Here is a 144,179-nt window from a genome sequence, read left to right as displayed (position 1 = left end):
ACAGTAGTAGCAACGGCCCCTCCCCCACCACCTCCTTCGATACCTTATTCAGGATATGAAGCGGGAGGGCGGGCTGGAGCCCCCCCACGTTATCCTGAGGCAACAGGGGTATTAAAACAACCATTTGTAAGAGAACCTGTTGAAACTAGATCCCGAACACGTAAAACACTCACAGATGTTCAACTAAGTAGAGATTCATTAGATGGGAGTGAGGAAATCTGTCCATTAATTGAAGTACCAAACCCACAGGCAGGACAGGAAGGCCAGGACTCAACTCTCTTAGTATATAGACCATGGACACCGGAGGATATCTGGAAAGCTACAGAGGGAATTCCCCATCCAAACATTAATTATGTAAAGCTTATACAAGATTTACAAGGTATGAGATTGAGTTACCACTTCAATGGGGAAGACGTAGAGAAGGTAATTAGACAAATTATAGGTCCGGACTGGCACATGATTTGTGGCGTCTGGAATGCTGGTGACGCACAACTTAGATCACTCCTACATAGTGACGCAGAACTAGATACTAGGTTGAAGGGTCTTACAGACCGAATTACTGACAAATGGAAACCTACAGCAGACTGGACTTGTATTAACCAGTGCATACAACAAGATAATGAAACAGTAGATGCATACTATGGTAGATTATTAGAATGTGTCAATAACCATAGTGGTATGATTATCCCTGAAAACCAGAAAGATGATAGTTCATATGAACAACAATTGAAAAATGCATTCTTAAAAGGTTGCATTGCCCCTATCAGTAGCTTCATTATGAAGCATATGATAGATCATCGAACGAGTAGGCTACAAGCCTTACTAGAGTATGCTAGGCATGCTGAGAGACATTTCAACAGCAAAAAGAAAAAGAAGACGCAGGTCTTCACAGCTGAAGATGGAGCAGAACTCTTTGTAGTACAGTCAGGTAAAAAGGGTAAGAGAAATACTCAGGGCAATAAACGCTCTGACAGAGACCCAGAGGACTATGAGGATAGAAAGAAAAGAGGTGAGTGCTTTAACTGCGGGAAGAGAGGACATTTAGCAAGGGATTGCAGGAATAAACCACCTGCAGAAAGAAAGGATAAAAATGTTGAGGATTGACTATATGACAGTCGTACTGTCCAACAGTCATCAGGAGAGACTAATGGGCAGGGAGATAATGTAAATATAATAGAAGAAATAGATGGAATGCAAACAGATGTTGAAACTGGGGAAAGTGAAGTTCTAGATTTAGCCTTGTTGAGCTTGGAGCTCTATTTGGCAGACGCAAAACCGGAAGTTACACTTCTGGTGGAGGGGAGAGAAGTAAAATCGTTGTGTGATTCAGGAGCATCACGAACTGTGATACACCCTCCAAAGTTACCGGAACACTCAGAATCACCTGACTACATATTAGTGAAAGCAGCAAACGGACAGCTATACAGGGAACCACTTTCCCATGATATAGCAATAACTGACCCTGTCTCAGGTACGACCCAGAGAAGTAAAATAGTACTTCCTGCAAAATGTCCAATGAATTTATTGGGAAGAGATCATATGCAGCTTGTTGGCATAGCAGTAGTTCCTACCATGAAGGGTATGGAGGCACAGAGACAAATGGATGCTTTTCTAGTGCGATCGGAGGGTGAAGCCTATTATTGGTACAGCCAGGACCTGGTTACGACTGGTCCAGGGGCAGTGACCAAAGAACTGATGAACGTAGACATCAGTAAGGTGCCCTCACTCGACTTTGATCAGCAACAATTGTTACATTGTACTCTATACTATTGTAGGACAGCAGGGCCTGATAAGGAATATGAACAACAATTGTTCAGAAATCCTGCAAATAGATTAGTATCACGGACTATGTATTGGGATACTGAGGGTAATAGTGTGGTGAGTTGTTCATTACCTCAGGAATTCATGGAATTGTACAAGTCCAACAAGCTACCGCATGTCAGTTTAACGATAGGTAGAAATGTTAGGTGGGTAGATCTGGGTGACAAAGTGACAAGATGGGAAAAACAAACCGACTCAGAACTGTCGGAGCAAGGAGTACAGAAGCAGAAATTAAATTGGCTAACGCAGGCACGGCCAGCTGTACACTCACAGCAGAGTGAGGACAGCTGATTGGCGTTCTTGTTAGAAGAAGAAGAAAAAGCATTGGGTGATATACCAAGCACTCTTTGGTCAACAGGGAAATCAGATGTAGGGCTTATTCGACCAGCAGGGCCAGTAACTATTACACCAAAATCGGCATTTAGACCACAAAAGAATGCAGAGCAGGGAATCAAACCTATAATAATGGCATTACTTAAGGAAGGGATACTGGTAGAATCTTTGGATTCACCATGTAATACACCTCTGTTACCTGTTAAGAAAGCAAACGGGGAATGGCGGATGGTACAGGATCTACAAGCCGTAAATGATGCGATAATACCTAGGGCACCTACGGATTGCCAGACCCACATACTTTATTAAATGATTTGAAGCCACAACAGAAGTATTTTACCGTGGTAGATATAAGCAATGCTTTCTTTTCAATACCTATACACCCTGATAGTCAATATTGGTTTGCGTTTACATTTCAGGGTAAAAGGTATACATATACTCGACTACCACAGGGATATTGCGAAAGTCCAACAATAGTCGCACAGGAGATGGCTAGCAACCTGGCGGGATTCACTCCACCAGGGGGCAGTCAAGTGATACGTTATGTAGATGACAACTTGCTTGCAGCCCCTACCCAGCAGCAATGTAGGGAAGACACAATAGCATTGTTGAAGTTTTTAGCAGAACAAGGGCATAAAGTAAACAAGCACAAATTTCAACTTTGGAAAAAGAAGGTTAAGTACCTGGGATATGTGATATCCAAGGAGGGTAGAACATTAGATGAAGATAGAAAAACAGCAATTTTGCAAGCACCTAAACCAACTACCAAAAAGGAAATTATGTCCTTTCTGGGAACGACTAATCTTTGTCGAAGTTGGATACCAAATTATGCTTTGGAGACAGCTCCATTGGCAGACTTACTATTTAAAACACCGATGGCAGCACAAGACACAAGACAGCTTTCTGCAGACTAAAATAATTGATAATCTCATCAGTAGTGTTAGGACTTCCGAATTACCATAACAGTCTTTTCAGACCGTGGATCATAGGCAGGGATATATGACGTCAGTGTTGAAGCAACAGCATGGAAGTAAGCAACGCCCCATAGCTTACTATTCATCGCAGTTAGACCCGGTGGCACGGTCATTGCCACATTGTGTACAGGCAGTTGTCGCAGCTGCTATGGCAGTACAGGCTTCGGCCTCGGTGGTGTTGTCCCACCCTCTCACTTTGAGAGTGCCCCATGCAGTTGCGATAAATTTACTGCAACAGAAAATAGCATTCTTATCCCCTGCTAGACATCTTTCTTGTATTACCATACTACTGAGTCAACCTCATATGACAATTGCACGATGCACAACATCAAATCCATCAACGTTACTTCCGACTCCTGTGGATGGCACACCACACAGTTGCCTGCAGGAAATGGAACAAATAACCTTACCTAGACAAGATCTCACTGATGTGCCTTTATCTGATGCAGAGGTGACATTTTATGTGGACGGATCATGTAGAAAGGGTCCTACAGGAAAGAATCTAGTGGGTTATGCAGTAGTAACAGATGTTGAGATTGTAGAAGCCCAACCCCTGCAGCATAACCTGTCTGCTCAAGCAGCAGAATTGATAGCTTTAACACGTGCCTGCACTTCAGCGAAAGACAGATGTGTAAACATATATACTGATAGTCAGTATGCTTTCTCTACAGTGCATGTTTTTGCGCAACAGTGGAAGAATAGGGGAATGATAACATCCACTGGCAAACCAATTAATCATGCGCAATGAATTTTGAATTTGTTAGATTCCATTCAGTTACCTACTAAAGTAGCTATTTGCAAATGTGCAGCCCATACTAAACAACAGGATAAGATTTCAAAAGGTAATGCACGGCCTGATGCAGCTGCAAAGCAAGCTGCCTCAGACTCAGAGACTTCGTTTTCAAATGAGGAATTACAACCTTCTGAGATTGTAGATCTAGAAACGTTGAAGACAATGCAGACATTAACTACAAAAGCAGAAAAACAGAAGTGGGTTAGACGAGGAGCAATTCTTGAAGATGGACTGTACATCTCCAAAGAGAAGAAGCCAATATTACCATCTAATTTATTTAGATATGCGGCTTGGTTGAGCCATGGGCAGAGCCATGTCTCAACAGGGGGGATGGTACAGTTAGTTAACAGAAAACTCCAAACATATGGATTCGCAAACTACACCCAAACATTTTGTGCAGCATGTAATATTTGTAATGAACATCATGCACAGGGAGCATTCAAATCGAAGCGAGGGAGTTTCCCTACACCACCATATCCGTTCCATACTATTTGTATGGATTTTATATAACTGAATAAATGTGAAGGAAATAAATACTGTTTAGTGATCATAGATATGTTCTCGAAATGGGTAGAAGCCTGTCCAACCAGGAATCTGGATGCAGCAACAGTGGCAAAGGCCTTAGTAAAGGAAATCATTCCTAGATTTGGCATACCGGAGAGAATTTATAGTGATAATGGAACACAATTTGTCAACCAGACAATCCAGCAACTTATGAGAGTTTATGGGATTTCTTTGAGACATCATTGTGCCAACCACCCACAGTCAGCAGGACTGGTGGAGAGGTACAATGGGGTCTTGAAAAATAAGTTAAGGAAATTGATGAGTGAGACCCAGAAGAATTGGATTTGCTGTCTACCTTTAGCACTGCTGAGCATGAGAACAGTTCAAAATGTAAAGGGTTTGACCCCCTTTGAAGTAGTATTTGGAAGGGCATATCATGTGCCACAGTGGAAAGCTCCCATGCCTGCAGAGCTGGAGGCCGATAGCTCATTAGCTACTTATATGAAAAGATTGTTAACAAATAAGATTGTTTTGAAGTTGAACTCTTTTTCAGACAAAGAAGAAACAAAACCGGAAGCCGTGCTGACCCCGGGGTCCTGGATTTGGCTGAAGGTTATCAAATGGAAAAGTTGGACAAGTCCAAAGTGGGAAGGTCCGTGCCAGGTACTGTTGGCAACGCCTACCACAGTTAAAGATGCTGAGAGATCATCCTGGGTTCATCTGACGCACTGTAAACCGCTTAAGGAATTTAAGTTAGACAGACATTTTGTAGCTGATATACCACAGAGACAGGATGGCCAGGGGCAGAGTGTATAAAAATGCAAAACAACCCCAAAGACATTGGTTCACTGGCCTACTGATCATACACCTATTAACCATGCTTGTGGTGACATTTTTATTGCAGTGGTATTTCTTGCATATAACTACACAAGTAAAAATGATGAAACGTGATGAACTGGCCATAGAATGGCATCCAAACTTTAACACGTACCTAGCCATGAAACGTGTATATGTAGAGACTATGAACGTTTCAAACTGCTGGGTTTGTACTGCCATACCTACAGCATATGGAGGGCTTCTGATTTCTGCTGTCCCCTTGGGGATAAATGAGACTTGGGAGAATGTATTATTTGACACAGGTACTGTGAGATCACAGGACAAAGTGGCATTGTATTTACCTGTTACACAAAGAGGAATCGTTTGTTTTGATAAGAATGATACACTCCAAGTTTGTTGGAGTAATTGTAACATAACTGTGTCTTATAAATGTTATATAAAAGCCAAAGACCAGAGTACTAGTTGTAGCACGAATTATGATTCGTATTTGAGCTTAATGAAAACAACGTTAAAAGATGTGCAGACAAATCCTGAATTGTATAAACAGTTGTCTGTTATAGACAGGAAAATGTTTCATTCAGAGTTAACCCGCATCAGTACTAAAGTATAAAAGTGCTAATTTGTTTGTGGGAAAAAAAGCATATGAATGGTTACCTGAGAATTGGTCCGGCAGTTGTTTTTTGGGTTATCTGGTTCCAGCCATAAGACATACTGCAGAATTGCCTCTGGGTAAGATATGCAATGTGAGAGATGTAGCTCAAAAAACTGGGAACACAGTCGAGAAACCTACTAATCCAGTGGGTAAGATCGAAGCGAGTTGGAAAGACCAGTCGTCTGTGAAGGATAAAGAATAATTGACTCATATGGACTTGAGTGACAGTGTCATATCCTGGCCTGGAATATTCCCAGCCTATGGAGCAGTCAAATCGATCTGGGAACTGAGAATAGTGTCAAAACCTCTCGAAGTAATGAGCAATGCGACTTTTTCCGCTCTCGAACTTGTGACTGATGAACTGAATGCAATGAGAACTGTTGTACTACAAAATCGAATGGCTCTTGCCTTCACCCTAGCGGCGAGAGGTGGTACGTGCCCGCTTATCAAAGAAGAATGCTGTGCGTATATTCCAGAGAATAGACATGACATCAATGACCACCTACAGGTAATACAGCAGGTATCAGCCATGGCGGAACCAGGCCCAAACCCACTGACGAACTTTTTCCAGAATCTATTTGGGGGGTGGGGTTCAATCCTAATGAATATTTGGATTGCTATTTGTGTAGTTTTGCTCATAATTGGAGCATGTGTCTGTTGCGGGATACCCTGTGTGAAAAGGTTGGTTAGAGATGTTGTTGATATATCAGTAACTGAGACTATGTACCAGGACATGGAATTGAATCTGTTGATACCAAGTGAAAGTCTGTCTGAAATATGAAATAAATGACTTGCTTAGCTGAAAGTCCTTAGAAGGGAAAGGCTAAGGAATGAAATGATATTGTTTATGTTTCTGAACACAATGCAAAGCATTAAAAGGAGGGAGAATGTTAGAAAAGTATGTACTTAAACATATATATGTAATGTTAGTTTGTGTACTTAAACATGTATATGTAATGATAGCTTAGAAACAGTATAATATGTAATGCATTTAATTCCATTTTACTAGAATGGCAGTAGAAATGATCCTGCATGTAATTGCTTGAAATTTAGCTGTAGTGTGATTAAAACTCTGACCCTGACAGTAACCAGTGCAGCAGGTGTATGTCATTCAGCATCAGTTACCTGCTGGGTTAGAGAATAATAAATGTATGTACAGGTATATCTTTCATCCATCCACTGAGGAGGATGGCCATGTGAGCTCTATGTAACACAGAGTACAGCTGGACACCAGAGAGACAAAGGAACATAGTAGGAAATGAATTGACGATGGTATCTGAACAGGCTTTGAATGTTGACAGAGCAGAATTTACAGAAGGACATTCTAATTGACTATGCGCCTCGCAAGGCTGTGCTATTGTTATGGGAAAACATTTAATAAGCATTACCTCAGCACCGTTGTAGGAATACAATATTGTGGACTATAGTGATGTAAATGCCCTGTGACTGACCACATCATTAAGGTGGGCAAATGATGATTGTAAACACAATACTCATACAGCCGCTGCTTGTATAGAGTCAGACAAAAATCTATACCTGTACTGCATTGTTCTCTTCCTCCTGGTGCACACTATTAAAACGTTGTGAAACTGAGCTTCCTGTGTGAATGACTGTCATTATGAAAAGAGTAATGAGTGTGACAGTGCGAGTTAAACAACGTAACTGACAGATGTGTATGTTCCAGCATGGGAATAGGTCAAGCCAACCACCACAATCATCATGTGTACCACATACAAACAGCCAGTAACACGCAGTGGTAATGCAGGAAGGCATACACGACTGTGGGAATAGCACAGGACATATGGCACATGCCAAGTGCAGATGCATGACACAAAAGCCCTGGATGGGGCTCCCTGCAAAGATGAACATGTGCTAACCACACCTCCCACAGACGTACTGGCAATGAAAACACATGCCAAACACACATTAACACTACCGTCCAATCCATGACTGCAATGGAGGCTGGTCAAACACCACAATGAAGCATGCACAAACACGGACGTGTGTAACCGTTGCCTTAACACCCCCCCATAGGCCAAAGAAGAATAGAATGGACATATGCATGTAATGTTGTGAAGGATGTGTGGTAGTCCTCAGTATCATAGTGGTAGGGACACAGATACACTATAATCAACAGTGACGTATGTGCACTGTAGACAGCATACCTGCAGGTAATACAGAGGACAATCACGTGCCACAGAAATATACACATGAGAAAGAGGATAGGGGATAGACAAGTGTAAATGGGACAAAGTATGAATATAGGTTCATAGGTCCATAGGTACAGGGTAGGCTATCTACCCAAGTTCAGCCATAACCCTACACCATAGGTAGTATTCCTTTGCCAACCGTCAGGTCCGGAGATAAAATGCTTACAATATTGACGTACCTCTGTCAAGCAGTGATAATGATGTAATCCCTGGCCTACATCTGCAATCCCCCATCCAACGGACAAGATACCCCTTGAACAAGGCTAGCAACCATCTCTGCCTCATATGTACTGTGATGTAGATCCACAGCATAGTGAGTGTCTGTGTGACGTATGTGTCACACAAACACATCCATCAATGACAGCGTCAAGGTTCATGTCACCCACCCTTGTGGTTCCGAGGGATGTAGATACAGTAGGTGAAGCATAGACATCACATATGGGTCGATATGGCCTCGCATGTCAGGCGCAGGTCAACACTGAAGAAGAGGTATGTGACCGAATGGAGCAGGGGCCCTAACAGTGGGGCAGCATTACACAACTCCATTACACCCTGTATCTGTATGACAATTAACCTATGAGGCCTTCCCAGCTGCTGTAGGTGTTGGGTCAGATACCCTCTGAATGGGGCAATGTGCGCAATCATAGGTGTAACACGTAATGAGTACAAGGAGACAATGACCTACCCAGATGTAGATGTGAATCCCTGCACAAACAGGTGGTCATTGTAGAAGTCCCACTGAACCACGATAGCAACGTGTGTGTGGAACGAATGGTGATTGACAACCTCTGTCCCCTGTTCCCGGTAATTACCCCTGTGCACAGTGGACTGCCACCCATTTGCTGGGCAGGGGTGACCTCGTACCCCTCGACAGGTATGATTTTGCAAGACCTTGCAGTTAGCTGTAGGCCATGTCCCTGACAGCAGACATGCATATCTGGGAGGCCCCTCTGAAGGATATCTGTGTCAGATGTGTGTCCCACTATGGCACCCAATGTGCAGTCATCTGCAAACATTGTCAGCCATAACCCCCCTGTGTATGCCTGTACTTTGGAAATGTATATGCCGAAAAAGAGCTGAGCCAGGACTGAGCCCTGTGGGACACCACCTGTGACTGGCTGTGAGTATGACATAGCGCCAGCAACTATGACTGTGTGGGGTCTGTCACCTAGCCAGTTCACAACCCATCTGGCGATGTATGTACTTACATTCAAGCTGATGGGTCTAGCAATGATACTGGAGTGTGGTATTGTGTTGAAGGCCATTTCCAGGTTGAGGTAGGCTGTATGGACTGCTTTACCCTCATCAATGGCCTCAGTGACTGATCCTAAAAGGTCACCAAGTGTAAAAGGCATGCTCTGCCTGTGACCAAGCCAAACTGAGTTTGATCCAAAGTATGCAAGTCCCCTATGTCTGCATCTGTAGGTTCTATTATGATCCTTCTCCATGGCATTGCAGATAAGGCTTGTCAAGTCAATAGGATGGTAATCACCAGGGTCAGTGGAGGCACCATCCTTGTGAAGTGGGACTACAGTTGGCCTGTGCCACTACTTGGGTATGTATCTTGAGGTGAGGCTAAGATTACACAGCCGTCCAAATGTGGGTTTAAGTCCCCATTGAGTCTGTGGAGTACACAGCTGGGACAACATCTGGTCCCATGGATGCTGTGTTTACTGTCTTGGAGAGAGCATTTCCCACCTGTGCATTACAGATGTTCCGGGATCTATAATTCCCTGGTATAGATATCACTCCATGTGGGGGGGGGGTGGATCAGTCAGCACCGAACCTGTCAGCCAGTATGTTGGCAATGTGTGTAGGTTCAGTAATCTTCACATCATTCTGAACCCAGTCCGAGCATATCTGGGAGTGTCTTCCCAGGTGTCCAACATACCTAAAGAAGGCATTATGACTGTCTGCCGAATCCTTGTTGATGTCTCCGTTGAAATCGCCATGGATGATTTCATGAAAACTTGTAGGTCTTCACATATAATGAACAAGGGTGTCTAACCTTACAAGTAGTCTGCTCCATCTCGTAGTAGCTACCACCTGTCGTTGTAGAGCTTGTTCATGGCTGGGGTCCAGCAGACTGGATGCCTGGCTCTGGTACAAAGAGTCCCCGTTGTGTCTGGGATTGCCTGATCCATGCAGTCCTGTAGGTGCTGCTGGAAGGCATATGTATGTGATTCAGTGGTATGAGTAATGTTAACCACTGGCTCAGGGGCATTAAAGGAGACCACAATAGTGTTCAGATGTGTGAAGTCGGCCTTTGAGAAAGGCATATGTATGGTAACCGGCACCACCCACAGCATTCCATGCCAATAGCAGAAGCTATTTTAGGTTGTCCAAACACACGTGTCCGTACACATGGAACATCATAGCAATAAACCACGGGCGGATGTGGGTAATGCTAGATATACCCACGGCAGACGTGGTGCGTTCCCGGGTCAGACGCTCGAGGGACCACACACATAGCTGGCCGTAGGTATAGGCCAACTAGGCAGCCGCCTAGGGCGCCGCTCCACTAGGGGCACCTTTCCAGCCTTTAGTTGGTGTAGGTAGACCAGGACGGGGGTAGCGGGGATGTGGCGGTGGCACCATGGAGTCCTTCTGCCTAGGGCACCGCTAGACCTAAGGCCACTCTTGCTGTGGCAAATACAGCAGTACCCACACCCAGACGCGGGACATTGCTAGTATGCCATATCATCTCTGGAAAGAAACCATATATTCCCAGAGATAATGGCACAGCATAATGCCTGTCCGCCGCCCAAACGCAGACATACGGCAGCCGCGGCGGTGCGGACGTACTGCGCGAGATGTCCATTAACGATGTCGACACCGTCTCGCTCTGTGAAACAAAGTCAACATAGCGACAACAGCGACACAGAGCCCGATGTCCCCATTGCTAAGCTCTTCAACCTGTTCTGCCATGTTAAATGTGTGTAGCAGAGCGGGACTGGCCCAAACTAAGCAACCGAGATGTCCGTGGCTCAGTGAAAGCCATCACGCAATTCTGAACCGATGCAAAATAGCGAGACAGGTTAGAAATACCGAGGGTTAGTAATGGAAATAGGTCCGTTCGAACAGACCGTGTGCAATTACTGTAACAGGATCTACAACATGTAAGCCGGCCAATCAGCGCACACGGTCAGGAATAATGGGGGGGGGGAGACATGGTATCACAGACACGGACAAACCATGCCCATGTGACTCATCTAACATTCGAACATGGTCAGGGCAGTCCCGTACACTGGGCGGACAAGACCAAACCCAAAGCACCACAGACACACCCTGACAATCGACGGCCTGTATGCGTAGGGGATATAAGCCCCTGTGATCTCAACACCCCTGCGGTCATGACATATGCATCCTGGGCCATGTGCAGGAGGGAATAAGGAATGTTCAACATGTAGTACCGCACCTTTCCCAGCAGGAGAATGGATGCCTGTGACGTACGTGAGTGTGGGGGGGGATATGTAAATATAGCTAAGTACCATGGGTATGCATATTAATGAGACCGAACAGCCAACGTGTAGTGGTCACAGTAACCGGCAAACGTGATTGCAGTCCCGTTTGAATTACGACCATAACACATATAAATGTGAATGTGTACGTAATGCGTCCATGCTGCAAAGACTGTTACATGTATAAAGGTGAAAGTGCGTTCCGCACACGTCCGTCGACCGGATCACAGAGATGTTACCAGAATAGTCACATCTAACACAGACCACGTAAACACACAGACCCAGTTAACATATGTAAACTGAACATGGATATACATGTGCGCCTGCGCGTAACCCACAATTAGGAGATGCAAGTGCGCATGTGCGTCTGTGATCCACACGAAGCAGGGAAAGTTGAGGATGTGTCCTCCACGTCAATCATACATGTCCCAGAAATGTCAGCCCCTGAAAGTATGGAATCGGGCAATGCCAGGTAAAGTACCATTAGAAATAATCAGAAGCACATGCTATGTGATGAGACAAACATAGAATGTCGATAGAATAACGTGTGTGTTAGTAGTATGGATCGATGACGGTAATGCACCAGCAACCCGACACACTTGTCAGAAGGTGCCCCCGTACGTAATGCGTTCAGTTGGCTCACACTTGTTGACCGGCCTAGGCTACCGGGATATATGTCCAGTGTCAGCAGAGGCCAGTGGAGAAATGATTCACACACAATAATAGCACAACATACAAATGTACCCATATATGTAACCACAAAAGAACAACAATAGAAAGTGTCCTGAAAGGACTGATTACACACAGATCCCAAACGACAGAGAAATATATGGCCAGTGGAAGCACGTCACAATTATGGGATCAGGTCTGTAAACGAGCAAGAAGGTCACACATGTCACGCCAGCGATTTGCAAGATAGGCACAGGTCAATGTAACACACTGCAGGATTAAGGGCCAAACATCCGTACACCATGCCAGAACCTGTACAGTGGAAAGGTATGGCATGGTAATCGATGTGTGTACACAGGTAATCCACAGACAGTAACAAAGAAAGGTAGGAAACGAGGGGTTCACATGTACATATCTACACACAGCAGTCCGACGGGCCGTAGATATGATGCATGGACATAGATTTGCCACTGGAATACAAGAGGTAAACAACTACAGTGTATTCCATTTCAAATTGATATAGTTTGTATACAGTCATATTCATATTTAATATTGTGACCCTTATTTACATGCATATGTATACAAAATATGCTGTAAATGTACTCATGTATTCCATGCTTTGGAATCGTAATGCAACAATTATACACATTGATATACAATAGCATGGTCAACACACTACATCCTAAGGTTTACTCACAACAATTATCAACTATGTTTCAATATACTGATTGAATTGACCAATATCGTAGTTATGTTAACATATTGTTGTTGTATTATTGTTTCCATTAAGTAATGTATGCAACACTGATATGTATATGTCACTTTATCATCATGACTCAGAGCACTGTCCACCTAACTATGAGCAGGTGTATTGATTAATTGACTTTAAACTGACTCTGAAGGAAGTGTATAAGGGACGACTTTCCCATGTATTTCGTACTCCGACGATGCCCCATGTCAGTGGGTGAAAGAGCTCAGTATCCTTTGACTGTGGAGTGTATGGTTGTTGTCACTGTCCGTTCCGGCCTGATTTATGTTCAACAATGTCTTTTATGAAGATGACCAGGACTCGGGTTTGCTGTATTTCCGCTTATTGGCACGTGGATATAGATAGGCCAAGTAATACATAATACGGGTAGTCAAACAGACATCTGTGATTGGGGAACATACAGCAGCAGCCAAAACCAGTGGCCAGATGGTGACAGCCCAACAAGTTCTACAGTTTACATATGCACATCGGTGTCCACTGTGGGACTCCAAAAATTGATCCATCCGCAACATCAACCAGCTGCGATCGACACAGACGAAGTGACAGCCGTGACCACGGCACTGCTAGACACATGCACCACCAGCGTGTTTAAGGTTGATGACAACTGTCCATGAAATGCAGGACATATGAACAGAATTCCCCAGATTGTCGTGTCCATAGAAGTGCGTCCACATCCCAGTCCCGCACACATGAAGGATGTGTAATGGGTACCGTGGAGGGCTGCAGCCATGGGATCCTGGGTATGCAGAAATGGGGCCCGGTGTTGTTTGGCAGATGATCCGTTGTCCCGCCCCGTGGGAGGGATGTGGGTATAGCACGTGCCTTCCCCCCCAATAATGATGCAAAGCATCCACCGGATATTGCTAAAAGCATGTGTGAAATGTGTACAGCCCTAGATCAGTGTCCAGCAGGCAATTCCCATGGATGGACAAGCCTACGTCCATGATGGCATCCATACCTGCAAGGACGGTGGAATTATACAGCTGCAGTAAGGCATAACACAGGAAATACAGATGGAAACAACAGTAGACACACCCCATAGAAATCCATCCTGCCGTGCGAATCCCGGCGTACACAGCAACCAAGCTGCTAGCAAGTATATGGGGATCACCCGCTTCCACTCCGCGGAACATACGGGTGACCTGTGGAACACATATTAATGGCACACCAACAACGTCAACTAGGAAGGTCATAGCATGGTTAAACTATGGCATTCCCACCCATAAATAACATCCTTTCATGAATAAATAGGTTCTACATGTACCGGCTGTGTTATAATGACAATACAGTGGTGGATAGTTCACAATGGGACCTCTGAGGATTACTTAAAGCAGTTGCCAACCTGCAGTACTAGAGTAACACCATATGGGTTAATTGTGGAAGGACACGGGTTCCGTAGCACTACATAATATGGGTAGGCAAACAGACATCAGCGACTGGGGAACATACAGCGGCAGTCCAAACCACTGGCCGAATGGACACAGTCCAACATGTTCTACACTTTACATATGCACATCGGTGTCCATTGTAGGACCCAAAAATTTATCCTTAGGTGTTGGCAACAGGCTGCGATCGTGTGACCCAGAAGAGGTGACAGCCGTGACTATGGCACAGGTAGATATATGCACCACAAGCGTGTTCAAGGGTGATGACAAGTGTCCATGAAATGCAGGACATATGAATAGGACTCCCCAGGTTGCCGTGTCCATAGACGTGTGTTCACATCCCATTCCCGCACACATGAAGGATGTGCAATGGGTACTGTCGAGGGTTGCAGACATGGGATCGTGGGTATGCAAAACTGGGTCTCGGTGTGGATTGGCAGATGATTCGTTGTCCCGCCCCGTGTGAGGGATGTGGGCATGGCATATGCGTTACTCTGCACTAATAATGCAAATCACCCACCGGAGAATGCAGAATTTAGCTGTGAAATGTGTCCAGCCCTATACCAATGTCCATTAGGCAGTTCCCATGGATGGACAAACGTACGGCCAAGATGGCACCCACAGCTACAAACCTGGTGGAATCCCACAGCTGTAGTAAGGCATAACACAGGGAATACAGATGGGACTACAGTAGACACACCCCATACAAAATGAAAGTTAATACCATAAACGGAACGTGTGGGCTTGTAAAGTTTCCAGTTACCAAATCTCCGTACTGAACACTGAGAAGGTAGAAGCAGCAAGACAAAAGTCCATAGTAGTACAAACTGCAAAGCAAATTTCACTTCATAAATCCAACGCAATACCAACGATTGTAACAGGAACGTTCTTTATTCACATAACACAAACTCAGTAAGCGCTTTCACCATACACGGCTTCTTCAGACTGTAACAAGCATTCCAAAACACAGTCTTTATATACCTTAACACACAGGTCTAAACAATCATTCAATCAGCCTGTAATATCGTTATTTAAAGGGACCATAAGCGTATAAACCCTTTCTAACATTCTTGTATAATTAAAAGGTAGTTCTAGGTCAATGACGAACCACTACATAATAATACTATATAAATAATACTTTAAAATATATGCATTACATATAAAAATATATAAGTATATATATATCTCAATGACGAACCACTACATAATAATACTATATAAATAATACTTTAAAATATATGCATTACATGTAAAAATATATATAGCATGTATATGCATGTAAATAAAAAATATGTTGAGCAATTTATCTAAGAAACTTTTTGTATTTAAACAAAATACAACCCACAAAAGTAGATATATAAATTAATGTAAGAATCTACTTAATCTTCTACTCTTCAATATGGGATGAATGCTAACTTTATCATTGAGACCGGGTGAAACTCCGCACTACATCTCAGGATCCACCTCAATTCCATTTCCAACGTATAGTTCTCAATATCTCCCCCTCTGGTATTGCTATGGATGTATTGCATGACAAGAAAAGTAAACGTATGTTCCTCACTAGTGGACATTTGATGTTTCGCTAAAGCGTTGTTAGGGTCTTTTACCCTCATTTTATAACAATGCTCCCTAATTCTCTCTCTTAATTGCCTGTTGGTTTTACCAATGTAAAACGCAGTACAGGCGGAGCAAAGTGCAAGGTAAACAACATTCATAGACTTGCAATTTGTCCCTGTCATAAAGGTAAAGATCTGTCCAGTAATGGGTTGCTGAAAGATGGTGCTATCATTAACAAGTCCACATTGGTTACAATTGCCACAGGCACTAGTATTTAAACCAGCGTTAAAATGCCTGATACCACTTTTATGGCAAAGAATCTCCTTAAGGTTCTTCTTATTTTTATACATGTACTTTGGTCTCGTACCTACCACTCTCCGTATATCCTCATCAACACATAAAACTGCCCAGTATTTCTCAATGATATTTCTAACATTATAGACATCTTGGGTGTAAGAAATAGGTAAACTAACACTAACATCCCTATTCCTTGAAGTATCCCCATTCCTTACAAATTCATTATTCCACTCATGACTTGAGAAGTATGGACGGGCTGTAGTAGTTCTTAGTTCTCTGATTTCTCTAATAACTTCATCTACTTCAAGCCTGTTATATGATCTATCTGTTAGCCTAACTCTCAAATTCGAGATCTCTTCATTATAGCCCTCATCCATAGGGTTAAGACGAGAGGCTCTCATAGCTTGGCCTCTCATTACATTGTTGAAAACATGTAGGGGGTGCATGCTTGTTCTATGCAGTAAGGTATTCTTATGGCAACTCTTCCTATGGACTGCTGTGTTCAACAGTCCATTCTGTAACCTTATTAAATCTACATCCAGAAAAGATAGTCGATCCCTGGAGTAAGTCATAGTAAATTTCAGAAATGGAGTCGTATTATTCATAAAACCTGCGAACTCAAATAGCTGTGATTCAGTCCCCTCCCATATTAAAAAGAGGTCATCCACGAACCTCTTGTAGAATCTCACATTCTGTCTATATAATGGATTAGGTAGCAGTATCTCCTTCTCCCAAAAAGCCATGACTAGGTTGGCGTAGCTATTGGCACAGGATGTGCCCATAGCTACGCCATCCTTTTGTAAATATAATTCATCGGCAAATAAGAAGATGTTATTTTCTAGTATGACTTCAAGGAACAATGCTAATAGTTCAATCATATTAGCTTCCAAATCGGAATATTTCCTCAGATATCCCTGCACATATTCAACCCCACAATCATTGGGAATGACCGTGAATAGACTGGTCACATCAAATGTGACCAGATAATAATCACTGGTCTCATCCAATTTGTTGACGCAATCATACAAACTAATAAGAAATTCTTTACTGTCTCTCAAGATAACATCATTCGAATCTATCACTGGTCTCAAATGTCTTTCAACATATAGTGAAAATGGTTGTGTCAACCAACCTTCACCCGAGACAATGGGCCTCATGGGAGGTTTCAACAAGCTCTTGTGAACTTTGGGGATGCCCTTCAACACAGGTATTAAGGGGTTAGTAACCCTTAAAAATTTGGATAAATTCCTGTCTATGATCTTGCTCTTAAATAAATCATCTATAGTATCATAGACACGAAACACTTTCAACCTTACTTGCTCCATGTCCAACTTAGTATAAAAAGAGGTATCGCTTAACATCAGACATACACTCTCTCTGTACATCACTGTGTCCATGATTACAGTCGGACCTCCCTTGTCTGCAGGGGCAATGATGATAGAATCGTCATTTCTTAAACTATCTAGTGCTTGCCTTTGAGTAAAAGTCAAATTACATTTACGTTTCCTATTACTACCATATCTTTCGCTGTTACTATAGTATTCATAAAGGTCGTGTTCCACTAATCTACCATATGTTTCTAGTACAGGATGCAATATTGGAACATACGTACTAGTTGGTTTGAAAACCTTCACATTAGAATTCATATCCCCAGAGTTCCCAAACTGTAACTTTAACTGAATGTTCCTAATGAACATCTTAACATCTATCACTGTATCAGTGACCTCACTCCTCTTAGTAGGAATGAACGTCAAACCTTTGTTCAACACAATTTCTTCATCTGGGCTTAGTACTCTATTAGACAAATTAATTATAATTGATTCCCCTTTTTGCTCCACATTTTCTTTATGGTTGGGCCTATTGGTTCTGTGTCCATGACTTTCCGTTTTTGGCGGCCTCTGCTCATGGAGCGTGTCCTCCCTTTGAATCGGGGTGACTGTATCGGGAAAGGGGTATCTCTATTGTTCACATCAATGTTCCTTTGCTCTATGACTCTCTTCCTTACCACAGGATGATTACCATTATTTGTTTGAACAGTACATGCATTCTGTTTATTACTAGTGGTTAACAATCCATCCACACTATTATCACTGCTAGTTTTCTTATTAATAGTGACAACAGATGGATACAAGTTCACACATTCAAGATTTCCTGAGACAGGAGTACCATCAACATTATCCGTGACAGCACTATCAACCATCCCAGTGCTTCCCGGATCTCTCTGTATAGTATAGCCAGAATCATTACTATGATGTGCATGATCAGTCATGTTAGAATCTATATTCAACTTGTTGGTTTCACTGGCCTGAGATTTATTGTCAGTCTTACTATACATAGTCCTAGGCCAAACAAAGATTTGGCCATTGGTAAAGTCATAAGTGTCTCTCTCAATCTTTTGTTTCTTTTGATCTAAAAGTCTTTTTTCATACAGTAAGACATTGTCCATCAGTCTATCAACACCTAGTGTCGCCCTAGGTGAAGTAAATTTCCGAGTGATAGATTCATACATTTTCGTCACATTTTCACGTAATGCTTCCTCTTCAGGCAAATGATACTCTATTAATAACTTCATATAACTGAAGCTCAATTCCATATTGAGCCTCTGCCATTTGAGTAAAAGATCTGGAAAACTGTTACCTGAGCTGGGCATTTTCAACACTCTCAGTCCCCTAGGGATAATGCGTTTCTTCAGGCACGCCTCGAAGTGGTGCCGTTGTAGCTGCAGCCTCTTTAACTTAAAGAAACTCATTTCCAACAATTCTAACTGTTCAGCTAGATCCATTAGTTCCTCAGCGTTATCCATTTCGGACCCACGCGTAGCATCCGGTTCGAATAATAGCAAAAAATTATCGCTTCCAGCAACACACTCTTCAAATCTGTCCGACTTCCGTTTTCCGGTTTTATTAGCGTCAGGTACATACGCCAACTCTATCTCATCTCCACCAATAGTGCAAGCCATATCCTTAGCGTATAACCAAGACACAGTATATATAATGAAAATAAATAAGTATACGCTAAGGCAACACGTTCCAGTAAAAATGAATAAAATGAAAGTTAATACCATAAACGGAACGTGTGGGCTTGTAAAGTTTCCAGTTACCAAATCTCCGTACTGAACACTGAGAAGGTAGAAGCAGCAAGACAAAAGTCCATAGTAGTACAAACTGCAAAGCAAATTTCACTTCATAAATCCAACGCAATACCAACGATTGTAACAGGAACGTTCTTTATTCACATAACACAAACTCAGTAAGCGCTTTCACCATACACGGCTTCTTCAGACTGTAACAAGCATTCCAAAACACAGTCTTTATATACCTTAACACACAGGTCTAAACAATCATTCAATCAGCCTGTAATATCGTTATTTATCGATATGGTAGATTAGTGGAACACGACCTTTATGAATACTATAGTAACAGCGAAAGATATGGTAGTAATAGGAAACGTAAATGTAATTTGACTTTTACTCAAAGGCAAGCACTAGATAGTTTAAGAAATGACGATTCTATCATCATTGCCCCTGCAGACAAGGGAGGTCCGACTGTAATCATGGACACAGTGATGTACAGAGAGAGTGTATGTCTGATGTTAAGCGATACCTCTTTTTATACTAAGTTGGACATGGAGCAAGTAAGGTTGAAAGTGTTTCGTGTCTATGATACTATAGATGATTTATTTAAGAGCAAGATCATAGACAGGAATTTATCCAAATTTTTAAGGGTTACTAACCCTTAATACCTGTGTTGAAGGGCATCCCCAAAGTTCACAAGAGCTTGTTGAAACCTCCCATGAGGCCCATTGTCTCGGGTGAAGGTTGGTTGACACAACCATTTTCACTATATGTTGAAAGACATTTGAGACCAGTGATAGATTCGAATGATGTTATCTTGAGAGACAGTAAAGAATTTCTTATTAGTTTGTATGATTGCGTCAACAAATTGGATGAGACCAGTGATTATTATCTGGTCACATTTGATGTGACCAGTCTATTCACGGTCATTCCCAATGATTGTGGGGTTGAATATGTGCAGGGATATCTGAGGAAATATTCTGATTTGGAAGCTAATATGATTGAACTATTAGCATTGTTCCTTGAAGTCATACTAGAAAATAACATCTTCTTATTTGCCGATGAATTATATTTACAAAAGGATGGCGTAGCTATGGGCACATCCTGTGCCAATAGCTACGCCAACCTAGTCATGGCTTTTTGGGAGAAGGAGATACTGCTACCTAATCCATTATATTGACAGAATGTGAGATTCTACAAGAGGTTCGTGGATGACCTCTTTTTAATATGGGAGGGGACTGAATCACAGCTATTTGAGTTCGCAGGTTTTATGAATAATAACTCCATTTCTGAAATTTACTATGACTTACTCCAGGGATCGACTATCTTTTCTGGATGTAGATTTAATAAGGTTACAGAATGGACTGTTGAACACAGCAGTCCATAGGAAGAGTTGCCATAAGAATACCTTACTGCATAGAACAAGCATGCACCCCCTACATGTTTTCAACAATGTAATGAGAGGCCAAGCTATGAGAGCCTCTCGTCTTAACCCTATGGATGAGGGCTATAATGAAGAGATCTCGAATTTGAGAGTTAGGCTAACAGATAGATCATATAACGGGCTTGAAGTAGATGAAGTTATTAGAGAAATCAGAGAACTAAGAACTACTACAGCCCGTCCATACTTCTCAAGTCATGAGTGGAATAATGAATTTGTAAGGAATGGGGATACTTCAAGGAATAGGGATGTTAGTGTTAGTTTACCTATTTTTTACACCCAAGATGTCTATAATGTTAGAAATATCATTGAGAAACACTGGGCAGTTTTATGTGTTGATGAGGATATACGGAGAGTGGTAGGTACGAGACCAAAGTACATGTATAAAAATAAGAAGAACCTTAAGGAGATTCTTTGCCATAAAAGTGGTATCAGGCATTTTAACGCTGGTTTAAATACTAGTGCCTGTGGCAATTGTAACCAATGTGGACTTGTTAATGATAGCACCATCTTTCAGCAACCCATTACTGGACAGATCTTTACCTTTATGACAGGGACAAATTGCAAGTCTATGAATGTTGTTTACCTTGCACTTTGCTCCGCCTGTACTGCGTTTTACATTGGTAAAACCAACAGGCAATTAAGAGAGAGAATTAGGGAGCATTGTTATAAAATGAGGGTAAAAGACCCTAACAACGCTTTAGCGAAACATCAAATGTCCACTAGTGAGGAACATACGTTTACTTTTCTTGTCATGCAATACATCCATAGCAATACCAGAGGGGGAGATATTGAGAACTATACGTTGGAAATGGAATTGAGGTGGATCCTGAGATGTAGAGCGGAGTTTCACCCCGGTCTCAATGATAAAGTTAGCATTCATCCCATATTGAAGAGTAGAAGATTAAGTAGATTCTTACATTAATTTATATATCTACTTTTGTGGGTTGTATTTTGTTTAAATACAAAAAGTTTCTTAGATAAATTGCTCAACATATTTTTTATTTACATGCATATACATGCTATATATATTTTTACATGTAATGCATATATTTTAAAGTATTATTTATATAGTATTATTATGTAGTGGTTCGTCATTGAGATATATATATACTTATATATTTTTATATGTAATGCATATATTTTAAAGTATTATTTATATAGTATTATTATGTAGTGGTTCGTCATTGACCTAGAACTACCTTTTAATTATACAAGAATGTTAGAAAGGGTTTATACGCTTATGGTCCCTTTAAATAACGATATTACAGGCTGATTGAATGATTGTTTAGACCTGTGTGTTAAGGTATATAAAGACTGTGTTTTGGAATGCTTGTTACAGTCTGAAGAAGCCGTGTATGGTGAAAGCGCTTACTGAGTTTGTGTTATGTGAATAAAGAACGTTCCTGTTACAATCGTTGGTATTGCGTTGGATTTATGAAGTGAAATTTGCTTTGCAGTTTGTACTACTATGGACTTTTGTCTTGCTGCTTCTACCTTCTCAGTGTTCAGTACGGAGATTTGGTAACTGGAAACTTTACAAGCCCACACGTTCCGTTTATGGTATTAACTTTCATTTTATTCATTTTTACTGGAACGTGTTGCCTTAGCGTATACTTATTTATTTTCATTATATACACCCCATACAAAGCCAGACCGCCGTGCGAATACCGGCGTACACAGCACCCAATCCGGCAGCAAGAGAATGGGGATCACACGCTTCCATTCCGCGGAACAAATGGGCGACCTGCGGAACACATACTAATGGCACACCAACCACGTCAACTAGGAAGGTTATGGGATGTTGAATCTATGGCATAGCCACATAGAAAGACCATCCTTCAAGGAATTAATAGGATCCACGTTTCGTCCGTGTTAGTTCCACACTACAGAGGCGGGAATGTCCCAATGGGGAATCTGCGGATCAGTTAAAGCAATTGTTAGCCTGCAACATTGGAATTACACCAATTGTGTTCAGTGGCGGAAAAACCGGTTTACGTAGCACTACATAATATGGGTACTCAAACAGACATTCGTGATTGCTGAACATACAGCAGCAATCAAACCCACTGGCCAGATGGACACAGTCCAATACATTCTACACTTTACATATGCATATTGGTGTCCATTGTAGGACCCAAAAATTTATCCGTACGAAATGTCAACCTGCTGCGATCGGGAGACCCAGATGAAGTGACAATCGTGACCACGGCACAGCTACATATATGCACCACCAATGTGTTCAAGGTTGATGACAAGTGTCCATGAAATGCAGGACATATGAATAGGACTCCCCAGGTTGCTGCGTCCATAGACGTGCATTCACATCCCATTCCCACACACATGAAGGATGTGCAATGGGTACTGTCGAGGGTTGCAGACATGGGATCGTGGGTATGCAAAAATGGGTCTCGGTGTGGATTGGCAGATGATTCGTTGTCCCGCCCTGTGTGAGGGACGTGGGCATGGCATATGCGTTACTCCGCACTAATAATGCCAATCATCCACCGGAAAATGCAGAATGCAGCTGTGAAATGTGTACAGCCCTATACTAGTGTCCAGTAGGCAGTTCCCATGGATGGACAAACGTACGGCCAAGATGGCACCCATAGCTGCAAACCTGGGGGAATCCCACAGCTGTTGCAAGGCATAACCCAGGAAATACAGATAGGGACTACAGTAGACACTCCCCATACAAAGCCAGACCACTGGGCAGATACCGGCGTACACAGCACTCAATCTGCCAGCACATAAATGGGGATCACACGCTTCCATACAGCGGAACAGATGGGTGACCTGTGGAACCATACCAATGGCACAATATCAACGTCAGCTGGGAAAGACATACGATGGTCAAACTATGGCGTTCCCACCAATGAAAGACATCCTTCAGTGAATTAATAGGATTGATGTCAATTGACCATGGAAAACACCTAATCAACAATAAAGACTCGCTGGCACCCTATGGCCACAAACCATGTCACACATAGGTAGATGGAACAGTCAACGTAAACATTTCGTCCACGACAGGTCACATATGGTATCCAAAGGTTCTTCATAGACATGTATGCGCTATCACCCGTAGGCCCCGTGAGACTTACACATAACATGGAAGCATCCAGGCTTTAAATATCCACCCTTACACTTCCATTTGTCACTTTCTATGCGAACAATGAACATGTAGCCACAGCATAGAAAGCACAGACACACTGCTAACGACACACACACATGTCACCATCTCAGAAAGCATCCTATAAACACACGTATTACATGATATTGTACTATGCCGAATCCTCAACAATCAAAGACCTAACAATGTATATGGAAGATATGCATAGCATATCACTGTAATACAACGGTACAGAACTGACAGAGTGGACAAATGTATGTTAACCCTACATCTGTATCTACACTACATTCCCGTTACGGGTGTTTGCTCCACCTGCTTCTCAAAAGATGCCTCAGCAGTTATCCATCGGTCAGCCCTGGTGTGTGGCCAACCCTCCCCCTACTAATCTATCTACATCCGCATTCTTCAGCATAGCTGAGGAGGTCCCTCCTGTGGTGTTATAATCTAGACATCGTAAAACACCGAATGTAGACGTATGCCTTGTGATGTGCCCATAGCCGGCCGTAGGCATACGCCAATCCTGCGGCTGCCCAGGGCGCCGCTCTAGTAGGGCCACCTGTCTAGTAGGCATGTCACGTAGGTATACCAAGATGGGTGCACCATGTGTTGTGGTGGCGTGCGCCATGTAGCCCCACAGCCTAGGGCAGCGGCCGATCTAAGGCCGCTGCCGTTGGAGGGGTAGTACAGTCTGCAGGTATGTGCAGACGTGCACATGTAACAGCGGTCCACAAGGATACCCATAGTGGCGACAGCTGCACACATGGCTATAGTGGGACACACACACGGCCATGCATACAGCACAGTTAGACATACACACACCATAAATAGGCAAGTACACACAAGGTGTATGTCGTGTATGGGTACAGTGTCAGGACAGCAAGGATAGCTGTCTGCCACGTAATCCAGCAGATGTCTATGAGGTGTTCTGGAATACGGACGGTGCATGGACAATGTGTGGATATGCAACGTACCACAGTTATATGTGTCAGCCGTGCAAATATGCGATACATGGGGAAGACAGCTGTCCATGGTAGAGCAGCAGTACGGCCACAACATAGGTACATAGATATACAAAGAAAGAGATACAGACAGACACATCCGGCAGGCCCGTGAGTGTAATGTACACAGCAGCACCCCACCACACCATAGTAGGGTGCACGTGGAGAACACGCTACGGAGGTCGCCGACCAGAACAAGCACACAAGCAGTACACGAGCTGCGTCCCGCCATCCACAAACACAAGGATGGCGCCAGGATATGGGTGTTCCGCGTAAACCTCAAAGCCATACCGTATGAACCCATGCAGCTGGGAGCTTGGACACACACACACATGTGGCACGCATGGTGATTGACCACACCCCCACATACCCAACCGCACAAACGTACAACACAGGTATGGTATGCGCTACGTGGACCACCGAGCACACCACCAGCAGAGGCACATGTACAGGTGGGTGGCAACAACCGTACAGGAATGGCCGCTGGTAGGCAAGGTATGTGTTGCGAAGCGTCTAAAAGCATGTTCATCCACAGAGGCAGCTGGAAACACACACACACACGGAAGGGCCGGGAGCCGAACCTACGCCTATCTACATGAACTCACTACAGTATGAAGCATTTACAGAACGCGCTACCGAGTTTACTGAGCACAGCGCTGTCAGAGGCATACTTCTAGGCTGGTGACATCACCCGCAAGACAATAGCTGGCAATAGCCAAGGTATGTGTTGCGAAGCGTCTAAAAGCATGTTCATCCACAGAGGCAGCTGGAAACACACACACACACACACACACACACACACACACACACATGGAAGGGCCGGGAGCCGAACCTACGCCTATCTACATGAACTCACTACAGTATGAAGCATTTACAGAACGCGCTACCAAGTTTACTGAGCACAGCGCTGTCAGAGGCATACTTCTAGGCTGGTGACATCACCCGCAAGACAATAGCTGGCAATAGCCAAGGTATGTGTTGCGAAGCGTCTAAAAGCATGTTCATCCGCAGAGGCAGCTGGAAACACACACACACACACACACACACACAAGGGCCGGGAGCCGAACCTACGCCTATCTACATGAACTCACTACAGTATGAAGCATTTACAGAACGCGCTACCGAGTTCACTGAGCACAGTGCTGTCAGAGGCATACTTCTAGGCTGGTGACATCACCCGCAAGACAATAGCTGGCAATAGCCAAGGTATGTGTTGCGAAGCGTCTAAAAGCATGTTCATCCGCAGAGGCAGCAGGAAACACACACACACACACACACACACACACACACACACGGAAGGGCCGGGAGCCGAACCTACGCCTATCTACATGAACTCACTACAGTATGAAGCATTTACAGAACGCTACCGAGTTTACTGAGCACAGCGCTGTCAGAGGCATACTTCTAGGCTGGTGACATCACCCGCAAGACAATAGCTGGCAATAGCCAAGGTATGTGTTGCGAAGCGTCTAAAAGCATGTTCATCCGCAGAGGCAGCTGGAAACACACACACACACACACACACACACACACACGGAAGGGCCGGGAGCCAAACCTACGCCTATCTACATGAACTCACTACAGTATGAAGCATTTACAGAACGCGCTACCGAGTTTACTGAGCACAGCTGTCAGAGGCATACTTCTAGGCTGGTGACATCACCCCAAGACAATAGCTGGCAATAGCCAAGGTATGTGTTGCGAAGCGTCTAAAAGCATGTTCATCCGCAGAGGCAGCTGGAAACACACACACACACACACACACGGAAGGGCCGGGAGCCAAACCTATGCCTATCTACATGAACTCACTACAGTATGAAGCATTTACAGAACGCGCTACCGAGTTTACTGAGCACAGTGCTGTCAGAGGCATACTTCTAGGCTGGTGACATCACCCGCAAGACAATAGCTGGCAATAGCCAAGGTATGTGTTGCGAAGCGTCTAAAAGCATGTTCATCCGCAGAGGAAGCTGGAAACACACACACACACACACACACACACGGAAGGGCCGGGAGCCGAACCTACGCCTATCTACATGAACTCACTACAGTATGAAGCATTTACAGAATGCGCTACCGAGTTTACTGAGCACAGCGCTGTCAGAGGCATTCTTCTAGGCTGGTGACATCACCCGCAAGACAATAGCTGGCAATAGCCAAGGTATGTGTTGCGTAGCGTCTAAAAGCATGTTCATCTGCAGAGGCAGCTGGAAACACACACACACACACACACACACACACACACACACGGAAGGGCCGGGAGCCGAACCTACGCCTATCTACATGAACTCACTACAGTATGAAGCATTTACAGAACGCGCTACCGAGTTTACTGAGCACAGCGCTGTCAGAGGCATACTTCTAGGCTGGTGACATCACCCGCAAGACAATAGCTGGCAATAGCCAAGGTATGTGTTGCGGCGTCTCAAAGCATGTTCATCCGCAGAGGCAGCTGGTAACACACACACACACACACACACACACACACACACACACACGGAAGGGCCAGGAGCCAAACCTACGCCTATCTACATGAACTCACTACAGTATGAAGCATTTACAGAACGCGCTACCGAGTTTACTGAGCACAGAGCTGTCAGAGGCATACTTCTAGGCTGGTGACATCACCCGCAAGACAATAGCTGGCAATAGCCAAGGTATGTGTTGCGAAGCGTCTAAAAGCATGTTCATCCACAGAGGCAGCTGGAAACACACACACACACACACACACACACACACACACACACACACACACACACACACACACACACACGGAAGGGCCGGGAGCCGAACCCATGCCTATCTACGTGAACTCACTACAGTATGAAGCATTTACAGAACGCGCTACCGGGTTTACTGAGCACAGCGCTGTCAGGAGGCATACCCCTAGGTGGGTGGTATCATCTGCAGAGGCAATGCGCCCGATCGGGAATTAAGTCAGAGTGCATAGTCACGCAGCCTGTTACCATCCCAAGGTCGCCGTACAGTAACACGTTAGTGCTGCAGTCGGGAATACCAAGTAACTACTGATCAGTACATCACGACAGGAATACGGGATGCACCGCATGACAGTTCACCCTATGAGAGGGCATCCGGCGTGCAGGATGTAGGCAGCCAATGTGGCATGACAGCCACACATGTGTCACCTGGATGGTCACCATATCTATGCAGGATGCCATTGGCCATGGCTACACGCATAGTAGCAGACATCGGTGACGACTGTCGTGTGTACCCCCGGCGGGTGTACTGGCCATGCCTCCCACACCTAGCGGTTGCAAAGGGGAGACAGACATGCTCACGGGGTATCAACGCAGTCGTGCGCGGTGTGCACTGTACTGTGTGTCTATCTACACAGCTGCTTACTGGGCATGCTCAGACACTTAGACGCGGCACAGAGCAGACATGCATACACATGGTGCGACGGCATGGGTGGCGGAATGTGGACCATCGTGTGTGTCCAGCCACACAACAGCAACCTGGCCATGCCACAGACGTGGCCGTTGCGAAGGGGATACAGGCATGCACCCGGGGTATAACTGCAGTCGGGCGCGGTGTGCACTGTGCTGTGTGTCTATCTACACAGCTGCCTACTGGGCATGCTCAGACACTTAGACTCGGCACAGAGCAGACATGCATACACATGGTGCGACGGCATGGGTGGCAGAATATGGACCGTCGTGTGTGTCCAGCCACACAACAGCAACCTGGCCATGCCACAGACGTGGCCGTTGCGAAGGGGATACAGGCATGCACCCGGGGTATTACTGCAGTCGGGCGCGGTGTGCACTGTGCTGTGTGTCTATCTACACAGCTGCCTACTGGGCATGCTCAGACACTTAGACTCGGCACAGAGCAGACATGCATACACATGGTGCGACGGCATGGGTGGCAGAATGTGGACCGTCGTGTGTGTCCAGCCACACAACAGCAACCCAGCCATGCCACAGACATGGCCGTTACAGCGGGGAATATCCAGGTGCAATTAACCATGGGTAGGACTGGCCTACAGTTTGTTGCATGCTACAGACCACCCTCCCAAACACAGGATACCTGCACAGACGTCCTGAGGACACTGGTGAGTGTGCATGCTCTCACAACAGCACCGTATTGGGTGACATCAACCACCCATACATAGACTGGGAACATTACCCATGGCACAACACCACCGGTCCCAGGTGTTCTCACACCTGGCCACTGTTAAACAGCCATGCACCATACACACTAGGGGGAGATGTCTAACAGTTCTGCCCATCACACATGGTGAGGATATGCCCCACACAGGATGTACAGCCCTCAATGGTGATGCCAGACCATATAGTGGATCCACTGGTCATCCAAATCCTGCACCCAACACCGGCATGGGGGACCTAAGTGATGACCTCTCCACAACAAACCACACACATCATACGACCGGTGTGGTACCCTACAAGTCCTCCATGCCAGTGTTGAACACAGGCCACACTGCCAACCGCCTTATGAATGCCTTCTCTGAGCACCCCCATGCATGTCTGCACCAGGCGAACATGATAACATCAGGACTTTGTCCACCACAGGTAGGCACATGGTGTGGTGGACCCCAGCCACTGACAAGCTGTACATCAACAGTTGGAGCTAATACATGACAGAGCAATGTCAGTACCAGGGAAACCATCTCCCATTCATACCGGCGTCACCATACGGCCACACATACAATCATCCACAGCCGCTTGTGGGAGTGGTACTGCAGAGGGCACATGAGACAACCATAGGGCCTTCCCTAACTGTGGTAAGGACATGGTTGGGGGCACACAGACATGGCCGGAAATGGTCCAGAATGGTACAACGGTCACTGCACCCACAGACATTGTCAACAAACCAGCGGACATGTTCCATGCATACATCCACCCCACCCCCCCCAAGAGGGGACATATCCATCCCACCAGAGTGTAGCCTCCGAAACATCTCATATGGCCTGGAGTGATCTCATATCTCTATGGCAGTTGACACAGCACCAATGGGCACCGATGGTGTCCCTGGCTGTGTGCTACCCATCCTCATTGAGGCCCTCGACCCACACATGAGGCCACTGTGTCATGTTAGCCTTACTATGGGCTATGTCCCCGATGGATGGCATATGGCATCTGTGGTCCCACTATGCCAGGGTAGTGCTCTTCTGGACTGTAGACAGCCACACCCTATCAGCTTGACAAGCCTTGTCTGCAAAGCTGTGGGGAGGTCCATACAGGTGCCCATGGATACAGACAGCGGTGTACAGCCAATACCGGAACATACCCACAACAACATAGTCAAGGGCGGATCCTGCCTCCCGAACCTGCTCGTCCTGTCTGGAGTGGTCACCAAGGCCATTGATGGGGATACGGGTTTGCACACAGTACCATGACCTGGTGGGAGCGTTCAGAGCACACTCCACATGGGACTCATGGAAAGGCTTGCCAGCGTACATGTGGGGACATATGTCACCCGATGGTTCTCAGAAATGTTGGAGGTCACACCACACAGGGTTGGTGTTCCTGGTGCCGTGTCAGACTCATATCTGGTCTCCAGTGGAGGCCCACAGGGCTCAGTCCTGGGCCCCTGCCATACGGCATTCGACCTTCCAATGTGCATGCAATCATAGGGGGATTGTGGCAGACAAGGTATGCAGATGACTACACACCGCCCACCATACCCAACACCCCATGTGACACGGACATCCACCTAGGGCGTCATAGACATGGATAACTGGTGCCAGAGCCATGGCCTGCTGCTACATGCCAGAGAAGGTGCAGACCTACCCAGTGTGAAGGACATGTTCTGCCCAATGTAACATGTAGGTGGTAAGCCATTCAAAATGGTGGACATGTTCATGGAAATGGGTACCACACCTGTCGGTAACCTCTGTCAACACACACAATGGCAATGTGGGTGTGAAGACATTCCACTGTGGCCACCTGGTCTGGAAGGAATCGCATCCACATCAGGGGTGTTCATTGTACCCCTGTACACATCACACACCAGAGCAATGACTGCGTATGATGGCACATCTGGCCTGTACCTAAGCTGACACCTGCAGCACTCAGAAGGACCACAAACGTTCCACAACGCGGTGCTAGGACATGTGTCACAAGCTGCACGACCAAGGGGACTCCGGCTGTATACCTTCCCAGCACATCTGCTCTGTGGTGATCTGTGCCTGGCATACACGGCCATGTCTGACCTGGGTGACATGGGCATATTCCACCTCCTAGGCTCCAGGCAAACACGGGCACAGAAGCGACTGTCAGACACCTCACCACAAAGATGAGTGGGATGTGCTGGGGAACAGGGTCAACGGCCAGAGACCCCCTACAACATGGAGAGGAGTGCCAGCCCATGTGAAGGAAAGGCCCTGACTGCCTTCGTCCAGGAGTAATCATGACGTGTGGATGTGTAAACATAGTTATGCGCCAGGCATCATCTGTGTGTCAGTGCTGGACGAGGGACTGGGGACTGATGGATGTGGCATCCCCATCCTAAGGGGTGTTAGCAGCCACACACAGTCATGCTAGGTCTACACATGTCATAGGGCACATAGCCTGGTATGTACATGTGCGCCTATGTACCTATGTAGGGGTCCATGCCGGTTACGGGTACCTGTGATATGCTGATGTTGCCAGACATGCCTGTGGGTACCCCACGACTACACATGGGGAACTAATAACAGTGCTCCCAGTAGGCACATGCAAGTACACCATCATTGTCATACGGGTTAACTGAACCAACATGGTGCTACACATGTAACCACCACGCATACTGTGTACACAGATCAATGAATGCTGCACCTGCCCTACATGGTATGTCTGCTGCATGATGTCAGTGCACAACCCACATCACATACACACATGTCACCAGCCATACACACACACCACAACATACACATCACGTACTATGCGGACACAGGTATCACATACACCTCTCACTATCTTGTCCACTTTGTGCATCAGAATATGTTTGCATAACCATGCACCGATGGTGTAGCTCACAGTTCTGCGGCAGAGACTTCATCATATGCACAGGGTGATATGTGTGCCACAGGCATGGGCTGTACCAATGGATGACATCATGTGTGTGTGTAAGGGCCTGTGCATTGACTGGGCATGACTGTGTAGATTGCATGCGGATGTGGTGGAGCCCTACAGTTGTGTTTGCTGTGTGTGGGTTTGTGTGTACACAGTTCAGTCATCTGTGATGCCTACACGGGGTATGCTTGGCAGCCCCAGACTGTACAGTGCAGGTGTTACGGCTCACTGTGTCCGCCTGCGGTGACGTGACCCGTGCCTGCCTGGGGTCGCACGGGCACTACCGGGTGGAGATACGGACTGTCCACTCTCTGATGTCACATGTCCGCTGGAAACGTGCCCATGCTGGGGCCGTCCAGGGCCACGTCCACGTGGCCTGCTGTGTCCTGGTGTGGTTGGTGTAGTAGAAGCTGCACTGCTGCTGCTACCAGCACTGTGTGGGTGGGCATGGGAGGTGGCACGCACACGCTGACCTGCACCTGGTGGTGTTACTGGCCTACACCCACGTGCCCTATGCCTCACCCCTACCAGGTGTTCCAGCACGGACAGCTCACGCTCACGGATGGCCATGCCTCGGTCGAGGATCCCAGCCATCTCACCCAATCTCCTATCCAGAACATCGGCAAGATGCTGTTGGGCATTCGCCAATGACTGGATGTTGTCATTCAAGGAATGGATTGCAGACCTCTGCAGCCTCTGCCCTTCCTGGTTCTGCCATTCGGCACGTGCCTGCGCCGCCATTACAGTCTGGAACATGCGTCTGGTTATACCAGCTGCTGCACCCTGTACGGCAGGTGTATGTCTAGCGGTGCTCCCCCTACGAGCAGCACCTGCCACATGCCTGTGTGGCACTGCACCAGTCATTACACTGGCAACATCGTGTGTACCCACACCTTCTGCAGCCACCACACATTCCTGCTCGGTGCCAACAGACGCTGACTGACCGTCATCTATGGGCAATGGTGTTGGGGTATGTGTCGGCATCTGAACCGTGTGCGGGGATGAAGGGGACGTAAGTGTGATGTTCTCCAATGGCACAGTGTCTGCCTGTGATGACCCTGCCTGTGCCTCATGCACATGGTCATCACCACTAGTATCTGTGGGGACACTAGCATCAGATGGACCGCAGGAGGGGAACTCACCTACAGCACCTGTCAATACAAAGACATACCGTCCGTTACAATACAGACATGCACACACACACACACACACACACACACACACACACACACACACACACACACACACACACACACACACACAGACACATCATGCATGTGATATTGCAGGTGGCATGCAGCATTCCCACACCACAGACCAGTGAATGCAGACCAGACATTCATAGTGGCAGTATGCACACTGCCCTGGTGGGAACACTACAACAGGCAGGTGTCTTTTAGTAGGCATGCAGTACACACATTCATGGTAGTTTGCATGCATCACCGTGATACACCGTGTGGCCACGGGCGAGTTGACAGTACACATGGATGCCGACACTATGTCATGTACACCGCAAACATGTGCGGTATCATGTGGACATGTGACGATGGTGTCCCACCACATGCACCACATCACAACGGCTGTCACAGTGCAGTGTTATGTGTACAGTCTACAGATACAATGTATGGGTAACAGGGATGTCTGTGCAGGTGCGGTTGGTGTGAGCTGTGTACATAGCTGTACAGTGTGGAGTGCGGGCACTGTGCCACTGCACAGTAGCAGGACACAGGTATGTTTCTGTGCGATGCATGACCTGGACGCATTACATTGCCATGTCTGAAAGTCAGTTCAGCTGCTCAGCAGCACATATATGGTGGACATTGGTGGCACCTGTAGTAGCTGTGGACAGGCATTCCATGTCACTGGTGTACCACATCGGATGTCCAGGGGGTCCACTACAGTGATGAGCCCACTATGTGTGTACAGGGTGCAACGGTGACTACCCACTGTGGATGTACTGTGTGGCAACATGCCTGTAGGTATCACCCATGGCCTTGTCTGTCTGGGTCATTGACAACTGTGTGTGGTGGACATCGTGCACACGGCCCTGTGGTGGCCCATGTGACATACAACCGTACTAGTCTAAGGTGTCACATTCCCTACGGATATGCAGACAGTGTGGATGTCTGCTATGTCGTGCATAGGTCATGTCATGGTGTGAAAATGTTGCAGACAGACATCCACATGCATGGGACATGGCATGTGCCATGTCACAACGTGTGCACCCGATGCAGGGGCATAGGTCACATTGGTAACACCTGTGCTCTGGCCAGATCACAGCTCACTATGTGGTACTGTGTGCATACTGCAGAGGCATACCAATGCATACTACACATGCAGCCATTGTGGAACACCTACACCATTGTATGCATAGCTGACTGCACGTAACACACCAATAGGTTGTGTGGTGTCATGCCACTCTACGCTAACGGTTGTATCTACTGTACATGGGTGGTGTGTGTGTCGGGTGGTGCAACGTGTATACTGTGACTGGGGCACACACAGGTGTGCATGTCATGCCTGGACACATGGGGAATATCAATACACCGTATCATGCCTTTGACTAGCAACAGACTTACCTGCGACAGACCCTTGTCTTTGCGACACGCCAGACGTACCTGTAAAGGGATGACACAAAGGTATACACATTATCCATTACTATCGCCACGGTCAGCACTGTGCATGTCACTTCATGCATCTGTGAGTTAGCATGTGCTATGCACATGTCTGCTAACACAACATAGCATACTGTAGTATGCATCTTGTGTGGCCATATACCTGGCATGTGTTGCTATATTATGTGTTGTACTATGACACCCACTCCCACGTTGCTTATCATACAAACATGCAACACTGACTTACCAGGCAGCTCCGAGCTCATAGTTTGGGAGACACCCACCTCCACGATGGACGCAAGAGTTTCTGCGTGTTGTTCCGTGGGTGTCCCCAGACTGGCCAGGAGCTCCTCCGTGGCTGTGAGTGGGGGCTGGGTTGGTGGCCCACCACCTGTCCCACGTTGTTGTCTGGCGATTGCAGCGGCACGCTGTCTTGCATGCCGGATCAGGTCTGTGCAGTGCCTGTGGATCTGTTGGTAATTGCGGTTGTATCCGCCCAGGCTGTTCACCCTCCTGCGCATCTCCTGCCACATCTCCTCTCGTTGCTGTGCCTGGTGTGGCGCATGACTAAATAGGATGTCGTGGTTTGAATGGAGGTACGGTATAATCACCTCATCCTCCTGACGGCTGAATGCGGGAAGCTGGGAACGTGGCATTATCTGTAAGACATAATGATGGTGGCAGGTCACATTTACACTGCTGTGCTGGCATACTGTTGGAAATACATTGCTATGACATGTACAACATCTGCACAGTAATCTGTGAAAGGCATCGTGTCAGTGACACAGCCGATGTGTTGGCTTCACACCATTGAGCAGTGGGTGTCACATCATATCTGTGTGCCACCCCATCACACTGTACACGCACCATGTAGATGTTAGCCTGCTGTGGACATGTGTACCTGGCTGCACCTGTGTCCATATCACTTGGCATGGGTCCCCATGTGACGTCGGTGCTACTGTTCACCTGGACGCTGTGTATATGTCAGTAAACATCACGTCCGTAGCCATTGTGAACATCAGCAGTGGCACTGTACACATACACATGGACACCTGCACATACATGTGTTGTGCCATGTACATCCACACAGCACTGTACGGGTGTTGGACAACTTGCCACAGCTCACCTGTGTTGCACATGTGATAGACATAGGACAATGTGTAACCATGACACATTAGCAGGAAAGGTCATGCATAGCATGTACACACGCACATTGTCCAGAGCAACACACAGCACCTGTAACACCACAGGGTGCATCACCGCCACATTACTGCTGTGTATGGTTGATAGTGAGAGTGCCTTTTGTCCATTGCACCATGTAGGACTGTGATAGCTTATGCAGCCTTGCTGGGCAGGGCTGCATGGTATGGCAGGGTATGCCACATACATGGCACTGGGTTGTGATCCACCTGGGGGTTGACGATATTGGCAGGGTGGCTGTCCATTCCATATGTCATTGCTATGTGTATATGGACATTCAACATGTCTATCACCATGGTGTGGACACTGGCCTCAAGCGAGGTAGGTTGCACGCTGCTTGCTGAGGGTGTGTCTGGTGCATGCAGGTATCACACATCCATGCATACACTGTAACCCTGGCAGGTGCTATGTGCTGGGATATTGATCAACACAGTGCTGTATGTGGACACACACCGCTATCCCGTGCACATGGATGGTTGCCTGCACTGATGTGGGTACCACATATGTGTACATCCAGTGCCTGCTGCCACCCCCATGTCTGCTGCTGCACTGCACACCGCCATCCCTCCCTCTGTGACTGTGGTGTTGGGCACAGCATAGGTATCCATGTATGGGGACAGGGATGTTCACATAGCAGGGTCACTGATGGTATCGTCGATCTGACCATACACGTATGACGCACCCCTCACACATACAACCCATTCATATTGTTGTTCACAACGGTGACACAGCTATACTGCTATGCCGGAGACATTCACAGCCATACATACACAGATGCATGCACGTCCATCTGTGGCATGGCCTGGACTATTGGTGTGGTTCGGCACATAACGTGTTTGACTGTGGCTGGCGCAGACCTACTGTGCATATGTCTACACAGTAAGCCTGTTCTACAGTAGGCATCTGTGATGTGCTGTGCACATATCATATCTGCACATTTGGTTGGTGTCCATCGGTCCACGGGCCAGTGGTGGGACACACAGGGATGTTGCTGAACATATATGCATGCAACCCTGTACAGCTGTAACGCTAGCCTCTCAGATGCTCATGTGTCGTGGACGTGAACACCGTACCCGCACATGTGGTTGTGGGCTGCCACCCGTACCCATCTCCTCCTGTGGGTTGCTATCATCCCACACCCTCCTTGTATTGTATGTTCAGGCTATGCACCTATGTGGGGCTTGTGGGCATGCAATACGATACTATATGCCTTTGCACCCATCACAGACAATGTCACACAGGTACACCGGCAGCCGTACATGTCACAGCTTGTTGTCGGCACATCACATGTGGTACACACATAACACATCTCCTGTGGGACATGGTCAATTGTACGGGCATGTCCAGCGGTCACATGCCACTGCTACCCCTACATGACGGCTATGCAGGACATGTGGCTGTACAGCTACTGTGACATGTACATGAGCAATGCCCCCCTACCTACATCACGTGGTACTACCTGTGGGGTATGTGTGTCTGCATCCATGCTATGGCCATAGATGACAATTGTACATCAATATGTGCAACATACCTCATTGGGGGTTGTCATGTGCACATGTTCCACGTGTCAACGCATTGTTTGTGTCTGTTGGGCGGTCATTGTTGTGCATGGTTTACATGGCTGCCATAGCGTACTGTGTGTGATTCCAGGTACTTCATTGGGCTACCAGCATTGTACATTTCCACAGCACATTCCGGCCATCATGTAGCCATCCTAGATGACAGTGGGAGGTGTTCCGCCATGTGCACATATGTCACACAGTACAAGGGTGACTGACACACATTCTCAGGACTGGGTTCTGACTGCTGTGGATGTGTGTGATGGTGTTGACGACCATGACTGCGCCAGATGGTATCATCTGGATGTGTAACATTCACAACACACACCTACCTTCACATAGCAACACATCGTCCACGACAATGGACATTCCTGCATGAACACTGTGTGCGGTATGTCTGTATGACCACTGCATGTACCACTGGTAGCCACCAGCATGGCTGCCTACAACAGCAGTGTGTATCCTGTGCGGACATGGGTTACGCCTGTCACAACACACCTGTGTCAGATGGCCCTGTGGTGGGTGACAGTGCAGTTCCACACATCATGTAACAGTATACATCGTGCACCAGTATGTTGCGGACATGTCAACGGCTGTGCTACTCAACATATGCACGCATGACACATCACCTGGTACACCGTGTCTGCCTTGCCACCTGCTATTGTGACCACCCTGTGATGACATTGTACAGGCCACATGGACTGGGACATGTGATGGCTCAATGGTGAATTAACCCTCCGGGTGTGTGTCTAGCCAGGTGTCCAGTAGCCAGTGGTCTGCACGCAGGGATACTGTACATTGGCCTACTCTGTCACTGGGACTGTTGACTATGGTCATACTGTACTTATGCAGGCATGTGGTGTTTGTCCAGTCTGACAGTCGTGGTCAACCACACTACCGTGGCACACATGACCTGCGGACATCTGCCTAGGGTGTGCAGCCCACATGTACATCTTCACATGCTATGCTGCCTGTGCAGCAGTGTCACATGTCTGTCTCTGGCAGGGCTGTCACAGGCAGGCACGGCATGCAGTGATGTGTGACAATGCTTACACCCTCCACTGTGCTGTACACAAGCACTGCACACACAGTACGGCACGCATGTCATTTATCTGCAGTGCCTGGGACCTGCCTCCATGCCCTACACAGCACACCTGCCAGTCCAGATTGTACACAGATCATACCTCCCAGGCACATACCTGGACTGCAACACACACGGGTGGGTGGTTCCCACACCACACAGTGATTTACACACATACTGTATATTCCCGAGACACATTGCATCATAGGTAATCCATGTTCAGATACCCATGTTCGTGACCGCTACACACATTGTGACATGCGACGGTGAATACACTGTACACCACAGGTTACATGCTGGCCGTGTTGTCATACTGTACATTGCACCTGGGACAGTTGCTACTGCCATGTACTGACAGCAACACGCACTTCCCTAGTATGGACTCCCATGTACCCACACATGCTTGGCCATGCACTACGCATAGCTGGGTGACACATTACACGACACATACCATACCTACACTACCCTCGGCATGCACCATACCTCCATGTGTCTGTGTGCTATACCTACAGACATCCCCCCTCTGTTAGCTGAACATCCATGCTTCGCAGCCCTGCTAGCCACGCCCTAGACACACGACCATCGCAGCATGCATGGTACATGCGCTCTACAGCCGGTACTACCGACGTCCGCTGATGGAGGTAGTTAATGGCATGGCACCCCGTACGATGGACAGCATACGTGACTATGCCGACACATATCACAGTGCACTTCCGCTACATTTACGCACTGGTAGGGACCATGCTATTCCACACAGAGACATGGTGGTACTGGCCTTTTCACAGATGCCACAGTGGTATTCCTGTTCCATGCACATGTGCTGTATGGGCACATGTGCAGGCTGTTGCACAGTAGTTATGTTCACATGTGTGTGGTGCGTCACTTGACAGTCATGGTGGGTCCTCATGGTGCATCACATACTCCACAGCTAGCTACCTACACATGACTGCCATACATTGCAGTGTGGGCCCTCACGCAGTGTGGTGGTATGTCTCTGCTGTTTGGCTACATCCACATTCAATGCAGCATACAACACTCATGCAGGCATTGCCAGCACAGATGTTGCTGGCATCGTGCCTGCCAATGGGGTAGCTACCAACAATACACACTCTCACTCACTACAGGGTTCCAATCCATGGCTGGACATTGTATTAACCCTGTGGACACATACATGGTACCGCCATGCACACGTTATGTCCTAGGACACGGTCCCAATGTCACCTCCGATCTCCGTAGTTGTTGTATCCCGCCAACCTGGCTGTTATATGTCTCTGCAGCAGCACACTGAATTGACTGCTAGCCCGTTCATGGACGTTGTGTACCCTGACCACCAAACTACCACATCTATCACACTACACATGGGTGGTACTGCATTGCACGTATGGGGCTGCATTTGTACACCCATGACTGGGCCATTCAGTATGGCACTGGGCCACATCCTCACATACATGCTTCACACACTCATTGACGACCTCCATGCCTTTACTGGCACCCTTGTTGGGCTTCTGTGCGCCACAGCACACCACATCCACATGCTGGCCACCTGTCATACCATTTCATGGGTGGTTGGTGTGGTACGGAGGGTAACAATTGCCCTTCAGCACCATTCCACATTCTGGTATTGCCAATGTACGCATCCAGCATCACATCGTACCCTATGTCTCAGGATGTTACGCCATGTGACTCCTGTACAGGTCACACAGTGGTGCAGGCATATCATGCTACCTACAACATGTCAGGTACATGTGACATTGCACAGTCCTCAGTCATGTGGCCCTTCATGCTCACTATTTGCTTACATACACTACATGCTGTCACAGAGTACTGTCCATGCCTACATATACCACATCTACATACCTGGCAGCATTCTAGCTCAACCTACTCATACTGCTAACAACCATACAGGTGTCGGTGTGGCAGATATATCATGTAGATGTCATTGCGTCAGTTACATCACACATAGTACATACACATCACCTTTGCATAGTGACAGTCATGCACTGTGTATCACATGGATACTGTCCCTATACATGCATATCACATTGTACATGGTTGCTGTACACACACATGCCCCACATGGTGCTGTGGTTGCCATATTCCACTGTGGCGTGGGTACACATGTGCAGAGCCACACATTTCTGGACTGTATGTCTTGCTGGTACATTGGGTGCCCTTGTACCTGTGCCATACACACATGTACACGCGGGCAGTGTTACAATAACACATGTGTGGTGTACCTTACACAACGGATACAACTTTACATGTCACAGTATAGTCATGCCGTGATGTCTACCCGGCTCAGACAGTTTACATATGCAAATGACAGTCGTGAAACACATCTGTACTCACCTGCATACCACTTACACAGGGGTGTCATCTACTATGCCATGGGCCATGTTCTCCGCATTACTGATGCATGTAGTACTCCTACATGGCGTTTGCAGTGGGCAGGGTGAATGGAGCACTCCTGCATGTGTGCACACATGCCACATTGCTCAGCCTGGGTGTCTGTGTGACCTCCGCAGACTGGACACACACCGTGCTGTGGGACATAGGTCCTGTGCACATCCCACAGGGACACACTGTGGCACTGGTCATGTGATAGCTCCCTTGCTGGTAGGGTGACACAGACCCATGGTACCACCACAGCGGAAGTACTGTATAGACATACAGTTGACATCCACCTCTGCTGTTCAGTGGACACTACCATGGGGGGGGGTGACACTACTGTGTACATTGCACATGTGTTTACACACGGCCCTGCCGGACGTCATTGTTGCACACATTGCACCTGCTACAGAACGTTTGGACATGGTTACTTGCTGTTCCCTCCATTTCGGGTACCTATTCTGCTACTACTCTGTCCCATATGTGCAGGCCATGCATATCCTGTTTATGTACATAACATTAGGCCATCCCTCCATCATGCATGCTATGCCTGTGATACTGTCTATGATTTCTGAAAATATCCATCATGACAGCTTTGCATTACACATACTTGACATAGTCACCCCTACTGCGAGGCATACGTGCACGTCGTGCGCACATTCCGTATGACATCGACGGTATATGCCCATACACATGTGTGCTGTGACACTATACATACATGTCCTATCCCCTGCTGTGGCACTTCATTGTTGGATATCCACTGCCAGCATCAGCGTGGGTGGTGGCATTGTTCTGTGTTTGAAATCCCTATGGCGGACCTTGAGTTATCCCGGCTGTGTACATGTTGTCCCACTGCTGTGCACACATTGTCCACAGTCGGTATGCTCCGCAGCTTAGCACTACATAACCACCTTTCACCACTCTCTGCCTGATGGACAGGTATCTTTACTTACACACACCGTTCACATACAGTGCAGATTCGTCATACGTATCATGCCTTAGACACCAGTACATCTCGTGGGTTCGACATACCTTTCCGGTCTTTTGTTCCGTATTCCTCGCTACTTGCTTGATACACGTTAGTGTTGTCTTCACTATTTGTTCGGTATGAACATACGGTTTGAATATCCAGGGAGTCTTCCTTATATCCGTCGTCACCTGAGGCATGTGGGTTCATCACGCCAATAGCTGTTCCTCGGTGTGTACTTATGTGCATATCACCGGTGCACCTCCTCCATTCGTACGTTACGCGTTGGAACTAGGCCATGGTTCATTCCTCGTGTGGGCGTTGGTTATTTGCACTACCTTCGTGGGGATGGTATGTATTGTATCATGTTTGTGTGACTGCATCCGCTATGTGTGGTGTCAGGTACATTTCGCTGTGGTGTTAGCCGTGGATTGTGTGTGTTGGGTATGGTATTTTGTTCGACATGTGGGTGTCCGTGTCCTGGCGGCGTCTGTCGATGGCGTTGTGCATTCGGATGTGTAACATAGCTGTTATATTCCTGTACACAACGGATGCAGGGATGCATCCGCTGCTGCTAGTGTTTCCCACGCGGGTTGTTGCGGGTATGCCGCTGTCATTGACTGCCTGTATGTTTTTGCTACGGTTTTGGCTGGTATCCCTTTGATATGTGCGATGGGGTATATCTGCGGATGTGGGTGACGGGTACGGGGTGTGGGCCTTGCATTTATACATACACGGTATGCTTGTGTGTGTGCTCCATCCCTGCTTGGGGAGCTGCAGGTTACCTGTCTGTTGTTCTGGGAGTGTTTGTTTTGTTGATGTCGTGTGGTGTCGGTATCGCCTGCATGTGTGCTTCCTGCATGTATTCCTCCTTCACATCGGTTATATATCTGCGGATGTTCGTACGTGCCTACTATCCATTGGCATTTTGTCATAGATAGTTACGGTGATTGTGGTCCTGTACTTGGGACGGCCTGTATGCTACCGGTTGCCTCCTATTCGGGTGGCGCTTGCTTACTTAACAGTCATGGAACACACAGCGGTATTTACGGGACGGTACGTGGCCACGATCGGTGCCGGGATAGCACATGCATTTCGCGTACATGCCTGATGCTGTGTAACGTTGCCGACGTATCGTGTTGAGTCTACCATATGGCCGCCATACATACGGTCATGGTTTGTACATGCGTCCTTTGCATCTCCTGTTGGCTATGGTCCTGTGGTACATTCTGGGACATTTCCGCTTTGCATCGTTTTACGTTGCCACACGCCTAGCCACTGAAGAGCTCTCAGTACTACTTTGTGGGTACTGCTGTACATACGCCTGTGGTTCCTGTACTGTATGCCTACGCATGTTATTCCACTCCACCTGTGACATGTCACCTACATACACATTTTACAGTGGCACACACATTACACACACACAGCGGAACACATGACAACCTCACCTCACACATACACATATTGCCGCTTTCGCACCGACGGTTGCACACAGTACCTACGTTGCCCGCATCGCCGGCGGCGGTGTGTACCTCCGCACTCATATCCTATGAATATGACACGCACATGTCCTGTTACTGTACCGTGGCCTGGCGATCATCCCGACCTGCGGATATGCATTGATGTAGGTTGACATTTCCATGGCTGGCATTCCCTGCTCTGCCCACCCTCCCAGATGATCGGGTTGTCGTTCACTATGTTTACTATGTGGGGATTTCGCGTCTTACTTCTCTGTAAACTTGCATCCCTGGGATTCCATATTTACCTGTTGTACTTTATATCTGTGTATGTGTACATATATTTCTACATGTGTAATGATATCTATCTCCGTATCTGTGTATGCACATGAGTACATATGTAGTCGACTTGCGCCGAACGTGGCAGCATACGGCTACGCCGTCTGCTGTAGGACCGGTGTGCGGTTGAGGTGTTGGCGTTCCATGCTCCGCTGGCTATTGGGTGTGCAGTGTTTGGGTGGTGCCTATGTTGGAGTCACACATAGGTCCGCCCATACGGTACACATTACTGGCAGACATGTTTGTGTGGCGTCCATTTCACTGTGTGTGCAGGTAGGGAGGTGTCAGTCCATGGGGCCTACGCTGTCAGAGTATGTGCTATACGTTCCCTCTTTGCCAGGGCATAGGCATATTGGGTACGCCTCCGTCTACCTACTGGGGCTGGCACAGTGTGTTCTTGGCACTGAACGCTCTGTGCCTGTGCTTGCCTTGGCAGTTGTGGCGGGCTTGGTGGCCCTACACCATTATGTCCCTGCAGCAGCTGTTTCCGCAGAATCATATTGTGTAGCATACAACATACTATGAATATGTGGGCACATGTGCCTGGAGAGTACTGCAAGGCTCCACCGGATGTATCCAAGCACCGGAACCGTGATTTCAACATCCCAAACACACGCTCTATGATTATTCTGGTTTGTGCGTGTGCCTCATTATGGCGTTCTTGCATGTGTGTGTGTGCATTTCTGATGGGTGTCATCATCCACGGCTCCAGTGCATAGCCAGCATCCCCCACAAGGTGACCTTGTGTGATGTCCCCCCTGGCGAATACCTGATACAGCTGTGAGGCATGCCAGATATGGGAGTCGTGGTAGCTTCCAGGGCTGCCAGCACACACATCCATGATAATGCCCTGCGCATTGCACATGACCTGGCAATTGATGGAGGGGTATCCCTTGCGGTTTATGTAGCGTCTACCCTGCTCCCTGGGTGGTGACTTGATTTCTATGTGCGTACAGTCTATTGCACCCAGTACCTCCGGGTATTGTGCCACACGGTGGAAGTGGCACATATTGCTAGCCAACTCCTCCTGAGATCTGGGGAAGTTTATATACTCATGGGCATGTCGTAACATGGCATCCAGGAACTGGTGTAGTACCCTGGATGCTGATGCCTGTGAGATGCCCATTATATCCCCGGTTGGCCTTTGAAAGGTACCTGTAGCCAGTATTCGCAAGCTCACACATACCTTTGTGTCCACTGGGATGGGCTCCCCTCTGTTGTCTCTTGTTCTCAGGCGTGGCCGGCACAGCTCCACTATTTGCTGTAACGTGTCCCTGTCCACCCTGTAGCGCTCTACAATCTCCAGGTCTTGCAGCCCCTGGTAGGTCACCCTTGGTCTGAACACTCTCCTTCTCCTCTGAGGCCTACGGTAGTTGTCGGCACCCTCCTCCGCAACTCCGTCTGTCTCTGACACATACCGATGCATCACGGCCACGGCGGCACCCAACATATACATATTAAAAGTTCCCCGTGTGTTTACACCCTACGGTGCGGTGTTTGGGAAATCGCGCTGTGTGTTGTGTGCATTCACACTTTATACTGTTGTGCTGTACACCCGGTGATGTCATTGGGTGTGTCTGTGCGGCTGTATCTGTGGATTATCTTACGTGTTTTACCGTTGCAACTGCAACGCTGTTGCCTTTGGTGTTACATTACACTTGCCTGCATTGGCTTAGCTTTGCATCTTACCTTACTGTTTCTGCACGTTGCACCTACTATTGCCTGCAGTGCATCCTGCAGGCACATGGCATATCATGCATTTTGTCTGCCGCCGCCGTAATGCTACCTCTGTACTTGGCTGTGCTATTTCGGTTCTTTGCTCTTTGCATTTCTGCTACATCCCCTACTGTCTTTGCATTCCTATGCCTCCCCTTTCCCGTTTTGCGGGAGTCTGCATGCAGAGTTGTCAGCTGCCGCTGTTTGCCCTTCCTGGATTGATTGGTGTTGATTGCTCATTACGGCTCCAATTACACTGCTTCCGCATTTCCTCATATTCTCCGCATTACCTTCCTATATCCGTGGTTGTTGACGGGGAGGCCGTCACATGACTGGGTTGGGGAACGTAGTCATCCTCGTGCACATGCATCTGTGCGCGCATTATGTACTCTCAGCGCATCTATTTCCTCACACGCCAGTCCTGCTGCTGTGATGTGCATTGTACAGCCCATGTTTGCTGGCCTCCAATGTGCTTCCTCTTACAGTGGCACACCCCTCTGCGATTGACATGTATTCCGTGTAGGCCACTCCTCGGTGTAATACTGCTGCGCCGTTTGCTCCATCCTTACACCGGCGGCGGTTTTGCGATTCACTATTATCTGCCTCATTTGCATGGCATTGACTGCTAATACATGGTTACGGCGCCGAACACTGCCGCCACTCCTTGGCAACCCTTGCGCTGGGGTTGAGGCTTTCCATACATACTATGGTGTGTGGTGGCTGTGCAGCTGATGTGTATTATACTGCTCTTTTAGGACATTGTCATATTATTTCATTGTTTTGCACCTTCTGTGCACATGTCCGGGGGTTCTGCTGTGGTTTCTGCGTACATACCATTTATGTCATTATTTACATTTTGTGCATGTTTTCTTTGGACATTCTCGGTGCCTTTTGCCATTGGCATATTGCACCTGTATGATACCTGACGTTGACAGCCTTCCGTTACTCCTTGGTCTTGTTTGGGTAAATGTAAACCGTTTTTTTTTGGTTTACATTGCCGTGCCCTTACGCTACGCCTGCGCCACTTCGTGGATCGCTATTTGCCTTCATTTGCATGGTGCAATACCGCACACAGTGTGTTTAGCATACCTACGCCGGGGGCGGCACAGGTCCGGCGCATGCCGGTAGTGCACGTGGGATTGGTTCATACCTGAATCGCTCGGTGGCCATATTTGGCTTTATAACGCCAACGCTATGCGGGCGCCTGGCGCAAGGTTCATGAATCCCGGGGAATGTATTTGCATTTTATCTTTGAGCATCATGGCTTCAGTTATTGTACTCAGTGATGTCAGCTATTTGGCTGTTTACCTTTAGTGTTATTCTTAGTTTCCCTAATGGTATGATGTGCAGTAATGTATCATATTCTGTTAAGTGAAATCAGACAAAAACAGAGTTAATGTGTCCACTGCCATTTTAAACCCTTTTCCTGTCACTTCTGGACTGAGCCAAATATTTTTTTCTGCTTGTTCTATGCATATCTGATTACAGTGCTTTCTGAAACTAACTCCGTTTTTGCTAGTTCTTTTTTCATTTTTAGTGTTATCCATTTTATACACATAATATATTTTGCCTATCATTCTGCATATTGTGTATCTTCATTTAAATTGCTTCAGTTACTTTTTTTTTACAAATTGCTTTTCCTCAGAATGTGATCTTATGCCATCTCCCACAAACATTTTATTTAACAAAATACTTTATCAGCCTTAGATGATTAAACCTAAAACATGACAGCTTTTTGTGAGCATTAAAAGGCAGCCAATTTAAACCATACTCAGACTTTTCCTGTTTTAAACCATGCAGCTGTTGGCCTTATTGATATCTTGCTGTGGAAGCAGTCTCATCAGTATACAGATTGTTGTACTATTTAATGATAATGCAGTCCATTGGTGATTTAGGACACACACCACCATTTTAAACTGTACTATATGATATTTTCAAGTCAACATTTTGTGCAGCAGAATCTTGATGCAATGCTTATTTCAAAAAATAAATAGTTTTGAAAATGTTTTCTTATCCCTAAATAGATCTTTTTTACCCCTTTTTATTTGACATTTTACTCAACCACCTACTTTGCCTGTATGGTCCATCAGTAGGTTTCTGCTTATGTATGTTATTCTTTCCAGCTTCACTTTGCTTTTACATGAATGTAGTCCTTTATATTAATGTGATCTGGCCTTGTTAGTATTTGGTGGGGCATTTGCCTTTAACATGCATAGACACACAACAGTGATAACTACACAGGACACTGTTTCAGTGGGGCTTTAACTAGTAGATATGCATAGAAATTGATATGCCCTGTTGGTGTGCCCATATACATCAACTGTGAACATGCACTGCTATGGAAATGTTGCATGCACTGCTATGCATTTGCAGTACTATTTATGTATATGGGCACATACCACCTGTGAACATGCATTGCTGTGCAAATGCGGCATTTGGAAGGTATGTCCTAGGGTAGATAGAGAAGAAAATAATAAAAGGATCTGCGGGGGTCCTAATTACTTTGAGTCTGACTCATGTAATGTAGTATGAAATGAAAAAAACATGCCAAGCTACAACTCAATGCCTGAGTGCATATCCATTGACTGGACTTGGCTGCCCTGCCACTGCCACTGTTCAAGACCATCCGTAAGAATGCATCTGGACCACTATTTTCTAGCGGCCATATGAAGGAAGGAGATTAGGCTGATATAAAGCATGCAATGTAAAATTATCAAGTCTGTGACGGGAAAGAAGGGGGCAGGGCTATGATGGCCAACTTATCCAGTGTTGACAGAAACGTGGTGATTGTATACAGTGTGTGGGGAGTGAAGCTGAAGATAAAGAATGGGAAGCTCTGTCATCTAGAATGAGAAAAGCTGAACTTGAAGAATGGAAGGAATTTTGCAGTGGGAGTATTGGTGCTGAAGACTGGGGCATGTACATTGTCTGGAACAGGAATTATTAAAGCCTGAGTTATGTGTGCATATGTATGTATGTATGCATTTATTTTTATTTCTGAATAAGAGTAGAGCACTGATACACAAGTCCTTTTCTCAGATACAGCTCAGGGGCCCTGTTTGGTTAACTGACTTGCTGCGAGTTATACAACAGGCAAATGGGAGGTGAAGGTTGTCAACCCCTGGGCTATAGGATGCATCTCATTACTAACTCATAGACTTTAGTCTGCACCGAGTGCAAGACTTAAGACATTTTTTAACAGAGTAGGTGGTTGTACCCTAAAACATCTAATGACATTCGTAGAGGAAAAACGGTGGAATGTATGCCAAAAGAAGGATTCAAGGGTGCTTGGAATAAAGGGAAGAAGTATAATGATCAAGTTGGAACAAATACAACTGGGCCTAGCTGCACACTTGGGTGACCTGTTTAAATAAACTACAGCCCTTTTTTTCCATTAGAGATTCATGAAATCATAAGAAGGAAATGCATACCCTGGCTCTCTGTGCATCATTTCATGTTCTCTGTTATAATAATCAGAGGTTTATTCATCCACTGCCATCTCATAACGTAAACCTTTTGATTCTTATTCTGTCTGCATCGCTCACACACACTCATAATCTCTTTCATTTTGCATTGAGATGTAAAACTCTTCTTGTACCAAGGGTCAATTTTAACTCTGTAAATAAAAAAAAAAAAACTTCCTATTTCTCAAGCACTGAGATTCATTCTGTCTTTCATAACCTTTGCACATAACCATGACAACTTTTCACGGACATTGCATGCTCACAGCGATAAATAGTCAGTCCCTGACCATATAGTGCTAAAAGTGGATAGTAATTAGGTATCAATACCGATATATGAAAAAAGCAATTTTCGTGTTCATTTTAAGTATAACAAAAATTCAGTTGGTTTAACTCTGCCAACTTTTTATGTCAACTCGTTGATAACCTCCACATTGTTGACCAGCTACTTCATGCCACTCCTGACTCCTACATACCCTCCAGAGACATTGAAGTGTTGTCGGTCTCAAATTGCAAACATGATTCATCCCATATATCTTTGCTAACATATTAGTTAAAAACAGCAATGTATTTTGAAAGGATTTGCAGTTCTGAAGTCTGTCAGTGGGTTGTAAAATCTCACTGGAATAATTATGTCATTATTCATACTTGAGCATAATTATGCACCATAATTCATTAGTTAATGCCAGGGGGACAAAGTGGTTGAAAATCTGTGAAAAATTCCAGAAAACACTCTAGTAACATATGCCAATGGTCAAATGAGTCTAATAGAATATAATACAGACATACTTCAGAGCTTTTCGTGAGACAGAAAGCTGTCAGTTTCAGTCTTTTTTTCCACTTGTTATGAAACATTGCTTTCTGAACATGGACATAGTATTATATTTTACTCTGCTTTCATCATTTTAGGCATTCTCAAAAATTTTTCTTGTAAATTTGCTGGGAAACTAATGACAACTTTTTGATCTAAGCGCATGACATGGACTTTATATAAGAAACGCTACTCTGAAACAGTGGAACTTTTCATTATTTTGAAATAAGGGTATCGCTCTGTCATTATATCTTAAGCACCAACTTGCTTTTATTTTTAAAAATAAGATTTCATATTGTAGCATTAGGTAGTTTTAATTGTAACAAATCAGTCGATTGAACCAGTTTTCTCAGAATGTTAAACAGGTTTATTTATATGAGACAACAATCAAAAATGTTCAGTTCTTAATAACTGCTTTAACAGATAAAGTACATAATTGAGGAAATTCTTCTCAGAAAATTTTAAATCAATCCAGCACTTAGTTTCTTAGCAGGTTTTAACACGCAGGTGTTTATAAAAATTTTACTTAACAAGTCCTGTCCCTTTCAAGCTACAGTGGCATCTTCCAAACACTATACTGCAGTGATAGCTTCTAGCCTAGTTAATACTTTCATACTTAATTTTTCTGGAAACCCCTTGACATAATCTTTTCTAAATACAAAACTAAGGGAAACAGGAATCTGCCTCCCTGATTTTCTGTAATTGTGTTTCTCAAGATGCAATTGTTCCTTGTTGAAACTGGCCTTCCAGCTCCAAAAAGGCATATTATTCTCCATGTTCTATAGCCTCGAAAGAAATCACTAAGACAGATGATTCCCTCAGATTAGAGTCATTAGTGTCAGCCACAGCACATGGACTGTACACTTGAGACAGCTTAGGGGTTGCATCCCTGATGATGAGTAATGATCAGAGAGACAGTCTAGAATTATTTCATTTCTGTCAATAAAGCCACTGATGAGGTGAATGGCCTATAATAGGTGTATATTGTTTTCTTTGCGAATAGCATCTTAGGTTGAGTGGGCCCACCTGATTGCCAAAACTACTTTTAAGTTGCCAAATATGTTTTTTATTGCTGTTGAGTGTTTGGCTAATGTAATAGATGAGATATTCCTCCTTCCCCACTAACTTCCATTGAAACCTTACTTTTTGCTAGGTCAGCCAGTGGGCAAGGAATTGTAGAAAAGCCTGTGATGAACTTGTCAAAATAGCTCACGACGTCTAAAAGGGAGTTCAGATGCTTTTTTTGTGATTGATGTGAGCCACTTCTGAACTGCCTCCACTTTTTTGGACTGTGGCTTCATTATATCCCATGTTGTTATATAGTCCAATTAGGGGGCATCTGCCATACCCAACTTGTCCATCCAAGCTTGATGTATGTAGTGAAAATGGCTTGAACTTTAGAGAGATGATTTTCCTCATATTCAGAGAATATAACAATATCATCTGGGTAAGCTGCAGAATATCCAGCATAGTGTCTTAGAATCTTAAACATCAGCTTCTAGAATGTTGCATTTGCTCCATGATGACCAAAGGAGGTCTCTATAGTAGAACAGTGCATACGATGTAGAGAATGCTCTACGTTCCTTAGTTTCTGGGACTAGTTAACCTTGCCAATAGCCTTTGGTTAGGTCTGAAATGGACATAAATCTAGCCTTGCTCAGTTTGTTAATGAACTTATCCATTTGTGGCATGGGATATGAATTAAACTTAGATATTGTATTTAATTGTATAAAGTAATTGAAAATGTGTATAAATCCTTCTGGCTTGGGGGCCAGTACAATGGAATTTTTAACATACCCTTGGCATTCTTCTTTGACCTCAAATTTAAGGGTTTTATCTACTTCATTCCTGATGGTTAAGCATTTGAAGTCTGGTACCCAGTATGCATTTACCAGGTATGGTCTCTACATCATGTTGTATTAAACTAGTTCTACCAGTCATCTCTTTTTCCTTATTCCCAAGTACAAATACTTTGACTTCCTAAATTTGAAACAGATAAAAGTCCCTCCTATTACTATGGTAATAGGGTTAGCAGAAGAAATGTTTAGTGCCTCCAGAAGTTAAGTTTCCAAAATATATTTAGGTTCCTAGGCTCTGTGCCATCTTTTAGGTTCACAATTTGAAGGTTGTTCCTGTGACCACAGTCCACTAAAGAAATTATTAATTCTTGTAAAGCACATGTAACACTTTCTTGTGCTGATAATCCTGTGGCACATTTCTTGACATGGGCGGCCTGGAAATTGATAGCCAGTTCCAAAAACATCATCTTTGCCATGCAGGCATGAAGGGTGACTTTGAGTGGTCATTTTCCTGCTTTATAGCCAAAGTATCAGCTAAAACTTGAGCCACTAAATCATCCAGGTTATCTAGTTTAGTGCAAATGTCATGACTGATTTTATGAGCCGCAACCTGTAAAAAGACCTCTCCGGCTTGGTCAAACTAAAATATTGATTACAGCTGTCAAAGTCCAATGAGGAATTTTATAAAATACAACTTCTAGCAAGGCAATAAAGAGCTTGCAGGTACCAGAACTCAGCCAAAATGGGTCCAAAATGTAAGAAAATGGAAATATGTGTAATGGAGCTAAGATAACGCATTGTTTATGCCATGATTGCTAGTTCAGCCACCCCCCCCCCCAGAAATGGCTATAATTAAACCATTCAGTTTTCACCATTCTATTCTAGGTGTTAAAATAAAGGGATAAATATATTGCATTTAATGGAAGAACACAGCTGAGGTGTTATATAAAAATAAAAAATAACTTCAGGCAAACCCTTGAGCTCCTCTACTCTGATTTGCTAGGTGAATAAGGAAACCCAGGGTCAAAACAAAACACTAAATGGCTGCCTTACTGCATTGCTTTCTCTTATGAACATTAAGGAAAAAGATTAGAAGGGAAAGTAAGGGCATACACCTCCAGGGTAGTAGCCACCATATTGATAATATTTCCATCTAAGTTATATATGAAGCTGCTACTTGGACTACCTGCCACTCCTTTTCAAGTGCTACAAATTAAATATATAATCCAGAAATAAGGCAGATTTTGCCACTGTGGTCCTAAAGGGCATGCTCCGACCACCTGTAATGGTTTGAGGCCAGACAGTTTTAATATTCTTTTCATGAATAAGGTATTGTATTACAGAAGCCATCCTTATTATGAATATCATACAACTGTGTGCATATATTCACTATAACAGGAAATGTTCAAATAACAAGCTCACTCTGTGATAGAGACTCCTTCCCATCTTTCCCCTTACATTTGTCCTTAATACTTGGTATGGAGGATGGAAGGAAACTTTGAAGGGATGTCTTTCACTTTTAATGAGGAAAAGAAAAATAAGATGTCACAGTCTGTGTCCCTCTTTGTTTCTCTCTGTTGTGCTTTGGTGAGGCACTGCTAGTCCTCACTTGCCATTTAGCTCATGTAGGAGTCCTGGGCCCTCCCAAAACAGAAAAAAATAATGTTACCCACAGAACCAACTCCCAGGCAGTGGCTTTATTAGTTCCCTTTCTGCATGTCTATAAATGAGCCATAGGGACCATGTCAGTGATTTGGGTGTACTAGGGCACATTTAGCTCCATGCCAATGACCTAGAGGTATGAGACCACACTCATTGTTAACTTTCTTAGCCCTCAAAAACTGAAGATTGGAAAAGGCTGCGATGACTTTTATTTAAATGCCATTCTGATATCAAGGGCATGGGAAGGAGTTAGGCTTCACTTGTGGACATCTCAAGCTACACTTTGTGAACATCTGAATGCTTTGGAAGCCACATTAGAAAGGCAGACATCCACCTTTACCTGTTTTGCATGATAAAAGATGACCTCTGTACTAGTGATCTTATTATTCAACACCTACACTTATAGCCCTGAATGGGGTGATTCTGAGCTAAGGATAACTGAAGATAAAAACTGGTATGATAGTTGTGTATATGTGGACCAAACAGGATGAAATCTATGTGTAACTTTTTTTTACTCTAGCAGAGTAACATGGAAATTTGCTTTGTCTTATGTTACTTTCCTAGATTAATACCATGCAAACAGGAAGTTTGTCAGTCACTGCCATGTAGTAAGACTATGAACTGCTATTTACCTGCTTCTTTTTGATTCCCCAGCATACAGGAGTGACCTTAGGTCAACTGGTTCCCTAAGCAAAAGGGCTCCATGGCTTCCCAACCACACCACCTGGTGCCCCCATCCTGGTCTACCTACCCCAAATATATACTGGAAAAGCACACCTGCTAGAGTGGTACCCTAGGTGGCCACCTAGTTGGCCTATGCTTAAGGTCGGCTATGCCAGCTTATATTTGATTTTTGTGTGACACTGAGCAAGTCACCTACTTAGATGGTGCTCCTGAGTCATCCTTCTAAGAGATGCTTGTGTTTGGTTGGATTACCCAATTAGCATATTAATAAAATAAATAAATTCTGGGCTTAATTCTAACAGATCCTAATAATAGCAGACAGTACATAGGGTACCACAAGCATCATTTAAAAAGCTAGGTCTCCAGTTTGATTCAGTTTTGAATTGATGTGTGTAAGGGGTCTAAACATTTGAAAATCTTCACTCTTTATATTATTTAATTATGTATGTATGCATGTATTTATTGATTTGTTTACCTGGAAAATCTAATTGGGTACAAGATGTCTTTTCAGGGGAGGACAGAGAAGAAAAGCTCTACTTGTCAAGAAAGCCTAGAAAACTTTTAAAATTACATTACAACAAAGAAAGTATAAAAAAGTTGTTTTCAGTTACAGGAAGAGTGATAAAATTCAGCATCATAATTTGTGTACAGTGAAGTTTATTCAAATACAGTGCTCCAAAAAAGAAAATATTTTGTTAGCAAAGTACTACACAACAAATCATCAGACTGTAAAGTAAAGAGACAACATGGTATACAAAGCTATGGGATGGAGGCATATTGAGAGGTGAAGGGAGAGAGCGTGTGAGCAGGAGAGCAGATGTATGGAGAAATAATGCTTTCATGGAGAGTATAGTTTCTTGTAAATTGCATAGAAAGTAGGACAGGAAAGGAGTTAGAGACAGCAGGCACACCTCTAAACTGTTCAGATTTTCATGGAGTGTTCAGATTCTTCCCTCCTATTTTTGCTCTGTTCCTCATAAAATTAGTGCTATTCTGGACAGAATTCACTAAATGACAGTCATTTGAGTTTCAGACTTTATATCTGTCAGAAAATGCATGGTAACACAAGACCTTTTATTCTCACAATGTTTTAAGTTTATAAGAGCAGTATTTAAAATTTGCCCCGATTTTTGGGGCTTTGTATCCCCATTATTTTTGGCTTTGTCTAGATTTTTTTGTGCTAAGAGGTTGAGATGTATGACAGCAGGTGAAGTATGGTGAAAAACTAAAGGAGGTGTGGAAGACAAAGGCAACAGAAATGGAGATAAAAAAGTAATTTACAAAACACAAAATAAATGTTATGACAGTGTACATTTTGTATCACAAAATAATATCACAAGCCCACTTCATCTAATTACTTTGTGATAGATGAGTAGTAGTTGGCACAGAACTAGGGTAACCTGATATAAGGGAGGTATATTGGGAGATGCAATATTCCTTTAGATTCAGAATGAGAAGTGATACTTTAAAATGTGAGAGTTTGTACTGTACTGTATATAATCACACATATGTTAAAATAAAAGAATAGATAGTTACTCTAGTGTGTTAAGCTATCTATTGTCCCATAGTTGGCACTCTTCACTTTTGCTTTTCTATACATTTTCAGGTGTTGCACATGCTACAAAAAAGATTTAGCTATGTTGCTGAATATTACCCAGCCAGAAAATTCAACTTCAAGTTTATTACAGTGTGCTTTTTTTTCCACAAAGAATTTCACAAAACATGAAAGCACACGAGTAACCAAGTAAAATAAAAAAGTACTGCAAAACTGAAACAAATCTACACAGGAAATTGTCTCAAGTGCAATAGTTGTACAGCAGCATAAAGCTGGTGACAATATTATCTCTCACTGCAGCAGAAACTGAAAAAACAAAAGCTGGTGACAAGATAATTTAACAAATATCATAGGATGCAATAAACATAAGTTATATCCTATTTAAGTAGTCATTAGGATTCCCAACATTCAGGCAGTCACTCATTATCAAAATGTCCCATATTTCATAATTAGTGATAAAACAGCCAAATGCTGATAGGAAATAGCAACAAACAATTATCAACAATGCATATAAAATGACCATAAATGAGCTGTAAGCAGTCACCTGAGAAAAGTAAGTCTATATCAGTCAATAAAACAATCCCCCAGATTTAATAAACTCTGTGTAGGAATAGCATTATTCCTACATGGAGTGAATGGTGTATGTGTCTGCCTCTCCCTCTTGGCAGCGTGTCTTGGATATTAATGAAGGCACGCTACTGAGGGGGGAGCCATTTACACGGATACTGAATGAATGCTCGGGGGTGTGTTACGGTGCATGCAGATTTGTAACACACCCACTGCACTCTAAAAGTGCCGTATGGCTCTAAAACAATAAAGAAAGTGTCCTTGGATACTTATTTAATAATTTAAAGTGTAATGTCATGTAGAGGGTGTGTTTCAGTATCCGTAACACACCCCCTGCATTGTCAAAGTGCTGTACTGCACTAAAACAATAAAGAAAGTGTCCTCGGACATTTATTTAACAATTTCAAGTGTAATGCCACATAGTGGGTGTGTTACAGTGACTGTAACACACCTCCTGCATTGTCAAAGTGCCTTATGGCACTAAAACAATAAAGTGTCCTCTGACACTTATTTAATAATCTCAAGTATAATATTAAGCAGGGGGTGTGTTACAGTGACTGTAACATACCCCCTGTACTGTCAGAGTGCCATATGGAATGGTAATTAAATGTTATTTTCCTTATTATATGTATTTGTTAATTTTTTTAATGTCTTTTTCTTTAAAGTTTATGTGTAGCTGAGCGGGTTTGCATGGCACAGCACCTTGCTCAGCAGTGCTTAAATGTATGGAAAAGTTATATAGAAATGTATGGCTGAAATCTTCACAGCCAAGTTAGCTGAGTGATGAGAGTCATGGCTCTGTGTGCAATAGGTGCACATTTCAAATACCCAAACAAACCACTCAGCTTTTACATGGGAAAGCATTTTTATATTAATTTTTATTTTATATATGCATGTAGTTATTGATATTTGTTAACCAGGGTAGTGTAGCTGCTGCAGAATCCCAGTGTCAGTGGAGATATGAGGTGTAAACCACCATTTAAGCACAAGTGTCGATACAGTACAGTCACACCCCAAGGTAACGTAATGAAAGCACATAGGGGTAGGTCATGTACAGTAGAATACATACACTTTATAATAATGTATCAATAATGAGTAATTAATATCCATTTTTTTAAATGAAAAATCTTGTCTGCCCTTAGCTAATTTTTGCTAAGCACTGCTAAGCCAAGCCAACAGGACCTGTCTGAGCAATACTTAGCAACGCTTAGCACTGCTTAGCAATGCTATCCAGTTTGAGAATTGCTAAGCAGTCCACTTCTAAGCAGTCCTCAGCTGAGCTAAGTGGATTTGTGCATGGCTAAGCACTGCTAAACATTTGCCACTTTAAGCACTGCTCAACTAAGCTTAGCAGGTTTGTGATCTGCTGAGCTGTGCTTAGCATTTTTAAAAAAGGTCCAATGGTGGCAAAGGGTGGGAAAATGGCCTTATTTAAACTGCACAGGTGAGAATGCAGAACCAGTTAGTGTGATCTGTGCAGGAAATATGGCAGGTGCTGGAGAGGGAGCACACTTTTGGGCACAGTGCTGGGGCATGTTGGAGTCCATGGTCATGGCTGAGCTCCTTATTAAAAACCATGATCACAGACTGTTTTAGGGTCAGTACCAGGGCTCAGAATACAAGTATGAGACCTGGGACAGTCTGGCACATGAGCTCACCAATGTCACCAGAATCCCCCACACTGGTGAGCAGGTCTGTCATCATTATGATGACCTGAAGCGAAGGATGGGGGTGCTCTTGGCCCAGTGGATCCAAGATGCTCAGCCCCAGATTGCCCCAGACATTTGTAAGTATATCAACTGGTGATTTATCAAAGTGTGGTATGAAAAACTGATAAACACGTATGACAGCTGCAGAGGAGAGGGCTCGTAACACTGACGCCCACACTGGGCATTTGGAGAGGCTGAGCCTACAGTGTGGTGAGTACAGATCTTGCAATATATAGTACAATAAATAAGAAAGTGTAATTGTCTACTGCCATTAGGTATAGTGTTCTGAGTGTACTGAATAAATGTGTTGTTAAACCTACATTGATATAAGTGACTAATGAAAGCAGCAAACAAGCTACTATTGATGAAGGATAGGTGATACTGTAGTAATAATGTGTAGGAATGACATAAGTACATACAATATGAATTCTAAGGATCGATCTGGTAATAAAGTACACTGAGATTGTTACTGTGAAGGTAATAAATGGCATTCACTCTTCATCTACATGATATGCAGTACAACTGAATTTCAAATTTTGAATGTAATAAGCAATTGTGTCATGTCACCCTCAAAAAAGTTACTTCCACAAACTGTTGTGTTTATTCTGGTCTGTTGTTGAAGACATACAATTGTACATGTGCTTCACAGCAAATATGGCTATGAGACCATGCATTGAGTGATGTTTGGCTGATAGCCAACTGTTATGCTAAACTGTAGATGTGGAGCTGTAAAACAAGATGCAATGAAATTTGATTTATGTTCTGCACTAAGATCTGAACCTTGAATAGTAATATGTAATGTATTATAGTGTGCTTCCTGTTGCTTTGTCTTCTGTTAACCTTTGCATTTCAGCTAAATGTAGTCCTGAATGTAGATACTCTGATGCAGGCAAGTATGAGACTGTAATAGGTGGATACTGCAAATATATGATGTGCAAATGTATATGGGTCGGGTATGCAACCAGCACCCTGCTATGGTCTGTACAGATCACACATATTCACATCCACTAGGGATTCAATGTGTACACCTGCATTCAAAGTATTAATACACCGTTCACTAGCTATCTATCATGCATGAATCTCATGCATGTACGTTCAACTGTCATTACAGGCTTCTGTGACACTCTACTTATATTACAAGATCAGACTTTGTAACCAAGTGAATTTTAGGCAGAAATCAGTCAAGCAACCAACAACAGTGGCCCAGTAGCTCAGTGTGATATGAAACAGATATTTTGTTCATTTTTGTAAACACAGATCACAGTTTCCAGGGACTGGTACTAAGAAGTGTTTATAGTTATTCAAAAGTAATCCTGACTATTTGTAGAAACAGTCAGGTAGTGTTAACAGATATTTTCTCCACACGGCTTACAGGTAAAGAAATGTTTGTATTAGCTGTATGAAGGGTATAATAATAAACTGTGTACAAATGTACTAGTGTCCAACCCCATTCCTACAAATGATAGCAGGATAGGTATATATACACCATGCACTCTTCTCGATACATGTCTGTCAAGTGTCATGCTGTCATGGCTAGTGATCACTGTTGCCAAAAACCTTAGAGACAGATATAAATCCAGTTGAAGTATGTCAGTAGCACACTCGCGCAACATCACTGCAAGGTGCACCTTGTTAGTCATTTCTGTAACCCTGAGATGAATGAGTCCCTTCTAGTTATGTACCTAGATTTCTCACAGCTTGCCCCATACCATTGCATGTTGACAGCTTAACAGGTATGTATGTGCTACTGAAGCTATAGGCCACAGGTAGATTTAAAGTAAGGGTAAACCTGTAGAGTATTAAGCAGTACTGTTGAGAAAACTATAGCCTCTACAGTTGCTAATGAACTGTTTTTCTCTTCCCCACCCCTTATCCGCATCACTAATTATTATTCATATACTACAGGTATGTTGTTCACAAAACCTAATGTTGGGACTTGTGTTGTTTTATTGTTCATATATTTTAATGGTTGCATACTAACATACCTTGCTCAAATTCCACTGTTGGTGGCCTGTTGCTGCAACTGTTACTGGCATGCTGTTACAATAATGACTGTTATTCCAGTTATGCATGTGTTCCATTTGATATGCATTTTATTTCAATTCTGTTGTTCTGGGTTAATTGGAGCACACATACATGCTGTTATAACAAATTTTGAAATGTATTGTTCAAGACTAACCAATACACTTTGACAAACCTCAACACCATAGCATGTTTGAGCAGGCCGATCCCATCTGTTCCACCTGTCCCACCTCACCTGGCTGTGGCACCAGGGCCCATCACATCTGGGAGCCAACCTCAAGCTGCCTCCTCTGCTGGTCCTGCACTACTCTCAGATGAAACTGCTTCAGGGGACAGGGCTCTTCCTCACTCTGGGCATGGGAGTGGAGAGGACCCTGTCACCCGACACCAGTTCCAGGGTCATCCAGCAGGATTTGGATGACCACCTGCACCAGATAGAGGGCAGACTGGCACACCTCAAATGGCAGGCTGGCCCTGGTGTCCAGCCCCCAACACACCCACCTTCAGGACCTTGAAAGGGCAGTGGTGACTGCCCATGGGTGGGGACCTCAGTCCCACTATTTCCATCTGGGAACATGTGGTCTTCTGATTCCCAACCACCCTCCCCGTCCAAGCTGTTTACACCCCTCATGTGTCATACACCTCCCTCTGCTGTCTTGTCTGTCTGCAAAAGCAACCTCTCCTACCCAACTTACCTCCCCAAATGTACCTATAACCCTTCCCCAACATCCAGTTCTCACCTTTAAAAAAAATGGGTATATGTCCCCCCAAAACATTCGTCCCATACATGGATCTCCATTTCATCCCCACAGACACTGACATTAATCAATTTCCTCATTAATTAATCAACAAGTTTATGTTGCCCACACCCCTCTGTGTGGGGTGTGAGGCTCTAAATTCTAAATTGTCCAAATTATGCACAGCTGTTGCTGCACAAGACATGGAGAGCTACGGTCCTTTGTTACACCCATCCTGCACATCCCTAGCTGCCTTTCATAATGTTTTCCCCCTGCTTGCCCCCATTTCACTACTTTCCTATCTCCCCCTTTTTTATCTTTTTTTGGAAATAGCATGGGTTTAAGCAGGAATAAGCAGAGCTAAGTGAAGCTAAGCAGAGGTACGCACTGCTTAGCATCACTTAGCTTCATGCAAAACTGCACAAATCTGCTTAAAACTGCTTTAATCACTCTATCTAATTCAGGCACTGTTCTGCCCAGCAACAAAATAACCAGCGCTGGCAAGTCTCAACCCCAGGACCCTATGCATTACAGTCAGAGCAATGCACCATTAAGCCAAATCAGCTCTGGGGAATTAGGACTGCTTTTAGAAATATATCATGCAGTACAGTCATGTAAAATTATGGAAAAAAGGCACCACTGCCAAGTGTTGCACCCAGGACCTTGTCAACTACAACACAGTGCATTACATCAGTAGGGCAACAGAGCTCTGGAGATTAAGCAGTGTTTTTACAAACATATCCTAATTACCAGTAACACTGTACTCCTATATATACTTGGACAAATCACAATGACCTTGGGCTAGGGTGAACACCTGTCCCACTTTGCAGTCCCTCTTTGGCCAGTTGTGTCCTACAAAGAAATCAAAACAATGGCAAATGTCCTGAGATGTTAGGACAAACATATTTCCTATACTTTGTGTAATAGTTGCATAAAGCAGTTATTCTGTATCTGAAACATCTAAATGTTATACGAAATAAAATAAGCAACTAAAATGCTACAAGAATAAGCTTTTATTTAGGCAAGAAAATGAAGTTATGTCCTTTGTACTGACTGTGGGTATGTTTTGCCCCACAAAATCTGATGTTTTCATCAAACGTGTCCCACTTTGGCCATTTGAAGAGGTGGCACCCCTAACTTGGGCCTCTGATGCAAACAACAAACCAGTACACAGACAAATAAATGATGCTGGATGTATGGGAGGCCAACAATATCAGCTAGGGCTGACAAATGCACAGACTGTTGCTGAATGAACACAGTTGTGCCCCCTACTTATGGCAGGGTTGCCGTAAAACCTATTCTGTGTCCTGACATACTAGCAATGCAGTGCAGATTGGGGTTACAAACCATGACAGACAGCTCAGTGTCACACGTCATACCCATCTGAACACACATGTCCATGCCAATCATGTGTGACACACTGTATGCATACACATATATCTTACATATACACCTGACATACTATGATACCTTATTAGTAATATAGCATATAATATATATTATCATAATATAATATGATAATATATTATCATGATATATATAATATATTATCATCAGCATTTATTTGTCTATGTACTTCCCTTATTCCCCAAATCAAAACCAGAAATAGAGCCTGGGCCAACTGGAGATCAACTAAAGCCCCACTTGACCACTTAAAATATCGTCAACTCAGGAATGAAACAAAAAAAAATACATTCTACTAGATAAAAAAAAACATCTACCAAAATCTCTTACAAAAACACCAAAACAACCCTCAAAAGTTCTGGGCAGGCTTAAATCAACTTCTTCACCCAGGTCATTCTGCCACCCCAATCCCAGCCAACCACACCCATTGTCCCCCAGAGACCATAGCTGACACTTATAACAACTTTTTCACTGAAACAATCCAATCCCTAGCAAATCAACTAACTTACAAAAACTTAAAACACACCTCTAATTTATCCACTAACAACCCCCAGTTTAGCTTCCAACCCATATCCAGATGTTTTATCAAAACGCTTATAAAAAACTAAAACCCACCACCCTCTCTGCTGACCTCCTCCAGGCAGAGTACCTACGAATAGCTGCAGATGCCATTGCATTTCCCATATCTATCCTGATCAACAGAACCTTATCCAAAAGCACTATCCTCTCCCCCTGGAAAATATCCCACTCCATAAAAGTGGAAGTTATACAGACTTATCCAACTATAGACCCATTGCCATTCTTTCCCCACTAGCCGAGATATTGGAGAAATGTGTACACAAGCAACTAATGCAATCCCTTACACATAATAACCTGCTATCCAACTCCCAGCATGGTTTCAGGCCTCACCATAGCACCACCTCAGCCTTCCTTTCCTTTACTAATGCCATAAACCAAAATAGGAATGACAAATGGCTATCCTCCGCACTCTTTCTTGACGTATCAACAGCCTTTGATATGGTCAGCCATGAACTTCTCATTCTTTCTCTAAAGTCAGTTTCCCTTAATAAGCATGCAGTGCAGTGGTTCCAGTCCTACCTGACTGGTAGGCAACAGGCAGTATTATGGCAGGGCAAGCTGTCCAGCCAGCTACCTCTCACACTTGGTGTCCCGCAAAGCTCCATACTAGGTCCACTACTCTTCTCTATTTTCATCAACAACCTTCACACTGCTATCCCTAAAGCTACCTTCATTCAATACACAGATGATTCCACTCTGATCTGCTCAGCCACCTCTCCATCAGAACTGCAAATCTTAACCCAGGATACATTTAATAATATTGAAAACTGGCTCACCAACCAACGCCTACTCCTGAAACCCAATAAAACCAAACTTCTACTTTTCACCCCAACTAGTAGATCCACCACACTCTCATTCTTTGTCATGTCCAACAATGGTACCATTATCTCCCCAGATTCCCACATCAAGCTTCTAGGGCTTATCATAGATAATAATCTTAAATTTGACCTGCAGTTCAACAAAACAGTACAGACCATCAATAAGAAATTCGGATCACTGTATAGAAATAAGACATTTTTAACTCCACTGGCTAGAACTGCAATCACCCGATCACACCTACTCTCTACTCTTATGTATGCCTCACCTGCACTCTCAAACCGCAACAATTCAGAACAAACTAAGCTCTCCCATAGCTACAGCCATATTGCCAGATTTGCCACTGGCTCCACCTATAGAACCCATCATTGCCAGAACCTGAAACAACTAGAGTGGCTAGAACTGCCCAGCTTAATTCAATTCAATCAACTCCTAATAGCGCACAAAATTCTATACAACCCTGAGGATACCCCTCACTTACAAATATTATTAAGCCATATAGCAACTTGAGATCCCTACGATCAGCTAACAAACTACTGGTCCAAACCCACAGCGCTAACAACTCTGCTGGTGAATCCCTGTTTGCCAACTTTGCTGGCAAAACCTGGAATTCACTGCCAAACCATATAACCCTTCAATCCTCCATAAGTCTCTTTAAAAAATAACTCAAACAGCATCTCAAAGCAAACTGGCTTTGCCCATGCACTTACCCTGATTAAATCATAAACTGAAAGCATAAGCTGTAAATATCGTAGCATGTAATTTACTTAACCAAGCTTTGTTTCCAAACCAAGCTATGTTTCCATTTCTTGATGTCTTTTTGCTTAAGATTGTGTCAGACCATGAGAATTTGTGAGTCCCTGTGTGGGAACATTACTAAACCTCTGTACAAAATACGCTGTCCTACATTTTCTAGTGTTATCTAATGTCTTATGTAACCTATGTAATATTGTCTACCTGGAGCTTTTCTCCCCGGGCCTCTGCTGAAAATGGACATATATCCAGTGGGATTATCCCGGTAAACAAATATAAAATAAAATAAATAAATAAATAAATTATGAATATTATATATATATATATATATACATATATATATATATATATATATATATATATATATATATATATATATATATATATATATATATATACATACATACATATATATATATATATATATATATATATATATATATATATATTATTAATATATTATATTTCATCTATCTGTTACATTCCTATCATGTGTCACATCTGGACACCCACAGTCCTGGCCCACAGCCCAGTCTGTGGCACAACAACTGCATGCATGTCAATACAACATAGGAATAACTGAGCCATGCAATGTCCAGCAAAATTGGTTGCTCCCACCACACACACTACCACCCACAGTAGCACATTAAAGGCCTACAGGGTGAGACGAGACACATTTCACAGTTATGAATATGTGTTATAAATATTGCCTAACATTCTCTGGATGGCACGATTATGTAAGATATGTACAAGAGACACATGCTTTACTTGGACTGTTATGGGTACACTCAGCCAGGCCATGCTGTGACAGTAACAACTTGCTGTCCCCCTGTGTCTTCACAATCCAGAGTCTGACTCCTTGCCAGAATGCAGCAGATGCGGTCTGCTACACATACAGCAGTATCTCCAGCTACCTGTTACAGACCTATCATACATCCAAAACACCTAAAACAGAGTATCCACATGACACCCATACATCAAGGGTTGGGGGGTGCTCATGTGAAAGGGACATGTGTCATAGTCTCCCCCTACAAATGTACACAGCTGATAGAACAGCATCAACTACAGCAGCATGCACATTCAGATAAAAAGGATGTATGACACTCACATCTACCTGTCTCCTTACTGACCCCAACAAACATTGTTCAACAATACACTGCTACAGAATCTGAAAGTCTGTTAACAATGGCCAGACATAGCATGCAAAACTGTTGACATAACACATCAATACAAACAGTGGACAGTATTTCTACCTACCCTGTGTAAAACTGTAGCTCCAACACCTCGATAATGTCCTCCTCACAGACCAGGAAAAGGGGCAAGGCCTACATGAAGGCCTTAATTATAGTACTGTGTAGCCATGACATTGGGTAATGGAAAGGCAACATAGCTGTTCTGGATGCAGTTAGAAAGTGATAGTCACAGATTGGTGCACAGGCAATCACCTGTTCATGAGCATTACCTACAAAAGTCAAGTTGTTGCTTATGGTAAACAGGTCTGAACCTGTTTACCAAAGGCAAACAGGTCTGAGCCTTTATTCATGAAGACAGACTGCGGTTCTGTAGGATACTACAACTGGATTTCTTCACTCAAAGGAGTACAGCACTATACCAGGTATGTCATTGAATGAAGCATATAATGGAATGCGGATAGGGGGGTGCAGTCATGGGAAATAGGGATTTAAACTATAGGTCTCAACAACATTGCCTGGACTGACATTTGCTGTTAGTCTGCTGCCCAGCATGTATGGCCATCCCTTATGGCTCTGTCTGCAGTGACATAGATCACAGCTCTGCCTCCTGAATCACCCCAGCAATGGTCAGTTCACATATGACTCCTAAGTTTGTTGCCTGTTGTACAATACTGACAGTAAGAACTAGTGGATACAGGTGGCATATGACATCATGTACTGTCAATGAGCCCCTTTCAATCTGTGAATGTCATACAGGCTTAGTTCAAAGACTGTACATGTGTCCCTCACCATTAATGAGGTACTCTGGCTAGGTCACTGTGTACTCCACATCTGCACCTCATTGCCTGATACATATGACTAGCATACCTGGTGACCCCTTAAAGCAGGACAGCAGGTTATAGGTACTAGTAGTGGGGGGACACTGTCTCTGGCTCAGCGGCAGTGCATACATACTGAGCATACAATGTAAGGGAATGCATACAGTACCAGATATTCATACACCATTACTGTGTTGCTAGGGGTCTGCCATGTCACAGACACATTCCCCAAACTCTTGGGACAACCATCATGTATTGTCCAACTGGTGTCTGGAAATACACATTTATGTGTCAGGGCGTCCACATCTATGAGGCACATGTACACATTCCGCAAACATCTGGGTACTGCAGATGTCAGACAGCTATGAGTTGGACACACTATACCACATATGCACTGCTCTCAGTTATTGTGTGGCACAGATGTTGCTGAAATATCCACATGCACTTGTAGTACCATTCACCTATTTTTTCAGATGTAGGCTGGATGACATGGTGCTAACATGCTGCCCATAGGGGACAACCAGAAGTCAATGACAGTGATGGGTGTGGACACATAACAACACAGTCTGTCACACCACTCAGGTGATATCTGCTAGTACTGGTGCTATAACACATTACTAGGTCATGGGGCCTGAGCAGCCATATGGCTAGGCCAGATGTTAACCCATGTGTATGCAAGGCAGCACCCGATGCCCCTGTCCACCAGGGACACAGGCTGTATCCCAAGGGTGTATGTGCAGTTAACCATCCAGTTATCCAGGCTATGCCTACAAAGGTGTACATAGCTACACTGCCTGATGAGAACAATGTGCCCATTCCACCGCAGGCTGATTGTGTGGGACACACATCTGAGCTGCCAACAAGGCCATTTCATGTCACACACCAGGTTGAGGGTGTGTGTGTGTGTGTGTGTGTGTGTGTGTGTGTGTGTGTGTGTGTGTGTGTGTGTGTGTGTGTGTGTGTGTGTGTGTGCGTGTGTGTGTGTATTAACAGAGTGGAAAATTACTTGCACTTGTACAGCAGTCCGAGCAATGTGGAGTCCATGAGTGCCTTGCATGCCACACTGAGGTTACCCATGAGGATTATGCATGAATCCAGGTAAAGGGTTGGCCTTATGGCCTATCTCTGTGAGGTGCATGTGTGATGGCCTGATATTCCCTGTTGGAGAACCTCTGTGATGTCTCCAGCTGCTGCATGTGCTGTGTGATGTGACCGGCAAACAGTGAATTAAAGACAGTAATGGTCCTCATTCTGTGGAATGCAGGGATGTTTATACCCCATGCCTCGTGATAACATACCCTTATGAATGACATGGGCCACTTAGAAGGTTCATCTTACAGTGGAAGCAACATTGTGTTGACATGTCATGTTGCGAAAGACTTGTGTCCACAGCACACTCATGACTGATTGCATGCCTAGGATGTTGTTTGTACTGTCATAATATGTGGTGATGTCACTCTCCCCATAGGGGTTCACACTGCATCCCCTGGTATGTGGCCTGAGGCCATGTGCCTGGCAATGGTCATGTATCTGTGCGAGACCCTCCTAGGCAGATGTCCACAACAGTTGGGAATACGGTGACTGCACACAGCAGACATGGTCAGATATAGGCTAATTGCTGTTACATGCACCTCAGATGTGTACATCACACATAACAGAGGCCCAAACACAGAACAACAGGTTGCATACCTATGTATGGGCGAACCACATGAGGTGCATTTCCCTATGTGGAATAGGTAGTTCATGTCAGCGCACTGGTGTGCTACCCCTATGGTAACATATGGTGTGATGCATATTTGGCAGTGTTATATGTATGATGGCTAAGAGGGCTATACTGTCACATAGTTTGTCCAGCTCAAGGTAGGCATTTTGCAGTGTCACCCCCCCCCATCCACAGTATTTGGTGACTGTGTCATCGAGGTCACATTTGTGTAGCAGACATGAACCCTTCCTTGACAAAGCCTAAGTGTGCATAATGGAGTGTGTCCAGGTCACACATGTCCTTGTTAATGGGGGGGGTCACTTGAAACTGTGCTATGGCCTTGCAGAATAGCCCACTTAGGCTGATGTGTCTATCATGTGACTGAGTGGTGGACAGTCCACCTTAGTCTAAAGGGGTGACAGTGGTCATCCATGAAACGGATGGGACAAAGGCGGTAGTCAGAACCATGACAGTACCTGTTGGTGAGAGACAGCAGTGTGTATACAATATGGCGGAGTCTGTCGCCTGAATCAAACATAACTATGACCATCCACATACACAACCAGGTCAGGGGCACACCAGTATGTCTCGACTGGAATCCCCTATGTGTAACATGTTTGACATGGGCTGACGCCTGTGTGGCTGTGGGCACAAGTGTGTGGCCATGTATGTTATGTGCTGTTTACGGCTGTGCTGTTCATGTGTGTCTTTGCCTCAGAGATCCCCTTTGTTTGTGGATGTGTATGTTGAGGACCACTGCAGATGTTTGTGTGTGTTATGTAGGTGTGTGAAGTGCACTGATTGTGTTGACAACCTGTATGGGGACAGATATGCAGCACTGACAGGCAGAGAGCATGGACTGCAGGTTCCTATAGCCATTCCAACTTTCAGACAGTGTGTTCCTTGGTGGTGTTTGTAGATGGCTGTCCATCCAAGTACATGAGGCAAGTGCTACACAGTGTCAGGACATCAATATCAACCAGACTGGCTGGGGAAATTGTAGGACATTGTCTAGCCTTATATTCCAGAAACAGATGGAGGAAGACAGGCCAGGGAGACCTAAGGTGTGGGCCTACAGACCAGGGGATTACTAATACAGTAGAAGGCTGACACCACAGCAGGCAATGTAGATAGCCTATGACCAAGCAGTAATAGGTGCAACAGCTACATGCAGTGCAACACCTCATAGCACATGCAGTAAGTAGCATGACACATCAGGATCGGGGAGCAACACATGCTGTAATGGCAGTATGTTGCCAATACCCACAGGCATACTGTGCTGGCATATGGTGGGGGGATGATGTGGGAGGTTAGTGGTGGATAGTGCTGGCAATAGTGGATGTACAAGGTCTGTACATAATGGTGAGCAGTGTATGCAGTCCTGTGATGTGTTCTCCTGTTCATGTCTTTCAGGTGGGATGTGCAGAAGATGAACCTCCTTCTTCTCAGAAGCTGAGACTGCTGCAATCATCGATGCCCTGAGACTCCATCACCAGGTACTTTTGGGAAGGAGCCACCAAAACCTGCAACAATGTGCTGCCCTGTGGGCAGAACTGGTAGCAACAGTCAATAATGTGGGCCACCAGGACAGGAGCTATGAACAGGTCCAACACCGTGCCACTGATCTCATACACCATGCACAGCAAAGGCCTGCAGCTGAGGCCAGGGACAGTGCTGGCACAGGTGGAGGGCCTGCTACACAACCACCACTCTCAGACACAGAGGAGTTCCTGGCAAACCTGGCATCACCCACCAGCTCACAGGAAAGCATTGGTACATATGTCGTGGAGGTGGGTGGCACAGAGTCCACAGCCGAGGACCATCCAGGTAAGCCTCCAGTAGTCATCATGTTAATACTGTAGCATTCATAGTGGCAGCTTCTGTATACCTGTATGCATATGTTAGGTCAATCTGCATCTGTGGTTGGGGTCTTATAATGCAAACATGTGCACACATATTGTGAATGTCAGCAATTTGGGTAGTATCAGAGCTTGTACTGTACATGTTGATAAATGCACATATTACCTTGTACTATTGCCGTATGTGTGTGTGTGTGTGTGTGTGTGTGTGTGTGTGTGTGTGTGTGTGTGTGTGTGTGTGTGTGTGCTGACAACATCTTTCCCCCACAACATCCAACAGCTTGAATGCATATAAAGAATCAGCAAGAATATGGACACAGCTGTTGCTCCACAAATATAGAGATCAAGTGGCACACACAAACTGCCACCACCCTGGAGAAGGCTTTCTCATGTTGCTTCAAAATCATGATCCTTGTGTAGTTGAAAGTTACTTTTGATCCCTTTTTCAATAAAGAAATTGTTGTACTAGAAGACAACAGTGACAGATGTGCACTGTGATGTAGGAATGATATCTATTGGGGAACCACAAGGGCAAGTAGGAATGCTATCCACTGGGGAATCACAGGGGTTAATAAAGTGACCAGTACTTTTTATTGCCCAAGTGGTACTATGGAAGGTTTGGAATGAAATGTATACATTTTGCTGACACAAAATTTGCAACAGGAATGATGCATAATAAGGTGTAGACATGTCTCAAAAGGAACCTGTCAAGATTAGAGCAATGTCTTTTGGCTTTTTCCAGTTAGGGGTCACCACAGTAGATCACGAGTCTGCAGATTGATTGGCAGTGGTGTTTGCATGGTATCGAGTTGATAGCCTGGCGTCCAACCTTAAAAGAAGGCACATGCACATGCACTTACCTGCATATCTTTAAAGATTCACTTGACCACAGGAAGGACACACAGACTCCACACAGAAGGCACTCCAGCTGAGAATCGAACCAAAGAACCTCTTCTGTGAGGTGACAATGCTAACTGCTGCACCACTACGGCCTCACTTGTCATGATTATAGATATAGTCTAAAACATTACAACTTATCTTCAATGCAAAATAAATGCTAAATAGTGCACTTGGGAAGAAATAATACTGAAAAGTAGTGCTCAGTTAAAGGACAAAGAATTGCAACAGCAAAAGTGGAGTAACTTGGGGGCTGTCATTTTGAATGACATAAAGGTAATTGAGTAAAGTGGTAAAGCAGTAAGGAGTGACAGACTTATCAAAAGCAAAAAAAAAAAAAAAAAGATGGAAGCATTTGATAAGCAACCATGTTGATTACTAGTTTCAGTTTAGAAGACCTCATTTTCACATGCAGATGGCTAAGATGGGACCCTTGACTGACAGGGATGACAAAATAGTAAATGATCTTCAACATCATCCTACTTAAACATGAATTAAAAACTTAATTCGCACAATCTTCAAAATGAGACAGAATGGGGATTATAAAACTTTTAATTGCCTCAAGTGAAATCAAAGAACAGGTACTTGTTTTAAAAAGAGTGAGTGTTTATTTATTAACTCTCGAATGTCATGGTAACAGGCTATTTTAGGTCTATGAGACACTGCAGTAAAAAGAAAACCAAGACATTATTATTTGTAGCCACTTCCTTACATACTTCTCAGTTGACTTCTCTGCAGGCCATTTCTGTCTCCAGATTCTCCTCATCTATGATAGGATTGCTCAAAGCCTATAAGCTATCTGGGAAATTTAAAAAATAACTTTTCTAACTTCAAGGAAGGATGCACTATATGCTGTATACTATATTTAAACTTTTCACCATGTGGTATTACTATTCATTTTTAGGAAGTGGTGATTTAAGAGGTATCAGCCAGTCAAATATTACTTTGGATACATCTTGTGATCATTATGTTTGATATACAAGCATTTGGATAATGCATTTTATACTCGATGATGTTCAATTGCTATTGAAAACTTCTTTTTCACATATTTTGTTGTACTCCTGCTTAGACGAATTTTGAATACTTGTTACTGCAACTACTGTTGGTGTGTTCAACTATTATTTTATAAAACGTAATAAACATATGTATGACAAAAAATACAAAGTGGGCTATTTACAAAAGAACCAAAGAAGTGTTTTCATGTATTAAAAGGGTGGTATTCAGAAACTTTAATGAAGTGATTGTTTATTAAATAACTTAAACAGAATTCAAGAATGTATGTTACTGATATGAGTCATTTTTATGAGACAAGAGAAAGTTAAGCTGATGGTTAATTACATCCCACAGATTAGGAAAGGAAGCATGTGGAGTAGCTGGGATATGCAGTCCTTATCTGCTATCAAAGTCTATTGTATATCTGTTTCAAAATGCAAAAAATGTACATAAAATACAGGAAATATTCTAAATATATTACAATAGACGTTTTGTGTAAATAATTTTGTCTATTATATGTGTCACTGAAATGGTTCAAAAGTTGTATTTATTGATTAATTAATTATTTTGCTTCAAGAACTGTATTTTTAATGAAGAACTGTACAGATCAGGTTCATCAGTCCAGAACCTGTTTTTGATTTGAGAAGACAATTAATTCTAAAGAGATAGAACTTGGGAAGGAAAACATTATTGCCTGATTTAACATTCATTCATTCTAAGTATTGCTAAATTATTAAGCATTTGATAGAAACATAGTTTTCTAGTAAATGTCTTAGCCAATACAGACAGATCACAAAAGTAAAGTCTGCACTTCTTTTAGGTTCTTATCCAGTTACAACACCCTCAGTGGATGGCAGTTATCAATTGCTAGGCAGATATCTGTGTCCCTTCTAGTAGCTCTTGGAGGTGTAACCTCTATGTTTTTATAATGACATGCTTCACAATTTTCTCCTTCATTTCACTTGTTAAATTGTAGATAACTATTTAATTTGTGCTGCATTTCAATGATGCAAGATGACTTTGGTCAGCTTTGAACACACTTCAGTATGCCATAAATAGACTCTTGCAGAATATGCCACAGCAACACTAATTTTTGCATAGTAAAATATGGCTGCATTAAAAAATAAGATACGGGAAATTAAAGGGTACAATTATCCTTGGCACTTCACTACCATTTTTCCTACACACTGAATCCCAGTCCCAAAAAGTTTTAACTTTAAGTTGTGCATAACATTTCCCACTTAGTAACTAATGAAGCCAGGCATTCCATCACTTCCTAGTGTGGAATATGTTCTCCCTGCTATGGCCTTCAACCATGCACTAAATCTAGACCTTATTCAAAAGACTGAGAATAAAGTCCTGAAATTCACTGTCCTAAGCCACTATAACGAACACAACCACACTACCATTTTTAAAACCAACTGGCTTCTAGTTCTATCCAAAACCTCCCTACACCTTAACACATTTACATTTAAGCTCCATAATGAGCAGTATTGCCTGTCTGTTCATAACCTACTATATTTATATAGCAATACCTTAACTTTATATAATTCTTACAGGGTTGTCTTCTATAAAACACCCATCACTCTCTCTGCAGTAGAAAGTTCTTGAATATACTAGCCGCCACCTCCTGGAATGTACTCCCGAGTAACATGAAGCAGGGTTCCACCTCCCAGGGATTAAAAAAAAAACCTACAGCTCTCCTTTTATTTATTTTTATTAGAAAACAAAAATGCTTTAATCTTTTGGAGTTGCAATTGACCTCCAGTGTTGTGATATTAAATTCAGTGGCTCTTTAGTGACACACTCCTTTTGTAAATCTGACTTTGGCAGCTCCTCTCATTCTCATTTTGTTTGCTCATACTAGTGAGCACTAGAAGTTCAGATTAGGAAGGTCTTCCAGTTAGACTGTTAAAACTTCAGTTACTATCTCTTCCATATCTTCCAGCTATTAAATACATGCTGCAATACTGAGTATTAATGCGTTTTGTTCCATACTACTACTGAAATCACAAACATCTGAGCAAGCCTACCAATTACTGGTACAAACTATATCTCAGGAATCAGATTGGGATTCCTGCTTCTGTTTTGCTTCAGTTGAGAGAAGGAGCAATGGGACGTTATTTTCTAACCTTCCTAGAGACTACAAGTATTTAGAAAGTCTGTGAACTGTGTCTTAGCAGCCAACAAAGGATTAGTGATTTTGCTTTTCTCATTGTGAGAGAAGGAACACAAACGCATTTTATTTACCTATTTATTTATTTTAGTTTATTAGGGTAGTACACTGATCACAACGGACCATTTGCAGGCATCTCATTGATTCCTGACTGTCTCTGACTGGATAATATGCATGGGACCTCCCTGGTTGGATGATGTTTTTCCATTGTAGAACTAAGCTCTCTTACACTTAACTGTTGTATGTGCTATCCAGGGCATGTACCAGGAGAAAGCTGCAACAAGCCTACAGACTCATAAAACATTTGGGATAAGACTGCTTATCACCAATGAGGCCATCACCTGCTTCTTAAAAATCTATCTTGGGATTAGTGCTACTATTTTACTTCTGGTAAGAGAAGGAAAAAAAGGACAATGATTGCTCTGAGGTTATACCAGCACTCAGAGTAATTAGGTAGAAGCCTACAGGCAGCTCATCACTATTTATGATTCTTTGCTGATCTAGTTAGTGGCTATATTAGTGAGTTTTTGCTGCAACTAGTTGGCTGGCTTCTTTTGGTGGCAGAAGGATCCCAGACTAGTTGTGGGTATTACTTGTTAATGAAGCTAAATTCAAGTGTCTAGTTGGTATGCTTTTTTGAGTTTTTTTGTTGCATATTTTGTTATAAAGAAGAGAATTTACAATGATGCAGCTCGTCATGTGGAACTACAGCACACTGCACTGTACAGATGTTGGCATTTAGAGCTTTAACTTTCTCTAAACAACTTCCTCTCCCAATTCCTAGTGTCCTTTTAATTGTCAATAGCTGGACAAAGAAACTCTGGTTTGTGCTGGGTGGCACACTGCTCTTTATGTATAAACTCAGTTTAGAGTTATTTTGGACAGATAGGTTTGCACTATGTGGCACATTGCTTTTCATGTCTAGACTTAGATTGCTTGTTTTAAATAGATAGCACATCTGGTGAACTCCAAACCTCATAGGATGAACTCCTAAAATAGCTCATACTAATAAGCAGCTATGACCATGGCTCTGCAATTTCCAACCACCACTGTAGTCAAACTAGATAAAAATGGGGATCGTGAGGCAATGCAGCGATTGTCTCATGTTTTACTGACCACCATCTCCTACTTAAAACAGAGGACAGTGTGTGTGAGAGATGTAGTTATACAATATTTTTGGAGACAAAGCTCTCACATGAAGTCACAACATATAATAAGCTGTTATCAGCACCATACAACAAAAAACCAAAAAAACACCCACAGCTCAGACCAAGCACACAGACTTTCATATGTTAAGGACCTTAAAAGTAACCTAACTAAACCACAAAGGTCTTCTAAAAGTAACCTAAGAAACAGATATCTACAATAATATCATAGACACACAACACAGGTATTAGCCACCATGAAACATACATATAAGAGTTACACTGACTAATTTCAAAAGTCCATATGTCAAACTGCCATACAATTCAGTTTCCTAGTTATAGCTGAATTAATAATGAGACGCCGTGAAGTACCACTCACCCAGATGTGCAAGAAGAAGGTCACTGTTAGTTACCTAGTAGGTGCCCATATTAACAACATTATGTAAGCACTCAGGTCCTTACACCTAAAGTACACATATAACATAGTCATAGCACATGTAGGTGTAAATGACTTGAGATGTACTTTCATGGATTATAAGAAAGGAACCATGACAGAGCTCTCAGAATATGTGTCTGAGGCTAGTACAGACCCAGCCTGCAGCAACATTGCATCATTACCTAGAATTATGGCACAATATGAACACAAGATAATTATTTTCAACAACTGGCTTAGCTTCTGGTGTCATTCAAAGGCGGTACAATATACATCAGCATAGGAGGAGAGATTTTAGCTTTTTATTGGTTAATTTGTTTAAATCAGTTTGCTCATTTGCTAGTTATATTAAAAAAAAATACACTTTATGCATCGCCATTTAGCTAGGGTTAAACTATTCCTGGCACCATAAAGTCTACTCTTCAAAATTTCACTTAGAACTAGCCAGTTTTTTAGTTTTAGCACTCAAATCTGTTTCTTTGAGCTCAGCACTTGTTCAGAACTCATTGTAAGCACTAAATAAGCTACAAATTACTACAGCACTCAACATTCCTCACTTGTCTAGAGGGAAAACAGTTTTTAGTACTTAATAAATAAACACCTATCCAGGCATGTCTAAGGATCAGCTCCAAGTGTTTTCTCCTGTCTACCTGATGAATCTGGGTATCTTGGAGTAATGCAGCAATTGCCTTATGTACACAGACAACCCTCTCCTCCTACCACCCAACACTATAACCTGTAAGAGATGCATTTTTATAGCCAAACTGGAAGCAAAGCTCACTTCACCCAAGACTGGACTAGACAGTCAAGAGGAGAAGGTAAAAACTTGCACCACATCACACTCATCACATAGTCCCTCAAAACCTACACCACCAAAACACACATACCAACACAAAACACACACCTACATTTGTGGAGGCTCTCAATAAAAATCTGCTCAAGCAACAGAGACCTGCAAAGCAGAAATGCATGCAACCTCCACCCCCCAACACAACCCAAATGACACATAGCCCACAAACTCAGCGTGCCACTCAACCACAGCCCATAAGGCATAACAACGTACCCAACACTCTAGTCATAGGTGACTCTATAGTCAGGCACACTGATGTTCCACTCACCAGACTAAACAACGAGAAAGTTGCTCTCAGCTGCCTGTCAGGTGCCAGGATCCGCCACATAATGCACGCACTCAGGTCACTTCACAACAAGTACAAATATGACTCTGTCACTCAACAACAAGTACAAATATGACTCTGTCATTGTCCATGTTGGTGTAAATGACATGAGACGTACCTCCCTGGACTACATGAAAATAGACATGGAGGAGCTCTCCGATCTTGTAGCCCAGGCAGGTATGACCCTAACCCTAAGTAGCATCCTGCCATCACCCAGAATGATACCACAGTACAAGGACAAAATTATTGACTTCAACAATTGGCTAAGCTTCTGGTGTCATTCTAAGGGGATCCAGTATCTGTCTGCTTGGGATGACATGATCGGCAGACCATGATGCTTTGCCAGAGATGGCCTGCACCTGTCACCCTTTGGATTCCGGATACTGGCTAAGGCTCTAGCCACCCCTATAGTGCCTTTTTTAGGCAAGGTTCAAATGACAAATTCACCACCATAACAGGTACAAGCAAGCAAAATCTGAGGGTAATGCTACTCAATGCTAGAAGTCTAAACCTCAAAATGCATTCACTAGAGGCACTCCTTAAAATGGAGAACATCAACATCTGTGCAGTGACAGAGACCTGGTTCAAGGATCTAGAGAGCACTCCTGCATTACCAGGCTATAATTCATACTACACCTTTCGGCCACCTAACCTGGACTGAAACACTAAAGGTGGAGGCGTGTCCATATTCATTAAGGATATCCATACCTCCAGGCTAGTTGCTCAGCATAATGCATCTGGGATAATCCAAGTGCAACTAACTCTGGGCAAGACCGGAATCCAAATTGTAACTTGCTACAGATCCATCACCATGCCCCAGGATTCTCACTCCTCATTTCTTGATACACTGGAAAATATTAGGGGTACAACCCAACACCCTAATAATGGGTGATTTCAACTACTCCATCATTAACTGGGAAAACTACTCATGTAGCAACTCTTTTGCTCAAGGTTTTCTGGAATTCATAAATTTCAACACCTTGGATCAACTTATCCACACCCCCACCAGGGGCAGCAATATCCTAGACCTGGTCATTACCAACATGGGCAACTGGTGTTCCACACCAGAGGTCAATTCCTCATTAGTCAGATCTGACCACAAGCTAATCAGTCTGGACATCCACATACTGCCCCCACCCCTCATTAGGGAAACCACCGTAAAAAAAATTCTCCAAAGCCAACTTCATGCTTCTTAAGACAGAAGTGGCAAACTTCATGACACCCATGCAAATGGACAATAGAGGTACGACTGCTGGATCCTACACAAATGCACTTTATAAGCACTTACATCAGTGCATGTATTGTGCTATCCCTAACAGAACCAAGATGCTATCCTCCAAAAAAAGGAAGCCAATCTGGTGGTCCTCTGCCATAAACAAACTCTACAACAGAAGAAAGAAACTGTTGCAAAAAAGAGTAAAATCCCATGACTGGAAGAACTCACTGGTCACCCTCAGTAAGAAGCCGAGATCCCTCATAAAATCCTCCAAAGCTAGTTATGAAAACAAAATTGCCACTGATTCTAAAGGCAACCGCAAAGCATTCTATAGCTATGTCAAGAATCTCAATGGCAACACTCAGATCTGCTCTGAGTTACAGCACAATGGCACTAAATATACAGAACCAACTGATATTGCCAACATCCTGGCAAATAGGTTCAGTGCTAACTTTACCCCACCCTCACCCCCCAAAGTGCCCATCTCTATACCAGAAAAATGCAAAGTTCCTGTAATCACAGCTGCACAGGTTAAAACCACACTTTCCAAAGCCAAGAACACAGCATCCATAGGACCTGACAACATCACAGGTTGCATTCTACATGAACTAAAGAATAAACTGGCACGCCACCTAAGCACCATGTTCAATCATAGCTTCACCTCAGGCTTGTGTCCACTGAATAGCACACAACGATGGTTATCCCATTCCACAAAGGGGGAGCCAGCATGGACCCAGGGAACTACCGTCCCATTAGCCTAATGAGCCTGGTCTGCAAGGCCATGGAACACATCATCATGGAACTTATAAACAAAGACATTAGTAATCTCCAAACTCTGGACCACATCCAGTTCAGGTCTGTAAAAGGCAGATCATGTCTCCTAAACCTTATTGACTTCTTTGAAGCTTTCACCAAAGCTGTAGATGAGGGTAAGGTGATTCACACAGCCTATCTAGATCTCGCCAAGGCTTTTGACACCATCTCCTACTCTGGAATTATAGATAAACTCATTACACTAGGTATAAATCTCTATGTCACAAGATGGGTTGCCAAATGGCTCACTGACAGAACCCACACTGTGAAAGTAGCAGACTCCAAATCTGACTTCAGACCAGTGACAAGTGGACTACCACAGGGTTCAGTCCTAGGTCCTCTCCTGTTTGTTATCTACTTTTCTGAAGTACAGGCTAGCACAGAAGGTCTTTGGGTAATGAAGTTCACAGATGATTGCAAACTAGGAGCCATAATTGAAACTCCTAATGATGTGGACGTCCTACAAAAGGGCTTCACTGAGACATATGCCTGGTGTCAAAGGCATGACCTCAAGCTCAATGCCAAAAAGTGCATTGTCATCCTCTTTGGTAAAAATTCTGTACCCATGAACTACCACATAGGTGGTAGTCTACTTAACATCAAAGGTGTGATAAGAGCTCTATGGACACAGGTGGACAGTAGTCTCTCCTTTGATAATCACATCACCACAGTAGTCAGGAAATCCTTCTATGTGGCAAACCTCATCACAAAGGGTTTCTCATTCAGGAAAAAAGAGGTCATTGTTTCCCTCTACTCGTCACACATTAGACCCATTATAGAGTACAACGCCCCTTTTGGTATGTACCTCACAAGACATCTACAACAACTGGAAAGGCTGCAGAAATACCTCACAAAGAGGATTACCAGCCTCAAACAGATGCCTTACACAGACCGTCTCAAAAAACTCTAGCTTTACTCCATTGCATATTGCCTACTCAGAGGTGATCTCTGTCTAACATACAAAGCTATTTCAAACCCAGAGCTGTTGGACATGCTCCACTTAAAGAAATCTCAATCCCTCCGAGCTACACATTCTAGGGCCCTAAACCTTGTCACCACAATAAACAGAACATGCTGGAGGGATTGATTCCTATCCAAGAGACTTCCCATACTCTGGAACAAACTACCTATCTATATCAAACAGAGCTCCTCATTAGCACTCTTCAAGAAAAATCTTGATGATTGGATGGGAAATAGGAAATTCACCCTGGGGATCACCTCTGTGGCTCTGCTTGACAGGGACACAGGAAAATAATTTTCTTGGATGGTGAAAGCCAGGGTACCTTTTTGGCTAGGCTTCTATATGCCCAAGGGCTGATAGCCTATTACCTACCTATGAACCTATGTTAGACACTTCTAATTGCTTTTCTGTAGTTGACCTGCACCTCTCCCCTCAAAGCTTTTATATATTGGTTAAATCCTTGTCCATCCCATAGTGACTTTTCTAGGCAATGTCAGGCTTCTAAAGCTTCCAGTTTAACAAAATAGAATCTGAATAACAGTAAGGTACCGCTGCCAAATTCTTAGGAACCCTAACAAAAAACTCCACTCCATACAAACATCTTTATCCTGGGAAACATTGATGTATACATCATTGCAGAGACCATGTTCAAGATTAATATTAACAGGACCTGCTGGAGAGACAGGGTCATCTGTCAGAGGCTCCCCTACTCTGGAATAAGCCTCTGATCCTAGTAAAAGAGAGCACTTTACTGATCATTTTCAAGCATAATCTGGATAACTGGAAAGGAAATTGTAAATTCACCCCTGGGGTTTCACCTGCATCCTTTCTGTACAGGGGCAGCAGGTGTTGAGTCAGGTCTACTAACAGCACCATTAAAAGAGGGGAAAAAATTGGCTAGGATTGTAAGGGCCTCAAGACCATTAGCCTAATAACCTCCTATGATCCTGTGATCTTATGACTAATGAAAGCACTCCATTAGTGCATGGTTTCAGTGTTTGTCACTTGTCCAGGCCCATCAAATTAGACAAATCTATTAAAGGCAAGTGTGTCTTCCATATTCTTAAAAATGTCATCTCTAGTCTCAGACAAAATACCAACTTTGAACTCCACTACATAAAACTAACTATAAACAACCCCCTTAATTATATCACAGCTAACTATAGGATCCTGTCTGTGCCTCTTTTGGCCCACACTTCCTACCTAACTAGTATGGAGTGCCTGTATATTAAACCAAACAACATTCTCCTAGGAGACTTTTACTACCCTTCCTTAAATGGAGAGACTTATACATCTTCAAATATATAAGACCAAAGAGTTCTGAACATCAACAATACAAAATCCTTGGACCAGTCAGTCTGTACTTCAGCAAGGTGTAATAAAGTCCTGGATTTCGTCTTTATCAATATGGGATAACTTTGCTACTCATCAATTATAACTTCCCTTCCAGTCTGATAAGACTACAAATTGGTCACATTCACCATAAGACTGAAGACTTTATATTTATAGATTAAGCAAACGGATCTACTAAAACTGAATGATGACCTGGGAAAATTTGAAAGCCTCTTCCATCATGATGACCCTATTGTTCACATGGAATCTTTTACTGCCAAACACTATGCATATATAAACAGCTGCATCGACACATCTGACCATCTCCAAAATAATTACAAAATAGGCCTTTGTGGAGGAAAACGTATATAAACAATCTCTATAATAAAAGAAAATAAGTCATTGCATGCAAAAATAAATTTAAATCCCAAGATGCCAAAAACACACTTGTTAAAAAAAACAAGGAACTCTGGACCCTGATCAAATCAACCAAATTAACATAAGCTAGGTATGAGATTAAAATAAACAATCAGGTGAAGGATAACCACTACACCTTCTTTAACTGTGTTAGAAACCTAGGAAACAATGCCCATCACTGTGCAGAGCTAATAGTAAATAATATCACATACTCAGCCCTAGAGAACATTGCTAAATCAGAAGCAGACACATTTAGTTAAGATTTCATCCATCCTATCCCCTCCAGTATTCCCAAATCACTTACCTGCATTTAGACCTTCTCCAAATCTCCCAAGAACAATTCCTCAAGGTGCTGTCTACTGTCAAGAACCCTATTTCTACAGAGCCGGACAATATACCAAGCTAACTAATGGTCAGCTTGAAACATGACTTGTGAAAACCCTGCAGAGGCTCTTCAATTTCATCCTCATATCAGGTATCAGGTCTGATAAATGGAGAATAGTACAAAGATGGGGCTGCAATGTATCTAGGTAATTATAGACCTATAAGTCTGACAAGTCTCTTCTGTAAGTCTATCGAAAAGATCATGATTGAATTAAAGAGTAAGAATATAGGTAACCTACAGACTGTAGGCCTAAGACACTTTGGATTAATCAATGGCAGATTATGTCCACTTAACCTGGATGACTTCTTTGAAAAAGTTACTGTAGCAATGGAAATTAGTAAATTAGTACACACCACATATCTAGACCTTGCGAATGTGTTTGACACCATCCCACGCTCAGGTGTTGTAGATAAACTCTTCAAACTAAGTATAAATCCCTATGTATCCCATTGGATAGCAAATCAGCTCAAAAAAAGAACACAGGAAATAAAAGTGGGTGGCTCTACTTCCTCCAAAAGATGTATCTCTAGTAGTGTGCCCCAGGGTTCAATCCTTAGGCCACTCCTCTTTGGAATTTACTTCTTGGAAGCCAAAGCTAATGTTAGGATTTCTGACTAACCAAGTTTGCAGATGACTACAAACTTGGTGATAGCATAAACCCCCTAGAGGATAATACCAAGATCATCCAAGAAGACCTGCAGCTATCACATTGACAACACAACCATGAAAACCGATCCCATAGTCATGGATCTGGAAACCTGTGTTAGCAAGGAACTGTCCTTTGTTAACCATGCAACCACTATTGTAAGGAAGCCCCTTTTCATTGTACAACTTATTTTAAAAGGTATATCATCCAGGTCATTCCACGTACTCATCACTCATCCAGGTCATTCCATGTACTCATCACTCATCCATGTCATTCCACATACTCATCACTCATCCAGGTCATTCCACGTACTCATCACTCATCCAGGTCATTCCACATACTCATCACTCATTATACCAGTCACTGAGTATAATGTCCCTTTATAACAATTCATTTAATAAATGTAGAATAATTTGTATAAAACTATGCTGAGTACAGATGACTTAGGTACAGGCATTTTATGCTTTACTCTAAACATTCCCTGTGTAGAACATCTGGAGCTTTGTGCAGTCATACATACCTTAAAAGTGTGCCAGCAGGGTATATAATAAACAGAGCACTTAGAAGCTGCAGCGCTAAGGTTCTAAAAAAACACATACCTATAATATATAATAATGTGGAAACATTTAGAATACACACAAATGCTCAGTTGCACAGATATTGAGAGCATGATGGTTACTGAATTCAGAAAGAGCAGTATTTTTATTTATTGGCTGGGTACTGGCCTCTTATAAGAGGAGACCTGCATCAGTATTCATACTACTAGGTGAAATATGGCCAGACCATCAGGAAACTTCCCTGAATCTTTCAACAGGTACTAGGTGATCTTTTATATCCACCTGAACTATCACCATCCCAAGTAGATGGGACCTTGGTTTAATACACCAGCTGAAGGAAGACACACTCGGGAATGCAACATCCCCCTTATGCTGGGCTGTATAATCTGTAAGGTGCAGGAATAGAACCCACAACCTTTTGGTCTAATGGTGAGTGTACTACCTGCTGTGCCACTGATACTGTAGCATGTCATATGCATAATCTGCTGCTAATGCAAGGAACAAAACTGTTGCTGGACTGCAACACAGTTGCACTCAGTTGTAAAAGAGTTGCTCCTTTGAGTAACAAAAATTAAGAAAATTATCACAATGTTATCAGTCACATCACACATAAGAAACTCAAGCACATAGAATAAGCCAATAGGCTTTCTGTGCTGCCACTGCTTGTATCCTATGTTTTTCAATGTGTTATCACAGTCTAGGGTGTGTTAAAATCTTTATTTGTTTTGCGTGCTCAGAGTTATCTATAATGAAAATGGTAGGAAGGCTGAAAAAGAACTACTGAACTAGAAATGCAGAAATATGGAAAACAACACTGAAATCATAGCTCACAAATGAGCTAAAATGAACCTTTTATGCAAAATAATATGTGCAGAGCTATACAAGAAACTAATGTTCATGTCACAACTCATTTGTATTCCCAGAAAAGTCCAAAGTTTCATTAACAAAGTTGAAGGTGTCATTTGCTCCCTTGATGGAAGCTTGTGTTTGCTGCATATATGCTTGCCTGTTCATTATTTTATATGATAATGATAATACAGAATTAAAAAAAATGTAACATTGGTATGGAAAGTCTGCTTCTGATACAAAATGTTGAACTTTGCCCCTGTACTGTAATATCATCCTTACAAATCAATACTCATTCGTATCAGTTATCAAACTGAAAAATTCAGTGACTGCTGTGTCCTAGCCTATGCTAACACAGTTGATTGTTTAAGCACTGTAGAAAATTAGGTGAGGGGAGGTCAGTATGGTAAAACTGAAGTCAGCCTATTGTTATTATCAATCAATAACCTATTTATTTCCCAGCATTCTCATTAACCTCTGCTAGCCAATCACCATTTCAATTTGAGCAGGTTGCGCTGCCTGGTTTGCTGACTGGACAAGTCTGATTGAAAATGAAACTGTGACCTGACCTGAAGGCAGAATCCAATTAAAAGCATTTACACTTGTAGATTAATATTTTTCAATGCGCTTTACAATCCTTGCAGTGTAATTGCACCCAATAGCTGCCATCTCATTTAGAAAATGCTACGCTTGTCAGTAACATAATGAAGGATTAATTTGAGTTAATTATATTTTTAAACAATAGAATTTCTTTTACTGAAGATGAATGCATTTCAGTCCAAGCTATAGACAGTTGATTAACATCTTTTCTCATTCTGTTAAATTTACTCCCTCCACCACCAGCAGCAGCTTCCGGCATCTGCACAATAATTGCAGTGGAGGGTGGGTAATTTAGCACCAGAATAATATTTCACAATATCCTGACATTCTGAAAGAAATGCAAAGGGGGTCAATGTGTTTGAGAGTTGCACCCATTTGTTTTTGCCTTGAGAAAAGGCTTTTCACTCTGGATTTATGCATTTCATACAGACTCCTGCCTGCAGGAAAGACTGGCTTTTCTTTCATTTAACATTCTTAATTTTAAATGCTTAAAGCAATCTTATTGAAGCAAAACAAATGTGATGAAGAAAAATTTAGATTTATTTCTGCTTCATTTTTGTACCTAAATGCCTGGTATACGAAATGTGCTTGCATGCTCCTGAGATTCTGTTTTGTGAGTTTAGAAAAGTTGTGTTTATTATGGATCACATGCTAACTTGAGGGGTCCTAAAAGTTCATTGAGCACTTGCAGATCTGTCTGACTTGTCTATGACAGTCACACGAGGTACCTAGGGCTGTCAAAATCACCTCTCCGACAGCTTTACATGCATGACAGTATTTATTCTCCAGTTTGGATACTGACTGACAAAATGTCATTCTTTGCTGAAGTCCTACCAAAGAATTTGATGCTGCAGGTAAGTCATGAAACACCTCAAATTATCACCACCACTACTACAAGGAAGGGAGAGCATGCCATAATACATAATGACATATGTATGGCTAAAAAATAAGGAAAAATCTGTGCTCCTTAAGACTGGTCTTACCCACACTCTTAACAGGCTTTTACTCACATGACTAAAAGATTATAAAGATACATGCATATTATTTTTTCCTGTAGATAAAAGGAGTTTTTTTCCACATAGCCTCTAACTTTTTTGTAACCACATTTTCTACTAATCATACCTTTCAACCTCTTAGCACAAGAAATATTGACAAAGCCTAATAAAATGATGGTACAAAGACACAAAAATAGGGACAGATTTCAATATTTCTCTTATAAACTTAGAATTTGTATTAACATGTATTTTCTGTAGGATGTGCAGTCTGAAACTCTAGTATATGTTATTATTTAGTGACTTCATTCCTCTGTAATTTGCCAGAAAAACACACATTTTATGAGGGATCTACCAAAATTTGTAACAGTTCTATCAACATTTCATTAGTTCTAATCAAACATACTTGTATCAATTTTCTTTCTGTTATGTAAGGCAAACAGGTATGATTTAAGTTTCATCATGAACCCCAAATATTTATTCCTATTTTTTTTTTGCTTATGGAAACATAGTTCAGATTCTTCTTATGCTATTATTATAGTGTTTATTTTTTGCCAACTATTACTAGCCTGCTTACTTTATGATGTAAAGATCATTCTATGACATACATTAGCTGCATGGATTCTAGGTGCACGGTTCATTTTAAACAAATTTCTCGGTGCACATAACAGTAGCAGTAGCATGTGGTATGCATATGGGTGGAACATCACTTCAAACAAATAACAACTACATAGAACCAAAATGGATGTTTGCATAACAACTTCAGTGAAAATATTTTTGCAACTTCTCTTACTGAATTCAAATGAGGAGGCTGACAGACTTTGATACCTTCTAAGTTGTTTTAATTCTTTTCCTTCACTGTCATTAGATTAAGGGTGAAGAAATGGCCAGACCAAATGTATACATTATGCTAAAGTGATCTGAAAGCTTTGCAGTTCAAGTGATTGCTGGATGTGTTATATTACTAAGCAGAAATATGAGACTCCTGAAAGACATGCGGTTCACAAGTCTTTAAAATGCAGCATGGGACCTCCTATGTGTCATTTTGATTCACGTAGGTAAAGTTGCTACTATCACTGTTATTATTATCCTTATCAGCTTGGTTAGAACTGATGTTTGACATATATCCAGAGATATAATGATACACTCAGCCTGCTGGAAGCAGTGTGTCATTTTTATGTGGTGACTGAATTTGGTAAGCTGAATTTATTGTAGAAATGCCTCACATAATTAGAATTATCTGGTTATAGTACTGATTATTCCCAATGAAGGTATAAAATAAAATTGAATACTGTGTGTATGAGCACCTATGTATCCATCAGGGTCAGAATTATCATGAGTATGCTGGTATACATGACCACTGAGCTGATCAAGCCAAGGAAATTGATGGCAAAACTTTAAGCAAAATCAAATTGTTATACATATTGCTCTGCAAAGCTTTAATTTTTAGACAATTCATGAAATATAGTTTATGACAATTTGGTAGTATAAATAGATATGGAGTGGATCAGTGTTGAAATAAAACATATTAGATGATAATTTATACTTTTCAAAATGGCTAAGGGTAATCAGACACAATTCACTGCTTTTATGTGTGACTCAGAGTTTTAGTTAATGTAAATGAGTTGTTTAGTATCACACAGCATATTAAGCAGTCTGTGGGAATCAATCTAGCAACTGTGAAATAGCAAATAAAATATCTGTAAAGATACTGGGCAGGATTCATGAAGCCTCCGTGTAAGAGTTACAAGGCTTACACGGAGGCTGCAGTTAAACGGTGTGACGTCAGCATGTCATGCATATGCATGAGGGCATGCTGAATCACACCTAAGGCTAACACGGTCTGTGGAAGACAGTAGGGGGTGTGTCCGTAGGGCAAGCCCTGCAAATGGACATGCCCCCAGAAGAGTAAAAGTCCCTAAAGTAAATGCCCATGACAGAGTCCGTGTAAATGTGAATAAACACAACACAACACATGCCCCCACAGACTATGAACATAAAATGTATAAATGAACATGTTTTTTTTTTTTTATAAGTTGTAAAGATGTTTGCCTATGAGTGCACTCGTTTGCACGGGTGTGCCCATCACTCAGCCACAGTTAGCAGTCAGTGGAAAAGCATATAAGAACTAAATATGCAAAGTAAGCCAAAAAGCAATAGCATAGCGGTAGAGACGCCGGCTGAAAAGGAGGCAGTCATGGTTCGAGCCCCCACAACATCAATTTTTATTTTTAGTGAAATAAGCACGAAACAAGTCCCTGACATATATGTAAATATATAAAATTATATTTTATGTAAAATGTAATGAAATGGGCCATGTATTTTGAAGAAATGTGAGATAATAAAAAAAAAAAAATGTCAGATGTGCCTATAGCTGAGCTACAGTCTAACAAGTTGAGTACATCTGCCTGTAGGTGAGCAGTGTTTTTACAGGTTTAAAATGAGTGCCCGTAGGTGAGCAGTGGTTTAACAGGTGTAAAATGAGTGCCCGGGGTTGAGCAGCATTTTAACACGCTGAAATTGTGTGCCCATAGCTGAGCTCAGTGTAATATGCTTGCTGACAGCCAAACGGCGTGTAAGCCAGCGTGACCCGTTTACGCGTAGCTGCGCACTGCGCCAGCAAGCTAACCGACTGGCAACGTTGAGCAAGCTGCATCAAAACTGCCTTTACACAGACACACCTCCTAGCCTGTGTAGACAGACATAAAATATAAAAAGCAATGGCCAGTTTTGAACCCAGGAAACCATGCACCATAGCCAAAGTACTGAACCACTAAGCCATGACAGTTGCACTTAGAAATGCAGTAATAGCATATATATATAGGAATGAATAGAAAGAGGAGCATGACAAAGCAGGTTTTGTGAAGCTGATACAATTCCAAAATGGCCAATCACAGATAAGTGCGGGAAAAATGGCATATATAAGCCCCATAGGCGGGAATACACAGCATAACCGATTGTAGAACCAACTTGCAGCCAGGATGTCAGGTGTAGGTGAGGGTAGTTGCTTCCGAGCACAGAGGTGGGGCATTGAGGAGTCCAAATATATGGTTTGGCTCCTCGTCCATAATCATGAGGCCCAACTCATGTAGGGCCAGGTCCTGTGGGGAGCATAAAGGGCTGAGGCGTGGGACCGGTTGGCTCATGATCTCACCAGTGCCACAGGAATACCAAGGACTGGTGAGCAGGTCCATCACCACCATGCTGACCTGAAGAGACGGAAGCAGGACCAACTGATCCGTTGGATCCAGGAAGCCCGGCAAATGCCCAACGCCCCACTACTGAGTAAGTTACATCTAATTATTTATGTAAGAAATTAACCTAGCTGATATTATGGAGATGTGTATTCCAATTTTACTTTATTTATATTACAGCTGCAGGTGTCTGTTCTGCGAACCGTCAAGCCTATGGTGATAAGCTGGCACGGTTGCACCACCAGGCAGGTCAGTAATTCTCTCCCTGTAACTGTAAATAAATATATAAGTATGACAGTTATCAAAAGAGTGCAGTGTAGTCACTAATTAATAAAATGTGCAAGTAACAGTGTAAGAGGGTTTGCAAGTATTGCTTGATTACAAAATTGTGATGCAGCCTGTAATCCAAACATAAAAATGAAACAAGTCTGAAATAAAGATGTCCCACCTGTAATATAATAGTACATAACCTGCAGCAGGCTGAAAAGTACAGCTGCAGAAGCTGGGTAAAACACATGTGTGAAATATATCCCTGTTGAAATACAGAAACATGACAGAAGTGAGACTGTTGGAAAGGATTGTTATAACTACAGGTAAAACATGTCAATAAAGCCTAGAATTAAGTACCATCCTGAATTGTAAAAATAAAACAAGTGAGAGAGTGTGAGAAAGAGGTATGAATCCACCAATAAAGTAGTAATAACTCCTGAATAAAGTATACTGAAGTCAGTACAGAATGACATGAATGTGACAGGCAGAACCAAACAGTAACATGTGTTGAAAATGGTACCACAGCTGGAATGTGTGTCCCAAAATCTGGATATGTTGCTCTCAGTCTGCAATATGCAGATAGTATGGTTGTCTGAAATACCAAACATCCACAGTTGTCTATAGCTATATAAAGCAAATGTAGCAGGATGATGTAGCTGAACAGAGCCAGATATGAATGTGTATGAATAAAAATTAAAATGTATATTGATGTAGCAGTAACATTCCTATCACCAACCTGAAGTAGTTATCACATAGGAAACTGTAGGCAGAACTGTAGTGTGTATATATCTGCAGCTATTAGAAATGTACAGCATATGTATTGGTATTTGAAGTTGTTAATTAAATTTTCTTCACCCTACCCTATAACCACATATAATCCATTCCACGTGAAATTGGTATGTGCAATCACAATTAACACCCCTGGACATTTGTCCTGTTGGTTCTTACATATTTGCATGTACGTTGATGCATCTTCCCTGTTCATACATCCAAACCTGATGGCCTGTTGCCATCAATCAACCCTGCATGTTGTTGGATTGTGTATTGCTGTTCAAATTATGCATGTGTCATGCTTGCTGTTCAATGGTTTGAATATATGGGTGTTTGGTTAATGGGAATATTAATGCATGCTGTTACAACTAATTGTGAATGGTATTGTACGTTACTAACCCAAACTGTCATAACATAATGCAAAACATAGGACGACAGGGAAGGCGGGTTCCAGCGGACCCACCTCTCCCTCCTCAGCTGGCGAGTGCACCTGGCAGTAGTGCCCAGGCCGGACCCTCCTCCGGTGGCCCTGTGCCACCTGCGGGTGGAAGCACTGCAGGGGATGGGACTCGTCCCCCCTCTGCAAGTGTGGCAGGAGGAGAACATCCACTCACCCTCCGTAATGTCCGGACTGTGGTGCGTAGGGAGATCTGGGACGCTGTTCTTGGGCCCCTATGCCAGCTTGAGGCATGGGTGGCACAACTAACGGGTGTTCCTCCTGTCCGGCCTACACAGCCCCCAGCACAGCCCCGTCCTGGGCAGTGAAGGCAAAGTGGCAACTGCCCATGGGTGGAGATCTCAGTTCCACTGTTGCCATCTGTGGGCTCATGGGCTCGAGATATCTAAACATCCGTCAATTGTGTAACCCCCCCACATGTGTCATACACCGCCCCTGTATGCGTCTTGTTTGTCTTGTCTGTTAACCTACCCAACCTACCTCCCCAGCTATACCGACTTCCTGTACCTGACATACCACTCTCACCTGAAGAAAAAAAAAAAAAGGGCACTCTGTACCCACAAAAAAATTATGCCCCGTACATAGCTGCCCATTTTGCAGACATGTCTGCTGGACATGTAAACTGTCAATTACAATTGGCTGTACAACAAGTATTATTGTTGTCCTTACACCTCTCTCAGGGGTGGAAGGTTTCAAATGTCACACCAAATTACAAACATATGCACAGCTGTTGCTGATGAAGAAATGGGCAGCTATGGGCCTTACCTACATGCCTCATGCAAAACCCAAGCTTGTTTCCCTACTGTCCTACCCTCATTGTGACCCCTTTTTCACCACTTTCCTGTCTCCCCATTTTCATTTCTTTCAAAGAAATTAGCGCGGGTGTGCGCAAGAGTAAGCACTTTTAAGCAGTTGTAAGCGGGTATGCGTAGAGCTGAACGCCAGTGCGCATGCGTGAGCTCCACGCAAACCAGCACTAACCCACTTACAACTGCTTAAAAGTGCCTTAGTCACTCTGAATGACAAGGCCTGTAGTCTGCTCAAAAGTAAAATAAAATCCCACTGTCAGTCCCGAACCCAAGACCTTGGAAACCGTAGTCTGCATGACTTACCACTAAGCCATGACTGCTATGTAAGAACATTGTGCTACAATAAATATATCATGCAATAGTAGGAATGAATGTAAAGGGAATATAGGATGTGTAGTACACAAAGCATGTCATGTATATTTACTGTCAAATGTAGTGGATTTCTATAATAGTAGTATGTGAACAGAAACATCCATGCTAGTTGGTAGCTAGTAGGTAATAATGTCACTGTAGCACCTTGCAAGCCACACACATACTCACAGCAGGAAAATCACTGCCCATACCCCACAACCTCTTACAGCAACACATCCAGACTAAGTAATAAAAAATGTGAAGCAAAGGCCCCAAAACAGGGACACATTTCAAATATTGCTCTGTCAAACTTAGTTGAGAGAGTAACAGGTTTTGCATTATATTGGATGTTTGGAAGGGTACGAAGTCTGAAACTGAAATGTTTGTCACTATAGTCTGACTTGAGGCCTGAGTGATTTGCCAGAAAAAGCTGTTTATGAGATATGGACCAAAATATGAGGCCAAAATGTGGACATCCTGAAAATATCTGTACACTTGAGAGGTCTGACACTGCCATATTTGAATAGTTAAGAGCCTAGACATAGCAACAGTGACTGAGTTACAGGGATGCCCCACAGACTCCCTGTGAAATGTACAAACAGTAGGCAGAAAGGTGTTACAACACATGCAATGGTAACTATGAAGTACTGAAAGTATGCACCACTTGCATGGCAGAAATAATGTAGTAATACATATGCTCATGCTAACCCACAGTCACAACTGCAGAATACCAAACAATTTAATGGGTGTACCCCACTGATATGTACCATTCCATGAGGCAGATAAAAGATGCACATGAGAGTCTCTGGGGCCTGCTCAGCAGCATACTCAAATACCCTAATAGATGTCAAGCCCCACACCATGGCCAGACCACACTGCATGCAGTAACACCCTAGCAGATATAGCAAGCATTCCATGGTGTGAATGTACATGAAAAATAGGAAAGCCACAGCAACACACTACAGTCAAGACACCTAGCAGTCATACAAGTAGTGAATGTAAAGGGCAAATATTGAAGCCATAGCAACAAAGTGCAAGAGCCACTGCTATATACCAGTTACACCACGTCCCACAGGAAAGCACACACACCCACATCAACAGTAGTAGTAGTCTTAGGTGTCAGTGTACATACACACTTAGTACAGGAAGCTGGAGAAATGAATGGAGAAATGTTAATCTACAAGACAGCCGGAAATATGAGAGAGATACTAACCTTTACACTCACAGAACAGTGTCCACAGCATACCAGCATGGTCCCTGCCCCTAAACTCTGAAAGGGCTATGCCTATCTCACATACCTTTTTATAGCACTGTCCTGAGATCACAGTGAGAACTGCAATCAGTGCACAACTGGCTGCATGCAATTAGCAAATGCTGGCTAACAATTGGTGCAGAGGCCATCACATGGACATATGCAGATACCTACAAAAGCATGCTGTACTCCCAGTCCACGCATGCAATACTTTCATTGCACCCTTTGGAGGTAAGGAGAGAGAGACAGAGAGAGAGAGAGAGAGAGAGAGAGAGAGAGAGAGAGAGAAAATACACAAACAAAAACATTTAACAAAACCTACTAGAAAGCTGACATCTGTCAACTGGAGCAGCAGCAGGACACCGATCCAAAAGGCAACGCAAGCAGCTGTGACAAACACAGGTGATGTAAAGTAATACTTTAAAAGTCTACATACTGTGAACCCTCCATATGTGCCATTGGTCTGTATCTATATGTATATGAAGATGTGCATAGGGCAGGGGACATACAGCAACTATCAGTGAAGGCTGTACATACATATGTATGTGAGGGCATCTATGTGCACATATCAATGTAGGTTGAATGTAGGTTGTAGTGCAATGTACAAAGTAGGTTTCACAGTTATGTATGTTTAGCAGTATGTTAGTGTGTGTATATACAGTTTTGTAAACAAACATGTTGATATACCTATCTATCATATGGATACGTATGTATGTCAATATATGTATGTATATATATATATATATATATATATATATATATATATATATATACACATATATATATATAAAATATGCATATGTATACATAGATAGAGAAAGATGTAGGAATACATAGATGTAGATAGAATATGGACAAACATATATATGTAATACACACATACAGATATAGATATATGTAGATACATATACATAGACAGACAGATCTGACTATCTACAGATATGACTGTATATGACTATCTCACACTCCCCCTGTCCCACCCCCTCTGTCACTCTCACCCCCTCACTGTCACACTCCCCCCCCTCCATATCTATAGCAATATATGTACATCGATATATATATGTGTATATGTATATAGACACATATATATATATATATATATATATATATATATATAGACATATATAGACATATATATATATATATATATATATATATATATATATAGACATATATATATATATATATATATATATATATATATATATATATATAGACATATATATATATATATATATATATATATAGAGAGAGAGAGAGATTCTGAGTGAGGCACATGTGTACAGATGTATTGCAACAGGTGCCTGGTGACAAAGGCATGGAGTGAACACCAGTGTCAAAACTGGAGTACCATACCCCATTTCAAATCACCTACACCAGTAACCACCAGATATGTGATTGCCTGCCCACCACTGCATGTGTCAGGGGTGAACAGGGTCATAAATGTGTACAATAGTCCCCCCAATGATAGTCACAGTGGCACACTATTCCTGGAATACCTGTACATGGTATGTGTCAGCAGACATGGTGTGTCAGCTATGGACATGTAGGTCAGTGTACCCCTCCACACCACACAATGGCTGCCACGGTATGTACCTCACATGACAGCTACAGATATGGAGAAGGACACAGTGACATGTACGACACTGTGACAATGCACTCAAACACATTACTAATGCACAGTGACTGACAACACCACAGAGTGCACACATACTACCCACATAGAGGTTACCACTCCTGGATTTACATACTTAAGTCACACCCATGACAGATGTCAAACAACCATAGTAACACCTCACACCATCCACAACCTAAATGACCGCTGTGTGTCGTCCTTGACACCACAGTAGAGAGCACATGGCGGAGGTACAGATTCCTACCCACAGATAAGACATACCCTGCAATAAACCACACAGCGTTAAGAAGCAAGACTCCCCATGAGTACATGTCACACATACCCCTGCTGAATGTTAGTCAGATAGGTAATATGCCATATGAGTCACCCTGTGTAACTGTTTGACAGGAGCAGGTACCATCACATCACATGTGCCACAATGGTCAGGGTAGCAGAACAGTATGCTGCTGTAGTCCCAGGGGCAATAGCATATTGTATTGTATTGTATTGTGTTGTATTGTATTGGTATGTAGAGGTGCCTCCTTTGTGGAGTGGAACCACTGCTGCTGTACGCCAGTGTACAGGTACATATCCTGTAGTCAGGCTAGTGTTACATAGTACTTCTATATGCGGGTTTAGCTCCTCTTGGAGTTCATGTACCATGCAACCGGGGATACCATCAGGTCCCATTGATGCTGTGTTTTTTGCTTTTCTGAGGGCGGCTCTCACCTGGACTTCTGTGATGACAGGGAGGTTACATTCAGCTGGGATAAGTATGTCTTTGTTTGGGGGAGAGGGAGGGGGGGAAATTGCACTGAACCTGTCTGCCACAATGTTGCCAATATCTGTGGGTTCAGTGAATTATTTGTTGTTGTGTACTAACTATGAGCATATTGGAGGGTTTCTGACCAGGTTTCTAACATAACAGAAGAAGGCCTTGTGGTTATCTATAGTGTCCTGGGTGATTTCCCTCTCAAAGTTGCCCATGGATGTTTGTATGAGAGAACATAGGTCTTTACTAGTGCTGATCAGACATGCCTTACCTTTATGGAATTATGCTCTGTCTTGCAGTGGCTTCCATGTTTTGTTATACAATCTGTTTATGGCTGGGGTCCACCAGACAGGATGCTTTCCCTTTGTGGAGAGTGTCTTGGTCTTATATGGGATTGTATGATCCATGCATTCTCGGAGATGTCCGTAGAAATCATTTGTGAAGGAGTCAGCATTGTGGGTTGTGGCTTCCACTGGCCCAGTGGGTTTAAAGAATACCATCTCAGTCTTAAGAAGTGTAAAGTTTGTGTTTGAAATGTTATTCACTGTAGTCGTTTGTGCTGGTGGTGGAGGTAGGATATGTATATCCAGGGTGATTAGTTTGTGGTCAGATCACAATAGTTGATGATGTACCCCATACAGTACCTCGATACAAACCCCCAGAGTGAGGAGGTGCTTTGGACCTGAATCAGTGTGCTGACTGCTGGGGTTTGGTAGTATGTCGTATGGAGTGTGCCAGGTACTGTTGCACAGTTGTTGGCTGAGCACTGATACCTGGGCATTTACATGTGTATCCACCAATAGACAGACAGATGCTATATATGGGAGATATGTTGAATCACAACTGTCGAGTAGCATGTGTAGTATGTGTGCCAAATTCTGCTGACATATTTTGCTGATATCATTTTATTTCCTTTTTCAGGACCATGGTTCACCAGCGCAATCCGGCATACTCTACAGCCAAGGATGAGGAAATACACCAGAGCCTGGTGCGGGATTTTGCAATACTCTTTTCCCGCACCAGCCAGAATCAGCAGGAGAGGGCTGCACTGTGGCAAGACCTGGTCCGTCGGGTAAATGACATAGGCACGCATAATAGGACATATGAGCATGTACGACATCACTGCAGTGATTTAATCAGAAATGTCCATCAGCGTGCATTGGATATCCACAGGCAACAGGTTGCCACAGGTGGTGGGGTGGCTACACATTTCCCACTCACCAGACTGGAGGGACTACTCCTAAGTGTTGTGGCTCCAGCCCACCAACAACAACAACAGCAGCAGACCTGCATTATGATGGAGGCTGGAGCTACACAGCACCATGACTATGAGCATGCAGGTAATATGCCATCTGTATAGTTGAATGTTGTGTACACTGGTAGTTAATGCATGTGTGAGGTGTGTCCTTGGTTAGTAGCTGTCATCATAGTATTTAATGTGCAAGTGTGATATCAAAATATCAGCAGCTGACCTGTGAAAGGCAACTGTTGCACTACTGACCTGTATCATACTCAGTAACAATTGCAGAGTTGTGCCCACTGACATTTATTTCCTCACTTCTGCAGGTCCCTCCGGTGTAACAGCAATGCAGCCTATCCATGCTGGTGAGTGTGTATTAACAATACCTTTAATAGTCTTGATAGTAATAGTAATATTAGGCTCAATCAGTAGTGCTCTCTGTATGCATGCAGGTGTGTCTGTGTCTGTGTGTTGATATCTCGCATACTGAGTAGTGTGCAAGTGTGCAAGTGTGCAACTGTGTGCAAGTGTGCAACTGTGTGCATGTGTGCACCTGTGCACATGTGCATGTGTGCATGTGTGTACCTGTGCACATGTACATGTGTGCATGTGTGCATGTGTGCACCTGTGCATGTGTGCATGTGTGCACATCTGCCCGTGTGCATGTGTGCACATGTGCACCTGTGCATGTGTGCATGTGTGCATCACTGGTAACATTGTGTAGACATTGTAAACTGTGTTTCCTGTTTCCCTCCCACAGGTTCTGGTGCTGCTCTGGTGTCATGCAGCAGGGAACCTGAATCAGGTGCCACGGGTACTGATAATGATGACATCTGTGTAATGGCACAGGAAGGTGTGCCAGGGTCCGTCATTGGTCAGCCAATTGACAGTACACAGCTGTCAACCCCATCAATGAGCACAGTCATCCTGCCAATACATCCTTTGTCACCAATGTCCCTAGGTGATGGACAGGATACAGTGGGCATTGACCAGGGTAATGTGGTATCTGTGGCACATGCTTCTCCACACAGCAGCCATGGGCATGGCCCTGAGATGGTACCACACAGACAGATGTCCAGGGGTTCTCGTGAGAGCATCCCTGGGCATACTGCCCCTGTCAGATGTGCCCACAGAGGTCTTACAACCTCAGCTATGTTTTGGGCTGTCATGCAGGCACAGTCACATATGGAACGGTACACCAGACAGGGTCTGAGGGAGCTGACAGCATGTCGCACAGCCATGAGTGACAGTATGCGTGACATTGCGGCTGCCATCCGTAATTTCACCAATGTCATAGACAGACGTTGTGGGGACATATTAGATCAGTTCCACAACTACATGCCCATGAGCCAGGGCAATGGTGGACGGTTGAGGCGTCGACGTGGGTGTATGCCAGCAACAGCAACAGCTGGCAGTCGTCGCGGATGACAACAGGGCCGCGGCCGCCCCCATAGTGCCAGCAGCAGCCCCAGCAATGCTGGGTCTGTGCTGTCATCAGACCGCCCCAGGAGACCATGTGCACATGGCACTGGACAGGCCCAACAGGGATCTGTGTCCAGTCAATGAACACCTGCTTCTGATGACAGTACCCAGTCTGGATTAGTACCGGATATGGTCCGTAGCACCCCTGCAAGGCACAGGTACCGTGTCCGTGGCCAGAGACACTGATCTGTATGACTTGGCAGGTACAGTCTGTGGCTGTCCACAAACACCGGTATATGGCAGCCATGCGGTGGAACTGTGTGCATCCATACACACATGCGAATTGGCAACACCTAGGGCTACCGCATACATGCACACACTGCATCAACATTGCCCCACCTTGTACTGCTGTCCCTCACCAACACACATACACATACATGTCAATTGGTGGTATCAGTGGCAGACTCAGGCATACCAAGTTCACACCCTGTGCATATGATGAAACTGTGCCACCTCCTGCAATCTGTAACATCAGTGCAGGTAAAGGTTAACATGTTGCTGATGCACAGGGTGACTACATAGATGTGTAGTAATAGTATCATGTTGTTAATAGTACAGTGTGCTGATATAATTGTGGGTATATCCCAGCATGCCTGATGCAGTAAGGGTATGAGTGTGTTGAACTGTTTTTTACACCCATGGTAAATACCATAGTGTATCATCTGCACATGTTTGCATACTGGTGGTAAGGATGTCAACAGAAGGCCACATACATAGGTAGCACAGGGGATAAGGTAATGAAAGTATTGATACGCAATGATGGACATGTAAACTGAAAGTGGCATGTTGCCCACACTGGACTCTGCAATGCGGATGTTTGAGGATGTTGATATGTGTGCAGTACTACACGACTGGTACAGGACACACAGGAGCACCCTAGCACTGCAAGCTCACATCTCATACCATGCTAGACAGCCCCAACACACAAAACTAACTTTCACAGGAGGGAGAGTCCCCATAAATGTCAGGGATACTGTGGTGGCAGGACAGGTAGCATACATCCTACTAAGTATGGAAACACTGAGTGAAGGCTCAGTGTCTGTTATTTGACTTGTGTATTAGTGCAGGTATGAGCACCTGGGTTTCCATCCGGTTATTGTACATCCTGACGGTACATGGTCTGTACACTTGTGTGCACTGAGACTGGACTCTGGCCATCCGACCTGTGTATTTCCATGTACATGTGTATAGTGCCTGCATATTTGCACTGTTACCTACTGGAAGTGGTACAGCTTGTTTGTTGTACAATGGACTACATGCAGCCCTGCTTACTGTAGCTTTGTTTGCATGCATGTTTGCTTGCAGTTACCCTGGAACACTGATTCCACCTGCAATACAGATTTACGGAGCTTCTGTGGATTCCTAGTGACATCTGCATAGCTTACTATATGTATGTCCATGTCTCACTTGACAGAACATCACTGTTTGTCCTGTTCGCATGTACGTTGCCTGTGACACATTGCATATGACTTACCTGGCATTTGACCACGTGAGCAGTCATATATGCCAGCGCTAACTAATCACAGGTACTACACCCTCACATACTCACCTTCTGTATCTTGTTCCCCATTGGCCATATGTGCTGTTAATCACCATTGCAATCACAATACTATGGTAGCATGTGCAAAGGTCACTTGTCAGTCACCTCTATGGTACAGTTGTGGAATAGGTGAGTCATGTGACAATGTCACAGCTGCCACATGTACACAGTCAATCCTCTCCCCTACCCATGGATGTACAACACATGTGTGAGATGCAACCACATAGCCAAACTGGGGACTAAGCACTCTGAACCCAGTACTGGCATAACCTGTCAGGTGGCATGAAATACTACAGTGACTACAATACCAGTCTGATGTAGACCTACACTGACAGCAATCCAAACACATGAACACACTGGGGCATTCTTGGAGCCTCAGAATAGCATCCTGCCTGAGCAGCAGACACCTCTGCAGCTGGCACACAGGCATACGTTAAGCTGGAACACAGCACATGCAACACATAGCGCACAAATCCTGTGTGCCAAACAGTCACAGCCTGTACGGCTAGACAACACACCTGCTACAGTTGTGTTAGGTACCTTTATTGTCTGGTACAGTGAGGTCCTGCTCACCAGGCTGGACAAGGTGAAGGTCACAGTGATATGCCCGTGGGGCACTATGGTCCACCACATAACACAAGCATACAGGTCAGTCAGAGGCATGGACACATATGACTCAGTCATTGTCCGTGCCACTATGGCTGACCTGTGATGTACCTCCCTGGACTACATGATAGGGAACATAGAAGGGCTCACTGAGCATGTGGCACAGGCTGGTATGACCCTGACCTTGGTTGGCATCATACCCTCACCAAGAATGCTGAAGTATTACTGAATGCTGATGAATTACTGTAGCTACAACACCCTAGCTGAAAGGTTCCTAGCATGTAGTCACTGCATTGCTATGGAACAACTTGTTACCACTCCCACAACAGGTGAAAACATGCAGCACCTGTTCATCAACAACATGTAGACTATATGCCCCAGACCAGATGTGTATCCCTTGCTGCTAGGATGATACCATATACAACTCACACTGTATATACACATACCACATGCAGCACCCGCACAGAAAACCACAATCATAATGTTATCCAGTGCAAATACCATGTATTCACATGTGGCAGGCGTCAGACATGGGAACTATTGAAGGTCACAGGTATATATGTGTATTTGGCACACACATACATCAAATGTGTGCATTGCCATTACTGGTTTAATCGATATCATGCATTATTGTGAACAACAACCCACACACATGGGCATTCTGTGTGACAAAAATACACGTGGCATTTGTGGAATTCAAAGCCATAACTAACTGTGCTATGACAGTAGTGAGAGATGCAGTAGCAGAGCGTGCTATTTGCATTACTGGGAGATTTGCCCTCTTCTGCTGTACTTGTAGGGTGCTGACATCATCTCTGTTTTGAGATTGGAATATGCAGCAGCTGGTGTGTTGTACTGATTGCCAAAAGGGTCAGTTTTTTCACACATGTAATTGCATACACCCTACTTCCAACTTCAAACCCCTACCTAAATATGTTATGACACTCGAGACGGACGCATTAGCAGAGTGCGCTATTCGCATTACTGGGAGGTTTCCCTTCTCCTGCTGTACTTATAGGGTGCTGACATCATCAGTGTTTAGACAGGGAAATGTGCATCCTGTATTGTGTTCTCCTAGTTGCCAAAAGGGACATTTCTCTCACAGAATTGCACACACACCAACCCTGCTCACCCACACACACTCAGCATTTGCAGGATTCAAACCCCTACCTAACTATATTATGACACTTGAGAGAGACGCATTAGCAGAGCGCACTATCTGAATTACTGGGCATGTATTTTGCACCTGCAGTATTTATAGGGTGCTGATATCATTATTTATACAGAGGTATGTACATCTATTACTACCTGTCAGGTGGGGGATAGCATATATATGCATTTGCAGCCACCTACTTCAGGGTCAGATATGCACATCAGCACTGGCAGGTTATGTTTTATACCATGCTTCATGACCACAGGACCTGTAACACACAACCAGTTCAGACCACCCCTCCCACATCCAGGACACACACTTTGCTTCCCTGGGAACAGTACCAAGATATGAAGGTGTTCACATACACCATTCCAGTTGTTAACGTCAGGTACAGGTATATTGTGTGTGGGAACTACTCAGGCCTCTACAACATTACCCTGCAGCCACTACAATTTGTGAGTCCATGTGCTATGGCAGGACCACTCACCACAGCCACAAGGGGGAATACATATTGCACCTGACCATCTGAAACATGGGTACTCACTGTTCCACACCAGAGGTAGACCACCATTGTTGATATCTGACCATACCCACCTTTCCCTGGACATCCATATCCCATTCCCACCCCCAGGCAAGGTTGTCACTACAAACAAAGTGTATTTATCAAAAGCAGACTTTGCATGAAGACTGGGGTGGAAGACTTCAAAGGATCCATGCTGGGGGAGTGTACAGGCCACTCTGCATAATCCTTGACAATTGCATTCTATGAGCATGTGGAAGGTTTGCATTGATCATGGTATCCCAAATATACCCATGACTCCTCCACAACAGGACACCTGTCAGGTGTACACCAGCCATATATGAGCTGTCCAACAGACGGAGTGAGCTAATACAATCCAGAGCAGTAGCCCACAGAGGGAGGACATCTCTGAACAGTACTGGCACGACCCTTCAATCCCTCATAATCATCACAACAAAGTGTTGATAGTGAAATTGTCCAGACACTGCAGATAAGGCTCCCCTCAGTCTGTTATTGATGCCCACTTACTGTTAGAGATCCTCACCAACCCTCTTCCAGCACACACCAGCCACATGGATGTGGCATAGCAAATTCAACCCCTGGGATCTCCACTGTGTCCCTGCTTGATGGAGGCACAGTACACTAGCCTCAAACAATGCCTTATGTGACCTACTTTACAGTGGCACAATAGCCTACTGTACTGGGGAGGCAGACACCAAGCACACTCTGGCTAAGCTTTCATTCCCTAGGGCAAACAGCCTAGTATTGACCTCTACACCCATATGTTTAATTGTCAGATGCACAATATTTGTTGCTGATAGACTGTTTGCAGGTCTTTATTGCCATAGCATTCCCTGTTTCTATGAACAACTTGTGTATCTGTGGAAGATGTTTGAATATGAGAGGGATCCAGTATATCACTTATGTCTCTGTAGTCATTTAATTGTGTGCACTCGGCAGATTGCTGTAATGTGGTTGGTTCCTGGAATAACACGTACAAATACCAGATATGTGTGGCCAACTGCTAAACTGAGATATGGCCTAAGTGTGTGAGCATGCCCAGTTCAGGCTTTCCATGGCATGTTGTCTGACATATGTCTCATTTATCAAGTGTGCGAGCATGCCCAGTGTGAGCTTTCCATATGTTGAACTCTGCAGTCCACCACATTTGTGGATGAGTGTGAACTTCAACAATATCTCACGTTTATGGTTGTGTGTTGGATGTCATGTGTAGTTATTGTCCAACTGCTTTGTGTGTGAACACAACAGGGATTATACTGTGCCTGCAGGGTTTGCATGGGATACTTTGCATACTGTTGTCAACATCCTTTCATACTGACCTAACACTGTAGTACCGTATAGTGTACTGGTTCAGTACTTTCACTGTGATGGACAGTATCCTGGGCTTTAGTCCTATCACTGCTTTAAATTTTCATAGTGAGCACAACAGACTGGTTAGGGGCCAGTTGTGCTCATATGACCATGTTGCATTATGTTCAGATATGGACTACTTAAACCTGGCTTGTCCAACATTGGTAGTGTATTCCACAACATAGGTGGACATTGGCAAACACTAGTGATGTGCCCTAGGCCATTTCTAATGCTAGTCAGACAGTGTGTTTGTCCTTCAACACACATTGTAACTGGAGTTTGCCATGACATATGTCATGGTTAGTATACTGTGCCTCCGTCTATCCGTGACATAACAGTGATACCCAGGGTAAACCTACCATCTCCCATCCACTCATCAAGATTCCTCTTGAGGAGAGTTGATGAGTGACTCTCTGGCTAACCTGTACTGGGAGTTTACTCAAGAGTGGGGGTGGCTTCTGTGTTATGGATCATTCAGTACAGCATGTCCTATGTATGTCAGTGCTGGGGTTCAGGTCTCTCATGTGCATAGCTCACTGCCATTCAGATTGTACAAGGTGCAGCATATTCATTGATTTCAACTTGGACATGGCTTTATACATCAGGCACCGCTTGCCTGTGGGCGGGCAGTATGGCAGTGTGTGGAGCTGCAGTTTGTTTCATCAGGCAACACATGGCATCTGTTCAAGCTCTTTGATACTCCTGGTGAGGTACTTTTGGGGTCTTTCCAGTTGATAGAGGTGTCTGCTGAGGTACATCCCACAGAGGCCATTGTAGTCAATTGTGACGCTGATGAAGGATGACTGCAGAGCCACAATGACCTCCCCTGCTCTAGATCTGACTACCTTCATGATTAGGTGGGTATATGGTATGTTTCTGTAACCACTAGAGTCACATGCTTGTCCAATGCAAGATATCTATCAACTTGTGTCCCCAGGTCTCTTATTACATCTTAAGTACTTAATGGGTTAACACCTATGTGGTAATTGGTGGGCACTTACTGTATATCCACAGGGGTTGGCTATACACCTTTCTGCAATTAGCTTGCTGACATGGCTATGGCACCAGTTGTCTGTTTCTATGTGGCCCTTTTGTGGGATGCTTGTGTCAGCGCGAGGGTCAGATATGGTGACCAGTTTGTAGTCCTCTGCAAACTTGTTCAGACACAGTCCTTCCATGTTGGCCTGTACCTGTGGGACATATATACCAAACAAGGGAGGTCCCAGGACTGAGCCTTGTGGGATGCCAGTTGTATCTGGTTTGTAGTCTGACATGGCTGCAGCATTTTTGACCATGTCAGTTCTGTCCTTGGTCTGGTTTGCAACCCCTCTACTGACATAGGGGTTTATATTTAAGCTGGTGAGCTTATCTATAATGAACACATGGGGTATTGTATGGAAGCCTTTTGCAAGGTCCAGCTAGGCTGTGTGGGCCATACTCCCCTCATCAATGACCTTAATGACTGTTTGAAATGAGTCAAACATGTTTAAGGGGCAGGATCTGCACTTAAGAAAGCCACACTCGGTAGGGTCCAGCGTCAGTAGGTCCCCAATTTCTTTATGTCTGAGGTACATGCTGATCCTTTCCATAGCTTTGCAGACCAACCTTGTCAGGATTCTGGGGTGGTAGTTTGCAGTATCCATTCAGGCAACACCTTTGTGGAGAAGGACCACTGTTGTTGTACACTGCTCTTTGGGTACATATCCTCTGGTAAGGCTGACATTGAGCAGTAGTGTTATTTGGTGTTCCATTCTTCTTGGAGTCCATGTTGGATTCAGCCCAGGACACCATCTCCTACCATTGATGCTGTGTGTTTTGCTTTGTAGATGCTGGCTGTTACCTCAGCATCTGCAATGTCAGGGTCCCAGCACTCTGCTGGGATAGATATTTGGCATTTTTTTTGGGGGGGGGGGTTTGCACTGCACCTGTCAGGTTGGATGTTGGCAATATGTGTGTGTGTTTGGTATGTTGTTTGTAATATTTGAGTGATTCAGAGCATATCTGTGAATTCCCAACAAGGTTCCTACCATCAGTTAAGAAAGCCTTGTGATTATCCTTAGTGTCCTGTACAATTTGTATCTTCATAGGTTTATAGGTTCATACTAGGCTATCCACCCTAGGGCATTTATAAGCCTAGCCAGAGTGTGTGTGGCTTTCGCCACCCCTTGCTATGTGAACATTATGGCCATTTAGGATTTACTTTACTGTGCCTCTGTCTGGACGTGACACAGTGAAGACCCCCAGTGTACATCTACGATCACCCATCCACTTGGCAAGATTCCTGTTGAAGAGAGTCAGTGAGGGGCTCTGCCTAACATGGAGTGGGATTCTGTTCCAGGGTGTAGGGAGGCTCTGGGTTATGTATCTGTCCCTCCAGCACATCCTATTTCATTATGTGTTGAGGTTGACATCTCTCACTCTCACAGCTCCGATGGATTTGGGTTTCCTGGGGTGGAGCATGTCCATTAATCCTGTGTTGGACATGGCCTTGTACAACAGGCATACAACACCTCTGCATAGGCAGTTTGTGACTGCATACAGCTGGGGTGGCTACAGCCAGGCAGTATATGACATATATTTGAGACCCTTTATCCTCTTGGTGAGGTACCTTTGTGGTCTTTCTAACTGCTGCAGGTGTCGGGTAAGGTACATCCCAAATGAGGCATTGCACTAAATTATGGGCCTGATAAGAGAACAGTATAGGGGCACAATGACCTCTGTTGACATAGATGTGGATCCTTTCATGATAAGGTGGCCAATATAGATGGTCTTCCTAGCCACGTTGGCAATGTGAGTGTCACATGACAGGTTACTGTCCACTTGTGTCCCTAGGTCCCTGATTAGTCCTTCCATACATAATGGATTACCACCTATGTGGAAATTTGTGAGTACCTTGTTTGGTATTTGGTGAGACATTCATACTGTCCAGTGTCTTCAGGAAGGCTGAGTGGGGTTCCTGTGTGTGAGAGTGTTGTCTGTAGCATGCTACAGACTGTACATCAGTTTTGCCTACGGTTAGTTGCACATGGGTGGTCTCCGATGCTTCGTGCATTGTCAGTTACCTGGATGTGTGGGTATCTTTGCTGAATATGGATATTCCCCCTCCTTTTATGGTTTGGTCCAGGTTTTGGGGCCATAACACATGATATGAGGTATAACCTGGCAGTGCTGGTGTACTGTCAGGAGCCTTGCTGCAGGTTTCTGTCACTGCACGGACATCGATGTTCTCCATAGTGAGGAGGGCCTCAGGAGCATGCATGTTGAGGTTTAGACGTCTGGCATTGGGCAGCATTACCCTTATGTTTCTTTCCACTTATGTTTTCTAGGGAGGTAGGTTAGTCTTTTCAGCCTTGCCTACAAAAGGCTCTATGGAGGTGGCAAGAGCCTTAGCCAATATCCAGATGCCCAGGGGTAACAGGTGCAAGCCATCCCTGGCACAGCAGCATGGCTTGTCAAGCATGACATCCCAAGCAGACAGACATTGGATCCCCTTGGAATGACACCAGTAATTGTGCTACTTGTTAAAGCTGATCATTCTGTGTTTGTACTGTGGCATCATTCTTGGTTAGGGTAGGATGTTGCACAATATCAGTGTCATACCGGCCTGGACTACATAATCGGAGAGCTCATCTATGTCTCTTTTCATGTAGTCCAGGGAGGTACATCTCAGATCATTCACGCCAGCATGGACAATGACTGCATCATATTTCTACTTGCTTTGGGGTGACCTGCATACTTGTGTTATGTGGCATATTGTAGCAGCCTACAGGCAGCTTACTGTACCCTTTCCCTTGTTCAGTCTGGTGAGTGGGACAGCAGTGTGTCTTGCTATGAAGTCACCTATTACAACTGTATCAGGCATGTTGTTTCTCCTTCTGGCCTGTGACTGTTTGGCACACCAGATTTGGGTACTATGTGTTGCATGTGCTATGTTTGGAGGTACTGGTTGCTTGGGTGTCTGCTTTGGAGGCCTCTGTTGATGTGGTGTGTTTGTAATTAGAGCCTCCAGGAATGTTTTTCTCTGTTTATGTCTTTGGTTTGCAGTTGTGATAGGTCTATGTGAGACTGGGTTTGTGGTGTGTGTGGTTACCTTCTCCTCCTGATTAGTTTTGACAGTACTGAGTTGAGAGAGCTCAGCCTCCGGTTTGGATAAATGGTTGCATCTCTCATATATTTGTATTTCTTGGGGGGAGGTGAGGGTTGTATGTGTACATGGGGCAGGTGTAACATTGCCTCAAGATTCACAGATTCAACTTATTGTAGCTGGCCTTAGTGGATTGTATGAGTGGACATATTTTATTGCCATACTACTGATCAGAGATTACTTCCCTTTTTAGGTTTGCTCTATCATGTAGTAGCTTCCTCATTCTCTTGCATGGTTTGGTAATGGCTGGGGTCCACCATGCCAGATGCCTGCGTGTATGGCATTGTGTCTTGGTTTTATTTTGGATTGCATAATCCATGCATTCCTGGCAGTGTTCATGGAATGCTGTATAATGGGTTCTGAGGTGTGGCCCATATTTTGCACCTGCACAGGGCCTTTAATGGATTCCACATCAGTTTGGAGGAGTGCAGCATTTGCTTTACACATGTTTTTCACTGTGGTTTTCTGGCCAGGGACTGTGGTCAGGATGTGTATATCCGGTGTGATTACTCTATGGTCTGATCTTACCAGTGAGGGATACACTTCTCATCTTTCCATCCAGTACCCATGTTGCTGATTATCACATCCAGTATGCTTACCCCTCTTGTGAGAGTGGTATGTTGTTCCTGAGCATTTTGGTTTATGGATTCTAGGAACCTTTGTCCTAGGGTGTTGGAGCTAGAATAATGCTCCCAGTCTATGTTTGGGTATTTTCAGTCACCCAATATAATGTGGTTTGGAGGGCTAGATATATTCATGTATTCCAACATAGGCCAAGTGCAGTTCCTGGTGTTAGGACGGTAGTCTGTAGCAGGCTATAAACTGGGAGGCAGTTTTAGCCACTGTTACTTGACCATGGCTAGTCCATGCTGCTTCTTGTTGTGGTACCAACATGGGGGTGTGGTTATCCTTCACAATTATTGCTAGTCACCCTCCTTTTGTAGCTTGTTCCATGTTTTGAGGCTGTACAGCACAGTATGAGGTGTAACCTGGTAGTGTTAGGGTGCTGTTGTGAGACTTGACCCAGTTTTCTGTTACAGGACAGATATCAACATTCTCCATACTGGGGGAGTTTAGACTGCATGCATCTTGCTGTTTAGACTTCTGGCATTGGGTAGCATTACATCTAGGTTCATATCCCTTGTGATACCTATGGAGGTGGGTTTGTGTTTTGAGCCTTACCTATTCAAGGCATGCTGTGGGTAACAACAGCCTTTGCCAGTATCCATAAGGCCAGGACTGATAGGTGCACGCCACCCCTAGCAGGTGGAGCATCATGTCATGCTCAGCATGTCATCCCAGGCTGGCACACATTGGATCCCCTTTGACTAACAGCAATACTTCAGCCAATTATTGCAATTGATCATCTCATCTTCATATAGTGGCATCATGCTTGGTGAGGGTAGGATGTTAGTCAGGGTCATCAAGTTTGCATATACCACATGGTGTTACATTGCTTAACACATGGCAATCATGCCTCAGGTGATGCTGCAGGGCTGCCTCTGTCGGATGCACATACTACACTCCCTGTACATGTTTGAGAGCAGGTTATGTCATTTTAGGCATCCCTGTTATTATATGAGTGAGTCAGAGAGGGGTATCATTCCCAGGGTTCCTACTGAGCCAGTGTATGTGCTATGCGTTGCCTCTTTGCCAAGGCCAGGGCATACAGGGAACGCCTCCTTCTGCCTACTTGGGCAGGCTCAGGTTGTTCCTCCTCCGAGTCACGCTCTGCCTGTGATGGCCTTGGCAATGGTGGGGGGCTGTTTGGCCCGGCTCTATGCTGGTCCTGCTGCAGCTGTTTTTGCAGGATCATATTATGTAGCATAGCACATACCATGACAATTTGGGTACATGTAGTTGGCGAGTACTGCAAGGATCCACCAGATGTGTCCAGACACTGGAACCATGACTTGAGCAGCCCAAACCCAATCTCTATTACATTACATGTTTGTGCGTGTGCCTCATTATGGCGTTCCTGTTCAGGTGTGTGTGCGTTTCTGATGGGTGTCATCAGCCACGGCTCCAGTGCATAACCTGCATCCCCCACTAGGTGTCCATGTGGGATGTCCCCATTGGCAAATATCTGGTACAGCTGCGTCAGATGCCAGGTATGGGAATCATGGTAGCTCCCAGGGCAGCCAGCACACACATTCATTATTATGCCCTGGGCATCACACATGACCTGTCAGTTGATGGAGGGGAAGCCCTTGCGGTTAATGTAGGCCCTACCCTGCTCACCGGCTGGTGCTTTGATGCATATGTGCGTGCAGTCTATTGCACCCACTACCTCAGGGTATTCCGCTATTTGCTGGAAGAGACGCATATTGCTGGCCAATACCTCACGGTCATTGGGGAAATATACATGATCACTGACATGTGCTGACATGGCATCCAGGAACTGGTGCAGTACCCTGGAGGCTGATGCCTGTGATATCCCCATCATATCAGCAGTTGGTCTCTGGAAGGTACCTGTTGCTAGTATTCTTAGGCCAACACATACCTTGGTTTCCACTGGGATGGGTTCCCCTCTGTTGGTTCTGTGTGTGAGGCGTGGCCTGCACAGCTCGACAATTTGCTGCAGGAGGTCTCTGTCCACTCTATAGCGCTCCACTATCTCCAGCTCATGTAACCCATGGTAGGTGACCCTGGGCCTGTACACTCTTCTCTGTCTCCTCACTGTGGGTTGTCTGGCACCATTTGCATTGTCACCACCCTCAGCAAGTCGCCTATGTCTCCTTATGACAGCTATGGCAGCCCCTAGCATTTCTGCTATGAGTTAAGCTTTTTCAGTTTTCACTTCTAATAGCTTACTCCTGTCTTGCAGTGTCTCTTGAGAGAAACATCCTGCACTGCTGTTTGCAGAGTTTTAAGTGCTGGGCTGGGCTACTATTCTGCCTGTGTAATTGCCTGCTTCTAATTGTTTTCACCTGCTAGCTCCAGCAGTATTCCTTGCTAGCTTCCTACTAATTCTGTTGCTTCCTTTTTCCTTTCTGTTTCCTCAGGGGGGAGCAACTCGCATACCAGTGGAAACACGCTTACACGTGCACACACATGCTTACATGGTTTAGAATCTACTTATTCGGGTTAAAACACGCGCACACCAGCGCAAACAGTCTTACAAGTCTGCCAACAGGCTCCCACATACTCAGTCTGCCTTACATGCATGCACACTGCCCTACTCGTGCCTCATGGTGCGCACACGTGCGCATGCATGCCCAGCAAGAAACTTTGGTGTTGGCAACAGTGTACACCTTCCATTTCTTTTTTTTTTTTTTGTAAATATTTTTATTCATTTCCAAAAACAAGAAAACATGAATGCAGGTTATTTATGACAATGAAGTATTTACAAATTATTTAAAAAGGTAGGCTAAAACCTCTAAACAGATATCAAACATTAAAACCAAAATAAAGTATTTACAAGGGTGTCTATTGTTGACATATAATTGACTTTCTATACAATTGTTTCCTGATTATAATCTGCTGCAGTCATTATTCTCCAGTATTTCAGTTACTTTTTGCCATGCTACGTATAATGTTGTAGTTCTTTCAGTTCTTCCTTTAATAGTATTAATTTCCAATTGCGATACTGCTGACACCATATTCATGAATTGCTTAAAAGTTGGAGAAGCTTTGGATTTCCAGTTTGATGTAATGTTCTTCCTTGCAATAGCTAGGAGAGTCCATAAGATTACATATTTTGTTCTTGGCACACAGTCAGGTACAGGTGCATTAAACAAAATAATAGATTTGGAAATCTGGAATTTATCATTGAATACCATTTGCAGAAAATAATTTATTTTATCCCAATATGGTTTAATCAAATGGCATTCGTAGAACATATGTTGCCAGTCTGCTTTTATTGATAAATCACATCTCCAGCAGCCAATATTTTTCTTAAACATAAGTTCCATTTTATGAGGGGTTACATAAGATCTGTGTATGAATTGCCATGTAAAAGTCTCCAATGTAATGAAAGTGATGTCTGCTTTGGAGAGAGAAGAATTAGTTTTTATCTCTGTCATTTGGCACATGTCCATTAACTGATCTATAATAATTCCATATTTTGTCATTATTATGCATTTTTATTTTTTGTTTGTTTTATAAATAGATGATAAGTATCCCTTTCCAGTAATGGGTTGATTTGTTAGTAATATTATATGTTCTATAAGGTTAGGAACATTTTGTCTTATTGATGGTTGCATTGTTTCTTGTTTGCTTAATATATACTGTCTTAATTCTTGTACATGTAACCACGAACTATCCTCCATATTTAATTTCTGTTTAATCTGGTCTATTGTCAGAGGTTTTCCAGAGTTTAGCAATTGATGCCAATATATTAATCCCTTTTCTTTAAGCATGTTGACTACTTCCATATTAAATGTTATTATATTACCTTGTGTGTACGCTACTGGATATAAAAGAACTGACCATGCTTTAATATCAGGATTGCTATTAATAAGGTTTTGGAAAATTTTTAATGTATAAGTAATGTATTTGGAACTTATATTTTTATTCTTATGTATCATCATATATTCCTTCATCAGCCATAGAAAATTGTTTGGTACTAAATCTGTATACTTATTTTCTACTACAAATCCTGATTTTAACCAGATTCTCTCATGAACTAGCTTCCATTTTGATGTATATTTTGTATTTAGCCATAATGATATTGTTTTAATAATGGATGAATGCAAATATATTTATATGTCTGTTAAACCTATGCCACCTATATCCCAATCATCTAGATGATACTTCATAGCTATCCTTGTTTTTTTTGGACACCATAGGAATCTTACCATTAAATCATTTAATTGTTTTAGGTGTGATTTAGCTGGTGGCAAAGAACAAGCTTGTATGACATAAAGAATTTTTGGAAATATGATCATTTTAATTATATAAAGCCTTTCTTCCATTGAAAAGAAGAATTTATTCCATCTTTGTATTAGATTTTTAATATTATTTAAGGTCTCTTTATAATTTGTTTCAATTGTAGTATCTAGGTTGTTAGTTATTATAATTCCCAAGTATTTAATTATATTATCGGTAGAGATATATTTATGGTACTTTTGATTTAGATCTTTTTTATTAGTATTTATAAGCAATACATTTGTTTTGTTTTCATTAAATTTAAGACTTGAAAAGTTTTGAAAGTTTTGAATTGAGTCCCATAATGCTTTTAAACAGCTATTATTATTTTTTAAGGTAATTAAAATATCATCAGCAAAAAGTTGAATTTTAAGCTCTAGGCTGTTGTCTAGTTGTATTCCTTCAATATTTTTATCCATATGTATATTATTTGCTAAGGGTTCAATGACTAGCGCAAACAATAATGGAGAAAGAGGGCAGCCTTGTTTTGTGCCCTTAGTTATTTTAATAGATTTAGACAGACAAGATCCCAGTTTTATATAAGCCAATGATTTTTCATATAATGATTTTATTAACAAAGTGAAGTTGTTTGAGATGCCATATTCTTCTAAAACTAACCACAGATAATCCGAGTTCACTGAATCAAATGCGCTATTTATGTCTAAGCTAATAACATTCATTTTGTTTTTTGTGACATTTATATAATCAATTAAGGAAAGAATTCTTTTAATGTTGTCATAAGTGTTCCTATCTTTTATAAAACCTGTTTGATCCTCCTCTATCAAAAGTGGTAGTAATTGTTTTATTCGAGCAGCATGTATTGCCATAAAAATTTTATAATCTATATTAAGAAGTGAAATGGGTCTGTATGATGAACATTCACTGGGATCTTTATTTTGTTTCAGAATTGGTGATATTAATGTGTACTTCCAAGAAAGAGGAATGTCTTTACCATTTTTAACTGATGTAAAGACATTCAATAACAACAGCAAAGCCTCATTTGATAGTAATTTAAACATTTCTGGGGTGATATTATCTATACCTGGAGCTTTATTTAATTTTAGCTTATTTACTTCAGCTTTAAGTTTTGTCATTGTTATTTGTTTATCTATTAGTTGTACCTGCTCCTCTAATAACCTAACTTTAACATTGTTTTTGAGAAAAGCTTTCAATACTGAATGCGTTTCTGTTTTCTCATTTTGATTATTAAGTTTATGAAAAAATAGCCTAAAAGCTTCTAGTATTCCTTCTAAATCAGATACTTTCTTTTGGTTTCTATATTATGTATTTCCTTGATTTGATTTGTTTTAATAATCTTTTTAGTCCTATTTGCTATTCTTCATTGGTTTTTAGGGTTCATTGAATAGTAACATAGTTTAATTTTTTCGAAGTTGATCATTGTTTTGTGGTGTAGCGTCTCTGAGTATTTTTTATTAGTATCTTCTAGTTCTTTTATTAAGTTGGTGTTTCCATTTTGAATATCAAGCTTTAAATTATCTACTTTTGACTGTAATTCCATTAATTCCTTATTCCACTGTTTTTGTTTATTTTATACCATCCCACCGCTCTTCCATATAGGTATGCTTTCAATGCATCCCATATATATATTTCAGATACATCTTTTGTAAGATTGATATCTAGGAATGTTTGTGTCTCTTTAATATAAAATTCCTTAAAATCTTTGAGATTTGTTATGTAAGATGGTATTCTTGTTACTGATATCCTTCTCTTGAAACATAAGTCTATCTCAAATGTTATGGTGTTATGGTCCGAAAATGGACATGAAATTGTCTTGACTTTATTTAATTTAGAGGTTAAATCCTTTGCTATGTACAGTGTATCTATTTTAGAGTATGTATTATGTCTATGGAAAAAATGTGTAAAGAATAGTGAATCTGGGATAGCATACTCATTTATGTCAACTATATTAAAAGTTTCAACAAACTCAGATAACAACTTTGTTAAAGGTGATCTCTTACGTGTAGTTTTAGTATTTGTGTCAGTTTCTTTTAAAATGCAATTGAAATCTCCAGCTATGATTGAATTGCCTTTGGTATATTGTACAATGTCTTCTAAGTGTTGTTTGGCCACTCTAACACCTAGTCCTGGTATCCAATAAATATTCACTAATGTATATATCATTTCATTGATAGATATTGTCACTAGACAAAACATTCCTGAGTTGTCATGGAACGTGTTTATGATTTTAGGCATTAAAGTAGTGTTTTTCCACAAAATTGCTACTCCCCTTTGCTTCTGATTATAGGTGGAACTTACTAGTATTGTATAATTTTTATTGTTTATTTTATTTATGTCTTCCTGTGTAAGGTGTGTTTCCTGTAAAAATACTAGTTGCGTTTCACATAGCTTTAAATATCTATACAGACTTCCCCTTTTGCAGCTATTATTTAAACCATTTACATTAAGAGATATACATTTTGCAATTGGATTTATATTAGCTTTGCTTTTATCCATATTCATATACTCGTAACAATGTGTAGATGTGTGTACATGAAGAGAATGACTTGTTCTTTCTTCTTCCAACAGTATTACAATAGATTATAGACACCCAATAAAAGTAAATTACAAGATCATAACTGAGAACAATATAAGATAAACAACCACCAAACCCCTCCATGAGAAAAAAACATCTCATCCTTGAATGATCTAATCATTCAAGCGATCTCTCTAAGTCTGCATTTCAGCATCCTCCCCTGGCCCCGCCATATGGTAGTTTTATAATGAAAATTATCTTATATATCTTTTAAGTATACATGTATTTGTCTTTACAGATTACTTAAATACAGTCTTTATCTATTTTTAATATTTTATAAAACACTAAGGCAACACAACTATACATAGATTTAATACTTAACTATTTGGTTTTGTTTAAATTGTAAAGGAAAATCTTTTATTTTAATATATCTTTTGTGTAGCAATAACGGTTATGCATCTTAAAAATAATATGCTTGCTGTCTATCTCCCTTATAGTGTGAGTGGCATTCATAGGTATCAAATTTATTGTAATGGTCTACCTAAATATATATATATATATATATATATATATATATATATATATATATATATACATATATATATATATATACGTATATATACATATACATACATACACATACACACACATATACATATACACACATACATACATACACACATATATGCATATATACATAAAAAAAAATGTTAAGCATTATATGCATCAGTTAACCATGTCACAAGTTGATTAAATCAGAAAGTATCCGAAACAATTAATATAACGTTACATTTGTATTGTCATTTATCAGTAATCTTATAGTTTTCTTTTAATTCAAAAAGTCATATTTTAGTGGTATGAATGCTACTAATTTGTTTTTGGCATTAGTATTATATAGTTTAAGACTATATTTCTTAGCAATTCCTATATATTTATTAGTGACACTGGCATATTTCATCGCTAGTGTACCACATATGTCATATGTCAAATAGCAACTCATACTTCTTATGATATTACAGGATTTATCTGCAGTGTTATAACTGTAAGGTTGGAAAATATGAGAAGCAAAGTAAGCTTTAAATATGCTATAACACAATTGTTTGGTACTTATTACTGTCAACTCTTCTACGTACACAGGAAAAGATAACCTTATATGACCATCAACCATTTTCCTTCATTTTTCTCTTCATCCTTCTATTCTCCATTTTTAATAAATATTTGTTTCTATTGTGTCTTCTTTGAATTTAGTGAGGGTACTCAATATCATATTATAGATAATATACAATGTTCAAACAGAGAACATGCCCAATATAGAGACATATTCTCAACTCAAGTGGTCCACACCATATATTTATAACACTGCAGTCAGAAATATACCAATGAATATGCAATAACTAGCAGCTTTGCAGCATGTGTGTGTCTCTAACAAGTACATACCTATAGGATATTAAAAAGAATAGATAGCACACTCTTGTTTCATAATTAACAAATGCACACAGCCTGGTATTTACTTTCATAGACAGAAATTAGATCTGTTACTTATATGCATATCAGGTACCAACAGCAATATGTTAGTAAATGCCTATGCTATTCAATTCATATTTTAATGCTGATTGATATGAGATGTAGCTGACAATGGCTTTAGTGTTTGTGATGTTATATAATATATATTCAGTATTATAAGTAAAAGTACGCTGCATGTCTATTTGCAATCTAAGGTTCAAGGCTGATCAATTTAGACATACAAGACAATCTCTTTAGTCTTGGTTATATAATGGGAGTTACTGTGTCTCTACACAACCATTCATTTTTAGTGAAGATGTTCAATATTAATATAACTTGCCTTTAATAAAAGCATACTTATAATTCAGCAGTTCTTTCCTATATATATATATATATATATATATATATATATATATATATATATATATATATATATATATATATATATATATAAAACAATACCATAAGCAAGTCTGAGATTTTTTCTTGCTCATTACTGCTTAATGATTGTGCTACTTGAACAATTTAATACTTACAGAGTATCTTGATAATTAAACAGCAACTCCTTTTTACCCTTAAAATGCCTAATAACATATAGCTACATTCATGAACCTTAATTGACTTACTATCCTTAAGGTTGAGTATACTAGCTGCAGTGTGTTTACAAATATGTTATATAGTTCCAGTCAAGGACTTAAATATATTAAATTTTTATAAAATTAAGTTAAATTATAGTAATTTACGTGGGCGATCTTATCAGAAAAGATTGTAGTAAAGTCTGTATGTGTTAACTATTCATACAGTTTCTTTCAAGTGATATACTTCTTTTTAAGCTTTGTGTGCTGTTTATGTGTACAATTCAAAATGAATAACAAATATTACAATATAATAAAATGTCATGTATGTGTTGATACCTTCTAAATTCATTAGGTACTTCAGTGTACTTTTAATATTTGTTAAACTGTAAAAGCACTTTGCCATCTCATAAATAGTGTGCTGGCTACTTTAAGTAGCTTAGGAGCTGGCACCACACCCACACTGTCTTGTTTTAGTGCTGACATCACTCATGACTGTTTACTTTCATTTTGTGCTGTTAGAAGGTTTAACACACTGTAATGGATTCTAACTGAAGAACCTTCATTCAGGGGTGGTAAAATAAGAGTTCCCAGCTTGTGACCATGGTGGGAAGACAAAAACAAAGTAAGTGAAGTTTTTAGGGCTTTTTTAAACTGAACACCAGCTCATTAAACTTCTATTAGTTTTCTTAACATTAAGGGCAGATATACAAGCCAAACAGTTGTTTGTTAGGCACTTTTAGCATCAAAGAATAGATAATTACTTTTCAAGGCACTTTTTGACAGTTATTACTATCAGTTTTTATATATTATTATGTGAATTAAATACATCAGTTTAGATATTTCATGCAGCTTAGTGTAAATAATATGAAAAGGAATCATGCTCATTTAAACACACCACATTAATATGTCAGTGTAAATACATCATATTCTATACTAGCAGTAAAAGGCATGTAATTTATAAATGAACTATCTAAATATCATTTAGAGTTAGAAAAATCATGACTGTAAGTATTTACACTGTAATAGAGAAAGATATGTTGCCTTGCTTTCTTTAGGGTTGTTTGCTTTAGTTATAAAATGTCCTGCTTATCTTGTATTTATATTGCCTCAAAGACTGACACGTGTAAAGCATGAATGCTTTCAAAGAACTTTTTTGCCTTACAGAGCAAATAGAAGACAATAATGTTTGTGTTTTTCATATGTCTTTTTTCACCTTCCATTTCTTGACTTTCCCATGCTGATCTTGTGGCACTCCTCTTTCCATGATATGTGTCTGACATCTGTCACATAACACTGACCTCCAATGAACTGCATTTCTTTCTGCCATTCCCCCCTGTGATGTCACCTATCTCCTACTCTGTTCCTCCCCCTTATGTAACTCCTACACTACTCAGAATGTGCTCATTTGCTATGTGACAGTGGGATTCAGTATCCGAACACTCATTTACATCAGATTGCCTACTAATGCTTAGTTACATGTCTTAGACTCAGCTTCCCCCTTAGCAACCACTAAACGGTGGCCATGTTGTTTTTGGTCTGCTGGTCCCTGCATTGTAAATCCATGTATTGCATAAAACCCACATTTGTGGGTTTATAACATTCATTTTAATGTTTTATATAGCGCAGCCCGTTTGCGCGGGGCTGCGCTGCGTTTAAACATCGGCGATCGCCGAAAAAAAAATTATTTATTTCTCATATTTGCATCAGGGTACCTTGCCAATGGTCACATATTTGGCCATTGGCATGCTGCCTGACACATATGCACCCTTTATTTGGAGCTGACATGGCTCCATTGTGTTATTTGCAGAAACGTACTCAGTTGTCAACTGAGTACATTTCTGCAGCTAACACGGCTCTTACATGGGCTGGCTTGAGCTTTGTGGATCGCTAATCTACCTCATTTGCATGCCTTTCGGCTGCGAGTGAGGTGATTAGCATGTCCACGCCCAGTCCGTGTAAGAGACGTTTTAGCTGGTCTCTTATATGGAATTTCGGGCTGTTCCTGGATCGCGAGGGCTGCATGGAGTCTTACACTACTCTTAGACTCCATGCAAGCCTTCGTGAATCCTGCCCACTGTATGTGTTCATGAAGCAATAAAAACATGATTTCTCCTTAGACTAAAATGCTTTGCCTTTATTTTTTCTGTTCTGGTATATATTTTTTTTATTTTTATGGTTTGGTACTATACTGTGTCTAGTTGTTCTCTGCTGTTAATTTGAAAGTGGTCACTGAATGTGTTTTGTTTATTCTTTATTTTTATAGGTACAGGACCCCAGCCACAGTTTAAATCAAGCAAGCCTGCAACTACTAAAATAACTTTCTATCTCAGATAGAATAAGTAGGCACTGTGATCCTGGAAATAAAAAGCAACCACAACTTGTGCTTAAGTAAGACATGCAGTTTCTGCAGAATTTCACTTATAATTTGTTAAGGTCTGTCATGACGAGAGGATTGCTAGGTGCTCTTTTTCTCCCTCAAGAACCCTTACTCTAATATTTCCTTCTTAAGTGATAGTGTGGGCTATTTTGTTTCCACAAGTCCAAAAGCCTCCCATACCAGCTCTCGCCCAGTGATCATGACACTGCTAGTTGTTTAGCTGCTAGCTAGCTAGGTATTTATCTGCATATGTCAAACTGCACTTGCCTGACTTTGTGGAGCATCTCACTAGACTGCTTTCTGGGTAGAGTGTAAACCTGCTCTATGCAGTCTCATTACACTTCACTGTGCCTCAGTCCCCTAATTTTCCTCCATTCCCATGCCTCAACATCATTTCTTTTATACAAAAGGTTCTGTGCCCTCACATCCCCTAAGCCAATCCTAAAGTACTAAATCAACACACATTCCATGTTTTCAATGCAGCCAAACTATACAGTTCCACCTGCTAACCCTGCCTAGTGCTCCCTTGATGGAAACCTGCTCCTCCTATTCCTCTCCAACTCCCAACTTCTTTTACATTCTTTTATGCCAAGCTGAATAAAACAAAGCACATACAACATCTAAACATTACAGGTCATAGCAATAGTAATATAAATATCAATAACCCAACCACCAGCTATCCTTTTGCTACTTATTCCCAACATGCTTCTATCAGAATTTTTGACCTATAATCTACCCAATCATTTTCAGCCAAACATTACATAGCTCATTTAAGTTCTGCCTTATTTTAAACTCCATTCCTTCCATGTAAGTATTTATGCCCAGTTCAATGAGTTTCTCAACTATACCTGAGTGGGATATTGTAGTGAATGCCTTAGCTAGGTCAAGATAGGCAGTATGCACAAGTGTCTCCTCATCTTTTGCCTTGGTGACCTTCTCAAAGAGGTCCAACAGGTTTAGTGAGTATGACCTTCCCTTGAGAAAGCCTGACTATGTTGAGTCCAATGTCTGAAGGATGCCTATGGCTTTGTTGATCATTTCTATGATAATTCTTTCCATGGTTTTAAATATTGGACTAGTCAGATTAATAGATCTGTAGTTTCTAGGGTCGGTTGATGGCCCACCCTTGTGAAGTGGGCTGCTTTGAGGCTATAGTTGAAAAGTGACTCAAGTGGCCCTGATAGGTCATATTTCTACCGATTTAGGAGGCATCCTGTGATATTGTTGGGGTCCATTGAGGCAGTGTTTTTGACTTTAGTAAGTGCCTCCAAGACTTGATCCCTGTCAGTAGTTGGGGGGTTTATGCTAGTAGGTATTTCATGGGAGAGGCAGGGTGGATTGGAGGGGTGACAATTGAGCTGAATTAGTCAGCCAACAAATTTGCTATGTTACTCTATGCTGCTGTGCTCAATGAAGGTGACACCACTTACCACTAGTTTGGCACACTGGTGTGAACTGCCTTTGAGTTTACGAACATAGCTATACAAGGCTTTGTGGTTGTCTTCAGCCTTTGAGACTATCTTGACCTCATAATTGGCCTTGTTGAACTTAATTAGTTCTCTTAGTTTTCTGTTTTGTTTAATGAGAGAGCATTGTGGGGGGTGCTCCTCATGATTTTAGCCATGACTTTTTTTTTTATTATATTCCCTAGTAAGATTATTATTCCACCCAGTACGATTTCCTTTTAGAGTTTGTTTTGGGCTTACTTCTACTATGTACAGCAGCCTCTATACAGTCATTTACATGGTTGTACAGAGCCTCTGTGAACAATTGCACATAGGTTGCTGTGAACTCTGGGTTGGGAGGGACACTGAATTTTAACAAACTATCACTTAGTTTGCTTTGGAATAGTTCCTAACTATTACAGGGTTTGCTAGGATTACTGAGTTGATTTTTTTTAGAAGAAGTCAGCTTTGTGATCTGACCTCACCAGTAAGGTGCAGCTGTCTCCCATACTGGTGAATACCAGCTCCAGTTTGTTTGAATCTCTGGGTGGTATGCACACTATCTGGTCAAGGGTGTTTGTGTGCAAGCATGAGGCAGTGTATGTTTTTTACTCTATAGAGGGGTAGTTAAAATCTCCCATGAATAGACCATTTAGTTTAATGGTGACTGTCTCCAGTAGGTTTAGATATGACCTATGGGATTTTAAGGATGTAGAGGATGACCTACACCTTGCTAGAATATGGTATGAGACTTTGTCTACGGTGATTTGCACGTGGATAAATTCCAGGGAATTTTCCTGTTTAACTAATGTAGGGTTATGCTTCTTGCTAATATAGATTGAGGCTCCACATTTTGTCCCTCTCTATGCAGCTTATGGTCTAATTATGTGGAAGGCACTGAAGCCTTGAACTGCCAGAGTACTTTATGTGGATTTAAATTATGTTTTGGTAACACCACAGATGTCCATATTCTCAAGAGTGAGAAGAGCTTGTAGGGTGAGAAGTTTCTTGTTTAGGCTGATAGCAATGAGCAGTAACACCTTTAGGTTTCTTTGGGTTTTGTTTGCTATGTCTGTAGGTGGTTGTTTACAGAATTAAATCAAGACCCCTCAGCTACCACATGCCTTGTGTCCCCCCATTTTAAATAACTATCCATGTTGAAATTAAATGCATGGGATCTTAATAACAAGTGGCTCTAATCTGAAGGAGTACCTGTCCTTACTGATAAGAAAGCAAATGTAATGGCAAAACTCATTGCTGTGTCCAACATTACCTCTGACAAAGACCCTCCCCTAGATTTAATAAACTCTGTGTAGGCATACTGGAGAGCCTACATGGAATGTTATCGTGTCCATGTACATGGTTCCCCCTCGGCAACACACCATGCATATGAAACATGGCGCGTTGTCAAGGGAGAGATGTGGGACATGTTTATTGAATCAGTAAAGGTAGTGTGGTGCTAACTGTGTCAGATGAGTAACACACCCCCCCTGTACTGTCCAACAGGAATATAGCAATGTAATCTAGTATTTTTTTTTATTTTTATAAAAAGCATGCTTGCGTGGGGGGTCATGGAGCTCAGCATTGCTAAGTTGTGCCAAGACACCAGGCATCTAAAAATAGAAACCAGATGTATTTAATTATATATTTAAAGGTCAAGTTTAAGCGTAACTGAGTGGGTTTTTGAGGTGAGCCATGGTGCTCAGCACTGCTCAAAGGTAGCTCAGAGGTATATGCAAATGTATAGCAGCATTCCGCATACCTAAGTAGCCACAAGGGTAGAGTTATGGCCTTATGTGCAGTAGGTGCAGGGTTTGAACACTTGGAGTGGATATTAAGCATTTATTTTCCAAATACAAATTATACTAATTATTTTTAAACCTTGACCTACTGCAGACAGCTATGTTCTGCTAAGAAGTGCTAAGCCTTGCTAAGCATTGCTCAAACAGGATATGTATTAACACTGCCTGGCAGTGCTTGACACCACTGGGCTTTGCTTAGCTGGTTTGCACACTGCTAAAGACTGCTAAGCATTGCCAGTTTAAGCACTGCTCAGTTGAGCTGAGCTGGTTTGCGTTGTGCTAAGCAACATGCCACATTTTTAAATATTGCTCAGTGGCTTGTAAAGGCAGGAAAACAGGCTATATTAAGCCCAATAGGCTGAAATACATAATCCATTGGATTTCATACTCTGAAGGGTACAATGGCAGGCATTGGAGAAGGTTTGAACGTTTGGGTGCAGCATTGGGGTATTCAGGAGTCCAGGGTCATGGTTAGATTCCTTGTAAAAAAACATGAGGGCCAGCTGACACAGAGAGGTTACCAGGGCTCAGAGTGCAAACCAGAGGCCTGGGATGGGCTGGAAAAGGATCTCACCAGTGCAACTGGTATCCCCGGCACAGTTGAGCAGTGTCATCACCACTATGATGATCTGAAAGGATGGAAGGGGGTTCTCTTGGACAATTGGGCCCAAGAATTCTGGGCTGGGAATGCCCTGTATGTAAGTACCATTATCTGTATTTCTCCAATATCTAATTTTAACTGTGTGCTAAACTGGTATGCATAATGGTGTCCTTCTCTCCCAACAGCCACAGAGGATGGGGCTAGCAACATCAAGGCACATGCCGGGCACTTGGCCAGGTTGCCCTATGAGTGTGGTGAGTACAGATATAGTGTGCTACCTATAGTCAAATAAGCAAGAAAGTGTAAAGCATTAACTGTGATTAGGTATATACAGTAAAGATTGTATTGCAGTGAATGTCGACTTGCACCTGTACCACAAGATGTGCAAAGTGCCAACTGTAGTGCCATAAGCAGGGAAGACTAAAGCATTAACTGTAATAAATTATTATATGCAATAAAATGTATTAGTGCAATAACTGTGGAATTACAGCTGTGTTGCAACACATGCATACTGACAACTCTTATGCATTAAAAACATGAAATTATATCAGTAACTGATTGAAATTTTCTCGAATAAAGTCTATTGTGCAATGACTGTGGTAGTAGGGCTGTTTTTCAAGAAATCAATTATGACAACTGTTGAGCAATAAAACATGAAATAGTACTGTGGTGGTGGTGCTGCGGTAGCGCTGTCACCTGACAGTAAGACGTTGTCCCATTCGATTCTCAGCTAGAGTGTCTTCTGTCTAGAGACATGCACGAATGAGCGTACCTTTATTGAAGGTTGTGCATCAGGGCTGGCAACTCGGCACGTAAAAATCTACTGTCAATCATTAGCGGACGGGAGTTCCACTGTGGTGACCCCTAACTGGGAAAAGCCGAAAGACACAACACCAACAACAACCTACATGAAGGTATGTCTAATAAAGTCTGTTGTGCAACTGGGCTTTTTTGCAAGAAATCAATTATTACAAGTGTTTTGCAATAAAATCACGAAATAGTATCAGTGCCTGCATGACGGTATGTCTAATAAAGTCACTTATCCAATAAGTGCAATGTTCAGAGTTGTTTTGTAAGAAATCACTTCTGAAAACTGGTCTGCAATGACAAATGGAGCAGTAGGAATAACACCAAGGTAAACATGTACAGCAGGATGCAGAATTGTCTTGTTTTCACCACTGCATGTCAGCTACAAGCGTTCAGGCTGTGAGGTATGGTGCTGCAGTCAGGTATAATAGTGTACTAGTTGTACACTACAAATAATAACCCATAATCGAATACTGGTTCGTGACTTCACAGATATTTTAACACACTAACAATGTAATGTGTACACCTGAATTCTACTTAGTCATATATACTTACAGTAACCTAGTATCACTGTCATGCTTCAATGTCATGCATGTGTGTTAAGCTGTCACTGTAGTTAAGTATAAAACTGTAGCAGTATTAGCAGGTCATATTCTGGTGCCAGGTGAGCTCTAGGCAAATATCAGTCAATTAGTAATCACTAGCGATTCCGTAGCTCAGTTTGCTAAATGCTGTGTATAAAGTACATTTTTGCCACGCACACACCATGGTTCAAATTCCTTGCCATGTAGATCTATATATTACGGTATCAGTCACGTAATGTTTACAAATATTCTCTTCACAGGAACCACAGGTAAATGAGTGAGGTAGCCCATATTATGAGTACATTATTGTGTGTTTACATCTCACAGACTGTTACAATCATTGCTAGGAATGCGAAAATATAGCATAACAAACAGGAAATAAGTGTAATAATAATAAAATAAAAGAAAATAAATAAAATGTGTAAGAGCTCTGGTATGGCTACATGCCTGGAATGTGTGATAAAGGTAGCTGCAGTTGATTAATACATTACATGCAGATGTCCAATGCTGTCACTGCTATTGGGTTATATCCCCATGCCTGTCAAGCAAGGCATGATAGTTGTTAACTGAGTCTACTGTACACATACATGTCTCTCAAGTGTCATGCTCTCACGGAATGTAATTACTGATGTGTAATCCCTGTGTCACAGATGTATCATCGACATGATTATATAAATAACAAAGTAACACTACATCAGCCCACAGTACACCTTGGTAGTAATATTGGTACACCTGCTGTGCAAGTGTTATGTGCAGTTGTGTACCCACAGTTGTTACTGGTTGCCCCATACTGTCCCATGCGGATAGCTTCAGAGGTATGTACATGCTACAGCAGCTATAGGGCACTTTTACACATAAAGAAAGGACAGACCTGCAGAGTAGATAGAAGTACTGTTGTCAAATATATAGCCTAGAATGGTATTAATGGATTTCTCTCTCTCCCACTCCTCATCTTCAAATATTTATTATTGTTATTCATTGGTTATGGTTTACTATTAACATGTGTTGTTCCATAAACTTTATTTTGGGGCATGTGTTTTATTATTATGTATGAAAATGGTTGCATATTAACATATCTTGTTGAATTATCTATTCTGTTGGCCTTATGCCACAACTGTTACTGGCATGCTGCTAATATGCTGACTGTTCTGTTATTCATTGTTGTGTTTCACATAATATGCATTGAAATGTAATGAGGCTATTTCCAATGTTCTGTCATGCTGTTATTACTAACAATGGGTTTGTTCATAACCGACCTAAATGTATTGCTTCACCTCATAATCACAACAAACCAGGGTATTCTGGTTCCTGTTGATCTGCCTACCCTACCTCATCTGGCTGTGGCACTGGGTACCAGCACATCTGGGACCCAAGCCGATGGTGCCCCCTCTGCTGGCCATGCACCACCTTTGGGTGGAACTGCCTCAGGAGATGGGATCTGTCCCCCCTGGGAGTGGTGGCAGAGGGGCAGTAGTCACCCAGGATCAACTACCTGCCATGGTGTGTAGGATTCTTCATAAGAGTTATGAATGATGCCTATGCTGGCTTGAGGCCAAACTCGACAACCTGGTGGGGCCTGCTAGCTCTGGCACCCAGCCTCCAGCACAGCCACCTTTGGGGCAGTAAAGGAGCAATGTGGACTGTCCATGGCTCAGTCACACTGCTGTTGTCTGGATGCACATGCTCCTCAATTCCACAATACCCTCCTTATTCAAGATGTTTACCCCCCTATGTGTCACACACCGCCCTTGTCCGCTGTCTTGTCTGTCTGGAATTGCATCCTCTCCTACCCAACTTATCTCCCCACATGTACCTATATCTCATCCCCAACAGTCCACTCTTTCCATCTAAAAAAAAAAAAAAAAAATGGTCACCTGTCCCACAAAAGAAAAAAAATATCGCCCCATACATATATCTCCATTTTGCATACGTGTCTATTGGACACAATTAATATGGTCCAGTTAGCCTATCAACACATTTATATTGTCTTCACCCCTCTCTCTGGGGTTTGAGAGTCTAAATTCATCCTCCAAATCTGTCAAAATGCACAGCTGTTGCTGTACAAGAAATGGAAAGCTTTTGTCCTTCCCAGCACCTGTCCTGCACATCACTACCTGCCTTTCACTATGTTTTTCCCCTGCTTGCTGCCATTTCACAACTGTCCTATCACTCCCTTTTTATTTTCTTTTTAAATTTTTAACACTGGTTTGCACGGAGCTAAGTGTAGCACCATGGGAGTCCACTTAAATGAGCTTTAAAGTGCCTTGATCCTAAGTGTTTCTCACAGTGTTAGGCTCATATATAAAGTAACTTCCCCTGTCATGTTTCAAACCCATACCCCTATCAACTAGTGCCTACACACTGACCCACTAGGCTACACACTAACCCACTAGGCCACACAGTTCTTAATCAAAGCAGGTGTTTCCAGCAATACATACTGATTGCCACTGACAACCTGAAATCAAACCTAATATGAAAAATGGGAGTGCACTTGGGACTCTGATGCAAAATACATCAGTAGACAGCCACATAAATAATTATGTCAGTACGTTAGGCCCAGTACAACAGGTAAATATTCCTTTTTATCTGCATCATCTTTAAACACACCTGCTAAGGCATCAGTGGCACAGTATATATGTTCAGCTAGGACCCTGCTGTAGAACAACTGCCTATGAATGCCATGCACATACCAATGGATGCAGATGTGTGTCACAGCTGTATTCATGCACATATATCTGTCAAATGCACTCGCTGCATTACTAGCTCAGTCTGTTAAATGCCTTGTATGCAGAACATTTTACCACACACAGTCCTGGGTTTGAATCCAGTGTGTTGCACTTCACTTACATTCTTGTGAACACAGCAAGTAATGACTGACTCATGCAATTTTAATCCACATAGGCTATTGCTACTGAATTATCAGCTACCCACTTTAAGTCACAAGCCTGAAGGTAGGGACACACTGCACATATTCAGATAGCCTAACTATACTTTGCATACTTCTCTGCTATTGGCACTGTTGCATAACAAATGTACCCTAAGCACATGCCTTGATTGCACTGTAATGAGTACCCTTACCCTGTCTCTCCTGCAATGACAGGTGTGACACAGCAGCCACAGATACACATACAGTTTGCAGGCCTCCAAAGTGTTCACACACACACTCCATTGTGTCCTAGGCTGAAGCAGCAGCTGCAGCCTGGAGCATACACAACTGTATGTTCTGGTAGCTGCTCCAGACTGACCATACCTCCCAATCCCCTATAACAATGGATGTGGACCCAACAATACATAGAGGGGGTGGGGGTCAAAGGTCCAGAGATAGGTACATGTTTTACAGTTTGCCCCTACTAAGATAGTAAGTTGACAGAATAGCAGCTACTGCATTAGCATGCATATCCTGATGGTTATGAAGTGTGACACTCAGATGTCTCTCTCCCCCTTCTGACCTCAACCCACAATGTTTGCCAGTATACTGCCAGATGACCACACTGTCATGGGACACTGAGCAAAGATATGAAGTAAAACTGTGGACATATTTCATACATATCTACAGTGGACAATATTTGTACTTATGTAGAAGAAAAAACACGTTGGTTGCACACAGCAGGTTCCTTTAATCAAACAAAGTAGACTAGTAAGCACTTTCATGGATACACTCCACTTCATCAGACTAACAAATTCAAAATGTCACATTTAAAAAGGCTCACAGGCATGAACAGACCAATTCACAGAATACAATTAATTAAAGCAATACTAACAATGTTAAATTCACAACAATTCATCCCACAGCTCCTCAACCATTTTATAAAATTCATATACAAACATGTAATGTATAAATATGTAATAAAAAACCTATAAATCTATAATAACAGTACAAGTACTAATTCTAAGAATGAAATGGATAACAATAGATAAAAAGTTACAAACTATATGCAATAAATATGTCATATAAATAAATGCAACACAATATAACTATCTAAAACTTATCTACAGCATCTAATGCTTAAGAGCTCTAGCTCTTAGAAATGGTTTAAGGGATACCCTACTATTAAGACCAGGTGGTATATCAGCTTGAAAAAATAATATCCATTTCTGTTCTATAGCTTCGGCACTATTATTCAAATTACCCCCTCTCTTATTAGCAGAAACAATCTCCAACACTAAAAATTTGAATTTGTGTGTAGAACTTTCTCTCTCCACATGCATTGCCAGTGCACTACTTTCTTTCACATTCCTGATGTCTTTTAAATGTTCTAAAATCCTATCCTTTAGACGTCGATTGGTGTTGCCTATATAAAAAGCAAAACATTCTGCACAGTAGCTAAAATACACCACATTTTTAGTGTGGCAGTCAGCATAAAATTAACTTCTATTTCAAATTCCACATGTGGATGTATGACTTGTCTGCATGTGTGAATATAGGGACATGCCATGCATCTCTTACATGTGTAGGTACCCAGTCTGTCAGATGGAATATGTTTCTGACAGCCTAGGGCCTTATAACAAAGATGAATTTTCAAAGATCTATTATTCCTGAAAGTAAAATGTGGTTCATCTCCTATAACTTCATTCAATTCCTTAACATTAGATAGAATATCCCAATTATTCTTGGTAACATCACACACCACATGTATGTTACTGGCAAAAGTTAAAGGCATCTTGAGTACATTACCAACATCACCATTCCTATTCTGTCTGGTCATCTCACTGCTATTATCAAATCCTGTCATATCTATACGTCTCTTATTATAGTAGGGTCCACATCTACCATGTCTTTCTCTCCAAGCTATACTGGTCTGACTATCTATCACATTCTCTTTATATCCCCTTTCCATGAATTCTTGCTTCAGTGACCACAGTGCTACTTGTAATAGATTGTCATCATTGTGCAAATGCATGATACGAAAAATCTATCCTTTCAACACATTCAACTTATGTGTGGGATGCATACTCCCATTCTGTAGGGCATTATTTTACCTAACAGGTTTCTTATACAGTGTAGTAGAGACTGAATGAGAAGCATCCTTATTAACTCTTACATCGAGGAATTCAGTCTCCTTGTTGGAGTATTTATAAGTAAAATTAAGAAAAGTAGTAACACTGTTAATATACAATAAAAATTAATTCAAACGTTCCTCCATGTCATGCCACAACAAAAAAATGTTGTCAACAAAACGTTTATACCACACGATAGACTTGGAATATATATTGTTCGAAAGGACATTGTTGATTTCCCATTGTACCAAAGATAGGTTGGCATAGCTGTTGGCACAGGCAGTGCCCATGGCCATGCCAACCTTTTGTATGTAGTGCTCACCTCCGAACATAAAAACATTGTTCTCAAGAATAATCTCTAACAATGCACACACAAGCCTAACCTTCCCTGAGTACACATTCTTAGTATATAGTAGCTCCCTGATGTTTTCAATGCCCCAAGCATTGGGGATGACTGTAAATAATTAATCTATATCCAGAGTCACAAACCAACACGGATCATCTAATGATTCCAAATAAGTCCCCAGATCATTCAGGAAATCTTTAGTGTTCTTCCAAACAGTATCAAACTCTATCAAAACAGGATGTAGATTTTTCTCAGCAAATATTGAAAGGGGCTCAGTGGCCCATCCCCTGCTAGACACAACCGGCCGCATAGGCGGACTAACTAAATTTTTGTGCACTTTAGGTAAACCATACATTATAGGAACCATTGGAAATTCAACACTAAAATATTCAAATAATGACTCATAAATCATACCAGTCACAAATAAGTCAAACACTAAAAATTCTATCTTATCAATAGCAACCTTAACAGCCAAGGGGGATATTTGATCATAAGTATTAACATCACAGAGGAGATTCATCATATTACAAACATATAGATCCTTATCTAGTATAACAATGCCTCCCCATTTGTCAGCAGGATGTATTTCAACACATGATAAACCCTTTAATTCAAACAGAGCCTGTTGTTCAGAGGCAGATAATTTAAAACATGTGTTCTTATCATTTCCAGCAAATCTGTTCCTAAGCTGTTTCTCACATACATCAATAAAAAGATCAATGACAGGGTTATTGGGTGGAATAAATACATTAGGTTTCTTGAAAATACATTGAACATTTGAATTCTCTTGAAATATAGTTTTTAAAGTTAGGGTTCTCCCAAAAAGCTTCAGTTCTTTTAGTACATTCACTAAATCAGCTTTTTGGGCTGGAACAACACTTAAGTCCCTGTTCAGCAAAGTCAGTTGAGTTTCAGTTAAAACATGAGAGGATATGTTAAATACTATACCTGATTGGCTCTCTTCCCATTCCTGGTCTGGTTGTTGACGCTGTGTGGGCGTCGTGCTCTCTCATTCGTAATTCAGCTCCTGGACATCCCTCTTATAGGGAGAGGATTGTGTAATAAAAATGTCCTTGTGTTGAGCAAGATCCTACAGCTACTGGTTGCACACTACTGGGGCTTGCTCGCAGTGTTGCAGTTTGTTTCTGCTTAACTATCGCTACGGCTTCTTTATTAGACAATACCACTTCTCCTATCTCTTCACATTTCACTATTTTAGTAGAAATATCCTGTATTCCCTTGTTCGTCTTATTCTGGGACAAATTATCAGCAGTAGTACTCAATGTCTCTCTCAGAACAGGTTGAACAAATTCAACTTGTGAAATGGCTTGTTCCACCATCATACTGTTCTCATTGTCCCACCTACTTCCTGTATCTCACCATGTCACATCCATATCCAGATCTCAGCTGTTTAAGCATAGGGCAGTGGCACGCAAACGGGATCGGGGGGAAAAATAAAAAATAATAAACTTAAAATGAGCATTCTAACTAAAAGCAGTATTCTGCCATGCAAGTCAATGGCAGGCATAAGACAACCTGGCTAGTGAGTAATGGTTGCTAAGGGGGGAGACTCAGTGTGGGACATGTAACTTTGCATTAGCAGGCAATCCTATGCAAGTGAGGGGAAGGATAGTGCATCCTAGATTTCCCCAGGGTGTGAGGCAGGTCCCAAGAGTGTAAGAGGATAAATAGCTGGGTGCAAGACTAGGATATAGGTGACATCATGGGGGTGTGTGTCAGGCATACTGTAAGTGGATTGGAGCCCTGTGGCTCGGGACTGCTCCTAGCTTAGCACAGCTAAGCTAGAGGTGTGTCCAAACTGCCTATCACTCTTTAAAAATTGTAAGCGGGTGTGCGTGCCACGCACCAGGTTTTACAGGAAGAAAATGGAAGTTAAACCAGGAAATAGCAGCTCTGTGGACATTTGAGCACTCCATTTGCACGGCGCACACATGGGCTTAAACAGGGAGGCAATGGGAAGTGAAAACTGCAGTAGGAAGGCAATCAAGGAGAACTAGCTTAGCTGACAGGTGAAATGTATCAGAATCAGCCAATTACACAGACAGCATTCCAGCCCAGCACACCACACCACTATAAACTATGCAAATACCTTTCCCCCTTGTTTTTCCCAAAACCTCTGCACCACCGGTGTATAAAGATGGGGAAATTTTACAAAACAGAAGCAAGAGAAAAAATGCTAGGGGCTGCTTTTGCTATCATAAACCAGCATGTGCAAGAGGCTGAGGGTGGTGAGGATGTGAATGCTGCTGAGCAACCCACAGTGAGGAGATGGAGAAGAGTGTGCAAACCCAGGGTAACCTACCAAGGGCTACATGAGCTGGAGATAGTGGAGCACTATAGGGTGGACAGGGACCTCCTACAGCAAAGTGTTGAGCTGTGCCAGCCATGGCTCACACACAGAACTAACAGAGGGGAACCCATTCCAGTGGATACCAAGGTATGTGTAGGCCTAAGAATACTAGCCACAGGTACCTTCCAAAGGCCAACTAGAGATATGATGGGGATTTCACAGGCATCAGCATCTAGGGTACTCCACCAATTCTCAGATGCTATGTCAGCACATGTCGGTGAGCACGTATATTTCCCCATCACCCATGAGGCGTTGGCCAGCAATATGCATCTCTTCCACCAAATAGCAGAATACTCTGAGGTAGTGGGTGCAATAGACTGCACACACATATGCATTAAGCACCACCTGATGAGCAGGGTAGGGTCTACATCAACCGCAAGGGCTTCCCCTCCATCAATTGCCAGGTCGTGTGCGATGCCCAGTGCATAATAATGAATTTGTGTGCTGGCTGCCCTGGAAGCTCCACGATTCCCACATCTGGCATCTGGTGCAGCTGTACCAGACATTTGCCAATGGGGACATCCCACACGGTAACATAATGGGTGATGCTGGATATGCACTGGAGTCGTGGCTGATGACACCCATCAGAAATGCACACACAACCGAACAAGAACTCCATAATGAGGCACATGCACAGATACGAATCATAATAGAGCATGTGTTTGGGATGCTCAAGTCATGGTTCTGGTGCCTGGACACATCTGGTGGAGCCTTGCAGTACTCACCAACTACATGTACCCAAATTGTCCTTGTATGTGCCATGCTATACAATATGATCATGCAGAAACAGCTGCAGCAGAAACAGCATGGGGCAGGGCCACACAGCCCCCCACTAATGCCAAGGCCTGCACAGGCACAGAGTGATGTGGAGGAGGAACAACCTGAGCCTTCTCCAGTAGGTAGAAGGAGGCATGCCCAGTATGCCCTGGCCTTGGCAAAGAGGCAATGCATAGCACATGCACTGACACAGTAGGGACCCAGGGAATGACACCTCTCTCCGACTTGCACATACAGTAAAAGGGATGCCAAACATGACACTACCTGTGCTCAACCATGTATAGTGAGTGTACTATCTGCATCTGACATAGGCAGCCCTGCAGCACCACCCTCAATACTGAGACATCCATAAGGTAAGTGACTCACACATGCCAGTTGGGGGGGGGGTCACGTACCCAACAACAGTTACAGCCAGCAGGATAGGTGTAGACAAACACAAACAAATGCTGTACTATGGCCTCTGGATGAGCCCTATGGGTAACCCCTCCCCCAGGCCTACACAGACAGACTACAGCAGGCCAGGCAGTTGGATGTAAGTTGTGAAGGCTAGGAAGTCAGAAACTAATATGTAGGTAGTTAAAGCTAAGATCTGTAGTACACTGGTATGCCTCTAGCCAGCACAATAGGTAAGACTACAGACTGAAATGGAGTACCCAACATACCAGTACAGTCCTAACAAATGTGTAAAAGTGCCAGGTGTGCCCCCCATCTTATGTACACTTACAGTAACAGTCAGGTGTGCCCCCCACTCCTGTGTAGAAATGTAGAAACAGTCAGGTGTCCCCCCCGCTATGCAGAAATGTAGCAACAGTCAATGCCAAATGACCGATGTATACCCTGCAGACACACCATGCTACCTGTCTGTGTACAACACAAAGGTCAGCACCACAGTACAAACTACCTGGACTTGATCCACATATGCAATATAGATGGCCATACTGGGAATGCTCATACACTTAGAGGAATGAAGGCAATGTCAGTCAACAACATACTGAAAGGTCATACTGGGCATGCTCAAACACTTAAACACATGAAGGCCATGTCTGCAAACACCAGTGGACCTGACATATTTGGCAGTCACAGCTCTCAGTGCAGACACATGTCAGTATGCACCAAGCCTGCCTTGGACACACAGTGGATAGGAATACAGACATATATGTAAGGAGAATACACTATAATAAGCCAAAGGTAGACAGAAATAGATGTGTGCAAGAGGGTGACCATGACAAGGAGCCATCCAGGCCTGTCCCACCCAGCACACAGCCAAAGGGCCCCAAACACATGAGGTGCAGATGTCACTCACTGCAGATACTAGCCACCAGTATCTGTCAGCATGACAGACTATGTGGTGCACGTGCCAGGTGTGCAACATGACTGCACAAGGAAGTAGTCACCTAGTAGCTGTATACATGAACCTGTGACATATGATCTCATGTGTGCCCGCAACTGACATGTCAACCCCTACATGAATGGGTTATGGCCCATGCACACACCACCCTCCCCATAGCAGTATTATGACAAGCCTGCTGAGGTCATCCAATGTGAAATACACATTTGGGAGAACTGTAGCTCAGTACCACAGCGCGTCCCAAAACTGAGTACTGTTGTAGTGATAAACTAGTTAGGTAGTAGTTCTAACCCCAGACTTGGCAACTGTGTGTTTGTGTGTGAATCTGTTTGTGTGTGTGTGTGTGTGTGTGTGTGTGTGTGTGTGTGTGTGTGTGTGTGTCTGATTGAGAAGAGAGCAATGCTTTTTAGGCTGCTCACACTCTGTACAATTGATATACTCAACATTGGCAAGGCTGCTGATGTCACTCACCTAGAAATACACCTCTGGAAAAATTATAGTACAGAAGTCTCTGTAGCACGTCCTGTAACTGCATACTACTGTAGTGTGATAAAGTTGTTAGATAGGTGTTCTAACCCGAGACCAGCCAAATGTGTGTGAAACTGTGTATGTGTCTGACTGAGTAGAGAGAAATGCCTTTTAGGCTACTCACACTCCGTACAATTCATATACTCAACTGTGGCAAGGCTGCTGATGTCACTCACCTAGAAATATAACTCTGGGAAAGTAATAGCCCAGTAATTTCTGTAATGCATCCTATAACTGTGTACTGCTGTAGTGTGATACAGTAGTCAGATAGGTGTTCTAACCCCAGACATGGCAAGTGTGTGTGTGTGAATCTGTGTCTTTACAATGCTTTTTAGGTTACTCACACTCCTTAGAATTCATATACTCAACTTTGGCAAGGCTGCTGATGTCACTCACCTAGAAATACACCTCTGGGAAAGTCATAGCCCAGTAATCTCTGTAACGCATCTTGTAAATGCATACCACTGTAGTGTGATTTAGAACAGTGGTAGGGTTCCATCTCCACCCATGGCAGTTCTGGATGTTTTGTGTGTATTTCAATGTCTGTGAATGGAGCAATGCATTATAGGCTACTCACTCGCAATACATTTCAAATGCCCTACTTTGGCAATCCTGCTGATGTCATTCATTGTGAAATACAACTTTAGGGAGTAGGCTCTTTAGTAATCCCTGTGGTGTGACGTATAACTGCTCTATGCTGTAGTGTGATATAGGTCTTGGTCAGGGATTCTATACCCACACATGTCAGTGGTGGATGTTTTGTGTGTGTCTCACTGTCTGTGTAGGGAGCAATGCATTTTAGGCTAGTCACTCGCAGTACAGTTGAAATGCCCTTCTTTGGTAATCCTGCTGATGTCATTCAGTGTGAAATACACCTTCGGGGAGGTCCGTGGCGTGTGCTATAACTGTGTAGTGATGCAGTGCAATAAACTAATTAGGTAGGGGTTCTACTCCCAGACATGACAGGTGTGTATGTGTGGGTATGTGTACTTGTATCCTGTGTAGAGGTGGGTGTAAGTGTGTGACACCTGTGGGCAATATGAAGGGGTTTTTGCTAATTTCTTTTATGGTGGGCCTACTATATTTCACAATGTCAACCACAGAGGGTTAACAGATGTAAATTAGCTGAGAGGCTGGGGTGAAAGCCATACCCATACATGTGACATCAAGCCCAGCCAATCACAGTTAGCAACCCCACTATTACCCAGAGCATGCACTCAACCCATGTGTCATACACACACACATGCCTAGGTAACAGCCAATATGTGGGTAGTACACTGCATATTGGCCACTGATAATAACTATGCAGTTATAGCAGTGGGCTACAGAGGGCATGTCACCATGCCCATCAGTCCAATATGCACGTACATGCAGATAGTGCACCTCCACCATGTTCCCCAGTGGACACCTGCACCACCTGTGGTGCCTTCACATGTGACTCACAACGGACATACCATGCCTGACAGCATGCCCTGTATGGACAGATGACATTGACATCAGGGAATGCTATTAGCCTGCTATCAATGTAGGTGCAGGGTAAACCTGCTGCCCATTACCAGTTCCTGCCACAGGTGGGCAAGACTGGCACATTTGATGATATTCTGTGTTCACAACATGGGCCAGACACCCCAGGTACAGTTCCACATGTCACTGTACATGCATGTGGGAGGTTTGCACATCCCAGATACCATTCATGTAATAGACTAAGGAACACTTACATGGCATGTGATGTACAGCATTGGCCACACACAATAGTCACCGAGGTGACTGGATGGGGGATGAAATACCCACCTGTGTGGGCAAATGCAGAAACTACAGGCCTGAGCCACGATGCAGACCATTGTCATGTGGCCTGATGCCTGTTGGCACAGTTGACCACCAAACACCCATGCAGCCATGCACCTATGTATGTCAGAACTGGCACCCTTTGTGTTCGTGTGTGTGTGTTGTATGGTGCGTATGTCCACATCCACACTCACTACAACCCCCCAGGGCACACTGAAGCATGCTGTCTGATGTCTGACACCACCTCATATTCCTTACCCATATGACCTCCATATGAACTGTGTGGTGCATGTGATACCTGCACATTGATGTGTTGTGGCAATCCCACTAGTGATGAGTTGCACTCCTGGCCCTGCCAAATGTGTCAATGTGTGCGTGCCCCTGTGTGAGTGTGCCTGTGTTGACACTGGTACCTGTTCATGCAGACAGGCACATGTACGTCACCTACCATTTATCTGCCATATCCCTGTTGCAGATGTCACTCACCATCACATATATGTTCTGAGTGCTCTACATCAGGTAACCCAGGTGGTGCATCCAATAACTGCATTGAACTGTGATAGTGCTATATAGTTGTTGGGGGTTTGATACCCTGTGCTGGTAGGTGTGTGACACAAACATGCTTCAGTTTTACTCTCCCACCCCTCCCTGACATGTATTTGCCTCCCCCACTCCCTCTGGTGGATGTGGAGACCCACACACTGCCTTGCTTAGGCAGCAGCATGTGTATTTTAAGTGATGCTCATGATCAGCTGATGGCCTCTGCACAAAATGCAGCCCTCCCCTAGCTGATTGCATGTGGAACAGCTGTGGTAACATTCCCATAGTCAATTGCATGGAAACGCACTCCAATACTTAGGAACATCATGGTGATCTTGGCCCTTTTCAGTCACTGTGAGCAGGAACTAGATCTGGTCTTTGGCAAACAGCATCCAAGATGGATTGGGGATTTACCTCTAACAACATACACTGTGGAAAGAAGGCAATAAACAGGAGGGGGATGTGCCTGACCTGACTACAGACTGTAAGTGCTGCTATACTGCATTTGGAGGAATGTTGGTTTGACAGTGTTTGTCTGGATATGGCTGTCGTACATGTCACAATACCTGCCATGTCAGTTCCATGTATATGAGGAATCCCCATCTGCAGGGTCATCTGCAGATTGGCCAGTATTGTGCCTTTGGTTTCACATGTTAGCCACAGTGCATTTATCTGTGGAATGCAGAAGTTAGTGTGAAGATTGCAGTCTGTAGATGTTGAAGTCCGTGACAGCGACTGACTTCATATCCTTCATAGTACATATATTGCAACAAACCCTGTTACAATGGATAATATATGAGGTTATCACAGCAACATGTCTATACTGGCCCTGTGTATGTGCTGTCAGCCACACCTCTGTCAACCTTTGTACATATGGCATGCATGAAGTGGTGCATATGTGCTGTACACCATAAATAGTGTCATCATATCTGATAACAAGCCAGTGATATATCAGATTGCTACACATGTCATGTACAGTAGAGGTTACATTTCATGACATAAGCTGGACATTCTGTGGATTTATGTACAGTACTGAGGTCTGTGTAGTGATGGTGAATGTTGGCAATGTGTGTATTGTTAATTTGTACTGTAGCCTGTGTACAGACTGTGGAAGATGTCATTGTTCTAGCTCCCCTTCTATCAGATGTTACATGCTGCCCCACTGTATGGTACCATTTTGCCGTACATGTTTGTAGGGCCATAGGCACACATGTCCCATACCACAGACAGCTATCAGGCCAAACTGTGTAGCAGCCCAGTATATGTAGGGTCATTCTGTGAGTGGCACATATGAGGATGGTGTAGAACAGATAGTCCATATACTGTAATATTATGCTAGCTTACCATATTTGGCTGTGGCTGTGTTCACATTGGTTGTGGTTATGCAATGTCACACAGTTGTATCTTACCCTGTGCTGTGGCATGACTGTTTAGCCTGCTATATATGCAAGTACATGTGTATTCCCCCATACGAGATGTAGGCCAGTGTTGAGCCAGTCAGCCTATAGCCTGCACAGTGCATTGTTACATGCCTAGCAGCTTAGTGTACTTAACCAGTGGGATGTCATGTGCAGATACTTGCCAGATGTACTGCTGCTGAGCCTCCCTTAAAAGTCATGTATGTCAGACAGAGCAGTGGGATGCTGTACAGATGTATGCCAATATCTAGTGGGTAGTATGTGTCCATGGCACCCATGTACCAGCAGTCATTATTTGTCAAGCCAGACTGGAGTGTGTGAATCCAACACCTACGGTGCCAAATGTATACCAATCATTATGTGTTATACCCATCTACATGGCTGTCTACATCCATATTGTCAGGCCTGGTACACATGTTGTGCACTAAGGGATTATGTGTATACCTCTGGACTGTACAGGGTGTGTCCAAAGTCCCACATATAGTGGCCAATATGTCTGCTGCACTCCACAGGGGCATTGCATGCTAGTGGCGGTACTTTACAATGATTTCCTTAGGATGTCTGTCAGCAGCCAATGGCACACATGTTATAAGCAGATGTCCCCTTCCACACACACACCATGTCTGTGAAGATAATCCCAATGACAGTAGCAATAGTCTAGTAATATACCTGCTATACATACCTGACATCCCCTTGCACTACGACTTTGGGACTATAGGGGCTGGGGTAGGGCTACACTTCATGTCCAGGACATATGGTGGAAATGTATGTACATATACTTATCCAGATAGCCATATATATGTATATATATATATATATATATATATATATATATATATATATATATATATATATATATAAAATTACACGTGTACTACTTCCATTTACCACTTTCATGGCAACCACCCACTATAAATCCCTACAGCATGTGGGCGTGGTCCCTTTACATTTTCTGTGTGATGGACATCCTTACTGTGTGTGGGCATCAGTGTTACAGACAGCAGTAGCAATACCTCTTACAGGAGAACCTGCACACTCAGAGCAGCCACATATTTGCAGGAGGATCAGGAACTACAGACAGACTGTGAGTAGAGTTGTGTTATGCTTTGCATTGTACTGGTGCTACAGGGTGTGTGTGTACATGCTAGTGTACCTTGGAATGCAGTCTATCTGCATAGCTCACTACTGTGGGCCTATCCTCTTGCTGGACAGAGGTATGCCTATCATGTGTTGTCCATCCACCACACAGGTCCTGTGTCAGATATTACACTGGCAGTATGTGTGTTGCATGCTATCAGTACATGGCTACATCAATTTCTATTTCTAATCTCAATTCCCTAAGGGTGTGTAGCAGACTATCCTGCAACACCAGCACCTTGCTTAGTGTATGGCAACAGTGTTCCACATATGTGCCTGTGTTCCAGCCTCTGTCCTCCATCTACATACCAAGCTTTGCACATATGTCATTCCATTGGGGGTTGTTCTGTATTGGGCTGTAAGTTTATCACACTGCCATTGCTGCCATTCATCCACTGCTGTTGTATCCCCCACACATACAGTGGGGCTGGGGCCATATATATGTGTGGGTGTCACCTACACAACATCTGTGTGTCCTTATGCACTGCAGAGACCAGTGTATGTAACAGTGGCATATGGGCCTGTATTATGGAGTCTAGGTGGGGAGCACCATAATTGACATAGGCTGTTACAAAATGTGGGGGTATCAGGGGTGAGCTGCCACAAGATATCTGGATGCACGGTACTGTATACTTCACCTATATTTACATTACTTACATGAACTGGGGTACTGCAAGCCTACTGCCTCCTGCCATACAGACTGTTTTGTTTGTTATGCCTTGTTATGTACCGGTTACAACCCATTTGTTTACAAAATGTCTTTACCTCCTACAGAGTTTGTACAAAGTGTTGATAGAGGCTGCTGAACTACAAACCTGAAGTACATACTGTTGATTGTGTGGTATCCTGTGGCCCAGTCTGTCTACACTATTGTACATTTTGAAGGGCTTGGCCTGGACAGCAGCAGTTGCGAACCTTTCCAGACTACTGTATTAGTGTAACTGTTTCACAGTTGCTGTACTTTGTTTATATGGTTGTCAGTATCCGAGCAGCTATATGACATGGCATATAGAACTGTTATAGTACACAATTAAAGGATTCCATTTCTGCAAACCTGTGTGTGGTGGCTTTCTTATGACATTTCAATGGGTATATGCTGCAGGCAATGGTTGACATTAGTATGTGTGGCCCACACAGTGTCCAGTTGTTCAGGTGTTAACTGTAGACATAGTGGCTGTTCCATATTGCACGCACCTTCTACATAAGTATCTCACTGTACATATATCTGTATGTGTATGTGTAGACACATGTACACACACACACATATATATATATATATATATATATGTATATATATATATATATATATATATATATATATATATATATATATATATATATATATATATATATATATATATATATATATATATATATATATATATATATATATATATATATATATATATATATATATATATATATATATGTATATATATATATATATATATATATATATATATATATATATGTGTGTGTGTGTATATCTGTATCTGCATATCTGTGTCTGTGTATCTGCATCAGGGGGATGTTGATGGCTTCCACATATTACATGTTCTATGGGAGGCAGACTGTACTTGGTAGTGTATTGCAGGGTGCATGTGTTTGGCTGTGGGGGGGATGCCTATTCATACAAGACGTATAGTGTGTGGGGCCTCTCAACCCCATTAACGGTGCATGTGGACATATGTGTATTTGTTAATCTGCAATTGCTATCTACAGATGTATGGCCACATATAGCTATATATATATATATATATATATATATATATATATATATATATATATATAGATATCTGCTAACAGATATATAACTATGTCCATATATACCTACATAGATATATATCTGAGTAAACATACGTAACATGCTGTGTATATGTAGACATATAGGTGTCGACACATATATGTGCCAATGTAGGCATATGCATGTATATATGTGCATATATAGTAATATATATGTATACAGAGTTAGTAAAACAAAATATATATATATTTATATATATGTGTATATATATATATATATATATATATATATATATATATATATATACATATACATATATGGATATGTTGTATCTGTTAAGAATTTAATATAGTTACACACAGACATCTAGATGCTGGTATACATTCTCTGTACCTTTGCATGACAAGACTGGATGATATGTTTCTGAAACATTGACTGTCTGTATATCTGTCATGGCTTAGTGGTACATCACTTTGTTTGGGGTGTGCAGGTTTCTTGGTTTGAGCCTTGCAAGAGCTGTTTATTTTGTTGCTGGGCAGAACACGGCCCATTGGATACAGAGTGATTAAGACACTTTAAAGCAGTTGTAAGCAGGTTTGCATGGGTTTGCGCAGAGCTAAGCACTGCCTACACAGGTTAAGCAATTTAGAAGCTAACTGAATGTATGAAAATGTAAGCAGAGTTTAGGAGTGCTTGCCATCTTGCAAACTCACGCAAACCCGCTTACAACTGCTTTAAAGTGCCTTAATCACTCTGTATCCAATGGGCTGTGTTCTACCCAGCAATAAAATGAACAGCTCCTGCAAGGCTCAAAACCAGGACCCTGCACACCATACACAAAGTGATTTACCACTGACCCATGGCAGATATGCATAATCATGATGTTTTCACATACATGTAATCCAGCCCAGGTATACAACACTACAGGGAACGTATTCCACCATGTAGATGTATTTGTGTGTGTGTGTGTGTGTGTATATATATATATATATATATATATTCATATTTAAATGGATATAACATGTCTATATATGTAGATATAGCTATAGAAATATATACATATATATATATATATATATATATATATATATATATATATATATATATATGCTAATATATACATATATACTTAGATATGCATACATCTATAGATATATGTGTTTACATCCATATGTCCACATATATACAGCACTAAAAATGCATATATGTAAGCATACATATGGTTCACCTTTCACAGGGAGAAATTCATGTCTCCGAGAGCTGGAAGGCCAAACGAATGTTCTCAACATTGCACAATCTTGCAATAAATGCATTGAATATGCAATGAGCGAATGTCACTATGCATTCGCTCATTGCAGATTTGGCAATTTGGGTGCAGATGGCACTATAGTGGGGATGGGGAATATTTGTCTATCCCCACTGTAGTGTGAACTTGTAGTTAGTATATCACAGTATGGTGGTTGTGGGGGGTGCAGGGGAGCATGCCCCCTGCATTACAATATGTATTCCAACTTGCAGTTTGAGAGTCAGTGAAGCTGCCTTTAGATTTGCTGTGTTTTGAAATGTGGTGCAATTAGAAATGACGGATTGGTCTTTTCAGTTTGCAGAAAGGGCCATTTGAAGAAATGATTGTATCCCTTTCGTAGGTAAACACATATATATCTATATAGGTATATATGGACATACATCTGTAGATGAAACTGGGAATGTAACCACAACATATATGTCCACATGCACCATTGATGGGTTTGAGAGACCCAAACAACATACATCTGGCACGAATAGGTATTCCCCCACAGCCAAATGCATCTGGCCTGTAATACAATACCAACCTTAGCAGATCCCATAACCAGGACCCTACATGACAAAGGCAGTACATGTTAACAATACTCCATCCCACCTGTAGAATATCAGGCTGGCATTACTAACATATCATGCAGTAAAGTCAAGTGAAGTGTCATGCTTGGAGGACCCCCATGGGCAGGTGCAGTAAGTAGCTGGGATCCCTCATACAATCCAATAGGCCTACACCTGACAATGGATTCACCAATGTTGGCAAGGACAACCACAAATCCACCATGTCAGCTGGGAACTACCACCCAGTAGCCTGATGACCCTGGTCTGCAGGGACATGGAACATATCAACAATGAGCCCATGGCCAATGTCACTGGTAATTTTAACACATGGGACCCCGCCAATGTTGGACTTGTCAAGGGCAGAGAATACCATCTGAATCTGGTATACCTCCTTGACCCAATCATGACAGGTGTAAATGAGGGTTAGGAGGTGCACAATGCCTATGTAGATCATAGCAGACTTTTGTACACCATCCCACATGTAGGAATGTGTGTAGTTGTTAAGGGATCTACCTCCACTCACAGAATATGTTTCCGTCAGGACTGCTTGGGAAATGCCAACATTCCACAGGTGCCATCCCATGGACATACAGTCCTTCACAGGTCATAGATGTGTTAATGCCCTCCTCCACACTGTAGAGGTGTGCAACACTACTGGGATTACTATAACTCACTGGGTGTGACTGTTGTGGACACATCTACCATCATTGCAGTTACTGTTGTGTCTATCCCCCCTCATAGCTGTCTGTAAAACTGTACAGTGTATGTAATCAGGTTGTTTGTTGTTGTTTACACCATTCACAGTAGTTGAGCACCTCACACACTCCTAAGGTTAGGGCTATGCCACCGGCATTGGCACAAACATGCTACTGAGGTGAGGATCGCAGAAGAGTGGGGAAAGGGACATACACCCTGCTGTTAGTATGTTCAATGTCATCCACATTGCAGACTGCATATATAGCAATGTGTGGTTGTGCCTATCCTGTCTTGGTGGCATTACATGTACAACAGATGTGTTACCTGCACTGAGACATACCTCCATGTGTACAGTCTTGTATCTGTACTGCATCCAAACCAAAGGCTTTGTGTGTTGTACCCAGTCATGTCATGTGTACCACCCACTACACTTACTGGTGCCCACTGTAGAAGGCTTGCTGACACCACTACATCCATCAGCCATGTGACACATGGACAAACACAGCACAATCAGAATAGATAATGGTGACAACAATACTACATTTTTAATTACAGCTATGATGCATCATGGCTGCACAGCTACACGTTCCAAGATATTAGCATTTCACTTTATTGCTGACAACATACTACACAGCATTCCATTACTACACTGTTGTACAGTCACCCTGTGCATCAGCACCATGTTAGCCTGTCCCTGCATCGATGTTAGGGAGTGGCACATGTATCATTATATGCACCGGGTGTGTTATTGGTTTTTCCAGAGACCTAGGCTGAGCCATACAATTGACAACATGTGTGTGTGTGTGTGTGTGTGTGTGTGTGTGTGTGTGTGTGTGTGTGTGTGTGTGTGTGTGTGTGTGTGTGTGTGTGTGTGTGTGTGTGTGTGTGTGTGTGTGTGTGTGTGTGTGGGGGCTGAGTACTGGTATGGGCCAATGGTGATGTTGTGTGTGCAGGAATGTGGTTGCCCTAGGTTTGTTGTTTATGTGTGTGTGACTGCATGCACACAGTTCTACCATGTGGCTGCCCTATAAGGGGATTTGTGAGACAGC

The sequence above is a fragment of the Protopterus annectens genome, chromosome 4.part0, assembly GCF_019279795.1.
Source record: "Protopterus annectens isolate FY-2018-M chromosome 4.part0, PAN1.0, whole genome shotgun sequence".
In the NCBI taxonomy this organism is placed as follows: domain Eukaryota; kingdom Metazoa; phylum Chordata; order Ceratodontiformes; family Protopteridae; genus Protopterus; species Protopterus annectens.
Note: the sequence above shows the minus strand (reverse complement) of the source record.